The sequence below is a fragment of the Rhineura floridana genome, chromosome 2 (assembly GCF_030035675.1).
Source record: "Rhineura floridana isolate rRhiFlo1 chromosome 2, rRhiFlo1.hap2, whole genome shotgun sequence".
In the NCBI taxonomy this organism is placed as follows: Eukaryota; Metazoa; Chordata; class Lepidosauria; order Squamata; family Rhineuridae; genus Rhineura; species Rhineura floridana.
The window spans coordinates 218,216,734-218,360,912 of NC_084481.1; the positions used below are offsets into that span (position 1 = coordinate 218,216,734).

The 144,179-nt window shown below is 42.6% G+C and overlaps 1 protein-coding gene and 1 pseudogene across 5 annotated transcripts; one reads left to right on the forward strand and one right to left on the reverse strand.

Annotated features, from left to right (window-relative positions):
- The first annotated feature begins 5,693 nt into the window (after positions 1–5,693).
- Positions 5,694–91,450, forward strand: EXOC3L4 (exocyst complex component 3 like 4). Of its 5 annotated transcripts, none has more exons than XM_061612231.1 (12): positions 5,694–5,731; positions 13,243–14,375; positions 22,612–23,275; positions 29,755–29,872; positions 40,432–40,548; positions 44,107–44,207; positions 47,846–47,935; positions 64,966–65,080; positions 77,127–77,261; positions 82,763–82,915; positions 84,431–84,552; positions 88,246–91,450. In XM_061612231.1, the coding sequence occupies exons 2-12, from the start codon at positions 13,328–13,330 to the stop codon at positions 88,409–88,411; spliced, it is 2,829 nt and encodes a 942-aa protein (XP_061468215.1). In that variant the 5' UTR covers positions 5,694–5,731; positions 13,243–13,327; the 3' UTR covers positions 88,412–91,450. The 5 variants fall into 5 exon arrangements, with proteins under 5 accessions (XP_061468215.1, XP_061468214.1, XP_061468216.1 ...); XM_061612230.1 differs by lacking the exon at positions 5,694–5,731 and adding an exon at positions 5,774–5,979; XM_061612232.1 differs by lacking the exon at positions 5,694–5,731 and adding an exon at positions 5,774–5,979 and having other exon boundaries at positions 82,763–82,858.
- Positions 20,376–20,494, reverse strand: LOC133378529 (5S ribosomal RNA; annotated as a pseudogene).
- Positions 91,451–144,179: the final 52,729 nt, after the last annotated feature.

Sequence of the window (144,179 nt, forward strand, 5' to 3'; positions counted from 1 at the left end):
GGAGAACGTTCTTTGACCAGGAGCCTTATTTCTGGTGGTAACTGATGGTATAATTGATCCAATATCATGAGGTTTTTCACCTCCTCCACAGACTGAGCTTTTGCACTTGTCAGCCATTTCCCAAATATGTCCATCAGTTTTGCCCCCAGCTCCACGAAAGACCTCCCTGTCTGTATCTGGCAGTTTCTGAAAAGCTTTCTAAAATGATCAGGCCCCAGTCTGAATCTTTTAAACACTGCTTCTTTGAATTCAGCATAGGTGACGGGCCTGTCTGAGGGGAAATATTGGTATACCTCAGCCAATTCCCCTTTAATCAGGTTTGATAAATACTGCATGTATTTATCTTCAGGTAGCCCCCACAACTGAGCTGCTTTTTCAAAGGTGCTGAGGTAAATTTGAGGATCTTGACCAGGCTCATAGACAGCAAAGTCCTTTGGAGTAATTTTTATTTTTGCTCCATCTCTGTCTTTCCTTGTCTCCTCAGAGTGAAATTTCTCTCTATCAAATTTTAACTTTTCTACTTGTAATTCAGCATCCAATGCTCGTTGCTTCTCCCTCTCCTCAAACCCCAATCTCATTCTCTCAATTTCCAACTCCCTCTGTTTTTCCTTCTCTGCACCTTCCATCCTCAATCTCTCAGCTTCCAACTCCCTCTGCTTGTCTTTTTCCTCAGCCTCCCATCTTAACTTCTCTCTCAAGTACTCTATATAAGCGGGATTGCTTAAATATCCTTCTGGGGTCTCTTCCCTGACAGGTTGTTTTTGCTGGGCAGTAGCAAATCCTATAAGTGCTACCCTCAATTCATCTACCCCTTTACCCTCGTGAGGTAAATTGAATGTTATGCACTTCTCCACCAGCTCCTCTCTTTTCATTTTTATGTATTCAGCCATGGTGTTTGAGTTCACTCACTCTTTGCCACACACTCTTTGCCAGTCACTCTCACAAGTAATCTTGTTTTGTTATTTCTGTTTGCCACACCACTGTTAGGGATTCTCTAGCATTCGTATCTGGATTCTCTGTTGTTCGTATCCCACCGCTACTGCCACCACCTGTGACGTAGTCTCCTTTGTCACCACGTGTCTTTGGAACTCTCTTTGGTTCGTATCTGGATTCTCTGTTGTTCGTATCCCACCGCTACTGCCACCATTTGTTACAGTTTCCCTTCAGCCTTGGTCATTACCTTACCCTCCCTTCTGGTCTGTGAAACCCCAGCCAAGGATCAGGCCTTTGGTAAACCAAATTAAGTCTTTATTAAAGATAACAAAGATAACAAGATTAACAAGATTTCTTCTTAAGGCACATAAGCATATGGTTTTACTCAATACTAATCCGAACTCCACCCCCCTCCTTCTTCACTCTCTCCTGGCAAACAACTCTCTAAACCCCACCAAGCAACCCACTCAGTTCACCTCATCCACCACCACTCTCACTTTTCCTTTTATACGTTCAGCCATTTTAAGCACTCAGCCAATCATCTAGCATTCTACTGCCCATTCACTCCCCCTCCTCTTTCACTCCACTTACCATGTATCTTCTGAACAACCAATACTTACCATATATACATTAATATAGGAACATCACACCCGGCACTTCTGAATTTGCCTCTGCACTACTGCTTATTTTATGTAGCACCATGGAATGGAACTTTGAAATATTTTACTTTAAAAAGGGTTATTTAAGTGGATGGCAGCCAAGGGGTTAATCAATGGCAGTTTTATATATAAAAACACGTTTACTAAATTTGAATGAAACTTCTACCTATGGAAGAACCACTGGCAGCAGAAAAGGATAATGGTAAGCCAGTGGCGTTATGGAGGGATAATGAAAAGTAATGCTTGTCTGTCTAAACTCTTCCAGCAGTGATGATAACATGAGCAGCAACCTTGTTGGTGAGGGTGAATCTGCATCTGAGGATTTTTTATTTTATTATTTTTAAAAACTCCCTCTTGAAAAAAGGACATATATGATCTGGATTCACTCACGGTATCTATGGAAACCCTACAAGGCCATTTCTGCAGAATTGCTTTTCCGGATGACAGAGATGAACTTAGAAGCAGCAACAGCTGAGAGAGGGAGGGGTTGAAGATGAGACACCTCCTTCAAGGAAAAGGAAACAAATGGTAGAATTAGAGATAGGGGAGAAATTCGATTTAGTTTACAAGTTGAATTTATGAAATTCACATTTTCTGAAACCATAAGAGAACTGAAACATAGCCATTCTTCAAAATTTGCAAAAACCTGGATTTTCCAAATTCTCCAACCAAACAATATTTATAAAAAAATGCATATATTGGGGGAAATGCACATAAAATGAATTTACTGGTGAAAATAACATACAAAAATGTGTTACATTAGGAGACGCTTGCAAAAATGGTACATTAATCAAAACTGCATACATAAATGTGGTTATTAGGAGAAATTTGTGCTAAAATGCAGAAGAATTTTCATGAGGATTTTTTTTTAAAACACCCTCAAATTACTGCAGAACTGAGAACTGAATTTCAGGCTGGAAAAACTCAGGCAAATCTTTTCATCCATAGGTAGAATTGTAAGTTAACCTGCCCCAATAACAGGGAAATATCAAATGCACAGGTGTATCCCAAGGAAAGTAACTGTCCTTTTGCTTAGTCAGGTTCGTCCACCTGTATAAATGCAGATAAAAGGATCTTGTTGTGGGTAAAGGTCACACATTTTCTCTGAAGTAGCACTTGGAACTTGTCACCTCTCATCTCCAACAGCATCCACAGCCCACCCTCTTATTTGTTTGTTTGTTTGTTTGTTTGAATGTTTTAATCTGGCTCTGCAGCCCAAAAAAGGCTCCCTTAGAAATCACTTTAGAAGACAGTGCCTGTCCTCAGGCGTACCATCTTTAAAAAAAACCCACTTGCATACGTCACAAAAGGTAAACAGATTGGGAGGGAGGAGGAAATATGCAAACTCAGGTTCAAGTTCTTAGTTGCAAGTTGTTCTTATGACTGACCAACTGGGATGGAAAAATTTAAGGCATAGTTCAATTGGGCCAGCATCTGCACTCATGATCTGTCAAACCTCATGCATATGATGCCTATACTTCCCATGATTCTTTGGGAAAGCCGCATACCAGCTAAAATGGTATAAAACCAATTTGATAGTATGCATATGCCATCAAGTTTAATTTATTTATTTATTTACTTATTCTATTTGTTAGACGCTCATCTGGCTGACTTCCCAGCCACTCTGAGCGACGTACAATACAGCATATAACACATCAAAATATCAGGAACATCAAAAACTGTAACAGTATAACAATAACAATACAATTAAACAATGTCATAGAACCAAGTTCAGAATACAGTATCAGGGCGCCTCTGATGCTTGATTTCTGCCCACCTGAAGTGGCATCCAGCAATACCCTATACCTTAGTGGTGCCTGGCAAAAGCAGGAGTTGGCAACAGTGGAGGCTGGTGGCTCTGAGGTCAGTGGGGCAGTGAATCTGCTCCAGATTTTAGTCTGAACTTTCAATGGAGCTGTCCAGCACCTTGTATAGCTCCTTGAAAGTTTGGACTAAAACCTGGAGTGGATTCACTGCCCCACTGACCTTGGAGCCACCAGCCTCCACTAGGCTGGCACTTGAACAGTCAGGAGAAGAGCCTGTCTTTGCCAAAGATAGGAGTGAGGAACTTTGAGCCTGGGGGTTGATGTTGCCCTCCAGAACTTTTTCACTGGCCCTGCTTCACACCCCAAGCTGGAATGAGGAACTCTGATAATGCTTCTAGCTTGCCTGGATGGAGGATAGAGAGGTGTGTGAGAGTATGTGTAGAAAGTAGCCTACTGTACAAAGAGAAAATCTGCATTAGTTGCTCTATCCACTCTGATAAGAATTTCTCAGTGCCTTCAGAAAACTACACCTCCCAAGATGATCTAAGAGCAACTAGTTCAAATGCGCAGTGCAGATATGCCCTGATGTGCTACTCTCATTTTTAGCGGAGAGAACAGCCTTTGTGGAAGCCAAGTCACAAACTTGTGTATGAGAGCCAGTATAGTGGTTAGAGCAATGGGCTATGGCCTGGGAGGTCAAGTTTCAAATCCCCTCTTAGCCATGAAGCTCACTATGGGTAACCTTCAGTCAATCACAATCTCTCAGCCTAACTGACCTCACAGGGCTCTTGTGAGGATAAAACGGGGACGGGGGAAATCATGTGCATCACCTTGAACTCCTTGGAGGAAAGGTGGGGTGCACATGTAAAAATAAATAAATGCCTGACCCCACAAGGAAGTGAGCAAAAAGAAAGCAATCCTCTTAGCTGTGGTTGGCAAACTTTTCACGTGGATCTTAAATAAAAGCATCCCTTGGCTCAGTGATAATCTTTTATGTAAAGGATATAGGTTAAACATAAGAACATAAGAAGAGCCTGCTGGATCAGGCCAGTGGCCCATCTAGTCCAGCATCCTGTTCTCACAGTGACCAACCAGGTGCCTGGGGGAAGCCCGCAAGCAGGACCCGAGTGCAAGAACACTCTCCCCTCCTGAGGCTTCCGGCAACTGGTTTTCAGAAGCATGCTGCCTCTGACTAGGGTGGCACAGCACAGCCATCATGGCTAGTAGCCATTGATAGCCCTGTCCTCCATGAATCTGTCTAATCTTCTTTTAAAGCCATCCAAGCTGGTGGCCATTACTGCGTCCTGTGGGAGCAAATTCCATAGTTTAACTATGCGCTGAGTAAAGAAGTACTTCCTTTTGTCTGTCCTGAATGTTCCAACATTCAGCTTCTTTGAATGTCCACGAGTTCTAGTATTATGAGAGAGGGAGAAGAACTTTTCTCTATCCACTTTCTCAATGCCATGCATAATTTTATACACTTCTATCATGTCTCCTCTGACCCGCCTTTTCTCTAAACTAAAAAGCCCCAAATGCTGCAACCTTTCCTCGTAAGGGAGTCGCTCCATCCCTTTGATCATTCTGGTTGCCCTCTTCTGAACCTTTTCCAACTCTATAATATCCTTTTTGAGATGAGGCGACCAAAACTGTACACAGTATTCCAAATGCGGACGCACCATAGATTTATACAACGGCATTATGATATCGGCTATTTTATTTTCAATACCTTTCCTAATTATCGCTAGCATGGAATTTGCCTTTTTCACAGCTGCCGCACACTGGGTCGACATTTTCATCGTGCTGTCCACTACAACCCCGAGGTCTCTCTCCTGGTCGGTCACCGCCAGTTCAGACTCCATGAGCGTATATGTGAAATTAAGATTTTTTGCTCCAATATGCATAATTTTACACTTGTTTATATTGAATTGCATTTGCCATTTTTCTGCCCATTCACTCAGTTTGGAGAGGTCTTTTTGGAGCTCTTCGCAATCCCTTTTTGTTTTAACAACCCTGAACAATTTAGTGTCATCAGCAAACTTGGCCACTTCACTGCTCACTCCTAATTCTAGGTCATTAATGAACAAGTTGAAAAGTACAGGTCCCAATACCGATCCTTGAGGGACTCCACTTTCTACAGCCCTCCATTGGGAGAACTGTCCGTTTATTCCTACTCTCTGCTTTCTGCTTCTTAACCAATTCCTTATCCACAAGAGGACCTCTCCTCAGTTCAGTTCAGAGGTTTTATTTTCAAACTCTTCTGTATTAATCATTAATCATTAAACACCAGTAGGTGGAATTTTCCAAGACTACCTTTGTAACCATTCTTGACCTGTCATTTGCTTCTTGCAAACAGAAAGAAAGAGAAAGTGCAACGTGAGTATTTTCCTTTTTTTCCTTCCTCTTCCTGCAAGCGCTTAGAAAAGGAGATGCAAAGGTGAAAGGATTTTGTTTTGGCTTAAAATATTCTGCCTTCCTTCTCTGTTATACTCTCCACATAGGCTTCAATCAATTTTTTGTAAAGGCAAAGAAGATGAGATCACGCCCACCCTCTGTGGAGAAGGTGTCTTGGAGGCCATTTGTCTAAAGAGAGTTAAGAGAAAATGCGGATTTAAAAAAACTAGGTGAGCCTCTCAGAGAACCCCTGATGGAGGGCTGGAGATCCCCATTAGGTTCCCCATCTGTGTGTTTACGAGCTAGCCCCTTCTCTTCTGAGATCCAAGATTAAATGGGGGAGAGGGCATAATTTAAGCTTTATTCCCTGTATAGCAGTGTTTTATCAGCATAGGACAAGCAATCACCTTTAAAAGAATGTACGTCCAAAGCCACTGCCATGCCGCAGACTCTACAGGAAGCTTTATGTCCACTTGAACATTTGATCTATTTTAAATTAACTGTCAATTGTTGTTAGTGCTATGTGGTAGTCAGGAACAGCCCTGTCATTAGAGCACAATGAGGTAACTGCCCCAGGTGGCAGATGCTGGTGGTTAGCAGCAGCTGTTCCTCCTGCCCTCCCCCACCTCTGGTCATTCTCCTTGGTTGCCACATGGCCTCTCCTGGGCCCCCTACTCTGACCTGCTGCCCCAGGTGTAGTGGAGGATGTTGTGTCATCACCAGTGTTGAACTAAGACTGAGCTGCCAGACTGACTGGCTTCTGTATATAGGATGGGAAGGGGGCACCATCTTGTCCCTCACTTCAGATAGAAATTGGGGGGGCTGGTTGAAGCAATATTATACTTTGTATTGTTGTTGTTGTTATGTGCCTTCAAGTCGACTACGACTTATGGCGACCCTATGAATCAGTGATCTGTAAGAGCATCTGTCGTGAACCGCCCTGTTCAGATCTGTGGCTTCCTTTATGGAATCAATCCATCTCTTGTTTGGCCTTCCTCTTTTTCTACCACCTTCTGTTTTCCCCAGCATGATTGTCTTTTCTAGTGAATCATGTCTTCACATGATGTGTCCAAAGTATGATAACCTCAGTTTCATCATTTTAGCTTCTTGTGACAGTTCTGGTTTAATTTGTTCTAACACCCAATTATTTGTCTTTTTCTCAGTCCATGCTGTAGTCCTGCTTTTGTGCTTTCCTCTTTAACTTTCATCAGCATTCGTTTCAAATCATTACTGGTTTCTGCTAGTAGTATGGTATTGTCTGCATATCTTAAATTATTGATATTTCTCCCACCAATTTTCACACCTCCTTCATCTTGGTCCAATCCCGCTTTCCATATGATATGTTCTGTGTATGCCATCTGTTCCTGGTGATGTTTCTTCCAAGTATTTTAAGAGCAGCTTTTACCTCACATTCTAAAATTTCTAGTTCATCATATAGTTCCTCCATGAATGAATCTGTCATCCTGGCATCTCTTTTATAGAATTCTTTGGTGTATTGCTTCCATCTTCCTTGTATTTCATCTCGGTCAGTCAGTGTGTTCCTCTGTTGATTACTCAACATCCCTAGTTGTGATTTAAATTTCCCTTTCATTTCTCTAATCTTTTGGAATAGGGCTCTTGTTCTACCTTTTTGTTGTCCTCTTCTATTTCTATACAATAACTATTGTAATAGTGCTCTTTGCTGTATAGTTGCTGTATTGTTGCATTCAGGGTTCTGACCCTGTTTCTATCACCTTTTGCTTTTGATTTCCTTCTCTCTTTAACCATTTTAAGAGTTTCTTCAGTCATCCATTGAGGTCTTTTTCTCTTTTTAACTAGAGGTATTAAGAACATAAGAACATAAGAAGAGCCTGCTGGATCAGGCCAGTGGTCCAGCATCCTGTTCTCACAGAGGCCAACCAGGGGCCTGGGGGAAGCCCGCAAGCAGGACCCGAGTGCAAGAACACTCTCACCTCCTGAGGCTTCCGGCAACTGGTTTTCAGAAGCATGCTGCCTCTGACTAGGGTGGCAGAGCACAGCCATCATGGCTAGTAGCCATTGATAGCCCTGTCCTCCATGAATTTGTCTAATCTTCTTTTAAAGCCATCCAAGCTGGTGGCCATTACTGCGTCCTGTGGGAGCAAATTCCATAGTTTAACTATGCGCTGAGTAAAGAAGTACTTCCTTTTGTCTGTCCTGAATGTTCCAACATTCAGCTTCTTTGAATGTCCACGAGTTCTAGTATTATGAGAGAGGGAGAAGAACTTTTCTCTATCCACTTTCTCAATGCCATTAATAATTTTATACACTTCTATCGTGTCTCCTCTGACCCGCCTTTTCTCTAAACTAAAAAGCCCCAAATGCTGCAACCTTTCCTCGTAAGGGAGTCGCTCCATCCCCTTGATCATTCTGGTTGCCCTCTTCTGAACCTTTTCCAACTCTATAATATCCTTTTTGAGATGAGGTGACCAGAACTGTACACAGTATTCCAAATGCGGCCGCACCATAGATTTATACAACGGCATTATGATATCGGCTATTTTATTTTCAATACCTTTCCTAATTATCCCTAGCATGGAATTTGCCTTTTTCACAGCTGCTGCACACTGGGTCAACATTTTCATCGTGCTGTCCACTACAACCCTGAGGACTCTCTCCTGGTCAGTCACCGCCAATTCAGACCCCATGAGTGTATATGTGAAATTCAGATTTTTTGCTCCAATATGCATAATTTTACACTTGTTTATATTGAATTGCATTTGCCATTTTTCCGCCCATTCACTCAGTTTGGAGAGGTCTTTTTGGAGCTCTTCGCAATCCCTTTTTGCTTTAACAACCCTGAACAATTTAGTATCATCAGCAAACTTGGCCACTTCACTGCTCACTCCTAATTCTAGGTCATTAATGAACAAGTTGAAAAGTACAGGTCCCAATACCGATCCTTGAGGGACTCCACTTTCTACAGCCCTCCATTGGGAGAACTGTCCGTTTATTCCTACTCTCTGCTTTCTGCTTCTTAAGCAATTCCTTATCCACAAGAGGACCTCTCCTCTTATTCCATGACGTCTAAGCTTCCTCAGAAGCCTTTGGTGAGGTACCTTGTCAAACGCTTTTTGAAAGTCTAAGTACACTATGTCCACTGGATCACCTCTATCTATATTCTTGTTGACACTCTCAAAGAATTCTAATAGGTTACTGAGACAGGACTTTCCCTTGCAGAAGCCATGCTGGTTCTGCTTCAGCAAGGCTTGTTCTTCTATGTGCTTAGTTAATCTAGCTTTAATACTACTTTCTACCAGTTTTCCAGGGACAGAAGTTAAGCTAACTGGCCTGTAATTTCTGGGATCCCCCCTGGATCCCTTTTTGAATATTGGCGTTAATTTGCCACTTTCCAGTCCTCAGGCACGGAGGAGGACCTGAGGGACAAGTTACATATTTTAGTTAGCAGATCAGCAATTTCACATTTCTTTGAGAACTCTCAGGTGGATGCCATCCGGGCCCGGTGATTTGTCAGTTTTTATATTGTCTATTAAGCCTAGAACTTCCTCTCTCGTTGTCTTTTTGCATTCTTCCCTGATCATGTCTCTTGCTTCCCTCCATAGTTCTTTTGGTTCTCTGTCAACTAAGTTTAAAGCCTCAAATCTGTTCTTTATTTGATCTTTATATTCTTCTGGGATGTTATTTAAATTGTATTTTGGCATTATGATTGCTTCATTGGTCTTCTTTAGCTTTACTCTGATTTTCGATACGAGAAGTTCATGATCTGTACCGCAGTCTGCTCCTGGTCTTGTTTTTACAGAAAGTATGGAACTTCTCCATCTTCTGTTACCAATTATACAATCAATTTGATTCCTGCATTGACCATCTGGTGGTGTCCACGTGTACAGTCATCTTTTCGGTTGCTCAAAAAATGTGTTTGCAAGAAACAAATTATTGCCTTCACAGAATTCAATAAGTCTTTCTCCTGCTTCATTTCTGCCTCCTGAGCCCCATTTCCCCACAATTCCTAGTTCTTCTTTGTTCCCTACTTTTGCATTCCAGTCCCCCATGATTACCAGAACATCTTGTTTGGGTGTGTGATCAACTTCCTCCTGTACTTCTGTGTAAAATCTCTCCAATTCTTCTTCTGTGTTTGCCGTTGGAGAGTAGACTTGGATGATAGGGTGATTGGTTAATAGGTTTCCCGTTTAAACTCATTGATATCACTCGCTCAGACCTTGCGTTGTAGCTCCTAATTGCTTTTGCTACATCACTTCTCCCTATTAAAGCAACCCCGTTTCTTCTTGATTTCTCATTTCCCCCATAAAATATTTTGTAGTTGCCTGATTGAAAATGTCCCATTCCCGTCATTTTAATTCACTCACACCAAGTATTGTAATGTTGATACATTCCATTTCTTTCTTGACAATTTCTAACTTTCCCTGGTTCATGCTTCTCACATTCCATGTGTGTGTCGTACAACTCCGGACTCACCTTTTACATCTGTGCACATCAGCCTCTGGGCTTCCTTTCAGCTTTGACCCAGCTGCGTCATTAGTCAGAGCACTACTCGTACTTGTCCTTTGTTCTTCCCCAGTAGCTTGTTGAGTGCTTTCTGACCTGGGGGTCTCATCTCCGAGCACTATCTCATGTTGCATTTTAGATACTCTGTTCATAGGGCTTTCGTGGTAAGAGGTATTCAGAGGTGGTTTACCGTTGCCTTCCTCTGAGTTTGGATGCATCTTAGTCTGGTGTCTCAGCTTTGACCATTCCGCCTTGGGTGCCCTTGCTAGGAGTCTAGCCTCTTGGTCTAGACTCCTGACAGCTTTGCTCTCAGCTTCTTCAACATTCTCAAAGCCCCTCAACACATTAAGGTGTGCATCCTAAAAGGAGATACTTTTTATTAGGATTATTGTATTTAGACAGTTTATTCCTGAACCACTTTGAGCACATATGCATTTGGGGGAAAGTACAGTATATAAATCAGCTGGCAATGGCTATAACTACACCCAAATGGATTTGTCCTTTTGCCCACTGTATGTGCCCATTTTATGGTTTATAATGGGTCACATCCAACCCTCACCCTCACCGTCCTGGTAAGCAGCAGCAATGCGACTGACGGACTGACTAGAGGTCACATGACCAACACGGCTACTGCCCCACCATGCCTCCTATTTGACAAGCAGGAATTTGGAAGTGTATTTTTTCCAGGCAGTGACGAATGGCAGTAGTGTGAGAGAGTGTCATCTGTTGGATTTCTGCTTCTCATGCCACTTGTTAAAAGCAGATAACCAGTAGGCGAGAGGGGTGGGAAGGGAGTTGGAATCCTTGAGGTGACATGCAAGTGGGAAGGGGGTTGGCAGAACAATGGGGCCTCCTGTACCTTTCATCAGTAATGCCATTAGGTGCAGCTTTTCTCCCTGCTGTGTCACCTCCTGAAATAACAATTATTAAAAGCAGAGGAACCTCATTTTCCTTCTTTACACTTGGCTGCCCACCAAACACAGCATTGCAAGAATGGATTGCAACGCACATGTTGAATCTACAGAGTAGTAACCATGGCAATCGTAGTGTTTCTGATTTCAGAAAACTTAAGCAATCAAGGTACACCTTCTGGAGCCCCTTTTAACCGAGGCAGAATGTGTAAATGAGGGTTCACCTTGTGGGTCAGACACAAGAACTGACTCAACTCTAAAAATCAGGCCAATTAGCACCACAGAAAAAAAATCAATCCTGGGCTTGCCTTGACCTGTTTGATATCCTTGAAGGTTTTCTATCATCAGCTTCACTCAGCACATTGACAGGGAGGGAGGGAGGGAGTCATATTATACTGTGGAGATTGAATGTCATCATTTTAGCGGGTCAGGGACAAGCTTAGATGTAGCAAAGAACACATTTGGCCAGTGGTGTAGTGGTAAATCTTGAAGTGCTAGAGCTCATCGTGACAGACCCCAATGCCAGGCCCTCAAGTGTTGATCCATTGTGTTGATCCATTGTTCTGCACGCCTCTACACCTACCAAAGAACAGAAGTACACATAGCACAAAACCCAGGTTATTAAAATCAGCATGACTGCAATTATCATGATATTTATTTATATAAAAATATTTGCATCCTGCAATTTCATTTAAAAAAAATCAAAGTGGTTTACAACAATTATAATACAAAACACACAAACAGATCATCAGCTGACTGTTACAGAAAATGTTTGCCTTAAAATTGTCTGTATGACCCTGTCAGCCAAGAAAAGTTTTCAGCAGGTGTTTGAAAGATAACAGAAGGTGCCTGCTGAATCTCTGTTGGAAGAATGTGCGGAAGGGCTGTCGCTCAGTTGCAGAGCATCTGCTTTGCATGGAGAAGGCCCCAGGTTCAGTCCCCAACATCTTAAGTTAAGGCTGGGAGAAACTCCCTGCCTGAAACCCTGGCAAGCTGCTGCCATTCAGTGTAGACAATACTGAGTTAGATGAACTAATGGTCTGGCTCAATATAGGGCAGCTTCCTATCTTGAGAATATTCCATCATCATCAGTTTATATACCGCTTAATGCCTACGTTGGCTTCTAAGCGGTTTACAAAATATACTGTAAAAGCTAGATACACAAAACCAGTTAAAATCCATGACTAGAATACACAATAAAACAGCATCAGAAAAACAAGGCAACACTAAACAGCAACAACAGGAGATCCAAATCCAGGTAAACAGGTGTGTGTGCTTGTGTAACCAAGAGCTGGCAGAATGCCACTCTTGATGCAGTTTGCTGGAAGTAAGCTTCATTGAATTCAGTGGTACTTACTTCTGACTGCATAAGTTTAACTTGTAAAGCACGCTGAGCTTAAACAAATGAGCTTCAGCCAGCTGAAATGCATCTTTAGCTTTTAATCATGCCGCCCTGGGCTTCTGCTGGGAGGAAGGGTGGGATATCAATCAATCAATCAATAAAAATAATCAGAAATGTAAGCAATCATGCAAAAAAGTTATCATTTAAACTGCTAGCATGAAGTAGGAACCCCATCAAATAACAGGGGAAAAGTTGGGGATCTGCACTGACCACAAGATCTGGTTCCAATCAATCCAGCACTTCGGAAAGCAGTCTGCTTTGGTCCAAAGCACTTTGGGGGTTCCAATCCTTATCCATTTTGGGGAGGAAACAAAGTTCTGTACCCACCACTCCCACCGCACCTCACCACACCTCACTCCACCCTCCCATTCAGTATTGGGAGAATCAAAGACAACTCTTAACTTTCTCCCCCTTTTGACAGATGTAGATTAAATGTGTAGACATACTGGCCCCTCCAGATTAGATAAAGCCTGTAAAATTACAGACAAACAGGTCTCGCACTTTTGTTCTGGGCATCTTTAAAATCTTCAGATTGTTCTTTCTGCAATTTCTAAAGGGGGAATCATACTCCCCATGCCTAAAGTTGGGTGTGTGCATACTTCCCCTTAGTTTTTTAGCATGACAGTAAGAGTTGCTCCCTGCCTGACACTTCTGAAACATACTGATCAACTTTGCTACTTTCTTTTTCCCCCTCACAGTATTTGCAGTCACTATATTGGTGTTGCTCATTGTAAAGCTAACACGGGGGAAAGTAAAACAGAAACGAGGGACACCAATGAAAAAATGGAGTTACCATCAGAATCAGAGTCTCCAGCAAAATGCATGGAGACAGGAAATGGCAATTGTCTTCCTAAAGATTCTCCATCCTTGCATAATCAAGGAGAAAATGAGCCAAAACATTGCAACAGAGGCTTCAAAGCAACGCTGAGCTTCCGGAGACGTACATCAAAATCTGTTGAAGAAAAATCCAGTGAAGCTAACATGAATGAGAATAAAACAGAAACGAGGGAGATGGTAGGGAAAACCGAGTTGTCATCAGAGCCAAAATCTCTGGCAAAATTTATGGAGCTTGAAGATGGCAATTGTCTTCCCAAAGGTTCTCCACCCTTGAATAATCAAGGAAAAAACTTCAACAGGGGCATCAAAGCAATGCTGAGCTTCAGAAGAAATGCATCAAAATCTGTCAAAGAGAATCTGAGTGAGACTAACTTGGATAATAATGAAACAGAAACTAAAGAGGAGGATGGGAAAACAGAGTTTCCGTCAGAGCCTGAGTCTTCAGTGAAATGCATAGAGGCTGAAGATGTCAAATGTCTCCCCAAAGATTCTCCACTCTTGAATAATCAGGGGCAGAATAAGCCAAATAATGTCAACAGGGGCATCAGAGCAATGCTGAGCTTCCGGGGAAGTGAATCAAAATCTGTCAAAGAGCAACTTACTAAAAATAAAATGGATGAAAATACCACAGAGAAGGGTGGGGAAATGGCTCTTCCATCAGAGCCAGAGTCCCCAGTAAAATGTGCAGCCAGTGACAGTGACAATTGTCTTCCCAAAGATCCTCCACCCTTGAGTTATCAGGGAGAAAATGAGCCAAAAAACTTCTACAGGGGCCTTGGAGCAACACTGAGCTTCAGGAGAAATGCATCAAAATCTGTCAAAGAGAAATCAACTGAAGAATCCTGCACCTCCAGATGGAGCAAGCATTCTTCAAGGGGGATCTTCAAACTGATGGATGGCAGCAACAACCACCCCAGTAAAGAAAACAATGGTATTCCAAAGGAGAGTGAGGCGCTTGCAGGAGAAGACTGCGTTCAGGAAGAACCACTGTCTGGTAAGGAAAGGAAGATGCTTCTGCTTGGTGTTGTTTTCTGGGATGCCTGGGCTGGAAAGCAAGAGATATTATTAGAGTTCAAGGACACATTACAGCCAGACAAGAACTCTCATGGAGGGTGGGAAGCAGGGCTGGTGAGGGATGTGGGCTGGGGCTAGAGAGAAGACGTGGTCTGGAAAGAATCCCAAAGGCCAGACAGAGAGGCCTGGGGGGACACATTTGGTCCCCAGACCTGTGGTTCCTTATCCATAAGAACATAGAACGTAAGAAGGGCCTGCTGGATCACACTAATGGCCCACCTAGTCCAGCCTACTGTTCTCACAGTGGCCAACCAAGCTGGACCTGAGGGAAACAGTCCTTTTCTCTCTTGTGGTTTCCAGCAACTAGGACTTGGAAGCATGCCGCCTCCAGCTACGGAGGCAGGGCATAGCCAGCGTGGCTAGCAGCCATGGATAGCCTTATCCTCCACATATTTGTCTAATCCTCTTTTAAAGCCCTCCAAGTTGGTGACCATCACTGCCTATTGTGGGAGCGAATTGCATAGTTTAACTATGCACTGTGTGAAGAAGTGCTTTCTGGTGTATAGGATCCTACTATTCCACCATGAAGCACAGGGCAGCATACGTCTTAGCCCCCTTCACTTTTTATCCTCACAAAAACCTAGTGAGGATGGTTACTCTGAGAGATGCTGGTTCAAGAGTTCTCAGTGAGCTTTATGGCTGAGCAGGGCACTGAACTCAGGTGTCCTTGGTTATTATAACTTGTGCTAAGCTACAGTAAGGAGAAATTGTCATCTCACTTATAATTGCCTCCAGAATGCAAGTTTTGCTGCCCTCCAGTTTTGCATTAATCTCATTTTATTTGCTGGAATGTGCTTAGTACTTGTTTCGACTGCACCTTGACAGGAAAATGGGGAAATTAATTGGGGTCAGCCCCTTTTTTGGAATCTAATCTTTGGTGCCTGCCAGAGCCCAAACCCTCTGTCAATCAGCAGGATTTAGTACAAGTTATTACTAGTAAGCTGCCTTCACTCACATCAGACAAAGAGGCAGTATGTGAGTTATTCCTGTGCATGTGAAATACAAAAGCACACAGTACAGAGCAGGACTTTAGCGGGGCAAGATGAGGCAGTCTCTCCATACCAGTCATGGTTTTATGAATCTCTTGTCATGTCCTCTCTTGGTCATTTTTTTCCTAACCTAAACAGCTTTTGTCTTTCCTTGATGGTTTTTGCTTGGCTGGAACGTGTCCTTGAACTCTGATAATGCCCTTTGACTGACTGGATGGACAGGGGTGTAGTTGTCTAGGGTCTCGGGGAGATGTAGACCCCTTATTTTGGGGGGAGCAGGGCCCCAGCAGGGTCCCTATGTCTCCAGCATCTTACTAGCCAATCAGCATGAAAGGGGAGTGTGTTAACCACTGAGAAGGGTCTTCTAACTTGCTTCCTTGTCCTTTCCTGCTGATTGGAGCCAATAAGAGTGACAGGAAGTGAGTCAGCCACTGAGAATACTCTTCTCAGTAGCTAACACCCTCTCTTTTCATGCTTAGTGGCTCCTAAAGACATCTGTTGTTGTGGGAGAAGGCATTAACAAACTCAACCGAGCAGCAAAAATGGGGCGGGGAGGCCGTGGCTGTGACTATCATGAAGGGACCCTGCACTTCTGAATTTGCCACTACATTACTGAAGATGGAGGACAGCGATGTGTGTGTAGTAAGCTAGCCTGCTGTACTAAGGTGCACTTTGTACACTTTGTTGCTTTGCCCACTTTGGCCTCTGGCCCTACCCGCTACTGGCAGGTTGTCCCTGCAAGGTTGCACAGATGGGGATGCAGCCCTTGGGTTGAAAAGAGTTTCCTACTGCTGCTTTAGATTTTTCTAAAGAGGAATGGGCTTCAATGTATTGATCATTTTAATTCTTGTTTTCTGTACTTTCTGCAACTCATTTGTAACATTTTTGTGATGGAGCAACCAGAACATCATCATTGTGGTTGTTGTCGCTGTTATTAACTACATTTATATCTGTCCCTTCCTCCCAAAGGAGCCCAGGGCAGCAAACACATCAAAACAACAGCAGCAAGCAATCTGAAAACAATTACACATAAAAACACTCAAACACAGTTACAGGTAAAAACATTCTTCCATCCAGTGATCTCTGGGTTCCTAGATACAGTCCCCTTCAGCCATCAAATGCCTGGGCAAACAGGAATGATTTCAAATACCCCCTGAAAGTCAGTAATGAGGGACAGAGATGCACCTCACTGGGGAGGGCATTCCACAATTGTGGAGCCACCACTGAGAAGTCCCCATCATGGGTCAACACCAACTGGGCAGCCATCACTGGCGGCACCACCAACAATGAGTGAAATCCAATGCTACTGTTCCCACTTGTGGAATGGCTTTTGATCTAGCAGAAGCATCCAAAGACATAAGAAGAATGGAGGTGATCTTCTCTAATTTCTCCTTCCTGCTGCAGTCTTCCCTTCAAATCTGTTCCAGAGGAAGGAGATCCTTCAGAACAGCGTGCAAGGTGGTGGTGGTGGGCTGGAGTGGGAAGGGGAAATGAGAGAAAATGACCTCTTCTCTCCTTATGTTAGTGCACCTCTCAGCTTGATTAAAAGCTGCTCCAAGTGCAGGATGACAGTCTTGGATTTCACTCAATATTCTTCTTCTTCTTCTTCTTCTTCTTCTTCTTCTTTATTAAATTTATATACCGCCCGACTAGCAATAGCTCTCTGGGCGGTGAACATGGCAATACAATAACATAAGAAATACAATAAATGACACAATATAATACAAAAATAATGCAATCTAAAATCAATACAGTAACATTTTTAAAATTAAATCAATTTAAATTAAAATGCTTCAGAGAATAAGAAGGTTTTAACCTGGCGCCAAAAAGAAAGCAGAGTCGGCGCCAAGCGCACTTCCTCGGGGAGACTGTTCCATAGTTCGGGGGCCACCACTGAGAAGGCCCTAGATCTTGTCACCACCCTCCGGGCCTCCCTATGAGTTGGAACCCGGAGGAGGGCCTTCGTAGTAGAACGTAGTGTACGGGCCGGTTCATATCGGAAGAGGCATTCCGCAAGGTAACGTGGTCCCGCACCGTATAAGGCTTTATAGGTTAATACCAACACTTTGAATCTGGCCCGGAAACGTATTGGCAGCCAGTGCAAGCGGGCCAGAACAGGTGTTATATGCTCGGACCGCTTGGTCCTTGTTAGCAGTCTGGCTGCCACGTTTTGCACTAGCTGTAGCTTCCGAACTGTCTTCAGAGGTAGCCCTACATAGAGCGCATTGCAGTAATCAAACGCGAGGTTACCAGAGCATGTACCACTGATGTAAGGTCCTCTTTACTCAGATAGGGACGTAGCTGGGCTACCAACCGAAGTTGGTAAAATGCATTCCTTGCCACCGAGGCTACTTGAGCCTCAAGTGAGAGGGAAGAGTCTAAAAAGACTCCCAGACTACGAACCCGCTCCTTTAGGGGGAGTGTAACCCCGTCCAGGACAGGGTATATATCCACCATCCGATCAGAGAACCCGTCCACCAACAGCATCTCAGTCTTGTCTGGATTGAGCTTCAGTTTGTTGACTCTCATCCAGTCCATTGTCACGGCCAGGCAACGGTTCAGCACATCGACAGCCTCACCTGAGGAAGATGAAAAGGAGAAGTAGAGCTGCATGTCATCAGCATACTGATGACAATGCACTCCAAAACTCCTGATGACCTCTCCCAACAGCTTCATGTAGATATTAAAAAGCAGGGGGGACAAAACTGACCCCTGCGGGACCCCATATTAAAGAACCCACGGTGTCGAGCAATGTTCCCCGAGCACTACCTTCTGGAGACGACCTGCCAAGTAAGAGCGGAACCACTGCCAAGCAGTACCTCCAACTCCCAACTCCGCGAGCCTCTCCAGAAGGATACCATGGTCGATGGTATCAAAAGCCGCTGAGAGATCAAGGAGAATCAACAGAGTTACACTCCCTCTGTCTCTCTCCCGACATAGGTCATCATACAGGGCGACCAAGGCTGTCTCGGGGCCAAAACTGGGCCTAAAACCTGATTGAAATGGATCTAGATAATATTCTAAATGTGCCTGCATCATACATTTCTGTAAAGTAGTTATGATATTGTCACCTTCTTCTTATCCTTTTTTGTAATAATTCCCAACACTGAGGGTGTCTCCATACTCGGCATTTAGCCAAACTGCTCTTACTACCAAGACATTTCTCCTAATGAAATATTGAATCCACCCTCCTGTAACTTAAGCCCATTAGATCCAGGGCACTTCCAGCCTGTCACTGTTTTCAGGTGAGATTCAATCAGTGGCAAATTTCAGACTGTGCAATTGTAGTTGATTGGAAGCTCTTGTGTAACTAACCCACTTCTCCCAAAAGATTGGACTTTTTGTGATAAGGAAAGTGATGGGGAAATGCACTGAAAAGTGTGGGATACCGCTTGCTTTGATGCAATGTCATCTAACCACCCCTGCAAACAAATCAGAATGAATGCTCATTAAATAGCCAACAACATCTAATCTCCCTGCAAACAAATCAGGATGAGCGAATGCTCAATAAACAGATTGTCTGGAAGCACCCCCAAGTCTGGTCCTCTGGGGCAGCAGAGAATAAGACTTTGCTTCCTTGTATTTGACATCCCTTCAGGTCTTTGAAGAATGCTATCATGCCCCCCCCCCAGTCCTCCTGGCTAAAGTGGAATTGCAATACATTGTTTATTCACTTTTAACAGGGCATCTGCATGACCTTATTTTATTTATTTATTTATTTATTTATTGCACTTGTATACCGCCCCATAGCCGAAGCTCTCTGGGCGGTTTACAGCAATCAAAAACATTAAAACAAATACACAATTTAAAAACATATTTTAAAAACAATTTAAAACACAATTTTAAAGTTCAAAACAATATAAAAGCAATTTAAAAACACATGCTAAAATGCCTGGGAGAAGAGGAAAGTCTTGATCTGGCGCCGAAAAGATAACAGTGACCTTGCCACTGAACCCTCATCCTCTTGTTTTCCCATGAGTTTTCCATTTTCAGAGAATGCTGAAGATGCACCCCTTAGCCTTTGACACCTGAGAGGTATATTCTTAGGGCCCACCCTATTTTTGTGATGTTTGTGATTCTAAACTGCTGCCCTGGGACCTCGTGGTGAAGGGCAGGTAATACATTAAAATAATCACAACCACCACCATTTCTCAGATAGCCAAAAACTCATTTTTTCCTTTGAAAAGTCTTGTCTTTTTAAAAGTAGAAACAGTCGTACTATATATGTGGTCTTAGCACCAGGTTTCCACCTTTTGATTCTGACATGCGCAGTTACATTTTGGGTAGGTAAATCTGCTCCTCCTGCACCCCTCCGCTATTGCTGGGCTTCTTTGGGAGGAAGGGCAGGATGCATATTTACTTTGTTGTTGTTGTTATATGTCTTCAAGCCCTATGAGGGGAGACTGAAAGAACTGGGCATGTTTAGCCTGGAGAAGAGAAGACTGAGGGGAGGTATGATAGCATTCTTCAAGTACATGAAAGGTTGTGACATAGAGGAGGGCTGGGATCTCTTCTCAATCGTCCCAGAGTGTAGGACATGGAATAATGGGCTCAAGTTGCAGAAAGCCAGATTTTGACTGAACATCAGGAAAGACTTCCTAACTGTTAGAGCCATACAACAATGGAACCAATTACCTAGAGAGGTAGTGGGCTTCAAGAGGCAGCTGGACAGCCATCTGTCGGGAATACTTTGATTTGGATTCCTGCATTGAGCAGGGGGTTGGACTTGATGGCCTTATAGGCCCCTTCCAACTCTGTGATTCTATGAATCTATGATCAGTTGTTAGAAATCACTAATGGGGGCAGTGCTCCTGCTTGTGGGCTTCCCATAAGTCGATTATGACTCATGGCGACCTTATGAATCTTTTTGGATATATTCATAGAGTCGTGGTAAGAGGTATTCAGAGGTGGTTTACCTTTGTCATCCCCTAAGCCTATGGCACACGATATTCCCAGGCAGTCTCCCATCCAAGTACTAACTAGGCCTGACCCTGCTTAGCTTCCAAGATCAGTCAAGATCGGGCGTGTTCAGGGTAGTATGGCCGTAGGCACATATTTACTAAATAACAACAACAACAACAACAACAACAATAATAATAATAAATACCTTTCCAGTGAGCATAATTCTATCACTGCTTTGTGCTGTTGTTGTTTTGCTTTGCTTTTTGAACAATCTTTTAATTACCTCTAAAATGCTTTTTCGGCTAAAGCATATATTTAAATATATTGAAATATGTGTGACAGCACTGCAATGAAAGAGCATTATAATGCTAATTTTAAAAAAAATTAAAAGATTCTGGTGTAACTGGATGAATAGTTTCATCAGTTCTTTTTGTGTGGAGGGGGGTTGGATTTTCAGTTCAAGAAAATAAACTGACACTGATTGGCAAGAGATTCAGGACAGACAAAAGGAAGCACTTTTCTGCACAATGCATCATGATAATTTATGGAATTTGCTGCTGCAAGATTTGATGAGGGCTGCTGGCTTCAAGGGGATGAGACAAAATCATGAAGAATTGGTCTATTAATGGCTATTAGCTATCCTATATACTAATAGCATATATATATATATATATATATATATATATATATCAAACTCATTCTCCAAATAGTGGTCTTTATACAGTGAAAACTGCACCATCCATAGATAACAATATGTATAGGCTGGGAAGAACCCCAACATTTCCAGAAGGTATTTTTCGGGGGGAGGGGGAGAACCTAAGTGGTGCAACCTAAAAAGGGACCAGTGAGGGCTTAGCATTCTCAGTGGCCACAGAACACTAAGTTTCTGTGAAGCTGAATATCCTGTAAAAGGGCATGGCTGACTGAACAGGAACACTCCATACTGCAACAATCTGTTGCAGGTCCCACTTGTGAAAGCTAAATGGGAATTTCCATGATCAGAAGCAGTAAGCTTTTGATGAATACTAGTTGCTGGGGTGGTGGGGAACAAGGGAACAGCAGGGAAGGGTTGTTGACTTCATATCATCTAGCTGGCCACTCTGGAAAATGGGATATTGGATGAGGTCAGAGAGGGAGCACCTGTGGCCCTCCAGATGATGTTGGACTATGACTCCTGTCATCCCTGACCAATGGCCATGCTGGCTGGGGCTGATGGAGTCCAACAACATCTGGAGGTCTACATGTTTCCCCTTTCCTGAGCGACAGGCCTTGTGTTTGATCCAGCAAGTCTCTTCATATGTGCTTATGAATTGGTTAGGCTTGTGTTAAAAAAACCTTCTGCTTTATAACAGAAATATCTAGGGGATGATTTTCACAGAGGAATGTGAAAACCATGTCAGAAAGGAAGGGAAGAAATGTGTCATTCCAGCATAACATTTGCCACCTGGATTTTTCCAATGCAGGGATGGAAAACCTGTGGTCCTTCAGATATTGTTGGGCTCCAGCTCTCATCAGCCCTAGCCAGCATGGCCAGTGGTCAGGGATGGTTGGAAATGTAGTCCAGCAACACCTGAATAGCCACAAGTTCTTCACAGCTGGTATAAAGGATTGGAATATAGAGTCCTCTTGGGAGTACAGAACTAGTTCTCGGACTCCTTGAATTGTTGACCAGCACAAAATATCCTTCTACTGTAAACCTTCAGCAACACCCAAAACATCCTGTACAGTGGTGGCTAGTGCCCACTGGGACTGAGAGGGTGGAAGGCAAAGAGCCCAACAAGAGGTGGAGCCAATGACAAGCAGAGGCAAATAATTCTAGTTTTGTCCCTATCATCCTTCCTGTTGAGTTCTGCAAGGGCAACACTGAGACTAAGGAGGAGGAACCTGACAGGTAGTGCTCTGGACTGGATGCAAGTAGGAAGGAAGGCATGATCTGGCTGAGGGCAGACTGAGGTTGTTGGGGCAGTACTCCATCCGCCCTAATGGACCAGCCACTACTGATCCTGTTGGACACACAGATTTAGTTCAATAGAGCCTGGATGGGGCACCTGCAGCCCTCCAGATGTTGCTGGACTCCAGCTCCCACCAGCGCTAGCCAACATGGCCAATGGTCAGGGAGGATGGGTACTGGAGGCCAACAACAACTAGAGGGTCACAGGTTCCCCACCACTGCTCGAGAAGAACTATTCCAAATCGTTCCAGTAGAGGAAAACATACCATAAGACGTGGCATGCTCTCACACTCCATTTCTCTTGTTTTCTTTAGTTATGCAAATAAATGAGCTTATTCAAAAGAGACAGCTTTTGGAGGCCTTCAGAAACATCAAGAGTTTAGAAATGGAACTTCTGGCTGAAAGAGATGCCAAGAAATATGAAGACAACCCCAAGGAATATGTTGTGAAGGCCATGGATGTTGACTTGCTCTACGATTCTGTTACTAAAGCAATCCAAAACATTGTGGAGGAATCACTGGATCTTCCCAGTGTACATGCAAAGGCATTGGGCTCTCTAGTGGCTTTAATTAAAGAGGAAGAAGAAGCTCATGCTGGGGCTGCAAGCATCACCATCTCTTCTGAACCTAGGTCCCGACTTGGGTTAGCCAGAAATTGGAGAGAGCTTTGGAAAGAGACTGTCAAAGAAAGTGTGAGAAGAAGGGTCTTTAAAGTTCCTGTACCGTTAAAGGAGGACAACATACATTGGCTTTCTATACACTTAGGGTATCTCAAAACTGTCATAAGACAAGATTTGTTGACAATCAAGCAGAGGCTACACAAATGCTACCCACAGGACTACAGTGCATGCGATGCATACCTGAAGGCTTTCCATGGAGCCCTCTCTTTGCACTTACAAAGCATCCTGGAAGAAGATAGGAGCCTGGAATTCAATCAACTCTATGCAGTACTCGACTGGGTCACTAATGTATACCACAGGTAAGCAGTGGTGGCTGGTGCTCATTGGACTGGTGGGGCAGAAGGCAAGGAGACCAGCAGTGGGTGGAGCTAGAGCCAATGTCAGACAGAGCCAACTAATCCTGGCTTTGTCCCAATCCTCCTCCTCCTCCCTTCTGAGTTCTACAAGAGCAACACTTAGATTACGGATGGGGAAACTAACAGACAGTGCCGCCCCCTGGACTGGTTGTAAGTAAGAAGGCAAGTAGGCTGGCTGACAACAGACTGAAGGTTGGTGGGCCAGTGCCCCACTTGTCCTAATGGGCCAGCCTCCACTTGCAGGTAACTTTCCCATTAAACAGATGATGATTATCTCCATGTGATCATGGGGAAGTGGTATTGCACTGCTGGTCCAGCCCTCATGCTCATGAGGCTTCCACCCCCCATTTGTTGCCATCATGACCTTGGCGTCCAGCAGTGACCAGGACACTGCTCAAGGCTACAGTGTCACTGGCTAATGTTATGAACCTGGTTCCTGGCTGATGCTGGCAATCAGGAGTCAACATAATCTGAGACTGGCAAGCAGGAGGCCACGGAACCAGATTTCATAGTGCCAGGCTCTGCAGAACCAGGACCCTCACAGGTGCCTTCCCTTGGATCCAAGGAGCCAGTTGTCTCCAATACCACCTTACCAGTCCAACAGCACAGACATTGCACTAGACAAGAAGCCATGAAATGCAGAAGAAGTGCCCATTTTCAAGCCAGATGGTTGCCCCTTTAAGAGACTCTAGTTCTCCAAAAAGGGGTGAATCACAGGAGAAGTAGACCAGACGCAGAGGTTCTAAAGGCCTCAGTTGCAGGGGCGCCACTACCGGGGTGCGGATCACACCCGGGTGACACCATGAGGGGGGTGACACCCAGAGCCGCCCCGCCCCGCCCCGTTGCCTGGCAAAGGAGTCGAGTAGTGCTCCGGGTCGGTCGGAGCAGCCAACTCCTCCTTGGAGGCACGCAGGCGGGCAGGCAAGACCGGGAGCAGCGTCGGTGGGGCGAGGGAGGTGCGCTGGCGTTCCCAGGCCTGCTTCTCTGGCTGGGTGCCCCTCCGGCATGCGCCCTCCCAGGGGCATGGACAGGGGTGGCTGGCCTTGCATGCATGTGCACGCTCAGCACAAGATTTGGGGGCTCGCCAAGGGTCCCCCGGCACCCGGTCCAGTGCGCGCCGAAAGCAGGCGCCTGCTCGCTGGCGGTGAAGCCTGGACGGGCCTTCCACCATCAGCCTGGAGCATGTGGTGAGTGCGCGTGTGTGACCAGCCACCCCTATCCATGCCCCTGGGAGGGCGCGCACCGGAGGTCCGCACCCCCCGCACTCCCACTAGTGATGCCGCTGCTCAGTCGATTTCCAGTCCTTCTTAGAGCAAGTTGTTCATGAGGACTTCTGCTTGATGCTGCAACAACTATTTATATATTTTATTTATTACATGAATTTATATGCCACTTTTCCATACAAATATGTTCAAAGTGGCTTACAAAAATGCAAATGATGACATCAATAGCAATCAATTCAAAAACATAACAATCGTTTCAAATCATTTCAAAACATAACAGTTCAACAATCCAACAATAACTCCAATTGATTACCTAAATTTTTTATTTATTTATTTATTATTTAATTTGTATCCCGCCCTTCCTCCCAGCAGGAGCCCAGGGCGGCAAACAAACCGCTAAAAACACTTTAAAACATCATAAAAACAGATCTCAAAATACATTAAAACAAAACAGCATTAAAAAAAAAATTTTAAAACAACTTTTAAAAAGGGTTAAAAACATTATTAAACAACATATTAAGCAATTCTAACACAGACGCAGACTAGGATAGGTCTCAACCTAAAAGGCTTGTTGAAAGAGGAAAGTCTTCAAAAGGCGCCAAAAAGATAGCAGAGATGGCGCCTGCCTAATATTCAAAGGGAGGGAATTCCACAGGGTAGGTGCTGCCACACTAAAGGTCTGTTTCACATTTATCACATTTAAAGTCATCATAAAACATCATAAAACAAGCTATCAATCAATTAAAGCATATCAATAACATTTCAATATTAATAACATAACATTCCAACTAGCCTGCCTTGTGGACTCCTCCATGGAACCAGAACAGGACAATTAACCCTTCGAATGTAGATCTCTACATACTAAGCTTCCAAGTGTTCTGGAGCTCTGATTCAGGGTTCCTGAATGGTTGAAAGATTAAGCAAGCACATAGAGGCTTACATATGTAGACTTCTCTTCTACATCCATGGTAAGGCAAGGAAGGCACCTTGGAGGAGGACCAGCAATGCAGTCCTATTGCCCCTTGGTTGCACAGAGCCCCCTTTCTTTGTTTCATGGGTGAAGGAGGATAGAGAATCCACAGAATGTGGTTGAAACAGACAGAAGAAACTGCCGCTGGCCATGTCATGTTATTTCTCCATCTAGTCTAGTATTGTTGACTCTGACCGGTAGAAGCTCTCTGGTGTTTTAGGCAGAGGTCTTTCCAGTGTGGCTGCTAGAAGGATTTAAAAAAAAAATTGTAGAGATGTACGGAATTAAACTTCAGGCAATCTGTATGCAAATGCTGAGCTGAGGTCCCTCCGGATAAGCAGTCTGAGGGCCCGCCCATACAACTGTATAATCTGCAATGTTATAGCTTTGTGTCCTCATTAATTCACTGTCATCCATATGACATTGCAAGCTAGTGTGGATTTTCACGTTCACAAATCCGCATTAGAAATACCACCGCATAACCTATATGCTTTCCTATACTGATCATCAATCGCATAAACGTTTGTGCACTAAGACGCAATGCTGCAGACTTTCCTGCAATAGGTGGTCCATGAGCATTCCTCCGTCATATGCCAAGCCTCTTGTCTCCTTCCCACCCAACAGCACATCCTCAAATGTGTGCATGTGTGGGAATTAAAGAAAAAGATATACATTTCTGCGCTCTTCCGAAAAAGTGCACGAAAAGCAAACAACCATTATGGACCAATCACTGAAAAGGGGTGGAATTAGGGGAGTAGCCAATGCGAAAGCAATTTAGACCCCCTCAAAAAGCCCACATGTATGGATGCTTGATAATCGAGTTTTCACAATAATCTGACCACAAACAGGACATGTTTGGATTCGAGGCCATCAATGGAATATGGAAAATGTGGATTTTGTGGTTAGGTGTGGATGGGCCCTGATAGTGAGTGAGACCACCAGTTGATCTAATCCAGTATTGTTCACTCTGACCAACACCAGCTCTCCAAGTATTCAGACAAAGAAAATGAAATGTAGCATCAGTATAGGGAAGGAGTAGCCATTGCTCAGTGGTGGCCAATGTGTTTTACATGCAAGAGGTTCCAGGTCCAATCCCTGATATGAACAGTTAAAAGAGTATCCGATAGCTGGAGTCAAAGAATGGAATAGTCAACACTGGGCTGAATCAGAGTTGTGGAACCTTGTGGCCCTCCAGATGTTATTGAACTATATCTTCCATAATCCATAGCTAGGGATGGGTGAGAAATTCGATTCAGTTTGCATTTCAAGCTGGATCTATCAAATCCGCACTTTCCAGAACAATAAGAGAACCTAAACACAGCCTTCCTTCAAAATTTGCACTTAATTTATTCAAATTTTGCAATGCAGTTCACCAACCACCCAATGTTTTAAAAAATGATTATGTTAGAGGAAAGTGTGAATAAAAATGAATATATGAGTGAAAATAACATATATAATAAAAATATACTATATGAAGAGAAATTGCTTGCAAAAATGTTTACATTAATCAAAACTGTCCACAAAAATGTGGTTATTAGGAGACATTTGCACTAAAATGCTGGAGAATTTTCATGAGGATTTTTTTTAAAAAAATTGCAAATTGCTGAAGACCTGGGGACAACTGAATTTAAGATTGGAAAAAATGAGAAATGGAGAGAACCAAAACGGACAGATCTTTCTCTCCTTATCCCTATCCTACCTATGGCCATAGTCCACAGTGGCTGTGGCTGATGGGAACTGTAGTCCCCTCATGGGGAAGGGCTGTAGCTCAGAGGAAGAGCATCTGCTTTGCATGCAGAAGGTCCCAGGTTCAATCCCTGGCATCGCCTGGTAGGGGTTGGGAGAGCCATTGCCAGGCAGTGTAGACAGTACTTTGCTAGATGGACCAGTGCTCTTCTGACTTGATATGAGAGAGGTTCTTTATGTTCCTATGAAGTCCAAAACATCTGGCAGGCGTCAGCTTGGGGAAGGCTTATCTAGCCCATCCCTAGACAAGGCAGACCAGTGGTACCATTTAGGATAAGGCAGAATGTGTTCACATACTCACCCCTGTCCATTATTTAAAAATACTGCATCACTTGTCAAAAAAAATGACTTGGCATTAATTAGGAGCAGGAAGCTTTGGATGCAATTTGGTTATCTTTGGTTTCCCATGTGAAATGAGGCCAATAAAGACTTGACAGGGCATCTGGAGATGGACCGTTTCCAGAAAAAGCAAAAGGTGGGGGGATGGGTAGGAATAGCAAAGATAAGCAAACCATGAGATTCTGCAGTAGCGTTCAGCAACCTATATTTTCCTCTCTCTCTCTTTACTGAATTGATCTGCTGATACGTTAAGCGCCACTTTCCAATTCAATTCCAACAAAGTCTTATCCCTTCCTCCCGCCCCGCTGCATCTTGTAAAGCACGGCATCTGTTAGGAAATACTTAGAGGCCAAATTAGAAGCATGCCATGAAGCCTCATGCTCCGCTCCTCTTTAATTACTAAGTCATGATGCAGGTTGGGAAAAACAAGCAGGCATCCCAATCAGGCATCTTCTGGATATAGACAGGAAAATAGACAGGAAAAGGATGTTGCGTCTTGGAGCCAGACTGTGCACATTAACTTAAATGTGTGATTGCTTTTAATGTGTTTGTATTTGATGATGATGATGATGACTGAATTTATATATCTCCCTATATAAATTTCCCAGTCTTTATGTTAATTAACATATATATATATACATATACACATACACACACATTTTTTTTTTAAAAAGTCTGTATTTTTAAAAAATGTATTGAGAGAAGGGGCGGGGGAGAATCAGGAACAGAACAGTAGCATATGTGGAAATGAGGGTGGGGGCTTAATGCTTTACCCCTGTGCTACTGTCCCAATGACCCTCCCCATGCCCCATTACTATTCTGCTTTGGAGGGAAGATGTTAATTGGTGCCAATAGCAGATCCTTCCCCCACCAAATAGCAGGTGGGGAGGATTCCATCAGAGCTGCAGTGCAAGGGGAAAGGGTCAGCTCACCCAGCCATCTGCCACCCCATCAAGAGCTGCTTCCAGCAAGAGGAGAAAATACTGGTAGAAAATACTGACTTCGTCTTAGCATACTAGGTAAAGGACTGTTGCTCAGTGGCAGAGAGCCCATGCGTTGAAGGCAGAAGGCCCCAGCTTCAAGCCCTGGCATCTCCAGGTGGGCCAGGCAAAATGCCTGTCTGAAACCCTGAAGAGAACTACTGCCAATCAGTGTAGATAATACTGAGCTAGATGAACCCCTGGTCAGACTCAGCATTAGGCAGCTTCCTACATTCCTCTCTGCACACCACTGTCTCAGATTCCTCTCATGGCTGCTATTTAAAATACTGCATTGCAAAACAACAACACACCGGCATGTTAAATTCCAGGAACATAGAAAACTGCCTTATACTGAGTCAGACCATGGCTCCATCTAGCTTGATATTGTCTGACTGGCAGAGGTTCTCAGGGGTTTCACATGGGTGGGCAGAGTGGCTACATTAGCTTCCCAGGTGCTGGGTCACTTCTCAGGGCGGGTGAGGCAGCAGGGAGGTCAATGTGGTGCAAACACACAGGCAGGCACACCAGATTGGCATCACACCAAACTTCCCACCGCCTCCTCCCTCCCCCTCCTGGTAAGCAGCAGCGACCCACCTGCTGCTGGGAAGCTAGTGGAGTGGCTCTGCCCCACCCCGTGAGTGGTTTGTGCCCAGCCTTCCCTAGAGATGCTGAGGATTGAACCTGGGACCTTCTAAACCTCTAGGTTTTGAAATGCAGTTCTAAAAAAAAGCATTCAAAAAAGTGAATGTTATGGGAAAGTGTATACAAAAAGTTGCATGCATATTAGTAAAAAAAAAACCATACACAATGCATCATATTGGGGAAAATGTCTTCCAAAAATGCCTATCACTGTAGAAATACAGAAATTTGAACCATAAAAATGCAGAAATATGAAAATGCATACTAATTTTCGTGCAGGCTGTTTAAAAAAGAAATCAGAAATGGATACAGAAATTGGACAAATTGGACATAAACTGGAAACTTGAGAACTGAGAAATGGAGAAAAGTTATCAGGTTTTTCCATTCCTACTCTGCAGTCATTGTCCCCCACCTCTGTCACCCTTTATTTAAAATGGTAGAAAGGAAATTCTGCTCACATGTTTCTGTTTGCAGATCACAGATGTTGGTACATCACAGAACATAATTTTATTTTTGTTTTTTAAGTGATAATTTTTTAGGATGCCCGGATCTTAAACCAGAAATAAAAACGGAAGACCTGCCTAATTTATTTACTCCGGATGTTTTGGATAACCTAAAAAAAGATTACATTAACTCCATCAAGGTAATATTTCATTTTCTTCCATTTTCAGATTTTATAAATCAAAGGACAGGGTGGGGAATTTTGCATCACTAATTGAAACCTTCAAAATGGAATATTTGTTGTTTCTATTCCAGGCTGTAATGTTCAATGTCCCAACACTCTTTGAAATGAAGTAAGCATCTTAGAAAATACTTTTATGTCTACATAGCTGGGATACAAAGGTGCCCTGTAGGACAGGGGTTGTCAGCGCCTGTGGATGCTATGACACCCATACAGGCCTTGTTTGGTGATGAACTATAATCCCCAGATTACCAGCTTTCATAAAAAAGTAAGTTTCTAGCATTTTTAGAATGTGAGATATGAGGCAAAACATACAGACATCATTCTCATTTTTTGTGAGAAATAAGCTGGCTCCACCCTTTCAGTGTTTTACTCCAACACTCCAGAAATACCACCCCTCACCTGGAAAAATTCACCCCTGGAAAAAGTCCTGCAGATGCCCATGTGTGAGAGAGAAAGAGATGTATGTGTGTGAAAGAGGGGTGGAAGAGGAGCTGGTGTATGAATGTGTAGTCTGTGAGAGGGAGAGATGAATGTTTGTGGAGGGGAGGTATGTATTATACAGGTACAGGAGTACAGTAGAGCCCCACTTATACAGCGGGTTAGGGACCAGGCCCCCGCCGTAAAGCGGAAATCACAGTAAAGCGGAACTCATAGACTATAATGGGGCCGTCGCGCGAAAATGATGCAAAAATGTCGCAAAATGCCGCAAAATCGGCTTTAAAAATGGGAATTTCCCGCCGCCGCATTAGCAGAACACCGGAATGCGAAGCGCCGGTAAGCGGGGCCCTACTGTACCTGCATCTGTAGATGAAGTGACAAAAACACGTTCCATCATGTTAAACTGCAACTACACCCCCATGCCATTCTGGTGGTTCATATAAGCACAATGGACAGAGGAACTGTACATACCTTATGCTGCTAGATTCAGAGAAGCTTCCTTAACAAGCCTACCAGTTTTCATGGTGATATCCAAAAAACTCAAGGAGAATCCATGGGTTAAAGTTTAAAAATCAGTGTAAAGAAACCTGGAAGTGGTTTGAATGTTTTTCTTATATGTTCTCATAATTTTTGCCCTCAATTGTTTTTAAAAAAACAACTATCAAAAACTACTAGCGTTTGATAGCCCCATCATGCGAGGTGGTCCTTTTGGTGCTTTCAAGATAAAAAATCCAGCAGTTGAATTTAAATTAATTTATTTTAAAAAAAGAGTAAAAGGACTACAAACAAAATGGCCACTGTGAAAAAAAGGTGGAAATATCAAACTACAATCAAAATGGTTACCAGGAGTAAAAGGACTACAAACAAGATGGCCACCATTAAAAAAAATGAGAAACTGAAAATGACAGTTTTGCCCTTCAGAGGCAGTATGTTTCTGAATTCCAGTTGTTGCAGGCTCTTTTTATGTTCTTATCAATATTTACACATAGATATGTTCTTATCCCTATATTGTTGTAATCTTGTTGGACTACCTCCAAGTTGATCCCAATTTATGATGACCCTATGAATAGGGTGTTCATGGTAAGCGGTATTCAGAGGGGGTTTACCATTGCCTTCCTCTGAGGCTAGTCCTCCCCAGCTGGCTAGAGCTTGCTCAGCTTGCCACAGCTGCACAAGCCAGTCCCTTGTTTGCAACTGCCAGCTGGGAAACAACTGGGCTCCTTGGGACTATGCAGCTTGCCCACGGCTGCACAGGTGGCAGGGCACGTAACCCCTGAGCCACTCCCTGTGGGGTGATCTTTAGCTGGCCCTTTACACCCAGGAGACATGAGCAGGGATTTGAACTCACAGACTCTGGACTCCCAGCCAGGCTCTCCTCCCCACTGTGCTATACCAGCTGTTTATCCCTATATTAGAGCTCCAAATTGTTCGTGAATGAAGGACATTGTCCAATGATCATGACAAGAAATGCAAGAAGACAATAAGGGATGCTAAAAAAGAATTTGAGGAGCACATTGCTAAGAACATAAAAACCAACAACAACAAATTCTATAAATACATTCAAAGCAGGAGACCATCTAGGGAGGCGATTGGACGCTTGGATGATAAGGGAGTCAAAGGTGTACTAAAGAACGATAAGGAGATTGCAGAGAAGCTAAATGAATTCTTTGCATCCGTCTTCACAGTGGAACATATAGGGCAGATCCCTGAACCTGAACTAACATTTGCAGGAAGGGATTCTGAGGAACTGAGACAAATAGTGGTAACGAGAGAGGAAGTTCTAAGCTTAATGGACAATATAAAAACTGACAAATCACCAGGCCCGGATAGCATCCACCCGAGAGTTCTCAAAGAACTCAAAGGTGAAATTGCTGATCTGCTAACTAAAATATGTAATTTGTCCCTCAGGTCCTCCTCCGTGCCTGAGGACTGTAAAGTGGCAAATGTAACGCCAATCTTCAAAAAGGGATCCAGAGGGGATCCCAGAAATTACAGGCCAGTTAGCTTAACTTCTGTCCCTGGAAAACTGGTAGAAAGTATTATTAAAGCTAGATTTTACTTTTCATTCCCCCCAAGGGTCCAGTGTTGTGGATTACATAATAATCCCCTCTATGAGGGAATATCTAGGCCATTATTTTAGAGTCGCAGATTGTATTGATAGCGACCACTTACCTCTAGAATTTTTTTTTACTATTAGAGGGAAAATCTATTTAACGATTCAGCCGGAGTTCTATTTAAATTTATTAACACCTGATATTTATAAAAGAGTTAAGTGGTCTTCTCAACTTACTCAAATTTTTTTGCAAATAGTAAAATCCTGTCAAGTATTGCATTTGGCATTGCAACTGGCCACGAATGGATCCATATCAGAGGGACTGGATACTTATGAGCAATTGGTAAAATTGCTCATTTCTGAGTTATATGGATCTGATACATCCAGACCTGCTCATTTAAAAGCCCCAAGAAATCGATGGTTTGATAGGGACTGCAGAAATGTAAAGACGATCTCAACAGTCTATCGCCAATATAGGAGAAATAATGAACGTCTCCTCCCAAGTATATATTACACGTTATGCAGGGAATACAAAAAACTTATAGTTAAAAAGAAGAAGGAGGCAATAAGGGAATCTTGGTGTATGCTTGAGGCCGCTGTTGCTACTCGTAACTCAAAGACATTCTGGCAGATAGTATCAGGTGCTCCTTTTAAACAAAATGATACTTATGAATGTCTTATTTCTGTGGATACCTGGGAACAGCATTTTCGTGCGGTGTTTAACAGTAAGGAAGATGTAAATATTATTTACTCATTACCGGATCTTCCAGATATTCCAGAGTGGGATCCTGTTGAACCAGACATGATTGCTGAATTAATTTCACAGTTAAAAAATGGTAAAGCAGCTGGCCCGGATAGTATCACCCCAGAACTACTCAAAAGTAATATCTCTTGGTGGGCACCCCTGCTTGCCTCTCTTTTTACATTAATTAACAGCTCTGGTAAAATTCCAATTTCCTGGCTTAAGGCGTTTGTAATCCCGATTTATAAGAAAGGTCCTAGGAACGACCCAAATAACTACCACCCTATTAGTCTCTTGTCAGTAGTGGGAAAGGTTTATGCTAGTTTTTTGAGCAAAATTTTGAACTTATGAGTAAATTCAAAAAACATTCTGAGCCAAGCTCAGGTTGGTTTTAAGCCAGGGCATTCTGCCCTTGATCATTGCCTGCTATTGTCTCAGCTTTCCTATAAGTACATTAAACCAAGCCGAGGCAAACTATTTGTTGCCTTTATAGATCTTAAAGCTGCTTTTGACTCCATCTCACGTGGCCGGCTGTGGAATAAATTAGAATCTCTCCACATTGACAGGAGATTACTTCGGATGATAGCAACATTATATCATAACACTACGGTCCAGGTTCGCTGTAATCAATTAGGTCACCTTTCTCGGGAAATATGCTCCACACAGGGAGTGAGACAAGGATGTGTCCTTGCCCCAATGCTGTTCAATCTTTATTTGGCGGACCTCCCTTCCATTTCCGCTGATATTCAATCTCATGCACCTAAAGTAGGAACAGATAAGGTGCCTATTCTGCTATATGCGGATGACACGGTGTTACTATCTCAAACCCGACTAGGACTCAATAGATTATTATCACGTTTTGCGTCCTATTGTCAAGATAATTCTCTAGTGATAAATTATGCAAAGACTAAGGTCATGATTTTCTCAAAGAGAAAAGTCAGATATTCCTGGCAGATGGGCTCTAATAAAATCGAACAGGTTAACTCTTATAAATATTTAGGGCTTTGGTTCCAAGAAACGGGATCATGGAATTCCCATATTGCATATTTAAAAGCGAAGGCAAATAAAAACATGGGTGCAATTACATGATTTTATTTTACCAGTGGTGGAAACTATATCCCGGCAGCTATACGTCTAATTAGACACAAAATTATTCCGATGCTGATGTATGGAGCCCCTATCTGGACCCCATATTACAAAGGATGATTGGATGGTATTGCCCACTCTGCTTTGAGATCTTTATTTGGGGTTCCCAGATGTGTTTCTGGTGCCTCTTTATTATTAGAAGCTGGGCTGAATTCCCTTACTTGTTTAATATGGCTTTATACTATTTATTTTTGGATTCGTTGTTCTAAGATATTAACCCCTGAATCTTATGTGGCACGACTTTTAAATGATCCTTTTGTTAACGTTTCATGGTCCAAGATGGTAATGGAGAAGCTCACTTCGGTTGGTCTCTCCCCCTTTGAACTGCTAGAGATAGACTATAATTTTGCTAGGACGGTGGTAAAACGTAGATTAATTGATATAGATAATCAGACACTGATGAGCTTGGCTACTGGCCCTTGCTCTCCTCGGGCCTTGGGTTTGAACATTCTCCCATGTCCTGAGGGGATGAAATATCTATATTGGTTGACCGTCCCAAAATATAGTCGTGCATTTACGTTGGCTCGTTTTAATGTTCTACCTTCCAAACTTTTACAGGGCAGATTTAAAAAAATACCAAGAATCTTTAGATACTGCCCTTGTAAAGATTCAGAGATTGAGACCATCTCTCATGTCCTATTTTACTGTAAATTATATGATCGGATTAGGAATGATCTTCTGTCTCCAATTTTATTAAAATACCCAGGCCGATCAAAAGATATATTACTAACGACTCTTCTACAAGGTCATGATGTAATAATTACCCTATCTGTGGCTAAATTTATAAATCAGGCCATACAGATTAGGAAGGATTTCTGTGGGTCTTGATTTGCTGGACACAAATTGAATTGTTGTTTTGTTGTATTAAATTCAGTTTTGTTTTATTGATGTTTTTTATTGTTGAGAATTGCTGAGCTCCAAAAAGACCTCTCCAAACGGAGTGAATGGGCGGAAAAATGGCAAATGCAATTCAATATAAACAAGTGTAAAATTATGCATATTGGAGCAAAAAATCTTAATTTCACATATATGCTCATGGGGTCTGAACTGGCGGTGACTGACCAGGACAGAGACCTTGGGGTTGTAGTGAACAGCACAATGAAAATGTTGACCCAGTGTGCGGCAGCTGTGAAAAAGGCAAATTCCATGCTAGGGATAATTAGGAAAGGTATTGAAAATAAAACAGCCGATATCATAATGCCATTGTATAAATCTATGGTGCGGCCGCATTTGGAATACTGTGTTCAGTTCTGGTCACCTCATCTCAAAAAGGATATTATAGAGTCGGAAAAGGTTCAGAAGAGGGCAACCAGAATGATCAAGGGGATGGAGCGACTCCCTTACGAGGAAAGGTTGCAGCATTTGGGGCTTTTTAGTTTAAAGAAAAGGTGGGTCAGAGGAGACATGATAGAAGTGTATAAAATTATGCATGGCATTGAGAAAGTGGATAGAGAAAAGTTCTTCTCTCTCTCTCATAATACTAGAACTCGTGGACATTCAAAGAAGCTGAACGTTGGAAGATTCAGGACAGACAAAAGGAAATACTTCTTTACTCAGCACATAGTTAAACTATGGAATTTGCTCCCACAAGATGCAGTAATGTCCACCAGCTTGGATGGCTTTAAAAGAAGATTAGACAACTTCATGGAGGACAGGGCTATCAATGGCTACTAGCCATGATGGCTGTGCTCTGCCACCCTAGTCAGAGGCAGCATGCTTCTGAAAACCAGTTGCCGGAAGCCTCAGGAGGGGAGAGTGTTCTTGCACTCAGGTCCTGCTTGCTGGCTTCCCCCAGGCCCCTGGTTGGCCACTGTGAGAACAGGATGCTGGACTAGATGGGCCACTGGCCTGATCCAGCAGGCTCTTCTTATGTTCTTATGTTCTTAATTCCTGACAATTCTAGCTGGTATATCCTCAGGATGTGACCACTTGATTATCATGTATCCCCTGCTGTCTTAAATGGTTACACCTACAAGGCCCTTGCCAAATTTAGAAAGTTAGAAGGTGTGTAAACACATAAAACATGGACAATCTGTTTGCACTTGTGTTGTTTTTGAAATAGAACCATTTGTACATCAAGCAGATCAGGCTGAAATTGGAGATTGTTGGTTTGTAAGAGAACTTGCTTGTAACCACATCTGCATGTTCCCACTGAGTATTGCACTCCTTAACATAACTCAGCTGCATGATGATTTTGAAACTAAACTGATTTCAGTGGGACCACTCTTGGTCAGGACTCTTCATTGTGGGGAGCAAACTGGTTTTTGAATCTATCTGTCGGTTTCAAGAGGCTGCTAATGAGAGGAACTGGTGTGAAGCGTGGTTTAATTCCATCTTTAGGATCTGAATTTCTTTCCACTGATATTAACCTCAAATGGCATATCTTCCATCAGTTCAGCAACTCCACCAGACGAAATCTGGTGCACTTTGCAGCTCTGTCTCACACTTTTGGGCATTTTTGCACATGAGACTTGACAGCAGATCTGGTTTAATTTATTTTAAAGCAAAAGTGGAGCCTATGAGGGTCAGAATTAGGGATGGATGTATCTGCCAATTTCACTTTCTCTCAAATTTCTCATTTTTCCAACCTTAAATTCAGTTCTAAAAAGCTTATTATGCATTTACGTATGTCATTTTCATTAATATGTGAATTTTAATACCCACTTTCTGCTAACATATGGATTTTTCTGTACATTGTTTGGCCAGAGAACTAACTGCATCACAAAATTTTGAATGATAATTGTGTTTCGGTTCGTATGTTGGTTCAAGTAATGTGAGTTCAATAATTTCTTATTAAAATGCAAACAAAATCAAATCTCTCCCCCCATCTCTTATCAGAATGCTCATCTGCAAATGCCTCTCTTCCTGTTTGTCTTTTATGTAGACAGGGCCAGTGCCAGGCATGACTAGGCCCTTGGGCACCAGCCTGCCTCAGGCCTGTGTTGTGAGTGCCCCACCTACCTCTCACGTCGCGTAGTCTCTGCAAATGACATGCAAGCTGTGCGAGCATGTCTGCCATTAATCAAGATGTCAGCAGGGGCTTACCTAAGGGGCTGATGCCACTGCTGCCATCTTGGCTGATGGCAGGCATGTTCATGCAACATGCACTGCTTTCATAACAACAGGAGGGGTAGAAGGGGCATGTATGTGGGCTTATTGAAGCCCGTGCTCTTTCTGTATTGGGAGCGGGTGTCTAGGAGCTCCTTTTCCCCAATCCACATCAGGGTCAAAAGCTGCGGCTGCGGCAGAGCAGAAGAGCTGTTTCCTCAGGCGGCCTTGACCAGGGCCCAACTTGGCTACCCTCTGGCGCTGGCCCTGTATGTAAACAAAGCACAGAAGAAAAGCTCTTCTGTATTAGACTAAAGGTTCATCTAGTCTGGCATCCTGTCATCACAGCAGCCAGCCAGATGCCTATGGGCAGCCGACAAGCCCTCTGGGCTCTCTGCGGCTGCTGGTCAAGGTGACCACTCTGGGCTTTCTCTGGGCCTTTCTCTTTTGTGTTTTATAAATGTTATTCACTGCTTTGAGCAGGGCCAGATTAAGCTGAGGAGGGACCCTAGGCTGATTGGTGTTTGGGGGGCCCTTCTCCCTACCTTTCTGCTTTTTTTCACACAGATTTGCCATCAATCAAGATGGCGGCCGAGGTTTCCCTAAGGGGCTGAAGCCTCTGCCGCCATCTTGGTTGATGGCAGCAATGCGTGCATGTAGCATGCATGTGTGCCATCAACCAAGATGGTGGCAGAGGCTTCAGCCCCTTAGGGAAACCTCGGCCACCATCTTGATTGATGGCAAACCACAAAAAAACAGAGAAAAAGGTAAGTGAAGCAGGAGGATGGCGGGCGGTTCAGAAGCTCTTGTCCGGCGATAATTTTTTTTAGCTTATGCACGGGCTCCCAAGAGCTCCGGGCCCCTAGGCTTCCACCTACTAAGCCTAATGGATAATCCGGCCCTGGCTTTGAGGACTCTGGTTGGAAAATGGGATATAAATCATCATCACCATCATCAAGACATGAGCACAACAACACTCTCTCCACTTGTGTTCCTCAGCAACTGGTATTCAGAGGCATACTATCTTCAACACTGGCGGCAGAACATGGATCTACTGAATATTTTGGAAAGTTGTTTGTCTCTTCCCTATGCATTTGGACATTTAAGATACTGTAACCAAATTTTTCATGATGGTTCCTGAGATAGAGCAGGTTTTCATTTATGTTTGGATATAATCGGATGCTATTTTGAATCAAGATGGTGGACTGAACCTTTCACAACTGCATTGAGTTCAAAACTGCACTTTTTTTGTTTTGGTTTCTTCGAATTCCCAGCAACAGTGTAATCAATGAGCAGACATTAACATAAAGGGTAGTATTCAATGTAGCATTAAGGAGATTGTTCCAATACTTGCTGTTTTGACTAAAACAGAGCTGTCCTTAAAAATACCCACTTTTTTGCAGTTCAGTTCTCTAGCTGAGTAATGTCCACAAAAATGCCTATACTAGTGTAAAGTGTTCATAAAATGCACATATTAGTGAAAATAACATACAAAAATGCATTATATTTGCTTTGTAACAAATGTATATATTAGACAAAATTGCATACAAACATGTATATCAGGTGAAATTTGCACTAAAATGCTGCTGAATTTCCACAAGGCTTTACATTTTTTACACAAACTGATAAGGAAATATAGCATAAGATTGAAAAAATGATAAAGTGAGAGAAACTAAAATTAACCATCCTTAGCTCAAGATCACCTAGGGAGCTTCATTGTTGAGTGGGGTTTGAAGCTGGGTCTATTCATTCCTCTTCATTAGGGGTAAGACAATCTTACTCAGCCACGAGTGATCGCCAATAAATGAATGATGATCATAGGAACACCACTGACATATTGATGGGAAGAGTGGAACTACACCCAGTGGCCATGCACCCACACTAACACATACACTGGCCACTCCGCTGCTGCCAGCCAATCAGGATCAGCCTTTTTTGTCATGGCGCTCTGCATGTGTAGGCTGTTATGCATGTAGGGCAGTAAGTGGTTTGATTGCCATATGCAGCGTGGTGCATGGATACTGGGCACAATCCCTCTGCCCCTACCAATGCATGAGAAATGTGTTCGTATGAATGCCCTTATTCTCTCTCTTTGTCATACGAAATTCCCCTACATGTCTGCCACAGAATCACTTGTGCATTGCAGAGTATTCTGGGGCATGTTCTAGGCATAGCCAACATGGTGCCTTCTAGAGATGTTAGAGAACAACTCCCATCATCGCTGGCTATTGGCCATGCTTGTTGAGGCTGATGGGAGCTGTAGTCTAAAACATCCAGAGGATACCACATTGGCTGTTCCTGCTGTAATGACACACGTGCAGTTTATGCAAATTATGGGTCAGGCCTGCTGGGCCACACCAGCAACCCATGTCAACTGAGGTCATGGCCTAGGATACATTTGCTGTGGCATATTGCAGAGAAAGATCAGCACTGGTGGGTAGGGATAGACAAATCTGTCAATTTCATTTTCCCAATCTTAAATTCAGTGTTCTACATTTCTGCAACAATTTGCAATCGAAAAAAATCCTCATGAAAATTAATCAGCATCTTACTGCAAATTTATCCTAAAATACACATGTTTGTATGCAATTTTCCCCAAAGTACACATTTTTGCAAGCCATTTTCTCCAGTATAATGCATTTTGGTAGGTTGTTTTCACTACTATATACATTTTAACACATACCTTACTCTGCTCCATCCATTTTTGTACACATCACTTGTCTGGAGAACTGCACTGCAAAATTCAGAGAAGTGCAATGTCTCAAGGATTGCTGTTTCTGTTCACGTATTCTTTCGAAAAGAGTGAATTTGTTAGGCTCGCCTTTAATTGCAAACTGAATCAAATGTCTTCTTCATCCCTAGTAGTGGGCAATCTGTTCTCCAAGGAAGCGTGTCCACATTACCAATTTTTCTCAAGCAGGAATCTTTGACTGACTGCCAAAGAACTCCAGGAATCTTTTGAACCCATTTTGAAAAACCCTGTGCCAGAGATCAGCCAGGAGTAGATCAGGACCTGGGAGGCATGTGTATAGAAAAATGCATATATGATCATTCCTGAGCTGCTTTGCTTTCCTTTATCTTGATATTTAGCGGGAAACCAAGAGATGCTTGGAGAATATTCTGATGCTTGAAAAGTGGGATTCAGAAATACAGCCGGAAGCTCTGCAAACCCAATACGACTCATCGCTGTCCTTTGATATTCAAACGGTATTTGCTGAAATTGTGCACAGTACATGCTTTTTCTTTCATTCCAGAGAAACTGAAATATTACCTTCTGGTATGTAGGTGTTGCGTACTGTGCTAATTTATGTTACTCACGTCCTCATAGTATGTATTAGCAAAATGTAGTTTTATTACAACTTTTAACACTGCCACCCCTTGCTTCCTAGCTACAAATTAAACCTGCTGTCAGTTGTGTCACAGACATAATAGGCATCTGATTTTTAGAGTCCTTTTAGAAATGAAGGGGGTAGAAAGAGAACAGGTTTATCAGGAAAAAAAACATTTAATGGGAGGGGGGGCGCCATTTGCTTCCAGGCCTATGGCAGTCTCAAAAAGAGAGATAGAGAGAGAGTGATATTGTTGGGGTTGGGAGGACTTGCAGCCAGAACGACAACCCCCCCACATTTAAACAATGAGAAAGAAACAAAAGTCCCCGCTAGTTTCAGGGAATGGAACATAGACAAAGCCAGAAGGAATTCATTTTCACAATTTGCAATAGGCTGAGTCATTTCAATTAAATAACAACCAGAAAGAACCTTGAGAGAAAAGAAAAGTTAATGTGAGGTGGTTTTTGGCGTGTTTGTCTTCTTTTCATTAATAATTTTTCACAGGACTGTTAAATGTTTTCAGTAATTCAGAAGGATATGGATTAGCAGATAAGAACATAAGAACATAAGAAGAGCCTGCTGGATCAGGCCAGTGGCCCATCTAGTCCAGCATCGTGTTCTCACAGTGGCCAACCAGGGGCCTGGGGGAAGCCCGCAAGCAGGACCCAAGTGCAAGAACACTCTCCCCTCCTGAGGCTTCCAGCAACTGGTTTTCAGAAGCATGCTGCCTCTGACTAGGGTGGCAGAGCACAGCCATCACAGCTAGTAGCCATTGGTAGCCCTGTCCTCCATGATCTGCTGGGAATTTTGCAGGGTGAAATAGCAATTGCCTTCATGTCCAGCTTGTGGGCTTCCAAGAAATGTCTGGGCTGCCGCTGGGAGGAAGGGTGGGATATAAATAAATAAATAAATAAATAAATAAATAAATAAAAAATAAATCTGCTGGGCCCAGTGTGGGAAATAGGAGGCTAGACTCCAGTGGGCGTTGGTGCCCACTGGAACTGGTAGAGGGGAAGGCAAGGAGGCCAATGGTAGGGGGAGCCAGAGCCAACTGACTCTAGTTTTGTCCCCTGCTGATTTCTACAAGGGCAACACTGAGACTAGGAAGAAGGAAGCTGACAGCCAGGGCCACCCCCTGGGCCGGTTGTAAGTAGGAAAACAGGCAGGTGGAAGCTAGCTGAGGGTAGACTTAGGCTGGTGAAACAGTGACCTATTTGCCCAAACGGCGCAGACTCCACTGCTGGATTCACTGGACCTGATCCAGAGGCCGCCTCATGTTCTTAGTTAGAGGGTGACCATATTTGCACTTCACAATAAAACAGGGTTGCTGGCAAATCATGGTTTATTGTGCACAAGCACTGTGTTAGTGCACACTATCCAGAAACAGCTGCTTTGCTCCTTCCCTTGTGGAAGCAGGAGAAACCAACCAATAAGCTGCAGCTAAGCGTGGCTTCCCGCCACATCTGAACCCAAGGGCATGGTTATTCCTCCCTTACAAGCCAGGATGGCTACCCAGCCTTAATCCAAGGTTTGTTGTCGGCTTACAGATCCTGGCTTATTAGGGAGTGGCAAGCCACAATTCCTGGGTGCAGACATCATGGAAGGAAGGTTTGTAGCTCAGCTGTAGAGCATTGACTTTGCATGCAAAAGATCCCAGTTTCAATCCCCGCCATCTCCAGGTACGGCTCGGAAGGTCTCCCTGTCTGAAACCCTGGAAAGCCCTGCCTGTCAGTGTGGAAAATACTGAGCGTTAAATGGATCAATGGTCTGACGCAGTATAAAGCAGCTTCCTATATTCCTACATTTAGGCTATATTCAAGCTTAATGGCGCTTTCATGGTTTGTTTCTCCCACTTGCACCAAAGGGAAGAGTGACGTGGAGACGATTGGGTAGCATTAGGGATGTTGAATAAGTCCAGGGGAAATGGAAATAGGAGAAGAAATTGTCAGCATTTGCTTATTCATCCCATGTCTGTAGCGGAAATCAATCCAGTGGATATGATTGGTCTTCACTGTTTCTGTTGTGTTCAGTCCTCAAAAGATACATAACTGCATTTGCATTGTGTTTGCTTTGCAGTAAAATGAATGGGGTGGAATAACGTAATGACAATGAAACCTATGTAATTAGTTGTGTAAATTACATAAATTACATAATTTCACCACAACAGACCGCGACACTAATAACTTTGCTTTCAGTAGAAGACAAATAGTAGCAGGATGGAAACAGTGCTGCATGTGTTGAACACAGGGCAGTACAGAAAACATTATACCTTCTCACATCCCTAGGAAGCATGCACCAGAATGTTTCTTGCTCCAAATCAACCCTAATAAGTAAGCAACACTGGCTTATCATGACGTGTGAATGTGGTTTGTATCTTATCTTCTGGGTCCAACCGAGATTATGCAAGTAGCAGAAAGGAGAAGATCCACAAAACGAGTGAAGCAAATTAGTCCAAGATGGAAAAGTGAAGCGAGACCGAATTCTAAACAGTATTAAAGCTGATTTTAAAACAGTGGTGGCTATCTGGGCCACCCTGGACTCCTGCTGGGAGGAAGGCCAGGATATAAATCAAATAATAAATAAATAAATAAATAAAATAATCTGTGGCCCTCCAGTTGTTTATTTATTTATTTTTATTTATTTATTGCATTTGTATACCGCCCCATAGCCAAAGCTTTCAGGGACCAGCCCAGCATACTGTTTCCCACTGTGGCCAATCAGATGCTTCTGGAACTCCCAGAAACAGTCAGGGCATAGAGGAAATAGCCCTCCCCTATTATCTGTCACCAGCAACTGGTATTCCAAGGTAGACTGCCTCTGAACATGGAGATTCCATTTAGCTATTTTTGCAAATAGTTACTGATAAATCTATGCCCACCCTCGCCATCATGGTATGACATTGTGACAGTGAGATAGTGTGAGGGCTTACTTTTCTATATATATATAGAGAGAGAGAGAGATGTGTGATTAAGTGGTTCTGTGGATCTTTCCAGCATCCTACTACTCATCAACTTCAGTGGATGCCCCCAAGCTTCTAGCATTATGAGAGAGAGAGAGAGAGAGAGAGAGAGAATGTCCCTCTCTCCATTTTCTCCACTCCCTGCATGATTTTATACATCTCTGTTATGTCCTCCATTAATTACCTTTTTTCTCACATGAAATCCCCAGACTCCTGCCTTTCCTGAAAAACGAAGGTGCTCCAATACCTTGACTGTAGCAAGGAGATTTCCCCTGACATGCAGAGACAAGGATTAGGGTTGTGTTAATGCTTGCCTCACACAGGACATTGTTGCAGCTAGCTCTGTGAGAGCCATACCCCGAAATAGGATTGTTGAGCTCCCCATTGTATTTATGTCATACTATACTTTACCAGCACATCAAAGAAAGCCAAATTAAAGCCTTTCTTTTATTACATTCCTTGTTCCTTTTTCTCTAGCTCATTAGCCAACTTATGAAGGCATCTGGCATCATTTGCAAAAACTTGGAAGCCGAAGTTCTCAAAATCAGCACAAAAGAAGTGACAGAATTCCTACCACGGTAATATTTATTTGTTTTAAAATGCTAAGTGTAAACTGATGCATGTCAGGGCAAAAAATATTAATTTCGGACATACGTTCATGGTGTCTGAACTGGTAGTGGTTGACCAAGAACGAGACCTTGAGGTCATAGTGGATAACTTGATGAAAATGTCGACCCAGTGTGCGAAAGCTGTGAAAAAGGCAAATTCTATGCTAGGGATCATTAGGAAAGGAACTGAAAATAAAACAGCTGGTATCATAATACCATTATACAAATCTGTGGTGCAACTACATTTGGAATACTGTGTATAGTTCTGGATACAAAAATGATATTGCAGAGCTGGAAAGGTTTCAGAAAAGGGCAACCAAAATGGTCAAGGGAATGAAGCAACTTCTCTATGAGGAGAGGTTGCAGCATTTGGGGCTTTTTAGTTTACAGAAAAGGTGAGTAAGAAGTGACGTGATAGAAGTGTCCAAAATTATGCATAGGATTAAGAAAATGGAAAGATAAAAGTTTTTCTCCCTCTCTCATGACACTAGAACTCGTGGGCATCCAATGAAGCTGAATGTTGGAAGATTCAAGACAGACAAAAGAAAGCACTTCTTTGCACAGCACATAGTTAAACTCAGAGCTTGGAAAAGTTACTTTTTTGAACTACAACTCCCATCAGCCCCAGCCAGCATGGTGCTGGCTGGGGCTGATGGGAGTTGTAGTTCAAAATAACTTTTCCAAGCTCTGGTTAAACTATGGAACGCACTCCCACAGAACACAGTGATGGCCACCAACTTGGATGGCTTTAAAAGGGGATTAGACAAATTCATGGAGGATCAGGCTATCAATGGCTACTAGCTATGATGGCTACATTCTGCTTCAATGGTTGGAGGCAGTATGCTTCTGAATACCAATTGCTGGAAACCGCAGGAGAAGAAAGAGCTCTTGTGCCCAGACCCTGCTTGTGGGCTTGCCACAGGCATCTGTTTGGCCACTATAAGAACAGGATGCTGGACTAGATGGGCCACTGGTCTGATCCAGCTGGCTTTTCTTATGTTCTTACCAGTGCCCAAACAGCATGCTTCTGGTTCTAGCAAGATGAGTGCTTGAAAAGCATTGACTCTCCCGAGGATGTAAGTCAGGGCTTTAGCTTAAATGCCGGAGCAAGTGCTTCATCTGCAAAAGGTTCCAGTTTCTGTCCCTGGCACTGACAATTAAAAGATTTTTAGGTAGAAGGGCTGGAAAACACCTATGTTTGGGAGCTGGGGAGCCTCTGGCAGTGTTCACTTTTTGGGATGTTTCTAAAGTTGTTTTTTATAAAGTTGTTTTTAAGATATTTTATTTTTGAGATGGTTTGTTTTAAAGATGTTTTCAGAAGGTTAGAGTGTTGGAGTATGACCTGGGAGACCAGGGTTCGAATACCCGCACAGCCATGAAGCTCACTGGGTGACCTTGGGCCAGTCACTGCCTCTCAGCCTCAGAGGAAGGCAATGGTAAACCACCTCTGAATACCACTTATCATGAAACCCTATTCATAGGGTCACCATAGAATCGACTTGAAGGCAGTCCATTTCCATTTTCAGAAGTTTTTGGTGTCTTGTCACTTGTTGGCCACTTTGGGCTCCTCCTGGGAGGAAGGATGGGATAGAAACAGGGCCAGAACCAGGCATGACTGGGCTCTTGGGTGCCAGCCTGCTCCCAGACCCCCCCTACAGACTGTGTGGGACCACTCCACCTACCTCTTCTCTCTTTCTGTGAATAACCTGCACACTGGGCACACAGGTCACTACCATCAACCAAGATGGCAGTGGAGGCTTCTCTAAGGGGCTGATACCCCCACCGCCATCCGCCGCCATCTTCATTGATGGCACACATGCATGCTATGCTGCATGCACACACATGCCTACCATCAATCAAGATGGTGGTAGGAGCATCAGCCCCTTAAAGAAGCCTCTACTGCCATTTTGGTTGAGGACAGCTGTGTGCACAGCATGCAGGGCATTCACAAAAAGGGAGGAGAGGTAGGTGGTGCAGGTGGGCACCGCAGGTCCACACGGTCTGTAGGGGTGGGGGCTGGGAGCTCTGTCTCTGTGTTCTGCGGCAGAGTCAAGAGTCGACCCTGCCGAGGATCACAGAAGGGGAGCACTAACCCTGCACCCTAAGGAGGGGCCCTTTAGGGGCCCCTCTGGGCTGGAGGGGCCCTCACCAGGGCCCCACCTGGCCACCCTTTGGTGCTGGCCCTGGATAGAAATTTTAACAAGAAGGAGGAGGAGGAGGGTTGTTGGCTTAGCATGGTTTAGTAAGAACAAAATGCATGCTGATGTGCACTACTCAATGGCTCCAACTTTGCTGTTCTCTTGACTAGGAATGTTTCAGTTAATATTTAAAGGCAAACTTACTTAATTTGCACTTTCTGAAACAATATGTGGATGAAAACACAGCCATCCTTTGAAATTTGCACTACTCTGAATTTTGCAATACGGTGCCTTAGCCAAGTAATGTGTACAAAAGTACATATAGTATGGTAAAGTGTAATTATAGATATATATATTCATGAAAATAACATACGAATGTATTACATTAACAAAAATATGCTTTGCAAAAATCTGTACATGAGGATAAATATGTATATATTAGGAAATATTGCATACATATGTGTTTTACATTGTGTGTTCATATTACATCTCTGAACATGGTGGTTCCATCTTACCTGCCCTGGCTAATAGCCATTGATAGATCTATCCTCCAATAATGTGTCCATCTTCTAAAAAGCCCATCTAAACCAGTGGAGATTGTTATAAAGGAGGGGTGGGGAATCTTTGACTCTCCAGGAGTTGCTGGACTACAGCTCCCATCATCTCTGATCATTAGCCATGCTGGCTAGGACTCATGGGAGTTGTAGTTCAGCAACATCTGGAGGGCTATGGATTCCCCACTCCTCTTATAAAATAAATTAAGGAAACAATCAATAGGCTATTCCTCAATGCCATGGCTCATAGAACAAACAGATGGAATTCCTGCCAACCTCCCAATGCATGATCGATGTTATAGGGAAGGACGTCAGCATTTGCAGCATTTGCAGCATTTGGGGCTTTTTAGTTTAGAGAAAAGGCGGGTCAGAGGAGACATGACAGAAGTGTATAAAATTATGCATGGCATTGAGAAAGTGGATAGAGAAAAGTTCTTCTCCCTCTCTCGTAATACCAGAACTCGTGGACATTCAAAGAAGCTGAATGTTGGAAGATTCAGGACAGACAAAAGGAAGTACTTCTTTACTCAGCGCATAGTTAAACTATGGAATTTGCTCCCACAAGATGCAGTAATGGCCACCAGCTTGGATGGCTTTAAAAGAAGATTAGACAAATTCATGGAGGACAGGGCTATCAATGGCTACTAGCCATGATGGCTGTGCTCTGCCACCCTAGTCAGAGGCAGCATGCTTCTGAAAACCAGTTGCCGGAAGCCTCAGGAGGGGAGAGTGTTCTTGCACTCGGGTCCTGCTTGCGGGCTTCCCCCAGGCACCTGGTTGGCCACTGTGAGAACAGGATGCTGGACTAGATGGGCCACTGGCCTGATCCAGCAGGCTCTTCTTATGTTCTTATGTGTATTGTTATGTGCTGCTTGTTGCAGTTGCAAGGCATTTTTAATATGCAATTTAATTGCAGCTTTGGGAAAGCATTTCTGGACAAAGCAAAAGATCACCCCCAGTTTATTATATTTATGGTGGCCTATCTTAACAGCTTCCACGACTTGAGGTAAGCTTGTGCTTTTTAAATCCTGTATGTGAAGAGGTGATCCTGGACAGGTTTAAGGGGTTAGGAATGAAGGCAAATTGAGTGTGTCCTTTTTGACAGCTGAATGTGCAGGCATAGTTCTGCAGGGAAAATGAATTCCTCACTTCATCCACAAGACCTTTTGTTCTCATTGTGCTTAATGGGCTGTGGATCTCCCAGTGTCAGGGGAACCTATTAAACAAAGGTAAATTAAGGAGTGATGCAAGAAGTCCTCTCTGCATGCTCTGCTGGCTTCTTCACCCAGCACAGAGTCAAATGCATGGAGGATAAGACTATCAAAGGGCTCCTCCAGACTGTTATTTGGGGGGGGGATGTCATTGATGCAATAATAGTGCATTAGCAGTAGATTTATACTGGACCACCTACACATCATTCCGCTTGATTAGTGGTTCTGCAATGCTTCCCCATTGTTATTGCTGCTTGGAGGAGCAGTCTTTTACTCCAGCACAACAGAAGTGGGGCAAAACCCTCAGAATGTTTGTGGTATAAAAAGTTACAGGATTTCAGCAGGAAGTTACGGGCATGCACTGACTGGAAATAAAGCAGTATGTCTGTTCCAAAACCTTTGCAGGTGCAACCACTGTTGAAAGCAGCCCTGGGTTCCTGCTGGGAGGAAGGGCGGGATATAAATAAAATAAATAAATAAATAACAAATAAAGCAGGATCAAGTATATCCATCCCAATACCATCATGAACACAATGAGTGCACAATTAGAAGGACACCTAGAGCGGCTCAAGGACTACTGATTCCATTTCATTCTTGAATAGTGAATAGCCTTTCTACATTAGAATATTCAAGGTGGTTTAACAGCCATAGAAATGACAAGAGAAATTTTAAAAAGCACATTACTATTCTACAGCCATTCAAAATATAGCAAAATAAACAAACAAACAAACAAAATTCAAGAGTCCATTTCATATTTAGCATTTCAAGACAGTAACAAAAAGATCAGCAGGCAATAAAATAAAATCACCCTCATCAATTATAAGAAATTAGATAACTGCAAACCAAGACAAAATAGCAGCGAAAATGCAATGCACAAAATGCCAGAGACCGTACAATAACAGCAACAGCACACAGCTAAGCAGCTAGGTCATAACTCTCCTTCCCTGCCCCCTGGGATCTGTCCACCTACAATGGGGCAGTCATGTCTAGGGATGGGAGGAAAAATTCATTTCAGTTTGCATTTCAAGAAAACCTTACCTAATTTGACAGATTGTATCTCCCTATATGAATCTGTCCGGGATTTGAGATCTTCAGGTGAGGCCCTTCTTGTGCTCCCCACACCATCGCAAGTACATATGACGTGGACACGAGATAGGGCCTTTTTGGTGGCTGCCCCTAGGCTATGGAACTCCCTTCCGAGTGAGGTGCGATTAGCTCCCTCCTTGCCATCTTTCTGGCAACAAGTAAAGACTGTTTTATTTCAATGGGCATTTGGGATAGAGAACGACCAGGATTAAATGTCATAGGATTGGTGACTATAGTATATGGTTTTATTTATTTTAAATTGTCCACTGTTTTTAACGTATGTTTTATGGTTTTAATTTTTCTCATAGTTTAATTCTATTTTTAATTGTATATTTCTGTATGTTTTAATGGTGTTGTTTTTTAGTTGTAAGCCGCTCTGAGTCCTATTGGAAAAAGGGCAGGGTAGAAATAAAGTTTATTATTATTATTATAATTCACACTTTCCAAAACAAGATATGAACTGAAACACTGCCATAGTTCAAAATCTGCCCTTTTCTGAATTTTGCGATGCATTTCCCCAGCCAAGTAATGGGTACAAAGATGCTATATGTATGAGTGAAAATAATATACAAAAATGTATTATATCAGAGGGAATTGCTTTGGAACAATGTATATATTAGGCAAAATTGCATACAAACACATGTATATTAGGAGACATTCCCACCAAAATGGTGATGAATTTTCATGAGGACTTTTTCAAAGAAATAAATTGCAAGCCAATGTAGAAATGTGGAGAACTGAACTTAAGAGTGGAAAAATGAAAGGCAGAGAGAAACCAAAATTGATATATTTGCCCATCCCTAGTCATGTAACTCATGCCACTCCTGTCCTGAGAGCACCATGTTGTCCGCTCCATAGATTCAAGAGGGGGGACAACAATGGTGGGAGAGTGCTATTGCCAGCATTTGCTGTTTGGGGGCTTCCCAGAGGCAGCTGGATTGTTACTGGGAAGACAGGATGAAGGCCTTTGGTCTGATCCAGCAGGGCTGGGCTGGTGTCAAAGGATATCTCCAAACATACATTTACCCACCTGGGAGTCTTCTTTCTTTCTTTTTTAAAACTCACACCAACTCTGGTGCAATAAAAGCACTTCTGTAACTGCCCTAAGCTGTAGCTGTGTCCCACTTCTTTGGCTGTGTTGTAGAATTCATTTTAAACACTAACATCATTCCACCTCTAGATGGCAGGGCACCTCCAATAATTAGCAAGATGGTGAAGGGAGCCGGCAAGAAATTAAGCCCATTGCTAGCATATTTGAGAAGAAATCCTAGCAGGCGAATGATTTAAAAAAATATCTAATTTATTTTGTAGATATCTTTAAATACGTTGTATATTTTTAAAATGATTAGTACTGCCAATTGTGCATAAAATGCATTTTCCCCCCAGACACGGTATAAAAAAATTATAATGACTAGGGATGTATAAATCTGTCAATGAAGGTTTTTCTGAGTTTCTCATTTTCCCATTCTTATATTCAGTTTGCCACATTTCTGCATCGGTTTGTGATTTCTTTTTTTAAAAGTTCTCATGAAAATTTATCTTCATCCTAGTGCACATTTCTCCTAATATACATGCTTGCAAGCAATTTCCCTCAATATATACATATTTTCTATGCATTTTTACACAGTGGTCTCAGGACAGGAGTGGCTAGAATCTGCTATGACCCAAGAGGGCAAAGTGTGTAGAGGGCCAGCAGGCATACATTAGCCCCAACATCACTAGGTTTCAGACCTAACATGAAGGTCTGAAAGATGCTTGTAAGTTAGGGTTGCCAGGTTGGAACCATCCAAAAACCTGAGAAAATGGGGGCGGGCCCTAGTGATGTCAGGGGGTGGGCCCTAGTGACATCACAGGGTGGGCCCTAGTGACATCACAGGGCGGGCCCTAGTGATGTCACAGGGCGGGCCCTAGTGATATCATTAAACATGATACATTGTATCAACCACAGTTGCTTGGAGCATACCATTCAAAAAAAATTCTCTGGAGATTAAAATAGAAATCTTACCTAAAATAGGGTGTTCCTAGGTCCATCTGAAGTGACAAGGTCATTCTTTCTCACAAGCTTAGGGTGATGCAAAATGGAAATGGACTGCCTTCAAGTTGATCCCAGATAGGGTCTTCATGGTAAGCAGTACTCAGACAGAGGTGGTTTACTATTGCCTTCCTCTGAGTCTGAGAGGCAGTGACTGGCCCAAGGTCACCCAGGGAGCTTCATGGCTGTGTGGGGATTCAAACCCTGGTCTGCCAGGTCACAGTTCAACGCCTTTAGGGAACATTTAATCTAGCTTACTTGCTTCTGGCAAGAAGGGTTTATGTGCCCTCAGGCCAGGCCATTATTGGAAGAAAGGAGCTTAGTGTTGCAGAGACGTTAGATGGGAGCACAGATAGATGCCCCTGAAGGCAGCAACTGTAAGCATGCTTATTAAGGAACTAAGCCCCATAGAACTCAATAGGACTTACTTCTGAGTAGATATGGTTGCAGCCATGTTAAGGACAAGGGAGGGCATTCTAGGCAAAACAGACAAATAATTGGGTGTCAGAACAAATTAAACCAGAACTATCACTAGAAGCTAAAATGATGAAACTGAGGTTATCATACTTTGGACACATCATGAGAAGACATGATTCACTAGAAAAGACAATAATGCTGCGAAAAACAGAAGGGAATAGAAAAAGAGGAAGGCCAAACAAGAGATGGATTGATTCCATACAGGAAGCCACACACCTGAACTTACATGATGTGAACAGGGTGGTTCATGACAGATGCTCTTGGAGGTCACTGATTCATAGGGTCGCTATAAGTTATAATCGACTTGAAGGCACATAACAACAACAACAAACCTCCCTGATAGACTGTGGGAATGCTGTGGACACAATATATTTCAACTTTAGCAAAGCTTTTGACAAAATGCCACATGATATTCTGATTAGCAAGCTAGCTGAATGTGGACTGGATGGAACAGCTATTGGGTGGATCCACAGTTGGCTACACAATCATATTCAGAGTGCCAATCAATGGTTTCTTCTCAACCTGGGGGGGGTAACTAGCGGGCTACTATAGGGCTTGGTCTTGGACCCAGTGCTCTTCAACATTTTTATTAATGACTTGGATGAGGAGGGGCAGGGAATGCTTATCAAACTTGTAGATGATGCAAAATTGGGAGGAATACCTAATTCCCTGGAAGACAGAAACAAAATTCAAAGGGATTTTAATAGGCTGGAGCATTGGGCTAAAAACAGCAGAATGAAATTTAACAGGGATAAGTGTAAAGTTCTACACCTAGGAAAAAGAAACCAAATGCAGTTATTAAGATGGGGGATACTTGGCTCAGCAATACTACATGCAAGAAGGATCTTGGGATTGTTGTTGATCACAAACTGAATATGAGCCAACAGTGTGATGTGGCTGCAAAAAAGGCAAATGCTATTTGAAGCTGCATTAACATTTGGAGGCAATATGCCTCTGAAGGCCAGTTGCACTTATTTATTTTATTTATCTATTAAACTGATATCCCGCCCTTCCTCCCTGAAGGGTCCTGCTTGCAGGCTTCCTATTACGGTTGGGGTGAGGAACTAGATGTTCTTATGTCCTTAAGGGAACCTGAAAACTAATGAAAGGTACCAGGAGAACAGATGGGCCCAACTCCTGCTGTGCAGCTCCCAGCACGGGCGGATGAAGCAGGGTGGCCAAGGCAAACTAAGACTCCGAGCCCTGGCCTGAGGCAGGATCCGCTTCATTTACCCAGGAATGTTGGATGCAGACCCATGGGTGCTCTCTAGCCCAGTGCTGTCTGCACTGGCAGCGGCTCTCAGGGCTTCAGGCAGGGGTGTCTCTCAGCCCTACCTGGAGATGCCACTGAGGACTGAACCTGGGCCCTTCTGCATGCGCAACAGTTTCCTAAAAATAAAGTTTCTAGTCCTTATGGTTCTGAATGAAGGGTGATTTAAACAGGGAGCTGCTTTATACTGAGTTAGGCCATTGGTCCATCTGGTTCAGCATCAGCACTGTCTACAGCGACTGGCAGCGACTGTCCATGTTCTCTACCACTGAGTTACGGCCATCTTCCCTTGATTTAAAAGGGGGGGATGGGCTCTGGCCTGCAGGTCCCCCAATATCACCTGCTCCACAGGCTCTTCTCAGGCGGAAGGGTGTTCAGCACTGGGCAGTCTCTGCCTGAGGAGAATTTTGAAAGTGCACATTGGGCAGGCTGGCAGCTGACCCAAGGCATCTCCTCAGGCCACTGACCCACAGACAAAGCCAGCTGGGGCCTCAGGTTGATTTGGCTGCTGGTGGTCAATGGCTCTTGACAGACAAAAAGAGGCTTCCTACTCTGCTGCGGGGGGCTTTGCACGCACACTGAGAGGTTTAACTTCCAGAGTCTTGAGTGGAGGCAACTCAATGCTGAAAAAAGACTAGAAACTTGTTAGCAGAGTTAGGTTTGGGATCAAGAGCAGACCCAGCGCTGATGTGTGTGTGTGTGTATATGTGTGTGTGTGTGTGTGAGAGAGAGAGAGAGAGACAGAGAGAGACTTTTCCTGTGAAGTAGCAGACTTTTACGCTGCAGCAATAACTGAGGATTCAGACTTAGTAAAATAAGGAACAGCTTGCTTCATTGAAGGAAATACACAATAGATAGGAAAGGGATTCTAGTTCTAGTAAACTACCTGCATTGGAGGTTCATGGACCTGACATGGCCTTTGCCCTCATGCTGCAGGTGAGAGAGACAAAGCAAAGACATCTCTTCTCTTCAAGAGGCAGAGAAGAAGCAGGAAGGAGAGAGTTGGAAGGTGTGATCAGCATTCCTAAGAGGTATCAGTTTTCAGGAAGGAAGATGAGCATATGACCAAAGGAAAGGCACAGCCTAGCAACCTGGAGGTCTCCTCTCTGTCTCCCTGCAGACGTGGAAACACCCAAATCGAGTTGCATTTCCACAATTCCAACACAAGTGATGCTTAAAATGGAAACTGTGATTTATAGGGACAGGGATTAGGAAACAGACATTGTTCCTGGGGAACCTGGCCTGGTTTTCCCTGCCTTCCATCTGCAAGATTCTTTCTTTATTTTAAGACCCACTCTGCACCCACCTGTTCCCGGGGCTGCCAGCTTTCTTTGGGTGGCAGCCAGAAATTCAAGACGTAGAACTTTCATTGTCACAGAGATGAGGGGACGGGCCTGTTCACCTGCTGAAGTTCCATACACACACAAACCCAGCTGGAAAAATCACATGGCAACCTCATCCTGCTATACATTTTGCTTATTTAAACATTTGGTTTTCAACAATCCAAGGAGCAGTGGCAGACATGGAACCACCAGCTTTCCACAATCAGAAAAGGAAGAGGGGGGGGCAGGGTGTGAGAGTGTGTGTGATGGAATTTCCTCCCCCAAGGTGTGGTGATGGCCAGAGACTGCTGAGCCCCATCTCTCAGGCCTCTCTCTCTCTCTCTCTCTCTCTCTCTCTCTCTCAGGCCTCTCTCTCTCTCTCTGGCCTCTCACTCTCTCTGGCCTCTCAGGCCTCTCTCTCTCTCTCTCAGGCCTCTCTCTCTCTCTCTCTCTGGCCTCTCACTCTCTCTGGCCTCTCAGGCCTCTCTTCTCTCAGGCCTCTCTCTCTCTCAGGCCTCTCTCTCTCTCTCTCTCAGGCCTCTCTCTCTCTCTCAGGCCTCTCTCTCTCTCAGGCCTCCCTCTCTCTCTCTCTCTCTCTCAGGCCTCTCTCTCTCTCTCTTTCTCTCTCTCTCAGGCCTCTCTCTCTCTCTCTCTCTCAGGCCTCTCTCTCTCTCCCTCTGCAATCAGCCGCAGTCCAACCTGCTCCAGCTCCTGCAACCCAGCAGCCTTCTGCTTCCAAACGAGATTCCAAACTGCTCTATCAGCCACGATGCAAACTGCAGCCAGAAACGCCCATCGCGGCCGCTCCTCCCACCCAGCGGCCATGCGTGTCAATCACGCATGCGTGCCTGAGGGGGACGTCCAAAAGCCGGAGATCAGCCTCTTCACACCAAATATGGCCGGAGGCCGGAGATGGCCCACTTTTGCTGGAGACTCCGGCAGAAAACCGGAGACCTGGCAACCCTATTGTAAGTGCATTTGCCTGAATGCACGTACAAACCTCCTCAACAACTGGGAACCCCGCTTAATCAGGGCTCCTGATTGTGAGGAGGCTTGTAAGCCTGTTCAGGCAAGCAAGGCTCATGCTAGATTGGGAATGGGGTTTAGGCATGCACGCTGCACATGGAGGCTTTGAGGGGGAGCCAGCATAGGTGCCCCATCCCTCTACACACTTTTGTCCTCTGGACTAATGTGACTGACCCTCTGGAAACTGCATTGAAATACATGTACATTTTTTGTACAGATTCAACAGTAAATTAACACTGAACTAGAACAGAGCGGGCTTATGGGTAAACACATGTGAAAGGGAAATAGGCCACAAATCCTGTGATCCTTTATCCCTAGACACACACTGCCCACAGAACAGACCTCTAGTGGCCTCTACTGGACAGTCCCAGTAGTGCAGTCTGAATGAATTAGGCCCTCATCAGCCTGGGAGTGAAAGTCGGTACATGCTACTGTACATGGACTTGCCCCTCCCTCGCCCTGCTAGGTGGCACTACCTGAGACTATCTATTAGAGGCCATTAGAGGTCTGTACCACAGTCAGTGTGAAAAGATGAACAGATCTCTTGCGTTTTGGTCCCTGTCACTTTTGCACATTTACCATCACTCCAGTCCATTCTGTGTTTGCATTAATCTGTGATTTATTTATCTGTTTTTAAATCAACATGGAAATTCACATTTAAATATGTATTTAAATACAATTTCCAGAGAGGTAGCCACATTAAGTCTTCTGAAGCAGATGGAACAACAAGTGTTGTGAAACCTTAAAGATTAACATGTTTTAAGGTGCCACAAGGCTTTTTGGTACATCTAAACAAATGCAGATTTTAAATGTATTTTCTCTAAAAGATATGCATTAGTTTTAGGAAGCAAACCCTGGGTTAAGAACCCCTGACATTGTGAACAGCATCATTCCACACTGCTACCTTTTTGCAGGTCCTACATGTGCCTTTTTAGAGGCAGCCTCTAGGGGGCATGAGTATGAAGAGGCTGAGAGCTTGGAAAAGTTACTTTTTTGAACTACAACTCCCATCAGCCCAATCCAGTGGCCATGCTGGCTGGGGCTGATGGGAGTTGTAGTTCAAAAAAAGTAACTTTTCCAAGCTCTGTCCCTGAAGCTGAAGAAAGTTCAGGAAGCCTGAGAACCTTGCATGGGGGGAAGGAGTTATTCAGGGACAAGGCCTGTGAGAGAAGCAGCCTAGTATCTTGTGATAAGTGGTTGAAAAACAAATAGTTTCATTTATTTACAAGTCAACTAATAATAAAAACAAAAATACAAAATACAAAAATGGGCTACATAAGAAATAGGAGAAGTATACATATCAATACTACTAATAAAAATATAAATAAAATCCATACAGGATACTGGTAAATGGTATCAACAGACAGTCAAAGATGTTCTGGTCAAAATAGCCACATTCAAAAATTTTGCTGCTTGTTCTGTAATTCATAAGAACATAAGAAGAGCCTGCTGGATCAGGCCAGTGGCCCATCTAGTCCAGCATCCTGTTCTCACAGTGGCCAACCAGGTGCCTGGGGGAAGCCCGCATGCAGGACCCGAGTGCAAGAACACTCTCCCCTCCTGAGGCTTCCGGCAACTAGTTTTCAGAAGCATGCTGCCTCTGACTAGGGTGGCAGAGCACAGCCATCTTGGCTAGTAGCCATTGATACCCCTGTCCTCCATGAGGACACCTATTTGAATTCACCTATTTGAAACCTCAATTAGAATAACCAGAACAGACTCCAAGGATTGGCCTGGAAAAGATTGTGTGATAGGGCATATTAGAGCTCTTCTAGCCCCTTGATAGTTACTACAATTAAAGAGAGCATGCTACTGCTCTCAGATTAGACCACTGTAATCTCTAATGCATAATCTAGCTAAGGGGCTGGAATCAGCTGCAAACTATATGACACTGTCTCTTCGGTCTAGATTTGGGAACAGCCACCACCACTCCCACTTCCTAGAGCTAATTATTAGTCACATTGGCAGTTACACAATAGTGGAACATCTTTAATCCCCTGTGATTTTGCTGCCTTGTCTACCTCACCACACTTTCTGTACCTGTTTCCTTGAACTTCTCTCATTTCTCCCCCCCCCCGCCCCCCAGCATATTGATCAAACAATTCCCCTGCTTACCAGTTAGGCCAACATTCTTCCAGTCTTACATAAACCTTTCCCCTCAAATAAACTTCCTTATTCAAAACATTCCCCCGTTAGGCACAGGATTAAATTGTTCTCTTACTCTTATTGACGACTATTTCTTTTATGGGTTTGTGAAGTTCATGAGGCCTTTTCTTTGGCTAGGACATGGAGAGAGGCAGTTACAACCAAATACTTAAGCCACTTGGCTGAAAGCCCTGTTGCCAACAGCAGTGGCTGGTCATCACTGGGACTGGTGACAGGGAGCCCAATGGGAAGTGGAGCCAGAGACCACGACTGGCAGAGCCATCCTCCTCCCTACTGAGCTCTACAAGGGCAACACTGAGACTAAGGAAGAGGAAGCCGACAGGCAGTGCCACCCCTTGGGCTGACTGTAAGAAGGCAGACTGAGGTTGGTGGGGCACTGCTCCATTCGCTCTAATGTGCCAGGCTCCACTGGCTGCTAGTGACAGATGTATGGTCTGCAAGGCACTCCACACAGCTCTTTTTTTGGGGGGGGGGTTATTTGTTCACTTACAGCTGGTATAGCACAGGGGAGGAGAGCCTGGCTGGGAGTCCAGAGGCTGTGAGTTCAAATCCCCGCTCGTGTCTCCTGGGTGTCAAGGGTCAGCTAAAGATCACCCCACAGTGAGTGGCTCAGGGGTTACATGTCCTGCCACCTGTGCAGACGTGGGCAAGTTGCATAGTCCCAAGGAGCCCAGTTGCCCCCCAGCTGGCAGTTGCAGACAAGGGAGAGGCTGGCTTGTGCAGCTGTGGCAAGCTGAGCAGGCCCTAGCATATAACCAGGGGCATCACTAGGACGGTGCGGCGGGTGAGGGCCGCACCGGGTGATACCACGAGACAGGGGTGACACCCAGAGCCACCCCCCACCCTAGGCACCGCCACCGGGAAGCGAGCTTCTGAAGGCCCTCAGCTGGTACCCAGCATGGCGGAGGCTGCCCCGGTAAAAATGCCTCCCTCCATTGTCAGTGGGACCCTCAGCCCAAGAGACAAGAAGAGGCGGGTGCTGGTGGTAAAGGGGCCAAAGGCCCGCCCCCGCGCTACAGGAGAAGGAGCTCTTCCCGCCTCCGAGCAAGCAGTCGTTGCCGCTGCCTGAGGGAAAAGATGGAGATGCAGCGGGGGCGGCCTGTCCCGTGCTCAGGCGGCGGCGGCAAGGACTGCACCAGACCCGCCATGTTAGGATCATCTTTGAGCCCCAGCAACAAGGGCAACCTCTCCAGCTGAGGCAGCTGCACTGTTTCTGGCCTGCGGAAGGGGTGAGGACGTGGTGCGACCTCTGTTGCCATTACATTTTCTCGGCCAGCCAGGGCTGCACGGGTGAGCCAGCCAGCGTGCCCGCCCCCTTTATTTCACCAGGCCTGCCTCTGCTCCCCTTACCTCTGTCTGCCGCCTCCCTGTCCACTTTGCCTGGCACGCTCTGGGTCACGTTGCACAAGACCAAACCCAAATGGCCAGATACTGATACTTAGTTAATGGGCTGTTAAGTTGCTCTGAGCCCGTAGGATGGAGCCGGATATCAGTCAAGCAACTGGCCAATAAATTCATTTTGGGATCTTAAAATTCATCCGCATAAGTAAACTGAAAAAGCGTGGGAAACCACCACTTTCTTTTTTGCCTTACTACCATTCCCGTTTTGCTGCTTCTTTCACCTTTCCATTGTATTCTACTTCTTATTTCTTGTATTTACCCTTTGTTTTAGTGTTGAGACATTTTATCAGTTAGATCAATTTAAAAACTTTATTTGATTAAAAAGGTGCTCCCAGTTAAGGGAGCGCCGGTCTTTTTTTGTGCAAGTACTTCTGCAGACTGCAGCTGAGCTGACAAACTTCATCTCTGGCATTACCCTTTTTCTCTGACTAAGGACGAAATGCCTTTTCAACATTATGTAGGCATGATCTAAAACAAAATGTGATTCTTGCTTTAGAGCTACTGTTTTATCCATATGCAAATTTAAAAAAATACTTATCACTTTGATTATGAACAAAAACACATGATGCATTTACTATGATTTCTTTAAACATGTGACAGTCCCATATTGTCCCCCTCCCACAGTGTTTTGTTTCTCCTTTGTTAACTTACCTGCTTTTAGGGCTATCAGATGTTGCTTATTATGCAGCCTGAGCTTCTCTCAGCTTCTCTTGTTGGCAGTTGTTATTACGTTGTATAAGTGGGGACCTACAACAAAATACCCAGTGTATGCCTTTACTTGAAGAGGAGCGTTCCTGTTCCTGGCTCCAGCCAAGTTCCTGAAACAGGAACTTTGTGGTAATGTTCAGGCATCTAAGGGGAGTCTCAGAAGGGACGATGGGATAAAATAGACCATTCTTCCCCTCCTCTTTCCTTTTAGTGCTATATAGCTGACCACCAACTGAACATTTATTTGCTAAATAATAATAATAATAATAATATAGCAGTGAGGTGGTTCTGGTGAGTGGAAAGGGAAAATATATCCTTTTTACTTTCCATCTTCTCCAAAACTCCCTGTATACTGGATTAGGAGAGTTTTTTAACCTCATGGCATACACACATACCCCAAACCCAAAAGATACTATATACACTTGATTTGAGCAGGTGAGTTTCCATCCTCCCCATGCCCTTCATTTTCCATTTTTTCTCCCCAGCTCACATCCTAATCGAGTGATCTGGTTTGCATGCAGCATTAAACCATGTGCCTGACTGTGCCATGAGGGGAAAATAAGCCAGTCTGGCTTATCATGACAAGTAAACTGGGTTTGTGGTTTCTCTCCAGACAAACCATGAGCAGAAACCAAAGTTTGTTCTTGCTTACCATTCGTGTTTTGTCTGGTGGAAACAAACCACAAGCCGCGGTTCACATATCACTTGCTTAACTGATAGAGTCACACAGTATACCTGATCTCTGGTTCCTTTAGACCATGGATGGGAAACATGGTGTTCTTCCAGATGCTATTAGACTTCCAACTCCCACTAGCCCCAGCCAGTATGGCCAATGGTCAGGGATGGTGAGAGCTGTAGTCTAACAACATACAAAAGGCCACAGGTTCCCTATTCCTACTTTCCCCCCACTTCCCCAGGACAGAAGTGTGGCAACTATGAAAAATGTGAATTCCATGTTAGGGATCATTAGGAAGAGGTTTGAAAAGAAACTGTCAATATTGTGAAAATTTGGACACAAGAGGTGCAGCACAAGGTCTTTTGCCTGCTGTCTGTGATTTCACTTTTCTGTGCTACCTTTACTTCTGGTGCGATGTACTTCAGGAAGTTAATTTTACACAGCAGTACCTGCAGACTAAGGGCTTAACTCTCGACAAGGTGGTGACAAAGCTAGAGGCGCTAAGACTTTTTCTGCACGAGGAGCGCAGTCACCTAGTGGAGCATGCAATTGAACAGGCGCTTTTAAAATCAGACGAATATGGAATTGCAGTAGAGAGAAGAGCCAGGTTCAAGAAGAGGATGGCAGGGGAGCAAGCAAGCGATGCTGGACTCACTCTGCAAGAAGAAAATAAGAGGGCAATGCTTGAGTGCATTGATTGCTTTCATTCTGAACTCCAGATCAGATCAAGAGCCATCAAGGAAGTAGCAGCCATGTTTGAGGCTGTTCAAGCGAAGAGTCTCATAATTGCCACTGCAGAAGTATTAAAGGTGTCCATTCCAAAATTGTCCACTTTCTATGATGAGGTATCCGAGAGTGAGCTTTTAATAGAAATACCAAGGCTGAGAAGGCACCTGAAAGCAGCAGAGATTGATCTGGAATAATAATAATAATAATAATAATAAACTTTATTTCTACCCCGCCCTTTTTCCAATAGGACTCAGAGCGGCTTACAACTAAAAACAACACCATTAAAACATACAGAGTATATTATTAAAAAAGAATTAAACTATGAGAAAAATTAAAACCATAAAATATAGGGTAAAAACAGCAGACAATTTAAAATAATAAAATCATATAATGTAATCACCAAACCTACGACACAATCCTGGTTGTTCTCTATCCCAAATGCCCGTTGAAATAAAACAGTCTTTACTTGTCGCTGGAAAGACGGCAAGGAGGGAGCTGATCGCACCTCACTCGGAAGGGAGTTCCACAGCCTAGGGGCGGCCACTGAAAAGGCACTATCTCGTGTCTGCATCATATGTGCTTGCGAAGGTGTGGGGAACACAAGAAGGGCCTCACCTGAAGATCTCACCTGAAGGGCTTTGTACACCAAGGCTGTCTAGAACCTTGAACTTGGCCCGGTAGCAAATGGGCAGCCACTGCAATTCTTTCAGCAGCGGGGTGACATGTTGGCGATGCCCTGCCCCAGTGAGCAGTCTCGCCACCGCAGTTTGCACCAGCTGCAGCTTCCGGACCAACCTCAAGGGGAGCCCCACATTATAGTAATCCAGCCTGGGCGTTACCAGTGCGTGGACAACAGTGGTCAGGCTATCTCGGTCCAGAAACAGCTGCAGCTGTCTTACCAGCTGAAACTGGTAAAAGGCACTCCTAGCCAAAAAGGGCACATGGGCCTCTAGTGACAAAGATGGATCCAGGAGCATCCCCAGACTACGGACCTGCTCTTTCAGAGGGAGTATGACCCCATCCAAAGCAGGCAACTGACCAATTATCTGAACTCGGGAACCACCAACCCACAGTGCCTCCATCTTGCTAGGATTCAGACTCAGTTTATTGGCCCTCATTCAGCTCACCACCGAGTCCAGGCAGCGGTCAAGGGCTTGCATGGCCTTTCCTGATTCAGATGTTATGGAGAAATAAAGCTGGGTATTGTCAGCATACTGCTGACACCTCGCCCCAAAGCTCCTGATGACTGCTCCCCAGGGCTTCATATAGATGTTAAACAGCATGGGGGACAAGATGGTACCCTGCGGCACCCCACAGCACAACTGCCAGGGAGCTGAAAGATAGTCACCCAATGTTATTCTCTGAGAGCGACCCTGGAGAGCTTCCCTCGGAGTAGGCACCCAGAGGAGGGCCTTTGATGATAAGCGTAGTATACGGGTGAGTTCGTGTTGGGAGAGGCATTCCATCAGGTATTGTGATCCCAAGCCATGTAAGACTTTATAGGTTAAAACCAGCACCTGGAATCGAGATCGGAAACATGCAGGCAGCCAATGCAAGCGAGTCAGAATTGGTTTTATATGTTCGAACCATCTGGTCCCTGTTACCAATCTGGCCACTGCATTTTGCACAAGCTGCAGTTTCCAAACGGTCTTCAAAGGCAGCCCCACGTAGAGCACATTCCAGTAATCTAACTTGCAGGTTCCCACAGCATGGACAACTGAAGTCAGGTTATCCCTGTCCAGATAGGAGCATAGCTGGGCTACCAACCAAAGTTGGTAGAAGGCACTCCGTGCCACCAAGGCTACCTGAGCTTCAAGTGACAGAGATGGTTCTAGGAGAACTCCCAAGCTACGAACCTGCTCCTTCAGGAGGAGAGCAACCCCATCCAGGACAGGTTGGACATCCACCATCTGGTCAGAAGAACCACCCACTAACAGCATCTCAGTCTTGTCTGGATTGAGCCTCAGTATATTAGCCCTCATCTAGTCCATTGTCGCAGCCAGGCACTGGTTCAGCACATTGACAGCCTCACGTGAAGAAGATGAAAAGGAGAAACTGAGCTGTGTGTCATCAGCATACTGATGGCAATGCTCTCCAAAACTCCAGATGACCACACCCAAAGGTTTCATGTAGATGTTGAACAGCATGGGAGACAGAACTGACCCTTGCAGAACCCCATACTGGAGAGTCCAGGGTGCCGAGCAATGCTCCCCAAGCACCACCTTCTGGAGCCGACCTGCCAAGTAGGAGTGGAACCACCGCCATGCAGTCCCTACCATTCCCAACTCAGCCAGTTTTCCCAGAAGGATACCATGGTCGCTGAGAGATCAAGGAGAATCAACAGAGTCACACTCCCCCTGTCTCTGTCCCAACAGAGGTCATCATACAGGGCAACCAAGGCTGTTTCCATGCCAAAACCAGGCCTGAAACCCGACTGAAATGGATCCAGATAATCAGTCTCATCCAAGAGTGTCTGGAGCTGGCCTGCAACCACTCGTTCAAGGACTTTGCCCAGGAATTGAACATTTGCCACCGGCCTATAGTTATTAAAATTTTCTGGGTCCAGGGAGGGTTACTTCAGAAGTGGTCTCACTACCGCCTCTTTCAGGTGGCCAGGGACCACCCACTCTCTCAAAGAGGCATTAATCACTTCCCTGGTCCAGCCGGCTGTTCCATCCCTACTAGCTTTTATTAGCCAAGAAGGGCAAGGATCCAGCACAGAAGTGGTTGCACTAACCTGTCCAAGCACCTTGTCAACGTCCTCAAGTTGTACCTTGTACGTCCTCAAACTGATTGAGGGGGGAATCTTTAATTGATGCCAAGCTCTTCTTTCATAAGAACATAAGAAGAGCCTGCTGGATCAGGCCAGTGGCCCATCTAGTCCAGCATCCTGTTCTCACAGTGGCCAACCAGGGGCCTGGGGGAAGCCCGCAAGCAGGACCTGAGTGCAAGAACACTCTCCCCTCCTGAGGCTTCCGGCAACTGGTTTTCAGAAGCATGCTGCCTCTGACTAGGGTGGCAGAGCACAGCCATCATGGCTAGTAGCTATTGATAGCCCTGTCCTCCATGAAGTTGTCTAATCTTCTTTTAAAGCCGTCCAAGCTGGTGGCCATTACTGCTTCTTGTGGGAGCAAATTCCATAGTTTAACTATGCGCTGAGTAAAGAAGTACTTCCTTTTGTCTGTCCTGAATCTTCCAACATTCAGCTTCTCTGAATGTCCACGAGTTCTAGTATTATGAGAGAGGGAGAAGAACTTTTCTCTATCCACTTTCTCAATGCCATGCATAATTTTATACACTTCTATCATGTCTCCTCTGACCCGCCTTTTCTCTAAACTAAAAAGCCCCAAATGCTGCAACCTTTCCTCGTAAGGGAGTCGCTCCATCCCCTTGATCGTTCTGGTTGCCCTCTTCTGAATCTTTTCCGACTCTATAATATCCTTTTTGAGATGAGGCGACCAGAACTGTACACAGTATTCCAAATGCGGCCACACCATAGATTTATACAACGGCATTATGATATCGGCTGTTTTATTTTCAATACCTTTCCTAATTATCGCTAGCATGCATTTTCATCGTGCTGTCCACTACAACCCCGAGGTCTCTCTCCTGGTCGGTCACCGCCAGTTCAGACCCCATGAGCGTATATGTGAAATGAAGATTTTTTCCTCCAATATGCATAATTTTACACTTGTTTTACACTTTGAATTTGAGCATGTTTATATTTGGCGCATCAGAAATTAGAGCAGAATGATTTGGCCTTGGTTTCCTAGATTAAGTGTTACTCTGCATTAAGTAGCTAGCAAAGCTTTATAACTGTCCAAGATGAGGAAAAGGGTGTGCTCTTTTATGAAGGATTTTGTTGGGGTTTTGTACATTAGTCTGTACCATTACACCTCAACGAGCATTAAGTCGTTGGCTTTTCACTACAGGATGGGCTTACAAACAACTTTCAATGTCAACTGTAAAGAACTGGAGAAGACCGTGGATGATCTGATGCTGAGATACAGGAAATACTTTTTAAATAAATTAAGGCTGGAAACAGAGGTAAGAGGGACATTTTCAAGCCTGTGGGAGAACCCAGTTGCTGAGATGCCGTCACTGAGCAGCAGTTGGAGGAGGGAGGAAGCCCCCTGTTCTTTCTGAGCCTTGGCAAACAGGGAAACCTATGTTTGTGCTCTACAGCAAGGATGGGGGGTGGCCCTCCAGATGTTGTTGGACTACAGCTCCCACAATCCTTGGTCATTGGCCATGCTGGATAGAGTTGATGGGAGATGGAGTTCAAAAACATCTAGAGGACAATAGGTTCCTTGTGCCTGCTCTACAATATCCACCATGTTGTATTTGCATAGAGGCCTATAGTGCCCTGCAACAGCATAGATGGACTGCTGCACAAGTGCAACGGCTACCAGTGTCCTCCTTCTCTAAGTTCAAAGTATGTGTCCTCTTTCCAGTCTATAAATCAGCACTCACCTACCTTTTTCAGCCCATGGGGATATTTACAAACTGGAAAACCTGTTGTGGGCACCACACATGCACTACAACCCAGCACACATCGCAGCCTATTCTTTTGGCTATAATGGAATGCTTCTTCCAAGCCTAAATTCTGTGGGAGGTGAAGGAGGGGACCTTACAGACACCAGGAAAGGCCTCTGCGGGCATATATGCACCCATGGGTGCCACATCAATCTGCTATAAATGATCTTGACACGCTTCCAGTCATAAATTAGATGTGTCTTACTTCTGAGCAGACATATATGGGTTGCTATGAGTCAATAAGGGATATAGAATCATGAGACTAGTGCTGTAATTGAATGCACACTTACTTGGGAGTAGGTAAGAAGTTATTTCTGAGAAAAGATGCCTAAGACTGGACTGCACATGAGAAAAAGGATTTACTTAAATTATTCTGATTATTATGAATTAACATGTCTATGGCAAAAAATATTCCTGTTGATTTTATACAGGAATTAGTTAACAGCAGTTGATAAAGAGTTTCCCCCAAAAAAGGTTTCTGCCCGAATAAAAAAGATTTTGAAAGTGTCTTATTAAATTAGTCAAGGTTATTCATAGTTATCTCCTTGCAGGTGTTTGATCTTACTCCAGAGTTAGGTCAGGCTTGTCGAGCTTCAAGAGTAACTGGTAAACTACTAGCCTAATCAGTGTTTTATAACCCAAATCCACAAACTGGGAGTTTAGAATTTAGAATGTAAAATCCCACCCTAACTGCCCCCAAATAAGTCACCTTTCTTACTCTTATGGGGCCACCTTGCAATTGTATCTAGAAACATTAGGTTTACGTTCCAAAATGTAAAATGTTTTGACATTAGTCCTCTGCCTGTTTATACTCATTTCCTGGGCTCAATCTGTGGTTCAGATCTGGCCTCTTCTCTAAGCAGATGTGGAGTACATCTTTCAAGCACCATTGAACCAACATGCTATGGAAGCAGCCATGCCAGCCTCCATGGAGTAACGCCTCAAAACCCACATCTTCTTTCAAGTGGGAGCAGTTCTAGGAACTCAGATGACTTAAAATTCATTTCTCACCACTGGATTCACTTTTAAGCAAAGCCAAGGTTGCAACAGCGATGCTCTGTAGCTGAAATACAGAATATGTCATCAGGCAGCTTTCTATATTCTATGAGCATTTCTCCATTTCCACATCTGCCTCAGGGAAGAGGGAACCGAACTCTTTAATAAATTCCAAGAAACATTTCTGTACCACAGCCTTCCCCAACCTGGTGCCCTACAGATATTGTTGGACTCCAAGTCCCACTAATGCCAGCATGACCAATAGTCAGGGATTATGAGAGTTGGAGTCCAACAATGTCTGGAGGTCACCAGAATGGGGAAAGCTGTGGCACCATAATCACTTTGCCAGTGTCATAAGAAAAAATCTGGAGATATACAACTGGAATTAGTGGTTCGTTCTTCTGTAGTTTTGTTCTTCTGAATCCTAAATAACAGGCTGGCTGTAGGTGTTCTTATTGGTATTATAATGAGTTTAGATGAGGTCTGCAAATGGGGAATGGGGGCCTAAAACTGCATGAGGGGAATGGAGCAAGGTCACATTTCCAGGCCCCACACTCTCTCTTGCCATATCTGCCCTTTACATTTAAAGTATACTTGTTGTTATATGCCTTCAAGTAGATTTTGACTTATGGTGACCCCATGAATCAGTGACCTCCAATAGCATCTCTTATAAACCACCCTGTTCAGATCTTCTAAGTTCAGGTCTGTGGCTTCCTTTATGGAATCAAACCGTCTCTTGTTTGGCCTTCCTCTTTTTCTACTCCCTTCTGTTTTTCCCAGCATTATTGTCTTTTCTAGTGAATCATGTCTTCTCATGATGTGTCCAAAGTATGATAACCTCAGTTTCATCATTTTAGCTTCTAGTGATAGTTCTGGTTTAATTTGTTCTAACACCCAATTATTTGTCTTTTTCATGGTCCATGGTATGCGCAAAGCTCTCCTCCAACACAACATTTCAAATGAGCTGATTTTTCTCTTATCCACTTTTTTCTGTGTCCAATTTTCACATCCATACATAGAGACCAGGAATACCATGATCTGAATGATCCCAACTTTAGTGTTCAGTGATACATCTTTACATTTGAGGACCTTTTCTATTTCTCTCAGAGCTGCTCTCCCAGTCCTAGACTTCTTCTGATTTCTTGACTATTTTTCCATTTTGGTTAATAACTGTGCCAAATGTACTCTCCATATTCTGTCCTTACAGTAGCCTCTTGTCTAGAGAATAGGTTGCCCATCAGGACAATCAGATGCTGTGGCACCCCCATTTCTTTTAAAGCATTCCATAGTTTTCATAAGAACATAAGAAGAGCCTGCTGGATCAGGCCAGTGGCCCATCTAGTCCAGCATCCTGTTCTCACAGTGGCCTACCAGGTGCCTGGGGGAAGCCCGCAAGCAGGACCCGAGTGCAAGAACACTCTCCCCTCCTGAGGCTTCCGGCAACTGGTTTTCAGAAGCATGCTGCCTCTGACTTGGGTGGCAGAGCACAGCCATCATGGCTAGTAGCCATTGATAGCCCTGTCTACACCAGTGTTTCCCAAAGTGTGGTACGTGTACCCCTGGTGGTACGCGAAAGGGTTTCAAGGGGTACGCAGCTGAATTTTTTTTTTTGTACTTTATCATTGGGTTTTAGCGGCAAAAAATGTGTGTGTGTGTTCTTTTAAGAGAAAATACAGTTCTTGTGATTTCTCCAGTTTCTCACACAATCATGTGAGGGAAGATCAATATAATAACAGTGGTTTATCCTGATGTTATTCAACGCGTAGTCTCTTTCGCTCTCAATGCATTCCTTGTCTTTTCGTGTACCCCTCCAGTTTCTCATAAGACTCGGACTCCCTCGCAATGACTTTGGCCACCAAAAAACGCTTCTACAAACAGACAGATGGCGCCACAAAGATATTTATGCGTATGCTCGACTACAAAAATGTTCACACCGGGAAGCGGGGAAGTGGTTTTTTTTCTCTATCTTCAGCCCTGCAGCAGCCATCTCGCCAGCCACTTCCCTCTTGGGGAATTTCCCGCTCTTCGGCTGCAGAGCAGTTTTTTCCTCCATCCTGCCTGGCCTGCCTGCTCATCAGCTGTGAATTTTAGGCCGGAGGTTTGAATCCCCTGCCTGCTCTTGGGCTGCATGCCTGAGTGGCTTCCCAGGCAGGATGGGGGGGAAACTGCTCTGCAGCCAAAGAGCGGGAGATTCAAACCTTCAGCCCAGGCAAGCACTGCCTCTGTAAACCTGCTGCATGATGCATGATTTTTGGCTGGAGTTTCTGGTTTTGGGGGGTCCCCTCCGGGTCTCCAGCTAACTTACCTTAATCTTCGGACTCTCCGCTTCAATTTAAAAACAACAACTAAGTTTCTAGGTTGTTATATACATTTGTTATATAAATATTATTTCTATTATTAAAATGTTTATTACTTACATTGTATTTAGTTTTTTACAAACATTTCATATAAAATTATAGGAATTACCTTACCCCTCTCCCAATTATTTTTGTGAAAGTTGGGTATGCCGGTAAAATCAATGTCTCAAAAGGGGTACACGCATGTTGAAAGTTTGGGAAACACTGATCTACACAATCAAAGGCTTTGATGTAATCTATAAAGCACAGGGTGATTTTCTTCTGAAATTCCTCGCTCCGTTCCATTATCCAACGTACGCTTGCGATGTGATCTCTGATGCCTCTTCCTTTCTAAATCCATCTTGGACATCTGGCATTTCTTGCTCCATATATGGTAAGAGCCTTTGTTATAGAATCTTGAGCATTACTTTACTTGCATGGCATATTAAGGCAATAGTTCGATAATTACTGCATTCCCTGGGATCCCATTTATTTGGAATTGGGATGTATATGGAACGCTTCCAGTCTGTGGGCCATTGTTTAGTTTTCCATATTTCTTGACAAATTTTGACAAATTTTGACAGATTCAGTCTCAGTAACTTGTAGCAATGCTATTGGTATGCCATCTATTCCTGGTGATTTGCTTCTTCCAAGTATTTTAAGAGCAGCTTTCACCTCACATTCTAAAATTTCTGGTTCTTCATCATATGGTTCCTCCGTGACTGAATCTGTCATCCTGGCATCTCTTTTATAGATTTCTTCAGTGTATTGTTTCCATCTTCCTTTTATTTTATCTCGGTCAGTCAGTGTGTTCCGCTGTTGATTATTCAACATCCCTACTCGTGGTTTAAATTTCCCTTTCATTTCTCTAATCTTTTGGAATAGGGCTCTTGTTCTACCTTTTTTGTTGTCCTCTTCTATTCCTATACAATAACTATTGTAATAGTTCTCTTTGTCCCACTTACTAGTCTCTGTATTATTGCATTTAGGGTTCTGACCGTATTTCTCTCTCCTTTTGCTTTTGCTTTCCTTATATCTTTAACCATTTTAAGCGTTTCTTCAGTCATCCATTTCTCTCTTTTTAAATAGAGGTGTTGTCTTTTTGCATTCTTCCCTGATAATGTTTCTGACTTCAATCCATAGTTCTTCTGGTTCTCTTTCAACTAAGTTTAAACCTCAAATCTGTTCCTTATTTCATCTTTATATTGTTCAGGGATGTTATTTAAATTGTGTTTTGGCATTATGATTACTTTGTTCTTCTTCAGCTTTACTCTGATTTTCGATATGACCAGTTAATGATCTCTACCACAGTCTGCTCCTGGTCTTGTTTTCACAGAAAGTATGGAACTTCCCCATCTTCTGCTACCAATTATATAATCAATTTTATTCCTATATTGACCATTTGGTGATTTCCACATGTACAATTGTCTTTTTGGTTGCTCAAAAAATGTGTTTGCAAAAAACAAATTGTTGGCTTCACAGAATAAAATAAGCCTTTATCCTGCTTCATTTCTATCACCTAGGCCCCATTTTCCCACAATATCTAGTTCTCCTCTGTTCCCTACTTTTGCATCCCAGTCCCCCAAGATTATCAGAGCATCCTGTTTTGGTGTGTGATCAATTTCTTCCTGTACTTCTGTATGAAGTCTCTCCATTTCCTCTTCTTCTGTGTTTGCCATTGGAGCATAGACTTGGATGATGGTTATGTTAATAGGTTTCCCATTGAATTTCATTGATACAACTCACTCAGACCTTGCGTTATAGCTCCTAATTGCTTTTGCTACATCACTTCTCACTATTAAAGCAACCCTGTTTCTTCTTAAGTCCTCATTTCCTGCATAAAATATTTTGTAGTTGCCTGATTGAAAATCTCCCATTTCCATCCATTTTAATTCACTCACACCAAGTATTGTAATGTTGATGTATTCCATTTCTTTCTTGACAATTTCTAACTTTCCCTGGTTCGTGCTTCTCACATTCCATGTTCCTATTGTGTACTTCATACAACTCCGGACTCTCCTTTCGCATCTGTGCTCATCATCCTCTGGGCTTCCATTTGGCTTTGACCCAGACCATTCTGCCTTGGGTGACCCTGCTAGCAGTCTAGTCTCTTCGTCTCGACTCCTGACGGCATTGCTCTCAGCCTCTTCGACACTCTCAAACCCCCTCCCCATATTAAGGTGTGCATCCTAGAGGAGGAAAGTATCCTTATACCACTGTAAACAGGCATGACTTCCCCCAAAGAATCCTGAGAACTGTAGTTTGTTAAGGGTGCTGAGAGTTGTTAGACTCTTATTCTTCTGTTGAACAAACTACAACTCCCAGGATTCTTTGGGGGAAGCCATGACTGTTAAAGTGGTATAAGAGTGGCGTGCTTTAACTGCATAGTGCAGATAGTTCCTATGACTATGACATTTGTACCCCGTGTTGGCAGCCCTGCATGCAGACAACACTACAGAAGAGTTTTGCACTGACACATCTTGATACCTTTCTTGGTCAATGTAGATTTAACTTTTTTTACCTTTTTTTTTTAAAGATTAATTCAGAGCATGCTTTTCCACCCCAATGGATTTCTGAACTATGAGCCTGATGCTGCTGCATCTGTCAGAATATACCAGCATCTCCTTGTCCTCATGACGGAAATAGACTTGTGCTAGCTGAAAGAATCAGAGGGTCTTGGATGCAGCATCAAGAAACACTGCTCAAAGGGATTTAGCACAGCTCGTTGACCTGCTCCCTTATTCCACTTTAGAGGAATTTACAGGTTAATTTGTTCCTGCCTCCTTAACACAGTTGCTAGCTGGTGAAAAGCGTTCATGAAGAAGCCAGAATATAGGAAGGCATTCCAACCATGCATAATCTTTTAATTAACTGAAGCATATACTGTAAATGCTTATACACCACCCTTGGCAATTAGCAGAAATATCTGCAGGGCTTCCTGTTTTGAGCCTACACTGCTGGCCTGTCTCTATGCATCACAACCCAGATTTGCTGTGCTGCAAAGGGACAGAGGACAGACATAGAACCTAACTACACATAGTATACACACGTGTGTATCAGAACCCCAACAGCTTCCTCCCCCCTTTTAAAGGAGAAACAGTTAACAAACAGGATAACAACGCAGAGGAGAAAAGTAGCTAGGAGAGAGGTTCTTAACCCTTCCTTCACCACTTCTCCACTTGAAACTGTTCTCCTTCACTGCCCCCCCCTCAGTGTTTCAAATGAGGGGATTTTGAGGGCAAATCTGGGGAGGGAGGAGAGCATCTTGAAGTGTCATTTGCTTCCCTGGGCTCCTACTGAGAGGAAGGGCAGGATATAATTTTTAATAATAATAATAATAATGAGTGCAGAAGCATCAGGTAGGCAAAGGATGAAGCTCTTCCCCATCTGCTCCAAATAACTCCCTTTCAAATCTGCTTTTCCTTAAAATGGTTGAGATTCTTTTATATGTGTTCATGTACAATGTTCAAGAGGTTTATAAAGCCTAGATTGGGGAGGGGGTGGCCTTCTAGAAACTGTTGGACTCCGGCTCCCATAGCCCTAGCCATTATGTCCAATGATCAGGAATGATGAGAGTTGTAATCTAGCAACTCCTTGAGGGCTTCGGATTCCCCATAACTGGCCTAGAGCCAGCTTGTAGACTCCAGACCTAGCTAAGGAATTAGATCACTGATTCCTAAGTTATGTGCTATGTGACACACAATGGTTAAAATGTGCCTGGAAACAATAGATCACTTTCTTGAATGCATCCACTGCATGATGGCCCTTGGAGCACAAACATCCTACACAGCATCAATTCTCCTTTCTCTCTGCCAACATGTGAGCAGTGGCATTATCCTGGGATTCCCTGAGGAAATCAATCCACATTGCAGCTGACACCATGGGGGAATTCCAGAAGCATCTCCATTGGTCAAAAAGCAAAACACAACCCCAACCCTGAGCAAATGAGGGAGGAGCAAGCAGAGCTTGGAAAAGTTACTTTTTTGAACTACAACTCCCACTAACCCAATCCAGTGGCCATGCTGGCTGGGGCTGATGGGAGTTGTAGTTCAAAAAAGTAATTTTCCAAGCTCTGGAAGCAAGGCATGTGGGGCTAGTCATTCCCCATTTGAAACATAGGAACATAGGAAGCAAGCTGCCTTATACTGAATCAGACTATTGGTCCATCTAGCTTAGTATTGTCTACACTGACTGGCAGTGCAGAGATGGTCTCAAGCCCTACCAGGAAATGCCCAGGATTAGGGGTGGAAAAATCTGTCAATTTCAGTTCTCTCAGTTTCTCATTTTTCCAGTCTTAAATTCAGTTCTCCACATTTCTGCCATAAGTTGTGGTTTTTTAATTTAAAAAATCCTTATGAAAATTCTTCAGCATTTTAGTGCAAATTTCTCCTAAAAAACACATTTTTGTGTATGCAGTTGTCAGGATCCCTCCTGCTGCCACCACCTGTCAGGTCCCACCTTGTGTGCCTCAGCTCTGGTCACCACCAGTCAGGATCCTGGTTTTTATTTGTTCTCTCACTGGCTCTAGCACAGATCTCGAAAGATCTCACTGCTAGGCAGCACCACCAGCCACTTCCTATTTCACAATATTGCCTTGAGACTTTGCCTTAGTCTCCTTCTGGCTTATTGTTACTTTATGTCTGGGTGCACTTGCAGGCCACAACCCCCCTGTATCTTTGTGTCTATAAAGCATACAACCCTGGGTTGCTCTGGATACTTGATGATGTTACACTATCTCTTCAGCGTTGCCACCATTTGATACTGTTTCTCCACCTTGGTAAATACCCTGCCCACCCTTCTGGTCTGTGAATGCCCCAGCCAAGGATCCGGCTTTTGGTAAACCAAGAAAATATTTATTTATAAACACCAGGAAATACCAAGATTACTGAAGGTATATTTAACAAGCATCCTCAAATGTAAAGATGTATCACTGAACACTAAAGTCAAGATAATTCAGACCATGGTATTTCCGATCTCTATGTATGGATGTGAAAGTTGGACAGTGAAAAAAGCTGATAAGAGAAAAATCAACACATTTGAAATGTGGTGTTGGAGAAGAGCTTGCGGATACCATGAACTGCAAAAAAGACAACTAATTGGGTGTTAGAACAAATTAAACCAGAACTATCACTAGAAGCTAAAATGATGAAACTGAGGTTATCATACTTTGGACACATAATGAGAAGACATGATTCACTAGAAAAGATAATAATGCTGGGAAAAACAGAAGGAAGTAGAAAAAGAGAAAGGCCAAACAAGAGATGGATTGATTCCATAAAGGAAGCCACAGACCTGAACTTACAAGATCTGAACAGGGTGGTTCAGATGCTCTTGGAGGTCACTGATTTGTAGGGTCGTCATAAGTCATAGTCAACTTGGAGGCACATAACAACATGGTTTCATATATTGCGTTACTCTTTATGTTTCTAGTCATATATAATCTGCCTCAATACCAGCCTAATGCAATCCAACCCACAACTCCCTCAACTCCTCACAACCCAAAACAACCACACTCTCTCAACTGTCATACTAGGGTTGCCAGGTCCATGGCCTGAGACTGATCCTGTATCTTTAGGGGAAGAGAAGGTCAGCCAAGTGCAGGTGTGCTTGCAACTCTGTAATGGGAAAAAACACAAGGTGGAATTCTCCCTCCTCCCTCCACAACTTTTAAAGATACAGAAGACCTCTTGGAGGCCGGGCCTGGCAACCAAGAGGTCTTCTGTATCTTTAAAAGTTGTGGAGGGGGAAGAGAGAATTCCACCTTGTGGTTTTTCTCATTACAAAGTTGCAAGATCACCAGCACTTGGCTGACTTTCTCTTCTCCTAAAGATACAGGATCAGTCTCAGGCCAAGAACCTGGCAACCCTATGTCATACTCTCATTTACCTTCAGCCTCTCAAATGCTCAGGCAATCATCATACAGCATTCTCCAGCATTCTAGCCCATGTACTCCCCCCTCTCACTCAGTCCACTTACCATATATACTTTAATAAACCTGCACTTACCATATTTACAGTAATATCTATATACAGGGACATCACAGCAGTTTTGACTAGTGTAGCCATTTTTGCAAGCAATTTCTCCTAACAATGCATTTATGTTATTTTCATGAATGTATTCATTTTTATGCACACTTTCTCCTAATACATGCATTTTTGGTTAACATTATTTTGCATTGAAAAATTCAAATGTGTGGATTTTGAAGGATGACTGTGTTTCAGAAAGTACAAATTTGATGGATTTGGCTTTAAATGCGAACTGAATCAAATTTCTTCCCCACCCCCAGGGATTGAACCTAGGACCTTCTGCATGCAAAGCAAATGCTCTACCACTGAGCTATGGTCCTTCCCTTAAAAAGATGTTGGTTCATTTTTCTGTGAACTGGCTGTAACATATCCATCATTTTGAATCCAAGCACTCCCCCACTTTAATCATGGAGAGAGAGAAAAACTATCTCAGGTATCAAACATTTGGGAAACTGTTTACTTGACTGCATTCCAATCCCTTTTTAAAACTGAAATTTTATTAACTTTTTAAATTAAAAAAGAAAATAAATAAGCTATCCTCCTACAGTAAAACTTAAACAATAGCCAAAATGTCCTGTCCATTCTTTTCTTTTTTTGTGTGCATTCATGATGCTATGAGGGTGGTCATATGTGCTTTCAATACTGTTTGCAGCTGCACAGATTTTGGGGTGGTCACATGGCTTCATTTTCAGTTGATGCATATCTCATAACTTCCTGCTGAAACCCTTGCATTCTGGTTTAGATTTAAACCAATTGAGCAGGGATGGGACACCTGTGACCATCCAGATGTAGACTCCAGCTCCCACAAGTACTAGCCAGCATGATTAATGGTTAGAGTAAGGGATGATGATGTTGGTGTTTGCTCTGGTAGACATACACTGACGTACCCGAACATAGTCACTCCCTTGCTTTGCACCTTGCCAAGAATAATGCAACTCACATGTAGAATAACATCAGCAGAATAACATAAAGCAGTTCCAGCATTGAATACACCAGTTACACCATCTTTCTCCTCTTTACTTCCCCACACACACACATCCTTTTCTTTTCCTGTCTTTATAGCCCATCACGGTCATTAGGTGATTTAGGGTCTGCACCTGTATCGCCTGAGGGTTTACTCTTTACTGTCAGTTAACCCTTTCATGGTTGGTTTTCCTTCTTTGTGAAATGTACATGCTAACAGATGAGAGTCAAACATCCACTGGAAGTTCACAGGTTTGCCATCTCATCAATAGAGAGTAAACAGATACCTGACTTACAAAAGCAATCCTTCTACAGTTCTGGGACACTCCCAGTGTCTTTCCTGGTGTGCAAACTTATTCCACCTGCATTGAATGCCAAGTCTCCATGTCTAGGCTTCCACTGCAAGTACTGGCAAGGAATTAATGTGTTTCCTAGTAGATTCCAGTAATTTTGTTTTCTAGCTGCATTGTTGAATTAGAAACAGATGTCAACCAATGAAAGAAGTGTTAGCAGATACCCTGTTGATCATTGGCTTTAAACCTAGTGAATGGATTGGTTACATTTAAATGCACTTGCATAACACCAAAACATCAAGACAGAAGCAAGATGCCCTGTTTGAAATATTCAAGGAAAGTATGTGAGAAGAACTTAACATAGAATTAAAAGCTACAAGAAGAGACAGAAGGGCAATGGTCATGGTTTTTTCAGAATGAGAATCCATGGAACCACAGAACTAGTTCTGTACTCCCAAGAGGACCTCAGGGGCCAATCCTTTACACCAGCTGAGAGCTGCTTGAGGCTGATGGGAGTTGCAGTCCAACAACATCTGGAGGGTCATAGGTTCCCCATCTTTGCTAGAGACATTTACCTGGGACTAAGTCCCATTGAGCTCCCTTAGAGTTTCTTCAAAGTTAGATATGCATAGGATTGCCGTATTCGTTTTATGTTTGTCAAACTGCACTCCCCACACAGTACAAGGCAAAATGATTTTTTTAAACAAAGGAGGCTCTCAAAAGCACTTTGTGAGATGATCTGGGGCGAGGGGAGTATGTGCCACTCAAAGGAAACATTGACCAAAAAACCCCACTGGGTGGTCTCAAGGCCCTGGTCATGCATTACGTAGTTCAAAGGGTAGATCCTGGCCATAAGGAATCAAGTAGGTTACACCATATCATCAATAATACCATGACTGACATGTGTTTGTTTCTGTGTGCCTGTGTGTGTTTTTTTTACCAGCCATTGTTTCAGAAAATTCTAAGCCGGGCCTGGGTTTTAAGAAGTGGAACTCTTGACTCGTTCACCATGCAAATATTATCAGTTATTGAGGAGGTTTCTAAACATCTATTGCATCTGAAGGAGCCCATATGCAAGGTAATAATAATAATTCAGTAAAAAATATTTTCAAAATTGGGGATTAGCTTTAATTATTAACTATCTTTTACCCAATAGTTTCAATGTACATAGCACATGATGTACAAAGAGATGTTTTGGACTACAACTCCCATCCTTTACACAAGCTGTGAGTTCACACCAGCTTGACACCATAAGCTGGCTGGGGCTAATGTGAGTCGTAGTACAAAACATCTAGAGGGCATCAGGTTGGTGAAGGCTGAGTATACTTCTAGAGCCCCTGAGGATTGGGTTGAACTCTGACAAACTCTTGTGTCTGAATGATATTTTTCAAAAGAACACCCAACACCCAGCAACAAAAGGAAAAATAGAAACAGCACTTTTCCATGGCCAGTTACCAGAAAATGACTCTCCTTGCTGCATGGGAACAGTTCGAACATCTGCAATGAGTGAGTCATGGCTCATACTTTTATACCACTATCACCATATTTTGGTTTCTCTAGGTCTCCCACTGAGAAAAGAGAATTACACAAGATTGGTACCTTTATAAAGTTGCCAAGTGACCAAAGGAAATATGCTTCTTGTGCCTTTAACAGCAACTTGATTAGCAGAAATCATCTGGTGCAGTTTTTTCACAGCATTATCACAAGCTATTCATGTCACAGGGTCTGCTGAAAACATTGGTAACCCTGATCCCTTCTCTTGCTGATGAGATTAAGGATGGACTAATCTAGGGGTGGCCACTCCGTGGCTCTCCAGATGCTGCTGGACTACAGCTCCCATCATCCCTGACCATGAATTGTATTTGCTGAGACTGATGGGAGCTGTAGTTCAGCAGCATCTGGAGAGCCATGGAGTGGCCATCCCTGGACTAATCTATCAATTTTGGCTTCTCAGAATTTCCCATTTTTCCAGTCCTAAATTTGGTTTATCGCATTGCAATTCATACGCATTTTGTGCACATTTCTCCTAATATACATATTTTTGTACAAAATGTTGCCTGATATAAGCATTTTTGCAAGCCATTTCCCCTTAATAAAACACATTTTTATATATTATTTCCACTAACAGACATGTGTATGTTAGGAAAAATTCACACATATTTTTGTGCACATTTTTTGGTTGGAGAACTGCTTCACAAAATTTGGAGAAGTGAATTTCAACAGAGAGATGTCCTCCCCTATCCTTAGCTGAGATGCACATTTACTTGTACCATCACATCATCAGGGCCAGCCCCAAACCAAATAGCAGCCTAAGGATCATCTTCAATCCTCCCTCAACTTGTTCAACTTTTGGTGTTTTGCTTTGTTTTGTTTCTGCATGTGTGACCAATTTCATGACTTTAATGCATTGTTTGATCATCCACAGAGCAGAAAAGTGGTGGTTGGAGAATGTGTTTACAGGAATGTGTTGGTCCCAAAGATGAAAATAAAGACACAAAATAATACAATTAAAAATAAAAAGTAAAAACATTTAAAAACATTGGAAACATCTACAAACATTTTAAAACAATCACATATCCTCACAGCTAATAATGCTAGGGTTGCCAGGAACAGAATCTTTCAACCATCAAATGCCCAGGTGAACAGATTTTTTTTTTTAAATTCCACCTGAATGGTCATGAGGAGGGAAACAGATGTACCTTGATATGGAAGGCATTCCATAAATAGGGAACTGCCAAACAGGAAGGCCCAGTCATGAGTAGGGATGGAGTGATTGTAAACTTAAATTGTAAGCTTTCTATTTGCAGATTCAGCCTCTTTAACTGCTTTCCTGGCCAGTATGGCTTTGAATTGCCCCTCTATTTTGTTAGTTTTAGTTTCCCAGGGAGGTGTGTGTAGATTAGGCAAAGAAAAATCCAACAGTTTCTGTTGTCTCCATTTCTCACTTTTCTAATCTTAAACTGGTTCTCTACATTTCTGCAGAAATTTGTGACTTTTTTTAAACTCATAAAAATTTTCAGCATTCTGGTGTGAATTTCTAATAAATACATTTTTTATGGTTTAGACTAACGTACACATTTTTAGAGCAATTTAGCCTAATATAATGCATTTTCATATGTTTTTTTCACCAATATATTTTGTGCCCACTTCCCCTAATATATGCATTTTTATAAACATTGCTTGGTTGGAGAACTGCATTGCAAAATTCGATAAGTACAAATTAGAAGGATGGCTATGTTTCAGTTCTCATATTGTTTCAGAAATTGCGGATTCAGTAAATTCAGCTTTAAATATGAACTGAATCAAATTTCTCACCCATCCCTAGTCATGAGTCAGTGCTAACCGGGCAGCACTCAGTTTATCCATTCACTTTTTACAGGAAATGCACAGAAATAATGTAATTGTCAGCCCAGTGCATTCCAGTGTTTTTTTCTGTTTTCCTCCCCTATTTTTTCAGACCTCATTTGTAGCAATCCTCCTCCCTTATAAATTGCACAGTTGCAGCAAAGGTCTGTCTAGTCCAGGGTGGGCTTTTAAGGACAGCTAGTCTTTTAAACTGTAAGCTTCCTATTTTCAGCCCCTTTAACTGCTTCCCTGGTCAGCATGGCTTTGAATTGCCCCTTTATTTAGTTAGTTTTTGTTTCCCAGGTTGGTGTGTATTGATTAGGGATGGATAAATCTGTCACTTTCAGTTCTCAATTTCTTGTTTTTCTAATCTTAAATTCAGTTCTCCACAGCTCTGCAGCAATCTGATTTTTTTAAATCCTCATGAAAATTCTGCAACATTTTAGTGCCAATTTCTCCCAATAAACATTTTTGTAGGCAGTTTTGACTACGCAGTTTTGTATTTCTCATCACATAATGCATTTTCATATATTTTCACAAATATATTCATTTTTATGCACACTTTCCCCTAACAAATGCATGTTTATACACATTAGTTGGCAAACTGCATTGCAAAATTCAAATAAGTATGAATTTTGAAGAATGGCTGTGTTTTGGAAAGTGCAAATTTGATAAATTCAGCTTTAAATGCAAACTGAAATGAATTTCTCCCCCATCCCTAGTGTGGATTTAAATCACTTTTTTCTTTCTGTTATCTCTTCCCTCTTTTTAAAATTCCATTTATAGTGAAATAGCTAGAGTAGAAGATAGTTGTTCTTTTCCAGAGCCTGTCCAGCACAGAAAAATATATTTGTGTTCAGAAAGCCGTGGCAGCACTCTCCAATGCTCTTAAAATGTTACATCTCTTGCCAGCTTGAAAACTGGCACTCACAAATACGGATGTAAGAAGGCATCGTTTTCTCTTCTGCCTTGTATTCACCATAGCGCTGTTTCCATTCCTCTGCAGTTCACCTTCCACCAAAAATGACGTTATTTGTCTTTCTGTCTACTGTGGCAAAATTACATAACATGCATAATTTGTGTAATTAATTGTGTAAATTACATTGCCATTATGTTATTCCACTCCATTTGTTTCAATACAAGGGAAACAAAATGCAAAGAGGAAGGGGAACATCATAAATTACGTATCACTTGCAGACTGAAAGCAACAACAGTAAATAACAATCATATTCACTGGGTTGATCACTGTTCTAGACATGGGACAAATAAGTGAACTTTGGCAATTTCTGCTCCCATTTCCATTTTTGTTGGAATTCTCTCACATCCCTACTCACGAAACTGAGCACTTAGCTGAGAGCAGTGTGTTTTCATGAAGATCTGAAGTACAAGTGAGCAAAACCATGACATGGTGATCTCTTTGGGATGGTGAATGCTTTTTTTGGGGGGTGTACCACATAGAGCAAAGGAAACCAATGTAGTGCCCTCCAGATGTTGTTGGACTACAGTTTCCATCATCCCCGACCATTGGCCAAGCTGGTTGGGGATGATGGGAGTCCAACAACATCTGGAGGGCCACAGACTGCCCACCCTGATATATAGTTGTGCTTTTGGCATGCCATTACTAATGACCTGTTGTAGCCAAGCCCAGTGGAATCAGAGTCAGACACACTGGTGTATGTTTCTCCAGTATGTTTAATGAAAAACCTCTGTTTAGAGTGCTTCATGGATCAGCTTACAGGTCACACAAGATTCTGCATCTCTGCACAGCATAACTAGGCATGACTATTCACAGCCAAGACATTGTCACTGCAGTTAGACACACACCCCTTAAATCATTAAGTAGGTTCAGTTGGGCTCTTCTTGTGTGAGTAGATGTCACAGAATGGCAATGCTGTTGGAAAAGTGTGGGCCAGCTGAGCCTGCCAATGCAGCTGCCTGCATGTCTGGAACAATGGCAGTGTGGCACCTCATTGAGATCCTCCTCCTCTAGAGGAGGTGTGCATAGCAGCTGTGGCTGAGGTGAATGGGGGTGGAGGGGAGGAGAAGGGGCTGGCTCTTGATCAGCCAGCATTCCCTGTATTGTAACTGGAGCTAAGGGGGAGCTGCTGTCACTGTCAAAAGTGCTGCAGTCTTCTGTTTCAACACTTTCTTGTCGCAAAGCACTAGGACCCTCCCCTGGGTCCCATACTGTATCTTCCTCTTCTTCTTCATCATCACTCCAGGAACATTCCATGGGGCTTATGACATGACCTAAAGGGCAGCTGCTCCCCATATGAACCTACCCAAATCCTGAGATCATCATCTGAGGCCTTTCACTGCAGACCACCTCCAAGGGAGCTCCAGAGGTTGGCAATGACAGAAAGGGCCTTCTTGGTAGTAGGGCCGTTTATGGAATGCTTGCCCCAGGGAGGCCCACCTGGCACCAACTTTGTCATTTGTGCACTGGGCAAAGATGTCTTTGTTTTCCTGGGCATTTGGGCAACACTAATGGTATGATACTGTACTGTTAAATCTGATTTTAATAATGTTTATGTGATTTTATTATTGTATTGTTTTTTAAATTTGGATGTAGATCACTTTCTTAGTGGGAAGTAGGGATGGGATCTGTTGGCTGGTGCCAGTTTGAAAGCATTCTATCAACCTGGCATTGATTCAAGTTTGTTCTTTATCCGCTAGCAGCTGCTTTTACTGATCTGTATTTTTTAAAAAATATCAATATTAATATTTATATTTTGAAAGTAAATATAAATCAATATATCAATCAGTAAAATATCAATATTAATATTTATATTTTGAAAGAAATATCGATAAATTATCATTCTTACAATCAATGTTTAGAGAGGTGGGTGTTTTGGTTTTTTTAAAAAAAGGTCTGTTTTCACAAAGAGCCATGGAAATTCGCTACATTAAAATCCAATCCTCAGCCATAATAAGCGAATTAATGGGCAATTTGGTACCAAATCCAAATTGGGTAGAATTCTAGCACATCCTTAGTGGGAAGCAATGTACAAATCTAATAGGCCTAAACCTAACCATTACAGTAGTTTGAATAAAGTCTGATCTTACATGTGCCAGTGCACTGACAACTCATCAAAGAGATTTCTAGCATTCTCTTGGAATTGTCTGAATCTTTCCCAGTTCTTATGGATTGCAAGGACAGTAACCCCCTTGCTCTGACCTTGTGCTCTGGCCAACCCTCCATTTTACTGCCATCATTGTTGTTTCTGTATGCAGGATTTTCTCAATGAAGTTCACAAGTATGTAGTCAAGGAGTATGTCACAAAAATCCTCAAACGAAGACGCAGAATGAAAAGAAGAAAAAGGGAAGAGGTCAGCAAAATAATGTCTCAAGAAGCCACAGCTATAAACAGTACGATGCAGCATCTGGTGAGGAAGTAATGGATTGATGTGAAACTGCCTGGAGTTGTTTTGATGCAAGAGAACTGACAAAGCATCAGGATTTGTAACCACTGAGGTTGTGTCTTGGGCTGTACCCCATGCCAACCCAGACACTACCCACTCGGGATCCAGTCCTGGATCAATTACAAGGGGCTAGTGTGTAATTAGGACTTTTAAACCCTAATTAAACACATGGTTAAGATCCTCCATGGCGCAGAGTGGTAAGCGGCGGTAACGCAGCCAAAGCTCTGCTCACGGCCAGAGTTTGATTCCAACGGAAGGAGGAAGTCGAATCTCCAGTAAAAGGGGTCAAGGTCCACTCAGCCTTCCATCCATCCGTGGTCGGTAAAATGAGTACCCGGCATATGCTGGGGGGTAAAGAAAGGCCGGGAAAGGAACTGGCAATCCCACCCCATATATACGGTCTGCCCAGTAAACGTTGCAAGACGTCACCATCAGAGTCGGAAATGACTCACACTACAAGTGCGGGGACACCTTTACCTTTTTTAAACACATGGTTGGGAGGGGGGAAGGAGGAAACACTTCCCCCCATCTTCTGACTGAGAGCAGAAGAGTTTGATCCCACGGGGTACCGCTTGTTCACAAGCACTTTCCCTGCAGAGAGCTCCTTATGAAGGAGTAGCACGTGTACCCTGCAGGACTGAATCCTCTGCTTACTAGGGTAAACTGCTTTGGGAATTGTAGCTCTGTGAGGGGAACAGGGATTTCCTAACAACTCTCAACATCCTTCACAAACTACTATTCTCAGGAGGAAGCCATGGCTGTTTAAAGTGGTATGATACTGCTTTAAATGTATAGTGCAGATGAGGCCATAGAAGAACAAGTTTTGCTAAAGCAGAACCAGCATGGTTTCTGCAATAATAAGTCCTGTCTCACTAACCTTGTAGAGTTCTTTGAGAGTTTCAACAAGCAGATAGATAGAGATGAACCAGTTGACATTGTGTACTGAAACTTTCAAAAACCTTTCAATAAAATACCTCACCAAAGTTTCCTGAGTAAGCTTAGCAGTCAGAGAGATTGTCTTGTGGATCAGTAACTGGTTAGGAAACAGGAAACAAGGAGTGGGAATAAATGGACAGTTCTCCCAATGGAAGGATATAGAAAGTGAAGTCCCTCAAGGATTAGCATTGAGACCTGTTCAGAATTTGGTCAGATCTGGTGCACAGCCTTACTTAGAATAATCCCCACTGCTAAAAATGTAGCCATGGTGTTTGAGGAGGTAACCGAAGTTCTAAGAGAGAAGGTATGAATGGGAAAAAGGCAGAATTCATAACAAATTTTAAGGAGGGCATAAAAAGTGTTTGAGAAAACTCAAGGGGATGTGGGAGTTGCATTATGTATGCTTGGTAAAGTACAATGCCTTTTAAAAAATTATGCAGAGATACAGTTGCATTTTTGAGACCTGAATGCTCATCTTAAAACCAGGTCATTGAGAGAGAGAGAGAGAGAAACAACTAACCATATATTCTAATACATTTCCAGGGGTCAACTTTCGACTGGCTCTTTCCTGTCATTCCATGCATTGCTAACATAATTGGAGAGAGGGAAAAACACAAAATCAAAGACTATATTAGAGACTTATCCCAGGATTATCCAGACATCAGGTACGCTGATCTATCATGAATGGCTGTAGCTAACTGGGTTGATTATTATGATCTCCTTCCATCTATAGGCATATATTTTCTTTGTTGCTTGTGGCCAATTACAGCTGCAGTCCACATTCTTAGAAAAGTGGGTTGCAAACTGTGGGGCCATCATATGCATGTCCCATTCATCCCCCCTCCCCCAGCACTAGCTGTATGTGCTGTTAAAGATTGCCCCCCTAGGGTCCCTTGACCTCAGCACCCCAAGGGGGGTTCTTTGCTTCTGAGAACAGTCCCAACTCTTTTGGGTCTCTGCTTCCCAGGCAAACTCTCCCTCCTCCGGGAGTAGATTCCTAGTAGTAACTGCCACCACCCCTTTCCAGCTTCCTACTCTGAGGAAGGGGACCTCAGAGCACCAACAGAGTTTCCTAGAGCAGAATTATTGTTATAGCCTCTGCTCTGGGGCATTAAATCACACTAATCAACCGTAGTCAGTAGCGTTCAGCGATCAAGGACTGGATGTAGAATCATTAGCTCCAGTAATACACACCATTAATTAAAGGATAGTTTATTTAAAAGAAAATAAAGGTATATACAAAAAGAGAGCAGTATTTGTTTCCTTAAAGGTCAGTCGCCCAGTCAGGCAGCACAAGATACATTAGAATAACAACGTGAGAGATTCATTATAGACAAAGTACATAGCAAAGAACTTTCTAACTTAAGGTCTCCTACTCACAATACCTTGGCCTGGTTCCCAAAGTCTTTCACTGGAATCCTCATGTGAGTCAAGGTAGATGGAAACTGAAACATCCTTCATTTTTATGGAGTTTTATGGAGTTTAGTGGTCAACAGGGAGGGGTGACAATTAGCCACCCTAAGCGCCCCTTCCGTGACCATCTCTTTGAAGATATGGGGGCTAGACAGTCCCACCCAGGGGTCCTGATGTGCAATACCCCTTTTTCCTGACTGTTGATCTCAGGAAGCAAATAAGAGATAACAGATAAGGTTCAGTTGCATCTTCTTGACTTTTGCAAATTGCCTGTCTGGCACTGAGCTGTGGATCTTCCTCAGCGGGGTGTCCCAGGGATCCACAAGGCTCCCAGAATTCTCTCTGGTCGAACCATCTTAGCTTGACCAAAGTTAGCTATTCTTGACGTGTGTGACTGGCATGCTGCTGCTTTTTCAACTGTGTTGCAATCCTGCCAGGCCATGCACATTCAGCCAAAGTCCTTACACACATTACCTTCAAGCATCCTACAGTAGGGGTTGTATCCAGGTAAGCACAACAGAAATTCCCTTCCCTCTCCTCCCCCTGTGCCCTCCCCAAATCTACCCCAACCCTCCAGAGCAGATTTGGGGGCAGTGCAGGGGAAGGAGAGGGAAGTTCTGCTGCGCTTGCAGAAGCTGTTCCAAGCATGCAATAATTCAGCTGGATTCAACTTAAAGCTTCTTTTTTTTGCCAAATAAATATTAACTGAAAATAACATGAAATGCATTATATTAGGGGAAATTGCTTTGCAAAAATGTGTACACTAAAATAATGAGGAATTTTCTTGAGGACTTCAAAAAAATTGCAAATGTGGAGAACTGAAGAATGGAAAAATGAGAAAGAGAGAGATCCGCTGATCCGTAGGCATTACACAAGCTGCTTCACTCCCCTCTCTCTGAGGATACAGGTCTACTGCCCAGATTCATTCTGTGCTGCAACTTGGTTTATTTATTCCTTGATTTTGCTTTAGATTTCTCGGGTGCCCTTTGGAGCCTCTTAAGTGCATTCTGTTCTGTCTTAGCTGTGAATATTTTTTGGACAGAAGAGAGGACAAGAAGATCCGGGTTGGGCAAAGACATCTTGCTGCATGAAGTGAAGCTTCAAATTGCCCCCTCCTTTAAAGGCACATTGTGCCCAATGGCCAAATTATTGTTGCACTTGAGGCAAACATTCCACCAAGTTTTCCACCTCCCTGGCAGTAAAAATGCATCAATAATAAATTAAGGGTTGTATCCAGTGTAGTGCTAAGTTAGCATCCCGTCAGCACAAGGATTACTGCTAGTGCGATGGGACTTCCCCCTTCTCTCCCCCTCTCCCTCCTTGTACCCCCTAAATCTGTTCTAGCGGTTCCTCCAAACCTCTGCAGCAGATTCGAGGAGGATGCAGGCTTCATGAGGGGGAGGAAAAGGAAAAGCCTTGTCGCGCTACTGGTAATCCTTGGGCTGATGGGACACATTAGCTGAACACCACCTTAAACAACAAACCATGTGCTGTCCTTTCATGACACCCATAATCAGCTACCTGAGGCAGCCACCTCACTTTGCCTTACAGTAGGGCTGGCTGCAGAAGATTATTACTATTATTATTATTATTTCCATTTATAGACCGCTTACTATCTAAAAGATCTCAGAGCGGTTTACAATAGATGGAAGATGGAAAAGCAGAGAAGCAGCAGCACTGAGTACTTTCCAGCCAACTTTGTTTCTTTTTTGGAAGGGGAAGAGGACTGTGGAATTTCCTTTTCTTTTGTGTCTCTCTTTCCTCAATCCACTGCAAAAAGAGACATCAGGTTTATATTTTGAAAAAAAAATGTTTCTTGAAAAATGCCTATGCAGTTTTTCTTACAGGAATTTAGAACAGCCACCAACCCATAAAATTTCAATTCTAGGCATGCTGACTAGTGTCACAACAGTAAAAAAAACAAGCATTGCTTTCCCCCACTCCAGTGTGTAGCTTCCTCCACTTCCCCATGCAGCAGGAAGTTCCAGAGTTGTTCCTCTTTACAAGGTCTTTTCACTTGTGGTGAGAAATAATTCTGTAGACTTAGGGCAGCCTTCACCAAACTGGTGCCCGGCAGGTGCTTTGGACTATAAATCCAACACGATGCTGATGAAAGTTGCAGTTGAAACATCTGGAGGGCACCTGGTTGGCAAATAATGCCTTTGTAATATCTGTGTCTTCATAATATCTATTTCTTCTCCAATATACAAGCAGAGCTTAATGGAAGCAAGCAGATTCCCAAAACAAGCAGTGTAACTGCTCTGAATTGTGGTTGGCTGAGTTTGCCCAATGCAACTTAGCACAGAACATTCTACTTGAATCAGTTCCATTTCTTCAAATGCTTGATTTTCTTGTCAGTCTAAAGTTAATTCTAATGAACATGACTTGAAATGTATTTCTTTATTATTAAATGTATATCTCACCCTTCCTAGGGAGCTTAGCACTTTCAGGGCTCCAGGTCTGAGATGACCCTTGATAAAATGCCTCATGAGGGCCCCCTCCTATCAGTGGCTTGGTGGTGGCACCAGCAGACAGTAGCACTCTGAATCAGCACTGGGCAACTAGAAACTACCATTTTAAATTTCCCACAATGCCCCCCCCCAACGTAACATCTGCACTGTGGGAAATTAAAAAGATAACTCCCTAACTCAGCTACTTTTTACATGAACGGCCTTTGCAGAATTCTCCACTCCACCCCCAGCCTGGAAAAAAGACTTCATAATTATAGCCATATTGTCTTTTACCTACAATTGACCAGAGAGTATTGGATAACAACAACATTCCACAACTTCCAGGCCACCAGTGGTGGTTGTTTTGAGCACATGATAATTTGGGGATAGATGTTTGCCAGCGAATGCTGGGAACAGATGTTCTATTTCCAGGTTTTGTCTTTGTTTTACATGTCTATAGTTTTTGGTCCTTGAAGAATTAACTGTATTTTGCAGAAAGAAACACATTGATGCTGTTCTTGCCTTCCATGGAGGGAGACGAAACAAAACAAAATCTATAGTTGACCACGTGGACCATGTCGACTCAGAAGAGTTAGAATTTGGATCCGACAGAACACTCTTTGCTGAAATTGAACTTCAAAATACCATCCAGTGCTTTTAAAAATCTGGAGAAATGACATGTTAAGCTAAGGTTGTTTTCATGTATTTAAGAGCATGACACATACAATGAGTGAGACCATTTATCCATCTAACTCTATCAATAGCTTTCCAAATCTTGCTACTTGTGATTCTTTTAGCAGGGGATGCCCCAGATGAACTTCAGAGGACCACACACATCACATACTAAAGATGTGCACTACTTCTAAGCTATGAGCCCTCTCCAATTTAATAACTATTATCATAATTATTTCCATTTATAGACTGCTTACTCTCTGAAAGACCTCAAAGTGGTTTACAACAGAATGCACAACGTACAATGAAAACAATATCAAACTATTACATTAAAAAACATGAATAATGTCCATATACATAAACACAATATAAAAGTCAAAAAGTATTGTTATGTGCCTTCAAGTCAATTAAGACTGATGGCAACCCTATGAATCAGTGACCTCCAAAGCATCTGTCATGAACCACCCTGTTCAGATCTTGTAAGTTCAGGTGTGTGGCTTCCTTTATGGAATCAATCCATCTCTTGTTTCACCTTCCTCTTTTTCTACTTCCTTCTGTTTTTCCCAGTATTATTGTCTTTTCTAGTAAATCACGTCTTCTCATTATGTGTCCAAAGTATGATAACCTCAGTTTGATCATTGTGATTGTTCTAGTGATAGTTCTGGTTTAATTTGTTCTAACACCCAATTAGTTGTCTTTTTCGCAGTCCGTGGTATATGCATAGCTGTCCTCCAACACCACATTTCAAATGAGTTGATTTTTCTCTTATCCACTTTTTTCACTGTCCAACTTTCACATCCACACATAGAGATCAGGAATATCATGGTCTGAATGATCCTGACTTTAGTGTTCTTTGCATTTGAGGACCTTTTCTAGTTCTCTCATAGCTGCCCTCCCCAGTCCTAGCCTTCTTTGATTTCTTGACTATTGTCTCCATTTTGGTTAATGACTGTGCCAAGCTATTGATAATCCTTGACAAGTTCAATGTCCTCATTGTCAACTTTAAATTTATATAGTCTTTTTACAGATGTAGTCCTGCTTTTGTGCTTTCTGACTTATAGCTGGAAACAAATTTGACCCCTGGACTCTATTTGGCATTGCTTCCACATGCACTGGCATGTGGGCCCAAGATGGAAGCCAGACTGGTTTCTCTGCTTTCCAAGTGTGTTCTGAATGCCTCTTCACCCTGACTCCAAAACAAGCCCCCCACCTCTCTCTCTCTCTGCTTTTTGGTGCGGCCTCCGACTAACACCATCATCCCTCTGAAAATCACTCCCAGCAGAAAAAGGGAACTGCTCTATACAGAGTCAGGCCCTTGGCCCCATTTGGCTCACTACTGCCAACACTGGCTGGCAGCTGGGTGCCAGAATTCCAGACAGGGTTCTTTCCCAACCTTACCTGGGATTGAACCTTCTACATCCAAGGATCGCCAAGTTGGATTGCCCAGCTAGGGTCTTTAACCCCAGCAGCACTATTTTATGTCGATCCCTCAGAGTCCTGCCTTAAGAAATGCATTTCAAAGGGCATTCACTCTCCTCATAAGGATTGTTGTAACATTGTGGATTGTTGTAATGTAGTACACAGGTGACTGTTTTATGAGTGGATGGATAATATCTTTGAGGTAGTGAATGATGGTAGTCATTGTATGGAATGAGTGGTGGTATAAGTATGTGTTATGTCAGCTGTGGTTTTATATTTTACTGCCTTAGTTAGAAGCCTTTGCTCAGCAGCTAACACACTCCCCTTTCACGCTGATTGGCTCACAGGATTGCTGGAGACATAGGGACCCTGCTGGGACCCGGCTACCAAAAAAGTAAGGGCTCTTAGGGGGTCTAAGATGACTATACCTGTGGGAAAGGTTAATGTGAGATGATAGAAATTATGTGCGTGACAGATCCTGTTTGAAAGAAACACATTAGGCCAAAGCTTTCCAGCATAGCTGAAACAATTAAATTTACTTCTCTGCCTGCAGTAATACATTCCAGCAAGGACTCTACCATGAATTATGCTGAACACGTATGTTTGAAACTTGAGCCCTATTCATGTGTTATATGTAGGGCATCAGCATGCTTACTTAGACCAAAGTTGCTTTTGAGCAGCCAATGTGTGGTTGTTCAATTAATGTTGGGGTGTAGCGAAAAGCACAGCCTCACTCCAAACTAATCATGGTGATGCCCTGTGAATCGGACTAAGATCACGCTGGTATTTCAAAGAAAGAAAGATCTGTGGCAAAACAGCCACCACAGGTCAAACACCACAAATAACTTTCACATCACATTAATATTCCTGCTTACACCATACTTTTCAGAGGAGGAAGTTCAGAAGGTCGTCCACAGAACAGTCCTGCCACGTGATAACCTTAGCTCACACCAAATGTACAGTAAACCTGTCATCAGCACACAGCATCTTTGGCCTCAAGCATGGGGGCAGGGGGACTGCGACCCATCACTTTGGAATATATGTCTGGCTCAAGGAGTTTCCATTTTAATTGTCCAGAATGCACTGAAGTGATACTACTTTGGGGACATTGTGTGCAATTACAATGGTGGCTTCTGTTTAAAAGGGGGAAGGTGCATGGCATTCCCGGCAGGTAAGTCAGAAGGTGGGGGGAGAATCAGCAGACAGCCCTGTGCCCCATATGGCCCCCTCAAACCTGGAGCCAGACTTGATAATTAGGAATGTGTGCATCAAGCCTAACAAGGGGCTCAAATGTGATCCAATTTGCATTTAAAGGTGAGCCTACCTAATCCACATTTTCCAGAACAATGCGAGAAATAAAACACAACCATCTTTCAAACTTCACACCCTTCAGAATTTTGCATTGAAGTTCTCCAGCCAAGGAATGTGTTTGTTTGTTTTTAAGAATGCATATACTGTGGTGATGGGTGCATAAAATACATTTATTAGTGAAAATAACATAAAAATGCTTTGTTTTAAGGAAAATTGCTTTGCAGAGATGTGTATTGTAGGCAAAACTTCATACAAACTTGGGTGTATTGGGATAAATAATACTGTATTAGAATGAATTAATGAGAACTTAAATAAAAATCCCAAACTGATGTGGAATGTGGAGCACTGAACTTAAGACTGGAAAAAATTAGAAATGGAGAAAAACTGAAAGTTGTAGATTCACCCATCGCTACTCCTGATGACATATTTAGGAATATTTTTAATCTAGTCAGCCAGGGAGTTGTTGCTTTCCTCTTTTATTGTTGTTACAGTCTGTGTTCCAGGATTTCTTCAACATTTCTGAAGTCTTTATTTGGGTGATTATGTTTCCTAGGGCATTCAGGCAGAAAGAGGAAGGAGGAGAGGTTACGTATAATGGCTTCATGATATATGGCATATGACACAATGAGCTCTTTGCGGGAAAGAGTTGGTAAAGACGTGATAGGAGAGGAGCACCAGAAAGCAAAGATTTGATGTTGTCCAGGCTGCTTGGTGCACCAAATCACAAACTGTAAAGAGGTTTCTTTGGGGTTTTCGAATGGACCACAGAGGTAGGGCTCAGATGTGAGTGACTACCTAGAAGTAGGAATGGGGGAGAAATTCAGTTCAGTTTGCATTTAAAGCTGAATTTATCTAATTTGCAGTTTCCAAAATAATATGACCCTGAAACACAGCCATCCTTCAAAATTCAAATGTCTTTGAATTTTGCAATGTTTGGACATATAATGAGAAGATATGATTCACCAGAAATGACAATAACGCTGGGAAAAACAGAAGGGAGTAGAAAAAGAGGAAGGCCAAACAAGAGATGGATTGATTCCATAAAGGAAGCCACAGACCTGAACTTACAAGATCTGAACAGGCTGGTTCATAACAGATGCATTTGGAGGTCACTGATTCATAGGGTTGCCATGAGTCGTAGTCAACTTGAAGGCACATAACAACAGTTCTCCAACAAATGTTCACAAAAATGCATATATTGGGGAAAATGTGCATAAAAATGAATATATTAGTGAAAATAACATATAAAATGCATTATAACAAATTACGTAGAAAAATGTATACATTGGTCAAAACTAGCATGCAAAAATGTGTTTAGGACAAATTTGCAGCAAAAATGCTGAAGAATTTCCATAAAGATTTTTTTAAAAAAAGAATTGCAAGTTGCTGCAGAAATATGGGCAACTGAATTATGGAAAAATGAAAATCTAAGAGAATTGAAATTGACAGATCTTTCCATCCCTACTTTGAAATAAGGCCTGATGTGTTGGATTTGACTTGCTTCTAGGACCTAGAATCTAGATAAATGTGTTGAAGAAGTCTTTGAAGGTTTAGGATGACATCTGAGACCATTTCAGTTATTCCCTCCATGCATTTGGGACCAATCTACACGCACCATGATTCCCACTGAGTGCAGAACTTTTCTTGCAGAAATAGCCTGCGCGGGGAACCTGGTAGGGGACTTACAGGGCTTTAGACCTTTGCCTCCTACTGCAATCCTGATCCAGATCAGGCCTCTGTGCTGGCCATTTGCAGGAGGAAAAAACCCCTCCAGGCCTTTCTATCTGTCCCCCTCCTGTAAATTGTAGGCATGGCCCCCTGATACCAATTGGGACCATGGCAGGGGGCAAGTGGTTAAAGCCCTCTACTCCCCATTCCAGGGACCCAGTCTGCATCAGGCGCTCATGCTGGCTTTTTCTGCAGAAACGTATCTGCACTCAGGGGCAAACAAAGTGATTAACAAGTGGAAATGTACACCTGGGGGAGGATGGCCCTAAGATCTGCATACTCATTTTTTAATAGTGACTTTCAGAAATTTAACTTGGAAACTTCAATACAATAACCAGCATTCCCCGCACAACGGTAAATATTCCCGTTCTTGCAAGTTCAACTGGGTGTCTGAAAAGAGATGTGTATGCAGATCAGGCAAGTTTAATACCTGCAGGGAGTTTTTATTGGGCAGGGATGGGGAAACTCAGGCCTGGGGGTGAAATGCAACCCTCCAGGCCTTGCTCTCTGTCCCCTGGGACTCCACCCCTGCCCCCCCCTCACTAGTCCTGCTTTGAACCTTGAGTGTTTTCCTCCGGATGGGATGTGTGGGTGTGTGCACGAACCAGCCTACTGTACCAATGTAAAATGTGCATGTGTTCCTTTGCTCACTTTTGCCTCTGACCCCACACACCATTGGCAAGGTTGCCCAGAGGGGAATGCTGCCCTTGGGCTGAAAATGTTTGCCCATCCGTGTTACAGGGAATTCAACAATGCTTTGCTTAATTTCTATGTGTTGGACTACTTTTCAAGACAAGGGAGCGTGGCCTTAAAAGACAAACAGTGGAGTGAGGAAAAATGAATCATAATAATAATATAAAAAACCAGAAGTACTTCTTTCTGACACTCCTCTACTCTGTTTCCTCCTTGTGCACGGGTCACGGTACTTTCCAAATTTGTTTCAAAGGGGCTTTGGACAGAATATATGACACAGTCATGGAAAAAAAGAGTGTTTGAGAGATTTTCATCAGGGAATTTCCCTTTGTAATACATGGGGGAAATCCTGCCATGTTTTCTGGCTTTTGATCAGGAGAGCCTTCATTTGCTATGGTAAGTAAGTAAAATCTTTATTACGGTCCAAGACCAGCAATTATAGTTACAAGACCTCTGGGTATCAGAGAACACAGAATCCAATACATTATCATCACAATACAGGGACAATGTTAACTAAGTCCACATACTGAGCTAGCTGGTACCTTAATCTAGTGCACAATACATTAAATCCCTCCTGCGAGCCATAGCGGCTACGCAGAATGAAGCAACCTTGGCAGTGGTCCGGGAATCTGAGTCTGCCAGTAAGTATTGCAAAATCATAACCTCTGAGCACGAAGAACAATTGGACAGAAGTGGGGAAATGAGCTTGAGGCGGAGCTTGGAATAAACAGGACAGTAGAGCAACACATGGTTCACAGTCTCCACCACTTCTGCTCCACAAGGGCAAATCCGGTCACGATATGCAACACCCCTATATCTACCCTCCAATAGTGCCGAGGGCAAGGTATTGAATCATGCTAGGGTAAAAGCTCTCCTAAGTTTCAGGGTAGGTAAACTTGAAATGTAAGTAACAGGGATACAAGGTTTATAATAAATAATAAAAAATTTATTTGTTAGTCGCCCATCTGTCTGAATTAACAGACACTCTGGGCGACGTACAACAATATAAAATACAATATAAAACATATACAATCACCAATCACAATATTAACATCAATTCATCTAAAACCATCCTTCAATTAATACAGTATAAAAACCTAACCCGCCCCAGAAATCCCATAGGCCTGCCTGAATAGCCAGGTCTTTAAGGCTCGGCGAAAAGCCATCAGGGAGGAGGCATGTCGGAGGTCAAACGGAAGCAAGTTCCAGAGGGTGGGGGCCACGATCGAAAACGCCCTCTCTCTGGTCCGCACCAGCCTAGCTGTTTTCACCAGTGGGACCGAGAGAAGGTCTTGTGAGGCTGATCTTGTTTGGCAGCATATTTGGTGATACTGGAGGCATTCCTTCAGATAAACTGGGCCGAAACCGTATAGGGTTTTAAAGGTGAGTACCAACACCTTGAATTGGGCCCGGTATACAACTGGCAACCAGTGTAGCTCTATCAACACTGGGGTGACATGATCCCAGCGATGGCTCTGCTTTATCAAGCGTGCCGCCGCATTCTGTACCAGCTGCAGTTTCCAGACCGTCTTCAAGGGTAACCCCATGTAGAGCGCATTACAGTAGTCTAATCGAGAGGAGACCAGGGCATGTATCACCCATGGGAGCAGATGAATAGGAAGGTAGGGTTGCAGCCTCTGTACAAGATGTAATTGGTACCAAGCTGCCCGGCTCACTGCCGAGACCTGAGCCTCCATAGACAGCTGGGAGTCCAAAATGACCCCTAGGCTGCGGACCTGGTCCTTTAGGGGTAATCTCACCCCATTAAGTACCAAGTTGAAATTTCCCAACCTTCTCTTGTCCCCCACTAGCAACACCTCGGTCTTGTCGGGATTAAGCTTCAGCCTGTTCTCTCCCATCCATCCACTTACGGACTCCAGGCAATTGGACAAGGTATCCACAGCCAACTCTGGTGAAGATTTAAATGAGAGATAGAGCTGCGTGTCATCTGCATATTGGTGACACTGCAGCCCCAAACTCCTGATGATGGCTCCCAGCGGTTTCATATAGATGTTGAATAGCATGGGGGAGAGGATAGAACCCTGTGGCACACCACAATTAAGAGGCCAAGGGTCTGAAACCTCATCCCCCAATGCCACCCGTTGATATCTGCTGGATAGGAACAGAACCACTGTAAAACAGTGCCTCCTATTCCCAATCCCTCCAGGCGATTTAAAAGGATACCGTGGTCAATGGTATCGAAAGCTGCTGAGAGATCCAGGAGGACGAGGAATGTATATTCACCCCTATCCAATGCCCTCCTCATATCATCCACCAGAGCGACCAAGGCTGTTTCAGTTCCATGTCCAGTCCTGAAGCCCGATTGGAAAGGATCTAAATAATCTACTTCCTCCAAGTGTGTCTGTAACTGTTTAGCCACCACTCGCTCAATCACCTTGCCCAAGAATGGTAAATTGGAGACTGGGCGAAAGTTGTTTAACTCTTGGGGATCCAAGGAGGGCTTTTTCAAAATAGGTTTTATCACTGCCTCCTTGAGGGCTGATGGCATTACGCCTTCCTCCAAGGACGTATTTACCATTGCCTTGATCCCCTTGCCCAGTCTCTCTTTACAGCTCATAACGAGCCATGAAAGGCAAGGATCAAGCAAGCAAGTGGTTGGTTTCACAGTAGAGAGCACCTTGTCCACTTCATCAGAGAGAAGAGGTCAAAACCGATCCCAGCAGACTGGAATGCTACTGGCCGCCTCTGGACCACTACCTGTAACCACGACGTGCGGCATCTTGCCCTTTAGGCAATCGATTTTATCCGCAAAGTGTTTTACAAATGTGTCACAGGAGGCTTTTGAATGTTCCACAGGGTCCTGAGCAACTGGACCGACCAGGCTTCGGACCACTTGGAACAACTTCCTGGGACAACACTCTGCGGACGCAATAGAGGCAGCAAAGAATTGCCTCTTTGCTGCCTTTGTTGCCTGCTGGTAGGCCGCTATTGCCGCTCTAACCAGTGTCCGGTCATCTTCAGCGCAAGATTTCCGCCATTGGCGTTCTAGCCGTCTCACCTCCTGTCTCAGACTGTGTAACCGTGGTGTATACCAGGGTGCAGTCTGAGTTCTATTCAGGGGGAGAGGACGTTTCGGTGCCACCCGGTCTGTTGCCCTAGTGATCTCCCTATTCCACTCCATCACCAGGGTTTCGACCGGGTGTCCTTCAGTTGGCTCCAAATCACCCAGCGCGTTCAGGAATCCTTTAGGTTCCATCAGGCGTCTGGGGCGGACCATCCTAATAGGTCCTTGTCCCCTGCGGAGGGTATGCGGCAGTGAGAGATCCATATTCACCAGGTAGTGATCTGACCATGACACAGGGCTAGAAGAAACAGTCCCCATTTTCAGAACACTTCCCTCCTCTCCCGAGACAAACACAAGGTCAATGGTATGGCCGGCTACATGGGTGGGACCCATATTACTTAGGTGCAGTTCCCACGAAGTCATGGTTTCAATTAAATCCCGAGGGGCTCCAGTGAGAGCGGCCTCGGCATGCACGTTGAAATCCCCCAAGACCAATAAGTTCAGGGTAAACAGCCGCACAGCCGAGACCACCTCAAGCACCTCGGTCAGGGAGTCTGCTGTGCAGCGGGGTGGGCGGTACACAAGCAGAATCCCTAAACTGCCCTTTGGTCCCAACCTCCAGTACATACAATCAACAAACTTGGTCTCATGAAGAGGGGGTCTGGTGAAAACCAAGGACTCCCGATAAATAACTGCCACCCCCCCTCCCCGCCTACCAATCCTCGGCTGCTGTGCGTATTGGAAACCCGCTGGGCACATGGCCTCAAGTATGGGAGCTGAGGCCTCATCCAGCCAGGTTTCCGTAATGCACACCAGGTCCGCATTCTCATCCAGGATAAGATCATGGATGAGCGATGTTTTCTGAGCTACAGACCTGGCGTTACACAACAGCAGTCGAAGGTTGGATGGAGTCTTACATCCCCCAGTTATCTTCTGGTTATGGGCAGGCCCGGAACAGGGGATGGGTATAATACATCTATCCCTTGTTCCCCTAAGTTGGCGTGGCCTGCCACCCACGCCCTTCCAGGATCTTCCGCCAAGCCTCATAATGCCGTGGCTCTCCACCCTTCTCACAGTCCTCCCCTCCGACCTGCACATGTCCTCCTCCCCGTCTGCCGATCAGGCAGGCCCCCCACCCCTAATAAAAAATAAAAAATATAAAAAATTGCCCACGTTTAACATTAATAAGACAGTGCGAATGAGCTGCAACCAGGCTCAGGTTGTTCTGAAATTCAGTATCTACTCCTAAAGATACAGGATCAGTCTCAGGTCCTGAACCTGGCAACCCTAGCTGTTGCACTCAGGTCCTCCTTGCAGGCTTCTCAGAGGCATCTGGCTGGCCACCGTGAAAACAGGATGCTGGACTAGCTAGGCATTGGCCTGATTCAACAGGGCTCTTCTGACATCCATACAGAGCAGCAAAGAAGGCGAGAGTTCCTGTTCTTTCCAATACAGATTTAATTTAGGGAGGGGGGGGACTGAGTAGGTAAACATTATAAAACAAACCCTGCTACTGTAAATACAAATGCAGATACAAATAAAACGAGTACCTCTATATGGTTGTGGTTGTTAAAGCTTAGTTTATATTAGCCCTGCAAACTAGTCTAGTGTTACTATATTGAGGGTGGGAGGAGTGAAGTGTATAACAATTCTGCAGCATAGTCCAGTCTCTTGGTGTGTTGAGTGTTTTTAAGGGAAATGCAGTAGGGGGAGGCTGTAAAGCTGATTGTAGCAGCAACATGGGGGAGGAGTAATTAATTGCTGTCCCAATCTTGGGGGAAAATAAGGGGATTCATGGGCAGCAGGTTGTTACTGCTGGTATGAGCACTTTATTTATTTATTTATTGAACAAAATTTATATGCCGCTTGATTGTAAAAGAGAAGCCCCAAACCTGTCAGTGATTTACAAGAAACATTAAAATAACCAATAAAAACAGTTAAAAACATGTAATTAAAAACAATTAAATCAGCAGTAACCTAAAAAGAGATTAAAACACATGAACATCTATGTGTCCAGATTAGGCATGGGATTCATTGGCCGCTGCCAGCTGAAAAGCATTCTGTCAACCTAACAGGTTGGTATTGATTTGAGTTCGTTCTTTGTCCATTAGCCACTGGTTTTACCTATCCATTTCTCTCTCTCTCTCTCTCTCTCTCTCTCACACACACACACACACACACACACGCACACACAAATATTGATATTATTCCACAGGGTAGATGCCGCCATGCTAAAGGTCCGTTTCCTATGTTGTGCAGAACAGACCTCCTAATAAGATGGTATCTGCAGGAGGCCCTCATCTGCAGAGCGCAGTGATCGACTGGTATCCTGGTCCCAAGCTGTGTAGGGCTTTGTACACCAAAACTAGAACCTTGAACTTGGCCCAGTAGCAAATGGGCAGCCAGTGCAATTCTTTCAGCAGCAGGGTGACATGTTGGCGATACCCTGCCCCAGTGAGCAGTCACGCCGCTGCAGTTTGCACCAGCTGCAGCTTCCGGACCAATCTCAAGGGCAGCCACACATACAGCACATTATAGTAATCCAGCCTGAAGGTTACCAGGCTATCCCAGTCCAGAAACAGCCTCAGCTGATATAAGGCACTCCTAGACTATTTTGAAAGGAAATCTTGAGAAATGAAAGGAAATCTTGATAACATCATTCTTGATATCGATATATTAGAAGCAGGTTTTTAAAAAATCAGTTTAGAAAATAACTGCAGAAAATCACTATATAAAAATCCAATCCACCATGATAGAGAATAAGTGAATTAATGGAAAATTAATGCTGGAGAATTCTCATGAGGATTTTTTTAAAAATCACAGAATCCTGCAGAACTGCAGAGCACTGAATTTAAGATTGGACAAAATGAGAAACTGAGAGAACTGAAATTGACAGATCTTTCTAGATCTATGGCCATAGTCCACAGTGGCTATGGCTGATGGGAGCTGTAGGCGCTGGGGAAGGGCCATAGCTCAGTGGTAGAGCATCAGCCTTGCATGCAGAAGGTCCCAGGTTCAATCCCCAGCTTCTCCAGGTAGGGCTAGGGGAGAATCCTGCGTGAAATCCTGAAGAGCTGCTGCCAGTCAGTGTAGACAGTACTGAGCTAAATGGACCAATGGCCTGACTTAGTATCAGGCAACTTCCTATGTTCCTAGATTGTCCTTCATGCTCAAATCCGTTGGGTTGTATCCAATGCTACATGCACAAAGTGCCACTTATGCAATAGGACTTCCCCTTCCTTTCCTCTCCCTAGCTCCCCCCCCAATCTGCTCTGGAAGGTCCCCTCCCCTACCATCTGGAACAGATTTTGAGGGTGCACAGGACGTTGCAGAGGGGAGGAGAGGAGGAGGAAGTTCCATTGCACAAGCAGAATCTTCTGCTTTAGCAGAACAGCAGCATTGGGTATGAACCTTTGTTTTGAAAAACATTGTTTTACTTTGCATTTCACAGTTGTTGGCTACTTAGGGCAGCATTTGGTGAGAAGGTGGGATGCACATTTAACAAGAAACACACAAATACCCAAAAGAGAAGATCTGAAGATAAATTTAAAGTACATAAGGTTTGTATGTAAGTTGCATTTTGTCGTGTTAACTCACTTTGGGACTCATCTTGGTACAAAGAAAGTAACAAATGTAGTAATAATAATAATGCACACTGCCTGTAGCAGAGCTACTCTGCATTTCTAAACACACTAGAGGGTACAGCCAGTTGAATACACCAACAGTGAGGTTTGCTTCTGAGTAAACATATGGATTGCATTGTTAATTTCACATTTAAAATAATATGGAAAAGAATGAGATCAAAGGAGATAACTACTAAATGGAAATGGACTGGCTTCAAGTCGATCCCGACTTATGGCAACCCTATGAATAGAGTTTTCATGGCAAGTGGTATTCAGAGGTGGTTTACCACTGCCTTCCTCTGAGGCTAAGAGGCAGTGACTGGCCCAAGGTCACCCAGTGAGCTTCATGGCTGTGTGGGGATTTGAACCCTGGTCTTCCAGGTCGCAGTTCGACACCTTAACCACTGCACCACACTGGCTCTCAGAGATCACTACTAGTAAAAGCCTGTAAATTTTGGCATTTTGTGTGGTCCTTCACTTGGTGTAAAAGCCATTTCTGGAAATATAGCAGTATCTAGAGGAGGCATACTGTAGCACTCATTTCCATATTAATTGCTTCCAGAAAAAAATCTGTCTGCAGCCCAAGAAACCTGGAATATCGTGGAAGTTTTGCATTGTAAGCTGCCCATGATTTTCATGGAAGATGCTCCCACCACTCATGTAACAAAATTTTGGGTGGTATTGTGGCACACTGCGCAGTGAATCATGGGGGAGCAGATAATGGGGAATTCTATATATCCATACATATATAATCATAGATATTAGGAAGGTATATGTTTTATAATCATAAGAAGTTAAGCATAGGCTTGTAGGCCTATTAAGACCTGAGATTCAGGCTCATAGAAGACCCCGAATCTTAGCATTTAATTCAGATCTGTAAGCAAGAAAACCTGTTGCAAACGGCAGCGGTCACAGGGACCTTCCGTTTCTTTGCCAAGACCCAGCTGATGCATGACTGACAGAATATTAATTATTGTTTGGAATCAAGGAGCGTTTAACCTGTGAGAGAGGCTGTGACTGATATAACAAGTAGGAATTGCCAATATTTGATTCTTGGGTAAAGCTATAATGCCATCTAGGGGGAAAGTCTGTAATAAATTAGTAAATGTTTAATGAAGAGAAATAGTGAGATGTAATAATTATTTTTAAAAATAACCCGGTGTGTTGTTATATTTACAACTTTATAAGTGTGTTTTCATTAAGAAAAAGGGGTGGCCTGCCTCCTCTATATATCTCTGAGGCTGAAAGATACTAGTTAGCCAGATTCATCCAGCTTTTTCCTTAGTCTGTGTGGTTTCACAATGTAGCTCAGAGGTTTAAACAAAATCCTCTTTCATGAGTTGTGTATTTTATAAGTAAGGAAATGGGATTTCTGAGAAAGTATAAGAACATATAAGACCCCTGTAGCTATTAAAAACCTGTGATGCTCATGAGATTTCAGTCACCCTGAGTTGAGGTAAAACCCAAGCAGGTGTACCTGGTCAGCCTGACCCATCAGAAACAATGCAACAATGGAATGTACCAAGTATGCTTGAAAGCATGTTCACAATAGTAACTGTTCCAACTAGAACCAAAATTCATTAGTCTTGAAAAGACAGTAGGACAATGGAGACATTAATGATATGGACAGAATCTTGGAATCACCACTGGAGTTAGCTAATGCTTTCTGATTGGTTTGGAATGATTGAAGAGAGGAGGAACTGTGATGTTGGGTGGGAAGGAACTCATGAGATAGGAGAAATCATTGTCACATGCTGTAACTGTACTCTATAAAAGGGCTTGCACACAGTGCCTCAGTGCAGTCACTCCTGGATGTTCCTGGGAGGCTGACCCTGTATATGCTTGTAAGAATAAAGGCCTACCTTTTGCTCCAAGCCTGTGTCTTCCAATTTATTCAAGGACCCCCAGCAAAAGATCCCAAGGAGAAAAAATTCTCCAACACAGAAGCACACATGTGCAGAAAGGGCAGGGGAGTGGCAACATGTCTGATGGTATTCATTATTATGTCACCCGTCGCACCCACTGGTATGAATGAAATTTAGCATAACATGGCAGTATATTGATCAAAAAGCCACAGTTCCATGATGCAACAGGTATGGCAGAGTAAAAGGAATGCTAGAAATTAGGAGAAGAAGCACTAGCATTATAACCAGAAAAAACTAACACAATAAACATCTGAATGAGCTCAAGATTCTCAATAAAACAACCTAAAGGATGCCATTTGGTCTAAAGAGCATCTGCTTTGACTAATCCCTGGGGAAGCCAAATTGGTGGATAAGTTTTTTTCCAGTGGTGGAGCTGGGACAGGCAGGGATGAAGCAGCACTACTTATTTCACAGCCGTGACAATGGTGTCATCTCTTGGGTCACCATTTGGCATGTCAAATTAATAAGCTTTTCTCACAGAGAAACACACCAAAGAAGCTAAGCAGAGGAAGAGGTAGGTTACATCAGCATGCATAGCTAAGATTTAAACTGCCACTTTTATTTTGGCAAAATACATCCCTTTACTCTGCACAAGAGGCTACTGTAAGGACAGAATATGGAGAAACCGATTGGTTCCCCATCGGAAAGGGTGTGAGACAGGGGTGTATTTTATCACCCTATTTATTTATACTGTACACAGAACATATCATACAGAAAGCGGGATTGGACCAAGATGAAGGAGGTGTAAAAACTGGAGGGAGAAATATCAATAATTTAAGATATGCAGACGATACCATACTACTAGTTGAAACCAGTAAAGATTTGAAACGAATGCTGATGAAAGTTCAAGGGGAAAGCACAAAAGCAGGATTACAGCTGAACATCAAAAAGACTAGGTAGGTAGGTAGGTAGTTTATTGCAGGCCATAGGCCGTCGCAGCACAAATATAAATACAACAAATACAGCAATAAAAACTTCAAAATTTCAGAATAATTAAAATTGTCTGAATCTAAAATAAAGCTATGACATTTAAAACTATAACAACGCGGAATGCCACGATAAAACCTTTATCTATAAGGTCTATGAATATCTCATGGACCTATCTTTATTAGGCTGTAATTAGCTATTATAATTAGAGTGTAAACAAATTTTATAAGTAGACCTCGTTTATTTCTGTGATCCTGTAGTGATCAGAAATTTTGTCCTCAGCTTTTGGGCAGCGAGGGCGAAATGCGCCACAGAATAGGTAATTTGAAAGTTATTGTCTAATAATAGGAAAAAAACTAAACAATTGTCCTCCTCGTGTCTAGGATAGGATATCAGACTGTCAAGGTATTTGGATCTAGGATGTGTGTAAATCGGGCATTCAAATAAGTAGTGGTTTAGATCTTCCACCTTCCCTAGATGACAGGAACATAGTCTTTGTTCATATTTAATCTGATGGTATCTGCCTGTTACGATGGTGCTGGGCATAGATTGAAATCTCAAGGCGGTAAAAGCATGTCTAATCTGTATGGGTAGAGGATAAGACAAATAATTGGCCCTTAGATGATTGGTTTTAATTATACCATACCATCTAGAGAACTTGGAATTTAAGATAGCCAGTCTATCTCGCCAAACACTATTTCTCTCTATCTGGGCCCGAAAGTTGAACTTGTGCAGAGAGGAAAGTGATTGAACTGGAATGTGATAGTGGGATAGAACCAATTTGAATTTTGTGAGCCAGTGTTTCTCTACCACTGCCACATCAAAACATGCCTTTGCTAATACCTTAGATGTTGAATTCGGTAGTGCGGCCCAGTATGTCAGGAATGTTTCATGTATCCTTGTTGAGACTGGGAGTAGGCCGGTTTCAGCTCTCATAAATGCAGCCGGGGTACCAGATGGTACAGATAGCAAGCGCCTGAGAAAGTTATTTTGAATGGCCTCTAACGTCGGGAACGAGGGGACCGTCCATCCCCAGATAGCCGCCCCATAAGTAATCTGTGAGATGACTTTGCTTTGAAATATTTTCAAAGCTGGAGAGGCTAAGTATCCCCCTGCTGTCCTATAGAATTTGAGGATTGTCCCTGCAGTTCTAGAGGCGGCTAATTTTGTAGCTGACAGCTGATTTTTCCAAGCAAGATTGTATTGGAAATGAATTCCCAAATATTTGTATGAGCGACACTGCTCAATTGGGAAATTCCTGATAGACCAGTTATGTTGGCAATATCTGTTACCGAAGACCATGATCTTAGTCTTCTTGTAATTAATTTGTAGGCCCTCTTTGTTACAGTAAAGTTCTAATTTCGCCAAAAGTCTTCTCATACCTATAGAAGTCAGTGAAAGTAGGATCATGTCATCAGCATATAACAGGAGGGATATCTTCCTGCGACCTACAGATGGAGGAAAGAATTTTGGACCCTCTAGCTCGGTGGTAATATTATTCAGATATAAATTGAAGAGGGTGGGGGCTAATAAACAGCCTTGTTTGATGCCTTTATTTGTTGATATTAAATCTGTGAGATTATTACCCACTCTAATTCTGGTGGAGTTAGAGGAGTAAAGTTCTCTAATTAGGTATAAGAGGCGCCTGTCAATGTTTGTTTGTCCCAGTTTGGTCCACAGGCGAGCTCTGTCTTATCGAATCGAAAGCGGCCGCTAGGTCTACAAAAGCAGCGTAGAGATGTTTTGTAGGGCCCCTTATCGATTTTCTAGCAAGGTATGACAGGGTGGCACAGTGATCAATAGTACTCTGACCACGACGAAAACCCACTTGTTCTGGGAAAATTATTGAATTTTCCGATACCCACTCTTCAAGTTTGTCTAAAAGTAGTTTGCTATATAATTTGGCGCCTGTATCTAGCAAGCTGATAGGACGATAGTTGTTCGGATCGTCTTTCAGTCCTTTTTTATATATGGGGATAATTATGCTTTGTTTCCAACCCTCCGGAAAAGTACCCGTATTATTTATCTGTGTAAATAATTTGGCTAGGATGGGAATCCACCAATCGGGGAAGTTATAAAACAATTCTGGGAGGAGCATATCTTCCCCTGGGGCCTTGCCCTTTTTCAGTGTGGAAATGAGCATCTTTACCTGCAATGGCGAAACCGGGGGCCAATTTTCCTCTGTGCATCACATGGAAGAAACCACGGGTGCCGTCGGGTCATGATAAATCTTAGTAAAATGTTCAGACCAGACTGAAGCTGATATATGGCTAGTTACAAATTGTTTAGAATTTCCTGAACCTCTAGCGACCAAATCCCAGAATAGACGTTCATTTCCCTCTGCCAGGGCTAGGTGGAGTCGTTGCCACTGAGTTCTCGCATATTGTGCCTTTTTTTGTTTGGTCAAATTTTTATAGAAAGAACGGAGGGTGATTACATGGATTTGATCAAAATTACCAGGGTCCCTTGTCCTTTTTCTTAAGCATTTAGATAGTTGTCGCTTTGCCTTTTTACATTCTAAATCGAACCATCCAGAAATCCTCTGGCGGGTAGATTTGTATGACTCTTTCCGGGTTAGCACAGGTTTTAGCAAGGAAGTTATCTGTCGATAAGCCTCCTGAACATCAATTTTTGAGGCAATGATATCCTGTCTGAGAGCAAGAAGGGAGTTATTCTCAAGGTAGCTTAAAACTGAGGAGTGCAGATTTGAAGACCAACGAACTCTATGTTCTATCATTTGGAGATCATCCAAATTAGGGAGGATCAGACATCTCCCAGGCAGAGTCGTACTTAGTACTGTTAATAAAGGAAAATGGTCACTATCATATCTGTCAAGCACCGAGAACTTGAGTACTTCCGGAACTAGGGAACTTGAAACCAGCGTGTAATCAATCACGCTGGCTCCTCTAGAGGATAGGTGGGTGAATGTGCCGTTAGACCGATCCACATATGAGCCGTGTAGACACTCCAAGGAGTGTGCATGAATTATTTCTACAAAACCTCAGACCTTGCTTGTTTAGTATCTGATCATGGGAGACTCTTACATTGTGAGGGGTAGAATATGTCGGCCTTTGGTTTGAAGAGGGGCCCTCAGACCAGCCTAGACCCAGCCTAGCATTAAAATCCCCGCAGAGAATTAACTTATAGGCGGGGTACTGGGATTCCAGGGAAATCAAAAATTCTGCGAGGAGATCCCAAATGCAGCCTGGATTCAATGTACTGGCCTTGAGGGGGGGGAAATAAACATTTATAATAACAATGTCACCAAGCAAGGGGCCTGTTAGCCTCAGGGCCTGTACATACTGCTTGCAGGTTGAACTTAACACAAAGATATCAATCAGCAGGTCGTCCGAGATGAATATACACGAACCCCCACTTCCTCTGCCATTAAGATTAATTTTGATCGCAGGTAGGGGGTAGGCACGGAAGCCTGGGAGGAGTATCTCGGATCCCTCCATTACCCAGGTTTCCTGTAGACAGATGATCTTAAACTGATTTATGAAGGAAATGAAATCAGCATCCTTAACTTTGTTGTTCCATCCCATGATGTTCCAAGACAAAAACCCGATCTGTCATTTGGGGTCTGGAGCTAGAGTAGATACAGCCAAGACTGGAAGTTGTTTCTGGACTGCGTCTGTGTTGGTCATATGCTGAGTTGGACTTGATTGGAGTTCAGCAGACAGCAAAATAGACCTTTGAGGAGACTGAGTCATATGATGCGAGGTTATTGGGTGTGATTCCATTTTTCCATCCATCATCTTACCTCCTTCTCGAGGTGGAGGGGGTGTCACTTCTAGCTGTTCATGTATGACTGAGAGGCGAAGCGAAAGTTGGACCAATCTATCGAGTATTGCATTCCGTTCTGTTGTGGGGAGAAACGCAAATGAGTGTTGCAAGGATTGTTCCTCATCTGTCAAGAGGATATCCTGCGTCCCCAATTGTTGTAACTGATCAGCCGGAAACAGATGAATATCTCTCTGAAAAAGGGCAGGGGAGTTATCGGCATCCAAAAGGTCTTCCTCCCCACTCTTCTTCTCAAGTAGGTGTTGCCGTGGCTGAGTCAGTAATGTTTTTCCTAGATCTAGAAGCATATCTTGTTGTTCCCAAAAGTTGATGGTTTCAGTTCTATTTACAATCAGTTCATGTGTATCCAAGGTGATCAGGAGTTCGTCATTTGGAATATTCTTACAAAATAGCTCTTTTTGGGGTAGCTTGTTGACCGGTAATAAATCCGTGGGTGGTCTTTGGTTTTCAAAAAAGTGCACGGTGTTGATATCCAGCTTGTCTAAATGTACCTTGTAACACCAGAGGTGATTTGCTGTTTCCGTGGATGTAAAAGTAACCACTGCATGAGCCTTAACGTTGTTAAAATAGAGATATTCAATTTGTTTAATATCCCTAATGGTGATATATATATTTGGTGATTTTGGTAAAAATTTCTTTAAAATGTTGATAAAATGCCTCTTTCTAGATAGAGGACTAATAATGCCCCATGGTTTTGGGTAGTTTTCAAAAACTAATTTGTTCCTAATTAGCACTAAATTCCAGCTGGGAATAGTGGTAGTCGGCTCTGGTAGCTGTAGCAGCTGCTTCTTTAGAAGGACATCCTGCCATGGATCCTGGTCTGTAATATGGCAGGTTAAGTTTGTTCTGATAGGGGGTTCTATAAAATTCCCATTTTTCTGTAATGAACAAGTTTTGGGTTGCACATCAGGCGAACCTCTGGGCTTATTCTTTCCAGTGAAATTATCCTGAGGCCTTTTTGAGTTCTGGGGCCCCTTTTTAGTAAGTTCGTCCAGTATTTTGAAGAGTCTATTAAAATTCATCTTGTTATTTCGGCGTGGCTTTTGAGCCTTCATATTTTTGCTCTTTTTTAGCTGAATTGTCGGGTGCCTCTTTTCCTTCTTTGCTCACGTAGTATTCCTTCGCAGAGGTTTATTTATAGCTAGCCAGTTTGTTGGAGGGACTTTGCCAGTTGATGTCAATAGGACTTGAGGGATTGATGCTAAGGTGGTTAGCAAGGAATTACATTCCTTCATGTAGTTTTTTAAGTGTTCCAGCTCCGTTGCCAGCATAAAAAGCCATCCTTTTACAGATAGTCCATTTAAATCATCTAGAATACCACTCTGGTTCTCTTTCGGAGCTTGTGTACCCGTTAGATTTTCAGGGTTGGTGATAGAAGAATCCCTAGCCTGTAGAAATCGGGCATCTGTCTCCAGGGAGTCAGCACAGAGCTTTGTAACCATTGTTGGAGTTATGACCTTCGCCGTGTGTTGTAAGGCCGAGTCTGTATACACTGAGGTCTGTGTGACGTCACTCAGTTGTTTAACGTCGTGTTTATCAAGCCTGTCAGCTAGCCTGATTTCTTCTGCCAAGTTCATTGCCGGGGACTCCCTCTCCTGACTATCTGGAAGTCCCTTATATGATATAGACCAGTCCAAACAGGTTGTAGTGTCTTTCCATTCTTGGTCAGCTTTATTTTGAGAAGGGGGAGTAAAAAAACTTGTGATTTTTTGCTGGCCCTTTAACTCTAAGTAGCTTTCGGCATGGTGTAATGGAGATGAAAAAGCAGGCTGGGACTTTCTGCATTTTTTTTCCTTTTGTTTATTTTCTTTGGATAAGCTCTCCGAGGGGGTAGGGAGTCCTAAAACTTTCCTCTCCTTTCTTGTTAGTACCGTGAGAAAGTCTTCCTACTTCCAAACTGAAAGTGCAAGAAGTAGAGTGGTTTTTTAATAGCTGATAGCGAAGAGTGGGAGGAATTCAGGCTTGCTCATTTTAATTGGAAGCAGCCGTTATTCTTTTTCTTTTCCTTTTTCCTTTTTTCTTTTTAGCTCTTTTTAAGCCCCACAAGTTCTCCAAATATATATGTAGAAAGGAAGTCTACAGACTGATAAGTTCATAAGCTAATTAGCCGTTTATAACTGAGCTGACTAAGCCTCCGGGGGAAAAAGCTCACCCTTCTTCGGCGAAAGAAGGCGAAAAGACTAAAGTAATGACAACAGAAGATTTATGTAACTTTACAGTTGACAACTAGGACGTTGAACTTGTCAATACCTCAGCACAGTCCTTAACCAAAATGGAGACAATAGTCAAGAAATCAGAAGAAGGCTAGGACTGGGGAGGGCAGCTGTGAGAGAACTAGAAAAGGTCCTCAAATGCAGAGATGTATCACTGAACACTAAAGTCAGGATCATTCATACCATGCTATTCCCAATCTCTATGTATGGATGTGAAAGTTGGACAGTGAAAAATGCAGATAAGAGAAAAATCAACTCATTTGAAATGTGGTGTTGGAGGAGAGCTTTGCACATACCATGGACTGCGAAAAAGACAAAGAATTGGGTGTTAGAACAAATTAAGCCAGAACTATCACCAGAAACTAAAATGATGAAGCTGAGATTATCATACTTTGGACACATAATGAGAAGACATGATTCATTAGAAAAGATAACAATGCTGGGGAAAACAGAAGGGAGTAGAAAAAGAGGAAGGCCAAACAAGAGATGGATTGATTCCATAAAGGAAGCCACAGACCTGAACTTACAACATCTGAACAGGGTGGTTCATGACAGATGCTCTTGGAGGTCGCTGATTCATAGGGTCGCCATAAGTCGTAGTCGACTTGGAGGCACATAACAACAACTATGGCCAATCAAAATGTCAGAAAACAGACAGCAAGCTTTTCAGTCCACCAGAACTCTTCATCATTCCTATGGGGGAAGGCCCATAGCTCAGTGACAGAGGATCTCCTGTGCATGCTGAAAGTCCCAGGTTCAATTCCCCACATCTCCAGGTAGGAGTGGGAGAAATCATGTCTGAACTGCCAGACTGTGTAGCCAATACTGAAACAGATGGACCAAGATTCTGACTTGGTATAAGGCACTAAGTATAGGTGAGAAATGCAATTCAGTTTGCATTTCAAGCCAAATCTATCAAATTTGCACTTTCCAAAACAATATGAGAACCAAAACACAGACATCCTTTTAAATTCACACTTTGAATTTTGCGATGAGGTCCACCAACCAAACAATGCATATGCTACAGGAAAATGTGCATAAAAATGAATATATGTGTGAAAATAACATACAAAAATGCATTGTATGATGGGAAATTGCTTGCATAAATGTCAAAACTGCCTCCAAAACTGTCTACAACAATGTATTAGAAGAAATGTGCACTTAAATGCTGGAGAATTTTCATGAGGATTTAAAAAAAAAATTGCTGCAGAAATGTGAACTGAATTTAAGGTTGGAAAAATGAGAAATGGAGAAATGGAGAGAGAAATGGAAAAATGAGGAAAACTGACAGATTTTTCCGTCCCTGTAAGGCACTTTCCTATCTTCCTAATAGACTGGACGTTTAGTGAAGCAGTGAGGGGAAAAACTGGCTTGGTCTGCATTGGTCAAACACTTATTCTCAAATGAGTGTTTCAGAAGAGGCGTAGCCATGTAGGTTATTACAAAAAGCACCAGCACTTCAGATTTTACCACCGCACCCCTGAGTTTTCCTAGATTTTTCTAGTAGCTCAACACTCTTCAAACAACAAGCAACAAGGGGGTCCGACCCACTGAAACCAGTGGACTTAACTTAGTAATGTCTGTTGACTTCAACAGATGTACTCTGAGTGTGATTCAAGGCAATGTAAATAACAACAAACAAGCAACTGGACGTCTTTTTAGTTTCCCAGCGCTGTGCAAGAAATGTTCCCATCTTTAAAACCATGTCCTTCAAAAACCCTTGAACTTGCACTCAAGAAAAAAACATTTTGAAGCTTAATTGGGTGCATTAAAAATACAAAACGTGGCCGGTTACTGCTGGACAAACTGTTCTCAGAGGCGAGTGGCGTCGTCCTTCCAACGGATGTCATAAAGTCGGCACAGAATGGATTTATGTTGTCAGCAGTGCAATTACTGTTCATGAGGAAGAAACAGGTCAAGGACATGAGAGTTCTGGAACGAGGACAGCATAGCCTGGTGGTCCATCTCAGACTGCCATTCTTCCTTGGGCTTTTGAGTCAAGACAATTTCCTCTCCATTGTTGCTCATGTTTGTTTTGTCAGTTTTGATCACGATCTGATTGATGGACATTATCCTCTCCAACAAGGCAATATTTCAAGTGTTGGTTATGTAAAGGGGAACTGGGAGGTGGGGATGAAATGCTTTTCTTTACAAACTAGTAGGGATGGAAGGATCTGTCAATTTTGGCTCTGTCAGTTTCTTATTTTTCCAATCTTCATTTCTCCACATTTCTGCAGGAATTTGTGATTTTTTTAAGGAAAAAAACCTCATGAGAATTTATCAGCATTTTAGTGCAAATTTTAGTGCATATTTTTGCAAGGAATTTCTCTTAATATACTGCTTTTTTGTATGTTATTTTCATTTATATGCATTTTGTGCACATTTCCCCCAATGTATGCATTTTGGTAAGCAATGGTTGGTAGGAGAACTGCACCACAAAATTCAGATAACTGTGAATTTGGAAGGATGGCTGTGTTTTGGTTCTCATATTGTTTTGGGAAAATGAGAAATTGAGAGAAACTGAAACTGACAGATTCTTCTATCCCTAATGGTGGTCCACAAAAGCTTGTGCTGTAATACATTTGTTAGTCTTTAAGGTGCCACAAGAGTCTTTGCTGTTTTTGCTGCAAGAAACTAACACAGCTAACCCTCTTGAAATAAATTTACCCAGGCCTTCCACCCTTTTATATTAGTCTTGTTTTTCTGCTTCTGTTGGATTTCTATATTGTTCTTACAATCTTACAGGCTTGTTGGTCAGGTTAGGTTTATTTAATATATGCATCACTTCCCATTAAAATAAAAGTCCCAAAGCAATTTGCAATCAAAGCTTAAAAGTACAATAAAAATAGCATAAAACATTATTAAAAATGGATTGAACAGTACAATATCTTATCTCTGATATTGTCCAAAGGCCCAGGAAAACAAAACAAAACGTTTGCCAAGTGCCAAAGTGGTGACAAAGTTGGTGCCAGGTGGTCGTCCCTGAGGAGAACATTCCATAGACGGGGAGCTACCACAGAAAAGAACCTGTTCTCTTGTTGCCACCTTCTGGAACTCCTTTGAAGGTGGAGGTGGCATGCAGAGAAGGGCCTCAAATGATGATTTCAGGATCTGGGCGGGTTCATATGGGAAAAGGAAGTCCTTGAGGCATAAGGGCCCTAAGCCATTCTAAGGATAACTGAGTTGACATACATTATTATTATTTGATTGATTGATTGATTGATTGATTGATTGATTGATTGATTGATTGATTGATTGATTGATTTGATTTGTATCCCGACCTTCCTCCCAGCAGGAGCCCAGGGCGGCAAACAAGGCACTAAAAACACTTTAAAACATCATAAAAACAGATCTTAAAATACCTTAAGACAAAACAGCATTAAAAACATTTTAAAAACTTTTTAAAAAGACTAAAAACATTATTAAAAACATATTAAGCAAATCTGATACAGAAACAGACTGGGATAGCTCTCAATTTAAGAGGCTTGTTGAAAAAGAAAAGTCTTCAAAAGGCGCTGAAAAGATAGCAGAGATGGCACCTGCCTAACATTCAAAGGGAGGGAGTTCCACAGGGTAGGTGCTGACACACTAAAGGTCCGTTTCCTATATTATGCAGAACGAACCTCCTGATAAGATGGTATCTGCAGGAGGCCCTCACCTGCAGAGCGCATTGATCGACTGAGTGTATAAGGGTAAGACGGTCTTTCAGGTATCCTGGTCCTGAGCTGTATAGGGCTTTGTACACCAAAACTAGAACCTTGAACTTGGCCCGGTAGCAAATGGGCAGCACTTTGAAATGAGGTATATAAATTATACTGTAAAGTAATAGTCATTCTTAGCAGCACCTGGTGCTTACAAACTTAAACAATATATAACTATCAGCGCTGTTAATAATTGTCCATAACAACTGATGAATGTCCACATTGCTCAACAGAATGAGTGTTCGTGACTGAACAGTACACAATATGTATTCAAGAGAGCCTATCAGAAAGCAGCTACAGTTTCCCTCTGTGAACTGACCACCCAGCACTGCCGTGTTGCTCTGTAAAGTCCCAACAAAATGACAAAAAGGCCACTGTGTTGTAATTTCCACTTTTCAAACATGAGCTAACATCCAGGGAATGGGAATCAATTAACATCTACAAAATCTTGGTGTGAAAGGAGGAAGTAGAACAGTGAAGGGAAAGTGAGTTACTTGCTCTGGAAATTCAAATGCTGAAAGTGACATGAAAAAAAGGCCATTAATGGTACAAGCTCTAGTCTTTGCTCTGAATTTGGTTGATAGACTTTGTTACCCAAGAGGATCGGAAGTGATCTGCAACAACAATGAAGTCTCAAACATACAGATTAGGGATGGAAAGATCTGACCATTTTTCTTCTCTGTTTCTCATTTTTCCTTCTCCACATTTTTCAGTTCTCCACATTTCTGCAGCAATTTGCGGACCTTTTTTTTTTTAACTCCTCGTGAAAACTTTTCAGCATTTTATTGTGAATTTCTCCTACTAAACACATTTTTGTGTGCAGTTTTGACTAATGCAGACATTTTTGCAAGCAAACTCTCCTAATATAATGCATTTTATATGTTATTTTTACTAATATATTTATTTTTGCATTTTTGTAAACAATGTCTGGCTAAAGAACTACATTGCAAAATTCAGATATGTGCAAATTTTGAATGAGGATGCGCTTCAGTTCTCATCTTGTTTTAGAAAATGTGAATTTGATCAATTTGGCTTTAAATGTGAACTGAATTGAATTTCTCCTCAATCTTTAATCCAGATCCTGCCTGAGCCAAACTGTGTTCTTAGGACATGCATTGTTTCTAATCAATACAAAACACTCCCTTCTGCTTTTAACTTGCAAGCATAATGCGGAAGTCATATGAGCAGCTGTCTCCTGTCTTGTAAAAGAAAATGAAGAAAATTGAAATCCTTTATTTCATTAGCTAAAAGCCATTGCAATTAAAATTTATTTAGTAAAAACAACAGAGAGCAAATATACAACTTAATCAGATTTCCTGCTAATATTCTAACATTTCTATAAGATACCAATCAATAGAATTAGTGTATCCACGGTCCTACATAAGAGAGATGGATAAGTAAAGCTAGCAATAAAAAAGAATTATATCAGGATAAAACTCAAGGAACCATTGTAAATCTTATTCTGATGGCACCTGCTAAAAATTTTGCAGACATTTCTGAAATCCTCCGTTCTTGATCCGCAAGAAAAAACACATAAACATTGGTTGGATGCCCTGGAAAAGATGATAACAGTGGGATAATTAGCTCATTCCTCAGATCTCTATGAAAAGAGCAGAATAGCAGTCCATGAGCTACCGATTCAACATTGCCATCTCAGCAAGGGCATAAACGATTTTGCAATGGAATTCTTTTGAAATGCCCTTCTAAGGGCTTATCCAAACAGACCGGGATAATCCACGGTTTCGAAACCCCAAAAGAGGCGGACTCCTCCACAGAATCGTTGTGGGTGGTGATACCATGCCCAAGGAGGGATTTAATACTGAGAACGATCTATCGTCCCCCTGATCAAAATGCTCAGGGAGACCTTGAGATGAGATATGAAATTGAGGAAGCATCCAAACTAGGAAATGTGGTAGTAATGGGTGACTTCAACTACCCAGACATAGACTGGCCACATATGTGTTCCAGTCATTTATTTTATTTATTTATTTATTATTTCAATTTATATACCGCCCTTAGCAAAATAGCTCTTCATGACAAAGAAGCAAAATTTCTAGATATTCTAAATGACTATGCCCTAGACCAGTTGGTCATGGAACCAACCAGAGGGACGGCAACTCTGGATTTAATCCTCAGTGGGGACCGGGACCTGGTGCAAGATGTAAGTGTTGTTGAACCGATTGGGAGCAGTGACCATAGTGCTATTAAATTAAACATACATGTAAATGGCCAATTGCCAAGAAAATCCAACACGGTCACATTTGACTTCAAAAGAGGAAACTTCACAAAAATGAGGGGATTGGTAAAAAGAAAGCTGAAAAACAAAGTCCAGAGGGTCACATCACTCGAAAATGCTTGGAAGTTGTTTAAAAACACTATATTAGAAGCTCAACTGGAGTGCATACCGCAGATCAGGAAAGGTACTGCCGGGGCCAAGAAGATGCCAGCATGGTTAACGAGCAAAGTCAAGGAAGCTCTTAGAGGCAAAAAGTCTTCCTTCAGAAAATGGAAGTCTTGTCCGAATGAAGAAAATAAAAAAGAACACGAACTCTGGCAAAAGAAATGCAAGAAGACAATAAGGGATGCTAAAAAAGAATTTGAGGAGCACATTGCTAAGAACATAAAAACCAACAACAACAAATTCTATAAATACATTCAAAGCAGGAGACCATCTAGGGAGACGATTGGACCCTTGGATGATAAGGGAGTCAAAGGTGTACTAAAGAGCGATAAGGAGACTGCAGAGAAGCTAAATGAATTATTTGCATCTGTCTTCACAGTGGAAGATATAGGGCAGATCCCTGAACCTGAACTAACATTTGCAGGAAGGGATTCTGAGGAACTGAGACAAATAGTGGTAACGAGAGAGGAAGTTCTAGGCTTAATGGACAATATAAAAACTGACAAATCACCGGGCCCGGATGGCATCCACCCGAGAGTTCTCAAAGAACTCAAAGGTGAAATTGCTGATCTGCTAACTAAAATATGTAACTTGTCCCTCGGGTCCTCCTCCGTGCCTGAGGGTCAGAGGAGACATGATAGAAGTGTATAAAATTATGCATGGCATTGAGAAAGTGGATAGAGAAAAGTTCTTCTCCCTCTCTCATAATACTAGAACTCGTGGACATTCAAAGAAGCTGAATGTTGGAAGATTCAGGACAGACAAAAGGAAGTACTTCTTTACTCAGCGCATAGTTAAACTATGGAATTTGCTCCCACAAGATGCAGTAATGGCCACCAGCTTGGATGGCTTTAAAAGAAGCTTCATGGAGGACAGGGCTATCAATGGCTACTAGCTGTGATTAGGGTTGCCATATTGCCCAGATAGCCGGGTTTTACCCAGATTCTGTGCATGCCACCCGGTGCCCGGCTAGCCCCTTACGTGGCCCGGATTGTCAGCTTTCATTTTTTTAAAAAAATTAAGTTTCTAGGTGGTCTGGTTCTTGAGATACACATAAAAACGCCAGCCACCCCCTCGACTGTTAAATCTTTCTTTAAACAGTACTGTACTATAGCACTTTGTAGCATTAACCCCGCCTGTTCAGCATTGCAGCCAATCAGGGATTGTGTTCCAGTTTCATTGACCTGAGGCAGTGTCTAGAAAACAAAATGGTGGTTTCACCCCCTGTTTATCTGAAAATCTCATAAATTGGGTAAGTATATACATTTCAGTTTTTTTCCCTCTTGTGTGCAGGAGTCAGATCCTGGGAAGTGTTTTGAAAACCTTCCCAATACTTGCTTTTTGTAAAAGCAATGCTAATCCCATATGCCCAAAGTAAATCCCATTTAATTCAATAGGACTTACTTTGAGTAGACATGGTTATGAATGTACTGAAAATCAGTGGGACTTTGGAGTGAATGTAAAAAAGAATTATGTTTGTGTTCTAACTCTTTCTGTCTCCAGTCCAATTTTAAAGCAAGTAGGCAGGGCTTACTTAGGTATTATAGTTATTACTGATTTTTTAAAAACTAATACTGATTTTTCTGCAATGACCAACTGGTTTGACAATAAACTATTATATGGGCTGTATGTATTTATACATCTGCTGTGTGTGCGTGTGCGTGTATGGAGTCTTTCCAACACCCCTGTGAGGTAGGGTTGGAAACCAATGCAGCTCACAACAAGAAATAAAGCCATTTAAAATCCAGTGACCATAAAACAAGTATAAACAGTTGCAAAACAGCGTAAAGTGGCATGATTCGGAATTTTGGGTTGTGTGAATGAAGTTGCTTATCACTTGAGGTTGCAGTTCTGTCCCTGTTTGAGTAAGCCCCACTGAATATGCTGGGACTTGCTTCTGAATAAATAAATTTAGGATTGCACTATAAATATCTTTACAGTTTGTGTAAATAATAAATATATTTGATAGTCATGCTTATATACATATTTCTTCATTTATCATATTTTTGGTTTTTGGTTAGGAATCCTGACTGGTTGTGAGATGCTTAGTTTTTTGCCTTCCTCATAGGAATCTTGTTGTGGTTGGTATGGTATTACATTTAGGAAAGTGTTACTGCCTTCTGTGTTTTTTTTTCCTATTTGCATTTCACTTATCTTTAACTTCACTCCGTTACAGCCATAGAAGCAACAGCAGCATATGCAAGATAATTAACTCCCATTAGTGATAAGAACAAGAATTTATAATTATTATTTCAATTAAAACAAGAGGCTTATCAATACTTTGAAGAGGACCAGATATTTATTTTCTTTCTGAGCCCAGGACTGGGTCTTTCATGATGCCCGGTGTGTGTGGGGGAGCAGGAGAGTAGTCGATAAGACAGACATCCTGGCATTGATAATCTAATTAGCAAGGTATGTGTGGGGTTGTTGCACACTTCCAGGCCCAGTTTCATTTTGAGGATGGAGGTGGAACCTCTGTAGATGTGGTTGAGAAATTTTGAGTTAAGCAAAGCTCTGCTTTTATAAAAACCTAAGAAACATACAGATACTTTGAATGTCTGAGTGCCTGCACCAGTGGAATACTGGAGGAACTTGTAAAACTTGCTGCAACAGTATTTAGAACTGAGCATGTGGTATTAAAGACTCGTTTTCCTAACATTTTGGCTTGTTTTTCTCCGCCCACCACATCTCTGAAATATATTGTATATGTTATGGTTAACCGTGCTGCTGCCCTGACTTACTTTATGTTTGTTGCTATTTTGTGTTTTTATTATGTTTTTATTTTGATTGTGTATTTTTATTGTTTTTATTATATTTGTAAACTGTGCTGAGCTCTGTTTTTAACAGCAAAAGGGCAGGATATAAATTCTCTTAATCAATCAATAAATACTCCATAGTGTTGGAAACTAGAGTCTAGGCATTTAAGGCTGAAAATGTTGCTTTAAAAAAAAAGATTTCTCACATCTTTCCCCAATTTTTGATGGTAATTCCTAGGCACAAAAACAAAACAACTGGACAATCCAAATATTAACATGCAAATATTTGCATATTATGCAAATAATATGCAAATAATTTGCATAATATGCAAATTAACCTGCCCAGATTTGTGGAACTGGAATATGGCAACCCTAGCCGTGATGGCTGTGCTCTGCCACCCTAGTCAGAGGCAGCATGCTTCTGAAAACCAGTTGCCGGAAGCCTCAGGAGGGGAGAGTGTTCTTGCACTCGGGTCCTGCTTGCAGGCTTCCCCCAGGCCCCTGGTTGGCCACTGTGAGAACAGGTTGCTGGACTAGATGGGCCACTGGCCTGATCCAGCAGGCTCTTCTTATGTTGTTATGATGAATGAAAATGAAAATAAGGGGAAATTACTTTGCAAAAAATGTGTACATTAGACAAAATTGCATGCAAACATATATTAAGAGAAATTTGCATTAAAATGCTGATAAATTTTGATGAGGACTTTTTAAAAAATCATACATTAATGTGTAAACATGGAGAACTTGACAGATTTACCCATCCCTTGTTCTAACCCTAATCAGGAGCAGGTGGCCAAGCATTATAGCGTCCTTAGCAAATCCCTGGCAATAGTCCCATCATCTGTTGAGTGTGGAGGAAGCACAAGTCTAAATTCAGCCCTATCCCATGATCCCCCCCCCAAAAAATCTGTGCTATCATTAATAAAACCAGAGATACTTGTATGCAGAAAATGCTTAAGCTGTGAAAGGATAGGAGGGGGTGCATTCTTATTTGCTTAAAATAAAATTTAACTCCTTGATTTTAAATGTTATATAAACTTCATTTTAAATTAAACATTTATTGATTTATTTTAGGGATGGGTGAGAATTTTGCTGAATTTGGATTTAGCACTGGATTTTTCAATGGTCAGCATATTTTCCATCTCTGTGGAGCAATCCTGTTTGCTTTAAACTTCAGTGACTTTACCCTGACACCGGATTTTTTCTCTTCCATATTTCCTTGGATATATTGTACTTTTCTTGATTTTATTCACAGCACAGCATGGCAGTACATGTATCTCTCTCTCTTCCTCCCCCCTCCACTCGAATAATCCAAACTCCAAGTGGGAGGAAGCAAGCCAAGCCTATAATAGAGATTAACAGGCAAGCTGAGCCCTAGAGAGTCTCTACCATGTTAAGGAGTCTAGGCTTGAGGTGGGGGTAGGGGGTAGGGGGGCACTGAAAGCTGCATTCCTCCTTTGCTTTCCAAAAGGAAAATAGCCAGTCTCTGCTTGCTAATTTGAAAAATGAAAACTGATGAGCTTCTGTCATAGCGGAGGAGGAAGAGTTGTCAGCAAAGCTACTTTCCTTTTCTTTCAAAATATTAATATTTCCTTTTAAAATATCAATATTTCCTTTCTTTTATTAGTATTCCCTTTCAAAATATTTAACAATGTCAACATTTCCTTTCCAAAATATTAATATTAATATAAAAAAAAATGGGGGGGGAATCAGACCTGTAAAAGCAGCAACTAGCGGACAAAGAATGAACTCAAATCCATACCACCTGTTAAGTCGATGGAATGCTTTTGAAGCAGCACCAGCCAACGGATCCCATCCCTAATTTATTTATTATCTTACCCAATAAAAGCACATAAAAAGCAACCTGCCTTGAAATACTCCCTGCAACTATATATGAGCCTGCCCAGTCCTTAAGATCAGCCATAGTAGCCTTGCTCAAGAACTTGCCAGGAAGGTCCATCAGGATGGTGGGTATAAGTGACAGGGTCTGACTTTTATCTTTATTTATAAACAGTTTAAAATATAGGGGGTTAAAAATCACATATACAAGAATGAATCATACCAAAAATATTCCTTCTAGCTGAAAAATCCACTTCAGTCGAGTTATCATGAGATGAAACCTAAGCAAACAGCTGATATTCCTCTTTTAAAAACAGCCCATGAAATCATTATTTCACCGTGGTAGCACCTACACTTTGCAACTCCTTGCCTATTGACATCAGGCAGGCACTTTCGCTGTATTCTTTTTGGTGCCTGCTTAAAACATTTTTGTTTAGGCAAGCCTATCCAGACATGTAGATGTTGAAGAGGCTCAGGGTGATTAAAAAAAAGATTAACTTTGATTGGATTGTATCCTAAATGTTAAAACCCTGCCCACAAATGTAAAAACTTGACAAAGGTGTAACATTTTGAAGGGCAATGAGGGCATTTCCGGATGGCAGTTTGTTGTGGACTTGATGCTGTTCATGCTTGAACGTTTCCCACAATGTCTGTAATCAGCCTTTCCCAACCTTTGGGTCCCCAGATGTTGCTGGACTACTGTTCCCATAATTCCTGACCATTGGTCATGCTGGCTGGGACAACATCTGGGGACCCAAAGGTTGGGAAAGGCTGCTATACATCATCTTCATCAAAATGTCAGCTAGAAACACCACCTCCCATTTAAACTTGATTTCATAGAATCATAGAATAGTAGAGTTGGAAGGGGCCTATAAGGCCATCAAGTCCAACCCCCTGCTCAATGCAGGAATCCAAATCAAAGCATTCTCGACAGATGGCTGTCCAGCTGCCTCTTAGCTAGCTTGATAATCAGAATATCATGGGGCACTTTGTCAAAAGCTTTGCTGAAGTCGAGATTTATTATGTCCACAGCATTCCCACAGTCTACAAGGGAGGTTACCCAATCAAAAAATGAGATAAGATTCGTTTGGCAGGATTTGTTCTTCAGAAATCCATGTTGGCTCCTAGTACTCGCTGCATTGTTTTCAAGGTGCTTACAGATCGACTGCTTTATAATCTCTCCAGTGTTTTTCCAGGGATTGATGTTAGGCTGACTGGTCTGTAGTTCCCTGGTTCCTCCTTTTTGCCCTTTTTGAAGATAGGGACAACATTAGCTCTCCTCCAGTCATCCAGCACTTCACCAGTCCTCCACGATTTCGTAAATATAATAAGTAGCAGTTCTGAGAGTTCTTCAGCCAGTTCCTTCAATACTCTAGGATTCAGTTTATTGGGCCCTGCCGATTTGAACTCGTTCAAAGTGATTAGGTATTCCTTGACTGTTTGTCTATCAATCTCAAGTTCCAATCCTGTCCCTTCTAGTTCATGTTTCCCGGGAGGATCATAGACCCTTTTTTGGGAGAAGACTGAGCCAAAGTAGGAATTGAGCACTTCTGCCTTTTCTTTGTCATCTGTTATCATTTTGCCATCCTCATTGAGTAGCTGTGCCACCATTTCCTTTCTCTGCCTTTTACTATGGACGTACCTGAAGAAAGCTTGTTTGTTGCTTTTAGCATCCCTCACTAACCTCAGCTGATACTCAGCTTTAGCCTTCCTGACACCATCCCTGCAATTCCGTGATACATGCCTGTACTTTTCCTTTGTGGCCTGGTCTTCTTTCCACTTCCTGTATGTGTCCTTTTTTGTTTTCAGGTCAGCTCTAAGCTTTTTGTGAAGCCGCATTGGCTTCTTCTGCTATTTCCCCCCTTTTTTCCTTGTTGGAATTGCTTGCCATTGCGCTTTTAGAATTTCCTTTTTTAGAAACTCTCACCCATCTCAGACTCCTTTTTTCATTAGAGTCACTTGCCATGGAACCATACTTACAATTGTTCTAAGTTTATTAAAATCAGCTTTCCTGAAGTCCAAGGTGCACGTAGGGCTACTCTCAGCTTTTGCTTCTGTTAAAATCAAGAATTCAAGTATAGTGTGGTCACTTTCCCCCAGAGTTCCTGTAACTGCCACTTCACCCACCAAATCATCTGTATTTACACTTTCCACTTTTTTCTTTTTACTCAACAGATTTCCCAGACCAAATGGAGAAATACATGGGACAGCATTTTGATGAGGATGCCATGCATGGATCCTGCAAAAAAAAAAAAACTACTTCTATGAGTGACACCAATTCCACTACAGAGAGGCATGTGCAAGCACCCCAAATCTTTTTTGCAACAGATGCACAAATCAGACAGCCAAAACACACAGTAGCTTGCTGATCTGAGTATACAAAATGTTGTTGTTGTTGTTATGTGCCTTCAAGTTGATTACGACTTATGGCAACCCTATGAATGAGTGACCTCCAATAGCATCTGCCGTGAACCACCCTGTTCAGATTTTGTAAGTTCAGCTCTGTGGCATCCTTTATGGAATCAATCCATCTCTTGTTTGGCCTTCCTCTTTTTCTACTCCCTTCTGTTTTTCCCATCATTATTGTCTTTTCTAGTGAATCATGTCTTCTCATTATGTGTCCAAATTATGATAACCTGTTTCATCATTTTAGTTTCTAGTGATAGTTCTGGCTTAATTTGTTCTAACACCCAATTAGTTGTCTTTTTTGCAGTTCATGGTATGCGCAAAGCTCTCCCATAGAGATTGAGAATACCATCGTCTGAATGATCCTGACTTTAGTGTTCAGTGATACATCTTTGCATTTGAGGACCTTTTCTAGTTCTCTCATAGCTGCCCTCCCCAGTCCTAGCCTTCTTCTGATTTCTTGACTGTTGTTTCCATTTTGGTTAATGACTGTGCCGAGGTATTGATAATCCTTGACAAGTTCAATGTCCTCGTTGTCAACTTTAAAGTTACATAAATCTTCTGTTGTCATTACTTTCGTCTCCTTGATGTTCAGCTGTAGTCCTGCTTTTGTGCTTCCTCTTTAACTTTCATCAGCATTCATTTCAAACCATCACTGGCTTCTGCTAGTAGTATGGTATCTGCATATTTTAAATTATGATATTTCTCCCTCCAATTTTCACACCATCTTGGTCCAATCCTGCTTTCCATATGATATGTTCTGCGTATAGATTAAACAAACAGGGTGATAAAATACACCCCTGTCTCACACCCTTTCCGATGAGGAACCAATTGGTTTCTCCATATTCTGTCCTTACAGTAGCCTCTTGTCCAGAGTATAGGTTGCGCATCAGGACAATCCGTAGCTAATACTGTGCCCCTTCCCAAGTGCCCCCTTGGGGAGGGTTTGGGGTGTGCATGGATGGAAGGGGGCATTCCACTGCAAAAGCAAAAATCCTTGCACTGACTATACACGTTAGTTGAATACTGCCCATTATTTTCTTCTTATGGCATGTTTTAGAAAGATGCATTTATAAGACCTCTACAAAGAAGATCTGTGTGTGTGATGTATAATAATCAATAGTGTAGTGGCAAATTCAGACGTGCAGGGTCCCTTCATGTTAGTCACAGCCACACACCCTCACCCTTTTTTGCTGCGGGGTTGAGAATGAGATCCTTGTTAATGCCTCCTCCCACAATAGACATCCCTATGAGCCAATAAGTATGAAAGGGGAGAGTGTTACCTACTGAGAAGACTTTTCTCAGTGGCCAACTCACCACCTTTCACTCTCATTAGCTCCAACCAGCAGGAAAGATCAAGGATGCACTGGCTAAGACACTCCCCTTTCATGCTGATTGGTTCACAGCATGCTGAAGACACATGGACCCTGCTCCCAAAAAAGTACAGGGTATAAAAAAACCCTAGACCCTGGATGACTACACCCCTGAAATAACAGAACTATAAAAACTATACCCAGCTCAGAGAGGAATAAAATGGCGTGCATGTGGGTGTGCCTGTAAAATATGTGTACACCAACCCCGATTCAGTTTTATTCCTCTCAAGCTTTTGGCAGATAGTATCTTATTTTGTTGCACTGCTGTTATAATCAGTTGCTATATGGTCAGTTTTCTTTTACTGCTGTTTTGTTTTCTTATAGTTGCATATGTATTGAAGCAGATTTAATTGAGCATTTGTTGCCGGTTGCCTTGTGTGTGTCTAAAGGCTAGACAGAAGCAGTCTCAGTAAATAAATAACCCAGTTATTGGCACACTGCTATGCTTCAGTGCAGAGGTGGGGAAAACTGTGCTTCCTTGCCCCCAGATATTGTTGGACTCCAACTCCCATCATCCCCAGTTCAATAGTCAGGGATGATGGGAGAGGAAGTCCAGTAAACATCTGGCAGGCCACAGGTTTCCCACCCTTCCTTTAGAACATGATCTTAAAATGGAAATCAATATGGGGCCATGTAGACAGGAACAGACTTGAAAGCACAATACCTGGAATTGCCAGTGGGAGGCTGCAGGTAAAGGTTTGCATCCAACGTTGATCATACTCATAGTACACCCACTGATATGAATGGACATAGCTAACCTATGTCCAGTAATTGCAACGAGTCTGCTCTGAGTCTAAGTAAGTAGAACACAGTGATACGTAAACATGCTGTCAGTGCAAGGACTTCTGCTTGTGCAATGGAATGTCCTCCCCCTCTTCTCCCCCTCACCACCCCCAAATCTGTTATAGGGGTTTCTCCTATCCCTCCAAAACAGAATTAGGGAGGGTGCCGGGCACCCAGCCTAAGCCTTTGCCTCAATAATGTCCCTTTTTAATTGCTCCCATAGGGTTGCCATTCATGCCTATGGAGAAAAGGAAAATGCAGTACATTGAGATTAAGGATTGGTGAATCTGTCGGTTGGAACACAAGCACTTGCTTCTGCCCAATGTTGTGTAGAATGTAGGGATGGAAGAATCTGTCAGTTTTGGTTTTCACGGTTTCTCATTTTTCCAAGCTTAAGTTTATTTCTTCACATTCTTCACGAGTTTGTGGATTTTTTAAACAAATGCCTTCATGAAAATTCATCAGCATTTTAGAGCAAATTTGTTCGAACAGACCCATTTTTCTAAGCAATTTTGCCAAATATACAAATTTTTGCAAAGCATATCTCTCTAATATTATGCTGTTTTCCCTAACGCATGCATTTTTATGCACATATTACTAATATGTGCATTTTTGTGCAGTACACTCATACTTGGCTGGAAAACTGCATTACAAAATTTGTAGAAGTGTTAATTCCAAAAGCTGACTGAACTTCAGTGCCTGTATTGTTCTGGAAAGTGTGAAATGGTTAACATTTAAATGCTAACTGAATTGAATTTCTCCCCAATCCCTAACTGGGACATTTGTTGTTGCTATGTGCAACAACAAGTTGATTATGACATATGGCGACCCTATGAATCAGCAACCTCCAAGAGCATCTGTTATAAACCACCCTATTCAGATCTTGTAAGTTCAGCTCTGTGGCTTCCTTTATAGAATCAATCCATCTCTTGTTTGGTCTTCCTTTTTTCTACTCCCTTCTGTTTTTTCCAGCATTATTGTCTTTACTAGTGAATCATGTCTTCTCATTATGTGTCCAAAGTATAACCTCAGTTTCATCATTTTAGCTTCTAGTGATAGTTCTGGTTTAATTTGTTCTAACACCCAATTAGTTGTCTTTTTTGCAGTCCATGGCATGCGCAAAGCTCTCCTCCAACACCACATTTCAAATGAGTTGATTTTTCTCTTATCCACTTTTTTCACTGTCCAACTTTCACATCACATACATAGAGATTGGGAATACTATCGTTTGAATGATCCTGATTTTAGTGTTCAGTGATACATCTTTGCATTTGGGGACCTTTTCTAATTCTCCCCAGTCCTAGCCTTCTTCTGATTTCTTGTCTCCATTGTAGTTAATGACTGAGCCACATTATTGATAATCCTTGACAAGTTCAGTGTCCTCATTGTCAACTTTAAAGTTACATAAATCTTCTGTTGTATGGAGTGCCCTCACTATCAGTGATTCCATTGTAGTACATGCATGCAATATGTCTCTGAACTCAGAGAGAGACAGATTGTATCCTCTAATGAAAGCCCTCTGCAATACACGAAAAACACAAGAACTGTGCAAGTGAACCATAAACAATGTTCTGCATTAGTTGACGTGCTTGTGCTTAATCCAAAGTGCATACTTTTCGCTCAGTTAGGCACCTGCTTTCACAGTTATCCTTAAATTAACAGAGCAGCTGTCTGATGATTAAGCACCAGAGCTATGCAACATGTTACAGTACCCCATAATTATTCATGCACAATTACGTATCGCTGCTGGTGTTTCCGGCACTCCACTAAGTCAGTTATCCACCATGCACAGGGGAGTGTTCATAGCTTCACTAGGAAGGGTCAATGCAACTAGAGGGGGCCAGGCAATCCAAAGAATAATTGGCATGGAAGGAAGACCACTGTCAGGCACGTTTACAGAATTTCCCAACAGGCTTTTGTGGAATTCCTGGAACTTTCTTTGCGGAAATGGATTACATTACTCTGCACAAAAGATGTGCAGAGCAGATACTTCTGAGAAGCCAATGCTTTTGTTTACATACCCTGCCATGATCAGGGCTGCTTCGTGATGAAAGCATTTTCCTGCGATTCAGACAAAATGACTTTAATTCTTACATCTGGTTCTTAACCATCAGGAGCCTGGCCTGCTTCAAACGCTGTACACACAGGGAAGATCTTCCTGCCAATATTTTTATTTTAATGTTTATTTTTAATGGCACTCATATACCATGCATGCTCCTTCATAATATATGTCCCAGGGCAGTTCACAATGCAAATTAAAACAAAACAACAAGGGGTACAATAAAATCTGTAATCCCTACACACACACATTGACCTGACTAGCACTGGGTGCCTATTACTGGCTTAAAATGCAACTAGGTTGTTCTTTTTCTCAATTTCAATCAAAGCTGGTTTGGGGGGGAAATGCATCAAAATGCAGTGTTTCTTAAGAAACAACAGGACAGGAAAGATACGGAGTGTGGCTAAGAGTGTGTATACACCACTCCCCAAACCAGTGGAGGGAGTACACTGGATGCAAAGTAAATGGGACTGTGCACACAGACTGAGAGAGAGCTCCACTGGAAACCCTGGGAATTGGTTCCATGTAAATGGGAAGAAGATTGCGCTGTAAAACAATTAAAAATAAATAAACCAAATTAAATATCAGTTAGAACAAGAGACTTAAAACTCCATTCCCAGTGTTTAAAATACAGCATGGTTCCAATATTTAAACACAGAAACTACTAACATGCCAGAGAGAATAAAACGTGTCTTAAAATGGAGACTTAATAAGATAATATGGTGGATGCCAAGAGAGTCTCCTTGGGGAGGTTGGCTGCTTATTTACTTATTTAACAGCTTTATAATCCATGTTTAAAGAAAAGAATCCTCACAGAATGGCTTACAAAACAGAGTCAATAAGACATCATTTAAAACATCTGCATCATAATAGGGTTGGAAGGATCTGTCAGTTTCATTCTTTCAATATCTCTTTTATCAATCTTAAATTCAGTTCTCTACATTTCTGCAGCAATTTGTGATTTTTTAATTTAAAAAATCCTCATGAAAAGTCTGCATTTTAGCGCAAATTTCTCCCAATAAACTCATTTTTGTATGCAGTTTTGATGAATGTACACATTTTTGCAAGCAATTTCTCCTAATATAATGCATTTTTGTATGTTATTTTCACAAATATATTCATTTTTATGGATACATTCCCCTAACATATGCATTTTTAAAAAACATTGGTTGGAGAACTGCATCTCAAAATTCAGTGTGACTTCTAAAGGACAGCTGACTTTCGGTTCTATTGTTTCAGAAAGTGTGAATTGGATAGATTTGGCTTTAAATGCAAAGTGAATAGGATTTCTCTCCCATCCCTACACAAGGGAGGGAGTCAAGGAGTCTCAGTTCACGTACTAGTTCGCCTTCCAAAGGCAAGGTCAGTAACAAACCAAAGGGTCAATATTCCAACAAGGCAATCCGGGTTTCAAGACTCAACCGGGCACAGCTGGCAAGGGTCTGACGTTGCTTCCAGCAGAGGGCAAAAGGCCTCTCACTGCCTTTTAAGCTCCCCTCCCTGGTTCAGTTGCTAGCAATCAGCCCTCCGACTCCCGGGAGCTTGTAGCCTTAAACGGCCAGAATGCCTGTGTTGCTCTGCTACTTGCAGGTGTCTTCACTCTGCAGGGAACAGAGGGGTCTCCTGTTCACTCCCTGAGTCTGACTCAGGCGCTCCAGCTGTATTTTGAACAGCTTCCAGTGCTGGGAGATCTGGAGCTACATCTTGGGTGAATCTGCTTGTTTCCAATCCTGGGTCTGCTGTGCCAATCCACTGCTTCTCATCCTCCTCTGAGAACTCATCCAATGCAGGCATGACACTGAGGATGCAATGTAAGTTTCTCTCCCCTTGGTTCTGCCCCTGCCAGCTTCACTTGCGCCAGTCTCAGCTGTGCCTGGGTGGTGGCCGTTTTCTTCAGCTGTGCCACAGCTGAGCCTGGGTGAGGGACTTCTGCCAGCACAGCACAGGTGCGCTGACACCCTCCCTCTCCCCCTGGAGATACACCAGATCCTGAATCCCCTCGGCCCAACATAAATGCCAGTAGGATTGCACCCTAAGTGAGCTTGTGTGCTTCTTCCTATTGTTCAATGAAAACTATGTTGCTTTGAGTTTTTCCTTATTTGTGTTGGCAGTCAGGAAAGTAAGAGCCAAATTTGTGGTTCAGTTCTGAATATCTTTTATGTTTGTTGTGGCTTATAACTAACAAATAAAATTATTACTCTGCTGTTTTGCATGGGCAAGAAAAGTGGCCTAAAGTATTTTAAATAAAATAAAATGTAGGTTACGGGAAAGTGTGCATAAAAATGCCTTATGTTTGGGTATGTAGTTTGCAAAAAAAATTGTACATTAGGCAAAATTGCTTTTAAAATGTTTATTTTCTTTTATTTTTTTATTTGCAAATTTAGCAAAAGGGGGAAGAAAAAAAGAGGATTATATAAACAAAGAAAGGAATGAAAGGGGAAAAAGAAATACATAATAGTAAAAAAACCACAATCAGCTCACATTAAGGATACAATAACCATCAGTACATCCATCTTGAGTTAAACATACAAGTTAATACAAGCCCTCCAGATGTCCAAATAGGTATCCACACAGAATTAATGTCTATACAAAATACGTTTAAATGTAGGCAGGGCAGTAAGGTCCTCAGACCATTGTGTGATAGACGGTGAGTGTTTGTCCTTCTAGGCTCAAAGTATAAGTCTTTTAGCAACCATAAGGGCCCACAAAATCCACTTTGATTGTCCATTCAGGGACCATTCAGTCAGTAATTTAAGAGGTTAATTGATTGGAGATTCTAGTCAGTGAGGAAGACTATTGAGATTTGATGGTTGGGGCAGCTGGAGGGGAAAACAGTCCTGTGTAGGCCTGACCTGAGAAAGGCAAACTTCTCTGTTTCTTTCTCCTGATGTTACATATTTTTGTTATTCAGTTTGTACCTCTACAAAGTATTATCCGATTCTTTTCCCTCTCAGGATTCTGTCTGCTTTATTCCAGTCGGTCTACTTAACAAGTTTTTGTTTCCCAAAGATTTGCCATGCTCCTGTAAAACTTGGGGCATGCTGATCCCTCCCTCTCTTTTCTGATTGGCCCTTTCTTGGCTGCAGTGTTGTGGGTACTCACTTGCTGACTTTACTATTGGACAGAGCGAGGATGAGGATTATATTTTTCTATCCCACCCATCTTCTCACTCAGCACTCAGAGTAGACTCACTCAGTAGGAATGGACAAGAAGTTGGTATTACTGACTCCTTGGGAAACTTGGATCAGCCCTGGCCCCTTCAGGGGAAGTCAACCCATTAACAAAGCGAATCGAACAGAATAAACGTAATTCACCTTCTTGGCTGGCTTTGATGAGATACCATACATACAAGACAATTAGACACCAGCTGTAAATTTTATTCTAAGGATTTCTGGTGCTTTCAGTGTAAATAATGAGTTTAACTCGGTGCAATACCTTGCATAAACATTGTGGTGCGATCGGTGGCACTCCTTATTACTTATGCTTTAGAAAATGATGTTTTGTATAACAAATTGGGTTTGTGGTATACATTTGCAATTTATTAGTTTTATTAAATTAAAGAAACAAAAAACTTACTGGAAAGAGTTAATTAATCCAGGACCCCTTTGTATACTGGAAGATATTGTCTGGATATTAAGATCATTACAGAAACTATAGCTGAATTCCTATTGAGACCAGTGAAGATACAAGTAAAAATCTTCCCTAAATAAATGTAACCATGTTTTCCTATCTAAAAGAGATATTTAATATCTCTTGTATCTTTATTTTGTGTTTTTATTTTGTCAGTTAACGGATGTATACATGTCATTGTTAGGTCTCTTGACTTGGTTCAATAAATTACAGTAATTGGTAGAACTGAAAAACCAAATATGCAATACAATTTCAAACCAAAAATAGTTACATTATAAAACAATCCACTCCAAAAGCAATTGAACAATTGAATGTTTATTTCATTTTTGCTAATTGTATTGTTTTTATTGTTTTATTGATGTACGTTCTATTGATGTATTATTGATGTTCTATTGATGTATTTTTATATTTATGCTCTTTTGTAAGCCACCTTGAGGGCCTTTTGGCTGAAAGACGGGGTAGAAATATTAAAATCAAATCAAACACTGTCAGACCACTGGTCCATCCAGCTCAGTCAGTCCACACTGACTGGCAGAGCCTCTCCAGAGTTTCAGGGGAAAGGCAGCCCTACCTGGAGATGCCAGGGATTAAACCCAGGACCTTCTGCACGCAAAGCAGGTGCTCTACTGTTGAGCTACTGCCCTTCCCTGCCATTCTCTCCAAATCTAGCCCCAGCCCTATCTTGACTGGCACTTCAATCCTTTTATATAGTCAGCCGCCTAGGGACCATGGCCAAGTGTGTTTTCATTACCTAAATGTAAATGTACACAGTACAAACATAATGCGTGTATTGCTCTCGACAATCCAAGGGCACTTAGGCTGTGTACACATGTAGCCTTTGAAATGCATCATAGGGTGCTTTTATACATAGCTGTTTGCAGTAGTACACACCTTCGCGCAATAATGTTATCTAAAGCAGCAGCTAATATCCGTGCAGTCTGTACACACAGGTGGGGGTGTTCTCAAACTCTCCTCCCCTCAATTAGTGGTTCCACAGACCTTGTTTTAAATTTATTTTTCACAGTCTTTCGAAAGAGAGGGATTGGAAACTGGTGTTTTTTTATATATATGTATATCCGTATACAGAGGCAGAGGTCTGCCCCAATAGGTGACCTGAGAAACCACTCTCTGTGTACACATGTATGCAGCAAGCACATGAGAACTGCATTCTCAGCATAAAACATTATAATTGTTCCCGCAGAATGCACTTTGGATCGACAAATAGTGTGGGACAAGGACAATGTGGGGATGATGTCATGGGTACAGCACCCCAAAAAGGTACTTGCATCAAGCACTGAATGCACATTATCACACATTATTACGAGGGATGGGGGAGAATATCTCCTAAATCAGACTTAGTACCGGATTCCGACTGAATTCCTCAGTCCACTATCTTTTTGGACTGGCACTGATTTCTTGCAGTGGGCCGCAGCTGTAATCAGCACAGTTTTTAAAAAAAGAATTTTACCCAATTTTACGTAATTATCTTTGTAATTTCATCTAAGTGGATGCATTTTATAACAGTGTGCAGATGTGATAAACGGGGGGGGGGAATAAACCACCGTGATCATTTTCATAGGCATTTATGTTAAAAATTACACAATTTTTTTGCAGCCAAAAAACCCCCAGCAGATCTAATCGGCAAGTGCCAAAGCAAGCAGGAACAAAAAAAAAGGGCGGAGCGGGATGGAACAACGGACTATCAGAATGCAAGCAGATCAGAACTAGGCAGCGAATCCTAACCCTAACCCGTACACAGGACTCCACAAATATATTTTTTAAAGATGCCTTAGCCTCCATCTCATTGCTAAGCAACTTGCTCATCCTTGCTAACCATCTTTCATCACGTCTCACTGTCTTTTGTGTATGTGTGTGTTTTTCCCTTTTCCATTGCGATTCTAAACTCTCTAAAGGCCAAACTCCTTCCTGCCAGGAATACATCTGGCGGCATTCCCCAATCAAGCTGTAGCTCAAACAGGATTGAGTGACCTTTTTGAATCAGCACTTGATTTTCTCAATTCTAAATTTAGGTTTCCTCTGCCACCACCATCCTCAGAATGCAAGCCAAGCTTTGATACTTAGATAAACAGCAGCATTTCAGTATGTATGTGAGTGCTCAAAGATAGGCGGGAGTCATGGAGCAAAACATGTCACAATTTTAAAATTAGCATTCAATTTCTCAGCAGCACAAGGACAGGTTACTTGAGAAATTCCACCACTTTCAAAGGGAAACAGTCTGTGCCATGTAACTATTTTCAGCAGGGTTTCAGGTAACCTAGCGGGCTCTGTTAGGAGCATAAACACTTTCTAAAAGGCAACTGAAGAGTTTTGAAAGTGCTTTAGAATGTTTATATTGCATAATCTCAGTAATCTTTACAATGGTAGGGTAAAGGTAGCCCAGTATCATCATGGCCCTATTGTGAAAACTACATTTTAAAAAAAAGATAAGGGTCCTCAAAAAGCAGGAATGGTGTCATCAGCACTGTAGTTACAAAGGGCTACTTCAACATTAATGCACTTCTAAGAAATTCTAAGAAAACTCAGAGGAAGGCAATGGTAAACCACCTCTGAATACCTCTTACCATGAAAACCCTATGAACAGAGTATCCAAAATGCAACATGAGATAGTGCTGGAAGATGAGATCCCCTCAGGTCAGAAGGCACTCATCGAGTTACTGGGGAAGAACAAAGGACAAGTACAAGAAGCGCTGTGACTAATGACGCAGCTGGGTCAAAGCCGAAAGGAAGGCCAGAGGCTGATGCACACAGATGCGAAAGGAGAGTCTGGAGTTGTACGACACACACAATAGGAAGATGGAATGTGAGAAGCACGAACCAGGGAAAGTTAGAAATTGTCAAGCAAGAAATGGAACATATCAACATTACAATACTTGATGTGAGTGAATTAAAATGGATGGGAATGGGACACTTTCAGTCAGGCAGCTACAAAATATTTTATGCAGGAAATGAAAAATTAAGAAAAAACGGGATTGCTTTAATAGTGAGAAGTGATGTAGCAAAAACAATTAGGAGCTACAACGCCAAGGTCTGAGCAAGTCATATCAATGAAACTTAACAGGAAGCCTATTAACATAACCATCATCCAAGTCTACGCTCTAATGGCAAATGCAGAAGAATTTGAGAGATTTTACACAGAAGTACAGGAAGAAATTGATCACACACCAAACAAGATGTGATGATGATCATGGGGGACTGGAATGCAAAGGAAGGGAACAGAGAAGAATTAGGAATTGTGGGGAAATGGGACTTAGGAGATAGAAATGAAGCAGGAGAAAGACATATCAAATTCTGTGAAGCCAATAATCTGTTTCTTGCAAACACATTTTTTGAGCAACCGGAAAGATGACTGTACATGTGGACAATATAGAAATCAAATTGATTATATAATTGGTAGCAAAAGATGGAGAAGTTCCATACTTTCTGCAAAAACAAGACCAGGAGCAGACTCTGGTACAGATCATGAACTGGTAATATCAAAAATCAGAGTAAAGCTAAAGAAGAACAAAAAAGCACTCATAATGCCAGAATACAATTTAAACAACATCCCAGAAGAATATAAAGATCAAATAAGGAACATGTTTGAGGTTTTAAACTTAGTTGACAGAGAACCAGAAGAACTATGGAGTGAAGCGAGAGACATGATCAGGGAAGAATGCAAAAAGACAATAGCTCTAGTTAAAAAGAGAGAAAGGCCTCAATGGATGACTGAAGAAACTCTTAAAATGGTTACAGAGAGAAGGAAAGCAAAAGCAAAAGGCAATAGAAACACGGTCAGAACCCTAAATGCAACAATACAGCGACTAATATGTAGGGACAAAGAGAACGATTACAATACTATTCTATGAATAGTTATTGTATAGAAATAGAAGAGGATAACAAAAAGGGTAGAACAAGAGCCCTGTTCCAAAGATTAGAGAAATTAAAGGGAAATTTCAACCAAGGGTAGGAACGCTGAATTTATTTATTTTATTTATTTATTATTTGATTTATATCCCCCCCTTCCTCCCAGCAGGAGCCCAGGGCGGCAAACAAAAGCACTAAAAACACATCAAAACATCATAAAAACAGAAAATACATTAAAACAAAACAACTTTTAAAACATTTTTTTTTAAAAGCTTTAAAAACATCTTTAAAAAAGGGTTTAAAACTTATTGTTTAAAATAAAACATATTAAAAGCAATTCCAACACAGACGCAGACCAGGATAAGTCTCAACTTAAAAGGCTTGTTGAAAGAGGAAAGTCTTCAAAAGGCGCCAAAAAGATAACAGAGATAGTGTCTGCCTAATATTTAAGGGGAGGGAATGATCAACAGGGGAACACACTGACTGACCGAGATGAAACTTTATGTAACTTTAAAGTTGAAAACAAGGACATTGAATTTGTCAAGCATCATCAATACCTCGGCACAGTCATTAACCAAAATGGAGACAATAGTCAAGAAATCAGAAGAAGGCTAGGACTGGGAGAGCAGCTGTGAGAGAACTAGAAAAGGTCCTCAAATGCAAAGATGTATCACTGAACACTAAAGTCAGGATCATTCAGACCACAGTGTTCTCGATCTCTGTGTATGGATGTGAAAGCTGGACAGAGAAAAAAGCAGGTATGAGAAAAATAATTTGAAATACACTTTTGGAAGAGAGCTTTGCGCATACCATGGACTGCAAAAAAGACAAATAATTGGGTGTTAGAACAAATTAAACCACAACTGTCACTAGAAGCTAAAATGATGAAACTGAGGTTATCGTACTTTGGACACATCATGAGAAGACATGATTCACTAGAAAAGACAATAATGTGGGGGAAAACAGAAGGGAGCAGAAACAGTGGAAGGCCAAACAAGAGATGAATTGATTCCATAAAGGAAGCCACAGAGCTGAACTTACAAGATCTGAACAGGGTGGTTCATGACAGATGCTATTGGAGGTCACTGATTCATAGGGCAGCCATAAGTCGTAATTGACCTGAAGGCACATAACAAGGAAAATATTAAAATAATAGGGATTTTAAAAAAAAAATTATTTGGAAAGGACGAGGGAGGAGATCTTTCGGAATATGGAATGGTAAGCAAGTGGCTGAAGGGAGTCTAGAATTACAGCTGTTTTTTGTCAGTTGACAGGAGGAAGCCAAAGCAATGAGGAGGATGGGGAGTGGGATGGCAGAGAAGTTTGATATGGTGCAAATGCATTGGAGGGGAGTCAATCCAGCACTCCTGCTGGTGCGTTTGCACTACATCAAATTTCCCACCATCCTCTCCCTCCTGGTAAGCAACAGTGACCCACCTGCTGGGATGCTAGTGTAATGGCTCTGCCCCACTAGTGCTACATTCACACCATACATTTCTTCTATTATAATTCAATTTTAAACAGTCATGGTTTCCCTTGAAGATTCCTGGGAAGGGTAGTTTGCTAAGGCTGCTGAGAGGAGGCCCCTACTCCCTTCACAGAGCTACAACTGCCAGAGTGGTTCAACAGTCAGGCTGCTTTCACACATGGGGCTGATAGCGTTAGTTTAACGGATTAAAAAGGTAGCGCTTCTGTCCTGATTTCTGAAATGCCTTTCACACTGCAGTACCTGTTGCGTTAAGGAACAGCAGCCTTTTCAGCCAATATACAGGCATTTTGCACAACTATCTTTCACACGGCTTGTTTTTGTCCCTCACCCATGCACACTGTTCCCCAATGTGTAGGAGGTCTAAGGTCTCGTCCCATCGCCATGCAAGCCCTCTGCTTTTAGGATCTGACTTTTTAAATTGTCTTAGTTGTATCAAGACATGGGTGTGTCTGGGAAATGCTGCTGCTATCTGTGCTGATCCCGGAACACCGATACAATGTTCTTCAGGCAAAAACAAATCCCTGCGTGACTAAAGGGAGGGAACGCACTGCACGCTGGGATGCCTGTCACGTGAGCAGCTACAGCTAGTGAAAAATTCCTGCGATCTTCTGGGTTCCCAGCCTTGCTAATGGATTATTTCTGGCATAATTTATCACGCAAATTAGTGCTAAACTTCCACTACATTCCACTACAATTCTGGAGCTAGCTTGTGCATCGTGTGAAAGATCAAACATAATGCGCATATTATCAGGTAAGAAATTGTCAGAATAACGGAATAAAGTGCCATGTGAAAGCAGCCTCAGTCCCTCTTCCCAGGGAACTCTGGGAATTGTAGTTCTGTGAGGGTCTTGGTGAGCCATTTCTGGTTAGCTGGGTACGAATGGGTTTTAAAAATTACTGGTTTTCTACCTAACTAGTAAAGCTAACTAACATTATACGAGTGAGAGAAGGAAGACAACTGGATAATGGGTGATGTTCAATGTTAATCCTAGTCAAGGTAGACCCACTGAAGTTAATAGACATGATTAGCTTAGGTTCACTAATTTCAATAGGTCTATGAGTATGACTTAACTGCATACAACCCAATTTGTTTAACATAAGAATGTAAGAAGAGCCTGCTGGATCAGACCAGTGGCCCATCTAGGCCAACATCCTGTTCTCACAGTGGACAACCAGTTGCCTATAGGAAGCCCACAAGCAGGACCTGAGTGCAAGAGCACTCTCCCCTCTTCCGGTTCTTGAAAAGAGGAGCAGCTTTGTGATGTACTCATGTAGTCAGACTCAAGAAAATGTCCAGCCATATGTGCCACTGGAAACACTTTAAAGAGCAATACAGTAGGCCCTCACTTCCCGGCGCTTCGCTTCCCGGCGTTCCGCTAATGCAGCGGCTTTCATTCACCATTTTAAAGCTGCTTTTGCCACTTTTGCGGCATTTTGCTGCATTTTGGCGTCATTTTTGTACGGCGCGCCCCATTATACTCAATGGGGTTCCACTTTACGGCGATTTCCACTTTACGGCGGGGGTCCGGAACAGAACCTGCCATATAAGCGGGGCCCACCTGTACCTGGAACATTTATAATTAAATCTATATTTATTTTTACTTATGTTTTGTTACATTTTCCTGCTTTGAAATTAGTTTTTATGTTATTTCTTTGTTTATTACGGATCTTTCTTTTCCATGTGAAGAAATTTTCAGAAAGGGATGGAGAAAATTACTAGTTCCAGTTGTGTTCATCCCAAACTTTGTTTTTCATTTTAATGTGAATTTGTTCGCAGTGTGAAGCCCATTCTTAAAGACCATTCAAACTCCAACCAAAATGCCTACACTTAGACAGCGGTGTTATTACAGGGGTAAGATTGGGACAGATTTTATAAAGAAGCTTGGAACTACCACAAGGTTAGGGCCAGGTGTCTCTCCTCCCCAGAGATGGCACCATCACTAACCAATCATTGCCTGTGACGTTTATACATTCTACATCACATTCTACACAGGGTTGGGCAGAAACAAGTGGTTGTACTCCATATTTTTTTAGTGGAGCTTGAAGTGTTTCTACAAAACACGCCAGGCATGTACAAATGCCCAAAGGTCAACCAAGGTCATATAAACATGAGAACATAAGGAGAGCCCTGATGGGTCAGAAGAAAGGCCTTATCTAGTCTAGAGTCCTGTTTCCCATGGTGACCAACCAGATGCCAATCAGAAGCCCACAAGCAGAAATGCAGACAATGGAGAATTTCCACAATTGTTCCCCAGCAACAGTATTCAGAGGAATGCTGCTTGTGTTCCTGGAGGAAGCCTGTAGCCATCCTGATTACTAGCCATCAACAGCCTTACCCCCTGTGAATTTATCTAATCTCCTTTTAAAGCTGTGTAAGCTGGTGTCCATCACCACATCTTCTTAGGGATGTAAGAAGGCATCGATTTCCATTCTGATCTGTGTTCATCACATGCAATGCTGTTTCTGTTCTGCTACAGTTCAGCTTTCAACCAAAATGATGTTATTTGTCTCACGGTCTGCTGTGGTGGAATTTTAAAAAATTAATTATGCAATTAATTACTGGGAGGGTGGGATATAAATTAAACAAACAAATAAATAAAATTAATTATGTAATTAATATCCTTATTATTATGTTGTTATACACTATTCATTTCAATGTAAAGGAAATCCAGTGCAAATGTGGGAGGGGGAGTCACCAATTACAAATCATTTGTGGACTGAAAATACCAACAAAAGTGAATACCGATAGTATTTGCTGGATTGGTTTCCATTCCAGACATGAGGCAAATAAGCAAACATCAGCAATTTGTGCTCCTTTTTCTATTTTCATCAGAATTCAACACCCCTACATCTTGTGGGACCAAGGAATTTCAGAAGCAAATGACCCTGTGCTTTATAGAGTACAACAAAAGCCATTGACTGTGTAGATCATTGGAATGCTTTAAAAGAAATGGGGGTGCCACAGCATCTGATTGTCCTGATGCGCAACCTACACTCCGGACAAGAGGCTACTGTAAGGACAGAATATGGATAAACCGATTGGTTCCCCATTGGAAAGGGTGTGAGACAGGGGTGCATTTTATTACCCCATTTGTTATTCTATACGTAGAACATATCATACGGAAAGCGGGATTGGACCAAGATGAAGGAGGTGTGAAAATTGGAGGGAGAATTATCAATAATTTAAGATATGCAGACAATACCATACTGCTAGCAGAAATCAGTAATGATTTGGAACAAATGCTGATGAAAGTCAAAGAGGAAAACACAAAAGCAGGACTACAGCTGAACATCAAGAAGACTAAAGTAATGACAACAGAAGATTTATGTAACTTTAAAGTTGACAATGAGGACATTGAACTTGTCAAGGATCAATACCTCGGCACAGTCATTAACCAAACTGGAGACAATCATCAAGAAATCAGAAGAAGGCCAGGACTGGGGAGGGCAGCTATGAGAGAACTAGAAAAGGTCCTTAGATGCAAAGATGTATCACTGAACACTAAAGTCAGGATAATTCAGACCATGGTATTCCCGATCTCTATGTATGGATGTGAAAGTTGAACAGTGAAAAAAGCAGGTAAGAGAAAAATCAACTTATCTGAAATGTGGTTTTGGAGGAATGCTTTGCGGATACCATGGACTGAGAAAAAGACAAATAATTGGGTGTTAGAACAAATTAAGATAGCTGGTATAGCACAGTGGAGAGGAGAGCCTGGCTGGGAGTCCAGAGTCTGAGTTCAAGTCCCTGCTCGTGTCTCCTGTGTGTCAAGGGCCAGCTAAAGATCACCCCACAGGGAGTGGCTCAGGGGTTACGTGCTCTGCACCTGTGCAGCTGTGGGCAAGCTGCATAGTCCCAAGGAGCCCAGTTGCCCCCCAGCTGGCAGTTGTGGACAAGGAAGGGGGCTGGCTTGTGCAGCTGTGGCAGACTGAGCAGGCCCTAACCAGCTGGGAACGACTAGCCTCAGAGGGAGACAATGGTAAACCCCCTCTGAATACCACTTACCATGAAAACCCTATTCATTGGGAAGCCATAAGCTGGGATCAACTTGAAGGCAGTCCGTTTCCATTTTTTTCCAGAACAAATTAAACCAGAACTATCACTTTTGCTGCCCTGGGCTCCTGCTGGGAGGAAGGGCGGGATATAAATCAAATAATAAATAAATAGATAAATAAACTATAACTAGAAACTAAAATGATGAAACTGAGGTTACCATACTTTGGACACATCATGAGAAGATATGATTCACTAGAAAAGACAATAATGCTGGGAAAAACAGAAGGGAGTAGAAAAATTGGAAGGCCAAACAAGAGATGGATTGAGTCCTTTAAAGAAGCCACAGATCCAAATTTACAAGATCTGAACAGGGTGGTTTATAACAGATGCTATTGGAGGTCACTGACTCATAGGGTCACCACAAGTCATAATCGATTTGAAGGTATATAACAACAGAAACATCTTGTGGAAGTAAATACTGTAGTTTAACTGTTTACTTCACTGTGTGAAGAAGTGCTTTCATCTGTTCTGAATCCTCCAATATTCACCTTCACTGAATGATGCTGGGTTCTAGGATTACGGGAAAGGAATAATCTTCCTATCCAATCTCACATCATGCATAATTTTATACACCTCTACTATCCCCTCTCCCCAAAGTTAACTTGCCCTGTTTATAAACTAAAAAGCAACATGTGACCTCGGTTCCAGAAACATGTTACATAACTACATCATGCACATAAAAATATTGTCATCCGATTCAAGCACACATCCACACAAAACACACAATAACAAAAATGCTGAAAGTCACAAAGTTCAAAACAGGCAGCTGTAGACGCTGTGCGCCTCTGATCCTCATTTCCCATTGTAGTGACTTCCTTATTTAGTACTGGAAAGCTTGCTCACTGTCTTGGGACATTGTGTTTGGCCTAATTAAATGTATTATTGTCCCAGTATGTATTTTGGAATTTTCCTTATTTAGGTGACAAGCAATTGGAAATGCAAGGAAGGCTGAGAACTCTCTACACATTTTCCTGTGGTGGGGCTCTGCTCCACTCCGGATGGAACTGTGTCTGTGTCTGTAGATCATTATCAGTCTCCCATGGAGGAGGTAGAAGACGTTAATCCCTTCCTTTGTTAGCAGATATCTACCCACCCAAGCTACTCAAGTGCCAGACAGTTCCATGCAGCCAAGGGGCTTTTTGTCAGATGGAAGGTGACATTTCCAGTATTGAAAGACATTCTTTGTTGAAATGTCTGCCTCTGACTCTGCTAAGAGAGCTAGCCACAATAGTCCTAGGTGTTGCACATGCCCACATGCAAACTATGCTTAACCAAGAGCATTCAGTTCCAGATTATGGAGTCCCGGAGACATGATTTTCTCTGTATAGAAGAGGAGGCCCACTTGTTTCATCATGAAGGCTGCATTAATGGCCACCCCCCAAGGGTCACATGCCAATGTATGTGCATACCCTTATTCACACACATACTCACTACACATACCGCACACACATTCTGCACACACACACACCACACATGCACATTCAGCACACGTATAGTACATGCACTCACCAGACAAGCAGTCACATTACACTCTCCATACCCCCTCACTCACACATGCAATCAACATACACTTACACGCAACAGACTAGGAATGGGGGAGAAATTCGATTCAGTTTGCATTTAAAGCCAAATCTATCAAATTCGCACTTTCTGAAACAACATGAGAACCAAAACACAACCATCCTTCAAAATTCTCACTTAATCAAATTTTGCAATGCTGTTCACTAACCAAACGTTTACAAGAATGCATATGTTAGGGTAAAGAATGCATAAAAATGAATATATTAGTGAAAACTACATACAAAATGCCTTATATTAGGCGAAACTGCTTGCAAAAATGTGTGTATTAGTCAAAACTGCCTACAAAAATGTTTATTAAGAGATTCTCACTAAAATGCTGAAGATTTTTCATGACGATTTCATTTCTAAAAATTCACAAATAGCTGCTGAAATCTGGAGAATTGAATGTAAGCATGGAAAACTGAGAAACTGAGAACTGAAACTGACAGATCCTTCCATCCCTAATACACACTCATACTCAGCATTTTCATCCATTTCCATCTTATGTATGCTGATTAGTGATTTATTTCTTATTTAAAAGTGGAATTGTTGTTACTAGCAATATTAGTATTTGGTTTGTTGGGATTTGATACCATATTACTAGCAGAAACCAGTAATGATTTGAAACGAATGCTGATGAAAGTTCAAGAGGAAAGCACAAAAGCGGGACTACAGCTCAATGTCAAAAAGACTACAGTAATGACAACAGAAAATTTATGTAACTTTAAAGCTGACAATGAGGACATTAACCTTTTATTATTGTTGTTGTTGTTGTTGTTGTTATCTTTATTTTTATCCTGCTCTTTTTCCAAGGACTGGAACTCAAGGCGGCTTCCAAATATAAAAGTACATATAATTACAAGCAAACAAAAAATCTACATTAAAATACAGTTAAACTATGTGCAATAATAAAACCATTTAAATATACAATTGGAGTAATTCAAAACTTACTTTAAGATAGTATAGATAAAACAGTAAGACAATACAACACCCTCTTCAACCACATCCTTAGGAACCAAAAGTTCCAAAAGCCTTTCGGAATAAAAAAGTTTTCACCTGCTGATGGAAGGACTGCAGGGAGGGAGCCATTCTTGCCTCCCTAGGAAGGGAATTCCAAAGCCTAGGGGCAGCCATCGAAAATGCCCTATCTCGCGTCTCCACCAATCGTTCTTGTGAGGGTGTTTGGACTGAGAGAAGGACCTCTCCTGTGGATCTCAAAGCCCGGGAAGGTTCATATAGGGAGATACGGTCTAACAGATACTTGTCAAGGATTATCAATACCTTGGCACAATAGTCAATATTTCTTGACAATAGTCAAGAAATCAGAAGAAGGCTAGGGCTGGGGAGGGCAGCTGTGAGAGAACTAGAAAAGGTCCTCAAATGCAAAGATGTATCACTGAACACTAAAGTTGGGTCATTCGGACCATGTGAAAGACAGTTGCACAGTGAAAAAAGTGGATAAGAGAAAAATCGACTCATTTGAAATGTGGTGTTGGAGGAGAGCTTTGCGCATACCATGGACTGCAAAAAAGACAACTAATTGGGTGTTAGAACAAATTAAGAACATAAGAACATAAGAAGAGCCTGCTGGATCAGGCCAGTGGCCCATCTAGTCCAGCATCCTGTTCTCACAGTGGCCAACCAGGTGCCTGGGGGAAGCCCACAAGCAGGACCCGAGTGCAAGAACACTCTCCCCTCCTGAGGCTTCCGGCAACTGGTTTTCAGAAGCATGCTGCCTCTGACTAGGGTGGCAGAGCACAGCCATCACGGCTAGTAGCCATTGATAGCCCTGTCCTCCATGAATTTGTCTAATCTTCTTTTAAAGCCATCCAAGCTGGTGGTCATTACTGCATCTTGTGGGAGCAAATTCCATAGTTTAACTATGCGCTGAGTAAAGAAGTACTTCCTTTTGTCTGTCCTGAATCTTCCAACATTCAGCTTCTTTGAATGTCCACGAGTTCTAGTATTATGAGAGAGAGAGAAGAACTTTTCTCTATCCACTTTCTCAATGCCATGCATAATTTTATACACTTCTATCATGTCTCCTCTGACCCGCCTTTTCTCTAAACTAAAAAGCCCCAAATGCTGCAACCTTTCCTCGTAAGGGAGTCGCTCCATCCCCTTGATCATTCTGGTTGCCCTCTTCTGAACCTTTTCCAACTCTATAATATCCTTTTTCAGATGAGGCGACCAGAACTGTACACAGTATTCCAAATGCGGCCGCACCATAGATTTATACAACGGCATTATGATATCGGCTGTTTTATTTTCAATACCTTTCCTAATTATTGCTAGCATGGAATTTGCCTTTTTCACAGCTGCCGCACACTGGGTCAACATTTTCATCGTGCTGTCCACTACAACCCCGAGGTCTCTCTCCTGGTCGGTCACCGCCAGTTCAGACCCCATGAGCGTATATATGAAATTCAGATTTTTTGCTCCAATATGCATAATTTTACACTTGTTTATAGTGAATTGCATTTGCCATTTTTCCGCCCATTCACTCAGTTTGGAGAGGTCTTTTTGGAGCTCTTTGCAATCCCTTTTTGTTTTAACAACCCTGAACAATTTAGTGTCGTCAGCAAACTTGTCCACTTCACTGCTTACTCCTAATTCTAGGTCATTAATGAACAAGTTGAAAAGTACAGGTCCCAATACCGATCCTTGAGGGACTCCACTTTCTACAGCCCTCCATTGGGAGAACTATCCGTTTATTCCTACTCTCTGTTTTCTGCTTCTTAACCAATTCCTTAAACCATCATGGCGGCAGGAGTAACAGCTACGGGCGAGGGAGCTCCGCAACAAACAGCTTTTATGCGGTAATTTCTCCCTTGTTGGAGGTTACGATGCATTGGAAAATACGGGGTAGCCTCCCCCCCCTTATGTCACCACCCTCGGACCCGACCTGGATGCCAGCTATCAGAAATACGATGTAAGACTTTCACCTATGCTGGGCTGCTGCCGCAGCCGTTTCCTGGTTGCCGGATCGGAGCTGGGGATGAGCTGTGGCCCTTCGGTGAGCCTGGGGCTGCGGCTTCTATTCGGGAGACAGCGTTGTTCGCCTTGGTAGTTTTTCGGTTGGCTGCTGGGGTTGGGGCGCGCCCCTGCGGCCTCCGTTGTCCTGCCGTGCTGGCCTTGCTCGTTTCGCCTTGTGTCGGCCGCGTTGTGCCG

Bases quoted from the DNA above. Each gene is read 5' to 3' on its own strand.
- EXOC3L4 (XM_061612231.1), top strand. From the start codon at position 13,328: ATGGAGTTACCATCAGAATCAGAGTCTCCAGCAAAATGCATGGAGACA. The intron at 29,873-40,431 runs GTAATATTTCAT...CTTGATATTTAG, and splicing joins ATTACATTAACTCCATCAAG to CGGGAAACCAAGAGATGCTT. The intron at 77,262-82,762 runs GTAATAATAATA...TTCTGTATGCAG, and splicing joins TGAAGGAGCCCATATGCAAG to GATTTTCTCAATGAAGTTCA.